The sequence below is a fragment of the Bubalus bubalis genome, chromosome 21 (assembly GCF_019923935.1).
Source record: "Bubalus bubalis isolate 160015118507 breed Murrah chromosome 21, NDDB_SH_1, whole genome shotgun sequence".
NCBI lineage: Eukaryota > Metazoa > Chordata > Mammalia > Artiodactyla > Bovidae > Bubalus > Bubalus bubalis.
In genome coordinates this window covers 53,502,570-53,606,362 of record NC_059177.1, presented here as the reverse complement: position 1 = coordinate 53,606,362, position 103,793 = coordinate 53,502,570, and the positions used below count along the sequence as shown (strand labels likewise).

At 49.7% G+C, this 103,793-nt stretch overlaps 1 protein-coding gene, 1 long non-coding RNA gene and 1 other non-coding gene across 3 annotated transcripts; 1 reads left to right on the top strand and 2 right to left on the bottom strand.

The window, feature by feature from the left end:
* Nucleotides 1–14,967: 14,967 nt before the first annotated feature.
* On the bottom strand, nt 14,968–15,041 carry TRNAR-CCU. The gene has a single exon. It is a non-coding gene; the product is annotated as a tRNA-Arg (tRNA).
* A 12,896-nt stretch (nt 15,042–27,937) lies between these two features.
* On the top strand, nt 27,938–103,396 carry LIMD1 (LIM domain containing 1). Its single transcript, XM_006077501.4, has 8 exons — nt 27,938–30,035; nt 64,808–64,909; nt 88,348–88,415; nt 94,487–94,549; nt 99,933–100,063; nt 100,624–100,675; nt 101,663–101,731; nt 102,743–103,396. Exons 1-8 carry the CDS (start codon nt 28,646–28,648, stop codon nt 102,878–102,880), a joined length of 2,013 nt encoding a protein of 670 aa, XP_006077563.3. The 5' UTR covers nt 27,938–28,645; the 3' UTR covers nt 102,881–103,396.
* Nucleotides 97,463–98,781, bottom strand: LOC112581233. The gene is made up of 2 exons (XR_003105732.3): nt 98,544–98,781; nt 97,463–97,669 (listed from the first exon to the last, which is right to left on the bottom strand). It is a non-coding gene; the product is annotated as an uncharacterized LOC112581233 (long non-coding RNA).
* Nucleotides 103,397–103,793: the final 397 nt, after the last annotated feature.

Sequence of the window (103,793 nt, the reverse complement as noted above, 5' to 3'; positions counted from 1 at the left end):
GGATGACATCAGGGTAAACCAAATGAGAAGAGTCTGCACACCCCCACCCCCTACCCCCCTCCATTTCTTCCTCTGAGACGAGCAAGCAGAAAACATCTGTTTCATGGGCTGATCCCTGTCTGGCTTTTCAGAGGGTGGGTGGCCAAAGACTCTCCTCCAAGCTGATGAGTCTGGAGATCGGAATCCAGGGTGGCCAACCATGAGCAAGAGGGAATCCCCAGAGTGGTTGGGCGAGCGGTGCTGGCAGGGAGGGGGCGGCCAGGAACAGCTGGGGAAAGACCCGTCCTGTGGGCAGAGGCCTTGGATCCAAGGGTGGGGCCAGCGATTGTCCAGAATGGGTGACCTCACTCCAGGTCTTCATCACGTCTGCCCACGTGACGGAGGGGAGGCAGGGGTAACAAGGCCCTGGGGGGAGGTGGCGGCCAGGCCTGCCCGAGTCAGGCGCCTGGAATCCGACACTCATGATTCACCTCCATGTGCCTCCAGCTCTGCACTTGAATTCCAAGTCTTGTCTGGCCTCTGAAAGAGCCAGCCTGTGTGGATCACCCCACTGGGTCTACCTGAGATGCCCTCGTACCAGCAACAGTAAGAACATTTGCCACTTTCTGAGGGCTAGCTGTGTGCTCAGGCTTGTTCTGGGAGCCTTACCACAGAAGAGGCTGGCAGAGCCGCGAGTCCGACCCTGCTCCACTGCACCGCTTCCCACAGGCCTTGATGCAGACCAGCCCTGAACCTCCTGGGTTTGCCAACACAGCCTTGATTTTTGACTCTCCAGTTGTCAAGAACCTGCCAAGCCCACACTCACTGATCCGAGGACAGCTGGGTGAGCACCTCCCTGGTGCCCAGGGACAGATCTGGGCTTTCTCTCTGAGCCCGGGCCTGAGCTCTCCCAGGGACCCATCACCTGTAATAGTTATGGATTTATTTGGCCATGTCAGGTCTTAGCTGTGATACACAGGATCTTCATTGTGACGCTCGGGCTCTGCTGCCCCGCAGCATGTGGGGTCTTAATTCCCCGACCAGGGATCAAACCCGCATCCCTTGCATTGAAAGGCAGATTCTTAACCACTGGACCACCAGGGAAGTCCTGGGCCATCACCTTTGAGCCCCATCAGTGAAACCTAGAAGTCAGGGGGTCAACTTGGCTCCACTCCGAATACCAGGAGGAAAATCCCATGGACAGGAGCAGGGGAGACCTGCCTTTCCTCACAGCATCCCAGAACATCCTTTGCCAGACCATCCTTTCCTCCTACCACAGAAGGCCTCCTCTGAGATCGCTGAGGGCTGGGTGGCCCTGGCCCCACCCAGAGGTGGACTTGCCTGCCACATGCACTGGACCTGCATCATGGGCTCCCCTCAGGACTGGGAGGAGAACCAGGCCTGGGCAGGAATCCTCTTCCTGAGACCCTGTGAGGAGGGGTCAGTGTTGAGTGGATAGAGTGGATGCTCTGGGGTCAACCAGGAAGGAAGGGCCACCCCAAAGGTGACACCGTTCCCTGAGCCTGCAATGTCACTCATCAAGGAAAAGGCGTGTCATTCCCTTCTTGAGAAACAGGGCCAGGCTGCGCCAGTGGGGCTTTGCGAGGTGGGTGCCCCAGGGGCCTCTGTCTGTGGTCGGGACACAGAGCAGCCACCGCGTGGAAGTAGGAAGTAGGTTGGAAAGCCAGACGTCATCAAGCATCTCCATTCTTAGTTATCACTTCACCTGTTAGTTGTCAGATAACACGTTAGCTTGCTAGTAATAAAAATTTAGTTTTGATTAATAATTAACTTTAATGGATTTTCATTATGGTCTGGATGTTTGTGTCCCCCTGAAATGCATATGTTGAGACTGTACTTCCAAAGGTAATGGTATCTAGCAGGTGGGGCTTTGGAGGTGCCTGGGTGAGGTCATAAGGGTGGGGCCCTTGTGGGTGGGATTAGTGTCCTCATGAGAGTCACAGAAGAGCTTGCTTCCTCCCTGCATACTGCCACGTGAAGACATAAGTCATCAGTCTTCAACTGGAAGAGGGTTCTCGACAGAACTCCAGCAAGCTGGCACCCTGATCTCAGGCTTCAGCCTCCAGAACTGTGAGGAATACGTTTCTGCCATTTATCAGCCCTGCAGTCTATGGTACTTTGTTATAGCAGCAAGAACTTAAACAGCTACTAACATCTTTTCCTTTTTTTCGTATGTTGTCAGTGACGTCCAACTCATTGCAACCCCATGGACTGTAGTCCACCAGGCTTCTCTGTCCATGGGATTTCCCAGGCAAGAATCCTGGAACATGTTGCCATTTCCTCTTCAAGGGAATCTTCCCAACCCAGGGGGTCGAAACCCAGTCTCCTGCATTGGTGGGCAGATTCTTTACCACTGACCTACCTATTGCTTTAAATTTTTCCTAAAGCATACATGTCATATTATTTTCAAAACACCTTATCTAGTTTTTAACTAGGTCTGAGAGTCTTTCGAAGTATAGCACTGTGATTTCACCAAGTAGCACTTGAGACTGCCAAGATAAAACACAGGGCTCCTGCCCTTAGAAACCATATGGACCAGGAGAGCAATATGATGTTTTGGAAAGAGCATAACAAGCTCTGGCCAGTATTCAACTCCTTCAAAAATTGCCATCTCAGGAGTCAGTTCCCCTTTTAGTGAGTGCAGTAGAGCTCAGTTACCAGTTACATGGTTCTTACCTGCACTGCAACCCCTTAATTATGCACTAACAACTTGGTGGTCCGCTAGGATCTTTTTAAAAAGTATTTTATTTACTTGGCTGAGCCGGGTCTCAGCTGCAGCATTCAGGAACTAGTTCCCTGACGAGGGATGGAACCCAAGCCCCCTGCATCCGGAACTTAGAGCCCCAGCCGCTAGACCACCGGTGGAGTCCCAGTCTGCTCGTTTCTTGTCTACCAGCCATCTTTAGCAATAATTTTTTTTTTAATTATCAGCTAATTGTTGATGTAACTATAACAGCAGCATTAGTCGCTCAGTTTTGTCCGACTCTTGCGATCCCGTGGACTGTAGCCCACCAGGCTCCTCTGCATGGGATTCTCCAGGCAAGAATACTGGAGTGGGTTGCCATTCCCTTCTCCAGGGGTTCTCCCCAATCCAGGGATCAAACCCGCGTCTCCTGCATTGCAGACAGATTCTTTACCATCTGACCCACCAGGGAAACTATAGCAGATGAACCCCTAAACCATGGTGGGCTCACCCGGCAGACTTTAGTTCTCCCTGTAAGTCTAACCCTCTGGAGAAGGCAGCAGGGGAGGGGCTCTGTTCCTTTCCAGCTTGATGGGTGGCGGGGCGAGCGCACCCCCACCCATCAAGGAGATGGATGGAGGAGACTCCTCTGTCTTCACCTCTTGGCTCTCAGGGCTGAACATTGATACCCAGCCCTCAGATACAGGCAGAGAGAGCTGGAGTTTCATAAGGAGGTTTCTAGGGTCAGAACCTAAAGTGGCATGCATCTCTTCTGCCCACTGGGAAATGTGGGCAGCCATCTCCCCAGCAACAAGTCCGCGTGAGGGAAGGGAACCCAGATCTAAGGTGGGCAGCCACCTGCCTGCACCACCTGGCTGTCTTTTCTGTTTTCAGACTCTTGGTTGTCAGTGTCTGTCTTATCTTCTGAATCTCTCAGCTGTCTGCTGACACAGAGATTTATAGGCACCCCCTCCCCGTCCGGAGCAAGGACCGTGTGCCTTCTGAATCTGTGAAAGCTGCGGGCTGTGGCTCTGAAATAACTCATTCATCACCTCCCAGCCTGACGGTGCCGCCCTTCCCTCTGTCCTGGACTCCAGGCCTCGCTCCAGAAATGTATGAAATCACAGATCTGCTTTGTGCCGCCTTATAAACGGCCAATTTTTACTCCAGAGTTCTGCTCGTTGGTCTCCAGTTCTCCCCAGTCTCCTTCCTCCGTGATGTTCACATGTTGATTAATGGAGACAGTTTGGAGCATTTTGATGTTTTGGAGGAGGTGGGTCATTTTAATTAAAAGGTAGAAGAAAGCAGGTTTCCCCTTGCCCTGCCGGAAACCTGGGAAATTCTTCAGATTCCTGTTTCTGAAAGGTCAGGGCTGTTTCTTCAGGGTAGAAATGTGACACAGCCCTAAACACTTCACCTTGTGCTTTGGTCCTGGACACTTGTACCCGCAGCCCACCTCACACACACCCCACGTATACACACACACCACCTCACACACACACACCCCACACACACAAACACACCACCTCACACACACACACACCACCTCACACACACCCCCCCACACACAAACACACCACCTCACACACACACCACCTCACACACACACACACCACCTCACACACACACACCACCTCACACACACACACACACCACCTCACACACACCCCCACACACAAAACACACCACCTCACACACACACACACCCCACCTCACACACACCCCACGTACACACACACCACCTCACACACACACCCCACACACACAAACACACCACCTCACACACACACACCACCTCACACACACAAACACACCACCTCACACACATACCACCTCACACACCCACACACAAAACATACCACCTCACACACACACATACCACCTCACACAAACACACACCTCACACACACACCACCTCAACATACACACACCCCCCACCTCACACACCCCCCACATACACACACACACCACCTCAACATAAACACACACCCCACCTCACACACACACCCACACACAACCACTTCACACACACACACACCACAACATTCACACACCCCCCACATACACACACACACCACCTCACACACACACACCACCTCACACACACACACACCACCTCACACACACACACACCACCTCACACACACACACCCCCCACACACAAACACACCACCTCACACACACACACACCACCTCACACACACCCCCACACACAAAACACACCACCTCACACACACACACACCCCACCTCACACACACCCCACGTACACACACACCACCTCACACACACACCCCCCACACACAAACACACCACCTCACACACACACACCACCTCACACACACAAACACACCACCTCACACACACACATACCAGCTCACACAAACACACACCACCTCACACACACACCCCATCTCACACACACCCCACCTCACACACACACACACCACCTCACACACACACCACCTCACACACACACCCACACACACCACCTCAACATACACACACACCCCACCTCACACACACCCCACATATACACATACACCACCTCAACATAAACACATACACCACCTCACACACACACACACACACACAAACACACTACCTCACACACACACACACACCACCTCAACATAAACATACACCCCACCTCACACACACACACCCCTCACACACACACCCCCTCACACACACACACCACTTCACACACACACACACCACCTCAACATACACACACACCCCATATACACACACACCACCTCACACATACTCTTCACACACACCACCTCACACATACTCTTCACACACACCACCTCAACATAAATACACACACTCCACCTCACACACACACCCCACACAATACTCCTCACACACACCACATAACACACACCACCTCAACATACACACACCCCACACAATACTCCTCACATACAGCACATACACACACCACCACAACATACATACACACACACACCCCCCACACCATACATACCAGCATGCAACACACACACATACCCAAGCCAAAAGCCTGTTTTGGGGAGTAGTAACTGGTAATTTATTTTTGCCAGAGGACGAGCCTCACAGGTAACTGGGGACATTGTGGGGAGGGCAATTTTGTCTTGAGGATTAATCCAAGTCATTGCTGCCAGGCAGGGAAGGGCTGGAGGCTGGGGCCAGGGTGGACAGTCACACAGGGAGGCCCCCACCCTCACCTGTGCTCAGTGACCCTATCACCAGAGCTGTCCAACTGCAGGGGCCCCTCCTCCGGCAGCACCCACCTGTGGTGAGAATCATCTGTGTTGTTGATGGAAGCACAGTAATAAGTCGGGGCTCTCCTATGTATTGAGCACTGACTTTGTGCAGAGACTGAACCTGGCAAGTGGCAGTGAGATGGAGGACCCTAGAACTCAGCATGGCTGGAGTCCCTGCTCTCTCAGGTCCTGGCCCTGAGAGCTCCGTGGTCACAGGTGGGGCAGGCAAGGTGAGGCACAGCCCTGGACAGGGGCAGGGGTCAGAGGTCTGGACTGGAGCCTGTCCGGGGTGATGACAAACGCAAGCTTCCCAGAGGATGACCTTGGGGGTCAGGGAGAAGCAGAGGCAAGGCACGGGGGTTGAGGGGGTGGCTCTTCACTTCCAGATCCCATCTTGTTTTTATCTGCATGCCGATCTTTCAGCGCAAGAGCCAGGAATGTGAGTCGGAGGCTGCTCCCTGCAGGAAGGAGCTCAGGGACAGATTCCAGGTGAGGATGGAGCACCGGGTCCCCCGCACGGTCCAGCTCCCCGACATCCGCTACTGCAGCCCCGCTGGCTGCCGTCAGCCTCTGATGAGCCGAGCCGTGCCCCGTGGTGCTCAACAAAGCGAACCTGGAGTGAACAGGACAAGATCTCCGCAGGATGGGTCCACGCACTCCCACCCCCACCTCTCCACGTTGCCCCCAGCTCACTCAGCTCCAGAAACCCTGGCTTCTTTGCTGTTCCCCAGCCACACTGGCCACACGCCTGCCTCACAAGCGAGACTTGAGTCCCTCTGCCGAGAAGGCTCTTGCCCAGATTGCTGGTTCTCTTACCCACTTTGGTGCCCAGTCTGTGAGGTCTTCCCAGATCATTCTATACAAAACACCACTCCGCCCCCAGTATGCCCTGCTCCCTAGCTAATAACCACACAGTTTTCATATTTATCTTATCATGTGTCTCTCCCTCCAGAAAGTCAGCTTTGTGAGGGCAGGTACTCTTGCAGCCTTATTTTATTTACTTACAGTTGTTTTCCTCTCTGTTGTATCTCAGGCCTACACCATCAGGTACACAGTAGGTGCTCAGTAAATATTTGCATGAATGATCTGGTCCTAAGTGGGCTCAGTGACCTTGAGCACCTTGTTAACCCAGCAGAGGTTTTAATTTCCTTAATTACAAAACTGACACAGTGATGCCAGCTAGTGGGTGGGGTGGGTGTCCTGGAAGGGAAATCTGAAAATAGTCTGTGGATATTTTGTAAACTGGAAACTGCTGAGCAGCCCTAAACGACAGTCCTGGGATTTCTCTGCCAGGGGAACAAAATGACAGCAGTTGGATGGTTTCCTGCTCCACCTTTCAGTTAAGACTTGCTGCCTGGGCTGCCACAGAATCAATAAACGTAAGTCACGTGGTTTTATTGGAACACATGAGCTTCTTGCAAACAGTGTGTGTGTGTGTGTGTGTGTTTGAAAGTCTTGATCGTCAAGAGCTGGGCTGACCCCAAGGACTGGAGGCCCTCAGGAGAGGGAGCTTCAAGCAAAGGCCACGTGGAGACAGTGAGAAGGCAGTGAGCTGCTGCTGGAGGGAGCACTGTGGTTTTATTTTAAGGTTGACAAGGGTGAGGGAGCAAGATGTGATGCAATAGTCTTTCATTGGATATTTCCCCGAGGCAGGAGTGAGAAGAACCAAGGTTTCTATTTATCGTAAGGCGGGGTGGGGCCCACGGGAGCCAGGCAGGGGAGACGGGTGGCAGCCATAGATCAACAAGAACCTGTTGCTATATGCTGGTGGCCCTGGGCTCTGACTGTCGGTCACAATGATCCTCTCTGGGCCAGAGCCAAAAAAAAGAAAAAAACAAAAACCGCTGGACAGTAGCATAAGGCTGAGAAACAGTGACCCGTGGGCCAAATCTGGCCCTCCACCTGTTTTTATAAATAAAATTTTATCACAACACTGCCATTTGTGATTTTTCTGTGGTTGTTTTTGCAGAGTTCCATAGTTGTGACAGAGACTCTGTGGCCCACAAAGCCTAAAATATTCATAGTCTGGGCCTGCACTGAGAAAGCTTGTTGAACCTCAGAATGATGAGGGGGGACATTGGGTTTGAGGCGTCTGAACACTTGGGTTGAGTTCTGGTGCATCTGTTTTCAATCTAGTGCCGGCAGGCAAAGCCTTCGCCTCTTCAAGGCTCAGTTTCTTTACCTGTGAAATTGTGTGGTAATGCCCATTCTGCCTAGTTGTCATGAATATTTAATAGATAATGTATTTATTATAACTCCTTCTGTTATTTTTCATGGGTATCTTAAATTACAACATGCAAGCTTAACCGATAATCATCTTCCTTGAGTTAACGTTATATCACTTGAAGGTGGACAGACTGAACTCTTACAGAACTATCCTCTCCTGTCCTCCTGTCAAATTATTGTCAAATTATTTTGTTATAAATCCCACATAAACTGGTTACTATTTTTGCTTTAAAAAGAAAAAAATTCTCTTTTTTATTTACCCCAATACCTACCATTTTGTGTATTCTTGATTCTTCCTGCAGATCTGACTTTCGATCTGAGATAATTTCCCATCGCCCTACAGAATTTTCTTTGGTGTTTCTTATAGTGCTTCTGCTGGCAGTAAATTCTGTCAAGTTTTCTCAGCCTTTGTTTGTGCGAAAAAAAAATGTTCTCCCTCTACTTTCACTGGATATAGATATCTTGGTGACAAATTTCTTTCAACATTTTAGATGCAATTCTGTTGATTTCTGGCTCTCATTGTTTCTGATGAACTTTAGCCATCATTCTTTTAGTTATTCCATTGAAGATATGTTGTTTCCTTTGGCTACTTTTAAGGTTTTCTCTTTCACTCTGTATTTCAGTGGTTTGACTAGGGTATGTCCCCTGAGGATACCCACTCCCTGGACATGGTTTTCTTTGTTTTTACCCTGCTTGGGTTCATGAGATTCATGCATCTGTGAGATGGCATTCAATGCTTTTGGAAAACTGTCTATTGTTAAATCTTCAGTTCTTCTGCCCCATTTTTCTCCTCCCCTCCCTCTCTGATATGTCACTTACATTTATGTTAGATCATTGATGTTGTCTCACAGTCTTCTGGTACTCTGTTCTTTTTTCTTTTTTTTTTTTTTAAAAATCAAATCGCATGCATTTGTAAGAAATAATACAAACAGATCTTGTACCATTCCCCCAGTGATAACATCTTGCAGAACTACAGTGAAATATCACAACCAGGATAATAATATTAATAGAATCCTCTGATCTTATTCAGATTTCCTCAGTTTTACTCGTTGAGCTGGTATATGTGTGTGCGTGTGTTTAGTCGAGAGCAATTGGATCACAATGGCAGGTTTATCATGTGTCCCCCACCGTGGTCAAGATACAGAACAGTGAGTATAAGGATTCCTCCGCTGCCTTTTTATAACCACCCTACCCCCTACCACATCATCACCCAATCCCTAGCCCCTGACAATAACTAATCTGTTCTCCGTGTCTATAATTTTGTCATTTCAAGAATGTTACATAAATGGAATCATATGGTATGTAATCTCTAGGACTGGCTTTTTTTTTTCTTTTTGCTCAGCACAATGCCCTTGAAGTTCATCCAAGTTTTTGCATTTATCAGTAGTCTGTTCCTTTTTATTACTGAGATGCATGCCATGGTATGTACATACTATCTTTAAGACATCTGAGTTGTTTCCAGTTTTTCAGTTCAGTTCAGTTCAGTCGCTCAGTCGTGTCCGACTCTTTGCGACCCCATGAATCGCAGCACTTCAGGCCTCCCTGTCCATCACCAACTCCCAGAGTTCACCCAAACTCGTGTCCATCAAGTCAGTGATGCCATCCAGCCATCTCATCCTCTGTCGTCCCCTTCTCCTCCTGCCCCCAATCCCTCCCAGCATCAGAGTCTTTTCCAGTGAGTCAACTCTTCACATGAGGTGGCCAAAGTATTGGAGTTTCAGCTTCAGCATCAGTCCTTCCAATGAACACCCAGGACTCATCTCTTTAAGGATAACTGGTTGGATCTCCTTGCAGTCCAAGGGACTCTCAAGAGTCTTCTCCAACACCACAGTCCAAAAGCATCAATTCTTTGGCGCTCAGCTTTCTTCACAGTCCAACTCTCACATCCATACATGACCACTGGAAAAACAATAGCCTTGACTAGACGGACCTTTGTTGGCAAAGTAATGTCTCTGCTTTTGAATATGCTATCTAGGTTGGTCATAACTTTCCTTCCAAGGAGTAAGCGTCTTTTAATTTCATAGCTGCAGTCACCATCTGTAGTGATTTTGGAGCACCAAAAAATAAAGTCTGACACTGTTTCCACTGTTTTCCCATCTATTTCCCATGAAGTGATGGGACCAGATGCCATGATCTTCGTTTTCTGAATGTTGAGCTTTAAGCCAACTTGTTCACTCTCCTCTTTCACTTTCATCAAGAGGCTTTTGAGTTCCTCTTCACTTTCTGCCTTAAGGGTGGTGTCATCTGCATATCTGAGGTTATTGATATTTTTCCCGGCAATCTTGATTCCAGCTTGTGCTTCTTCCAGCCCAGCGTTTCTCATGATCTACTCTGCATATAAGTTAAATAAGCAAGGTGACAATATACAGCCTTGACGTATTCCTTTTCCTATTTGGAACCTGTCTGTTGTTCCATGTCCAGTTCTAACTGTTGCTTCCTGACATGCATAGAGGTTTCTCAAGAGGCAGGTCAGGTGGTCTGGTATTCCCATCTCTTTCAGAGTTTTCCACAGTTGATTGTGATCCACACAGTCAAAGGCTTTGGCATAGTCAATAAAGCAGAAATAGATGTTTTTCTGGAAGTCTTTTGCTTTTTCGATGATCCAGCAGATGTTGGCAATTTGATCTCTGGTTCCTCTGCCTTTTCTAAAACCAGCTTGAACATCTGGAAGTACATGATTCATGTATTTCTGAAGCCTGGCTTGGAGAATTTTGAGCATTACTTTACTAGCGTGTGAGATGAGTGCAATTGTGCAGCAGTTTGAGCATTCTTTGGCATTGCCTTTCTTTGGGATTGGAATGAAAACTGACCTTTTCCAGTCCTGTGGGCAGTTTTTAGCTATTAACAATAAAGCTATGTATGTATAGGTTTTTGTGTGAACATAAGCATTTATTTCTCTGGGGTAAATGCCCAAGACTATAATTCTGGGTCATATGAATTATATATTTACTTGCATCTCTTTGAGTTCACCGATGTGCCTAGTCTGCTGGTAAACTTATGTAAGGAATTCTTCATTTCTGATACCATATACTTTAATTCAAAATTTTCCATTTGCTTTTTTAAAATAGGTTTTCATTTTTCTATTGCATTAGTCATGTTTTCCTATATTTGTCTATCTTTTTACATAACTTTTTAAACATATTTAAAGTTATTTTAAATGCTTAATCTTTAAAGTGTTCCAACACCTGCGTATCTGTGTATGTTTCTGTTATGTGTTTCTTTTCTCTCGATGGATCACATTTTCGTGCTTCTTCGTGTGTCATAACTTTTTTTTTTCCGTATGCCAGGTATAGTTATAAAGCACACAGAGGATGAGGTGGGTACTAGTCTTCCCAGAAAGGACTTGATAAACTCTTTGGGGACTCAGTCATAGCTTTGGTAGTTGCAGTTCACTTAATTTCAGGTCTTGAGTGGGTATCAGGCCCCTCCCTCCAGCAGAGATGGCCTCTGAACAGGTGGCTAAGGAGATTTGGCAACTCTGAACATCATCCCCAGGTACTCTGCCAGATTTATAAATGACATTGTTCTTTACCAGGCCAACCACCCTTCAGCTCTGAGGCTTCCCTCCAGTAAACCTTCCTGGAACCTCTTAGCTACGTTAGAGTTCTTCCTCCACCACCGCCACACACACCTTCCTCCATGCCTTTGCCCCATTGCTTTGGAATGACCTGGATTTCTACTCTCTCCTGTCCCCACTCCATTCCCTCAACACATAGGCTTCTTAAGATCAAGGGCTGTGTCTCATCCTTCACTATTTCCCCTCAATAGATAGTGGTTGTGAATTGGGTCAGAAACGAACACTTACTAAATTATTTTTGAATGAACAAACAGATGTCTGGATGAGTGTGTAACCAGAGGGGTGTAGGGTCGTCATGGCATTTAGAACAGGGTTTTGCACTGGGTCCTCAGTCAGGCCCAGAGCAGAGAGGCCCTCGATCCGTACACCCAGCGCTTCTGAAAGACGCAGCTCTGTCTGGTGGTTAGGAAGAGGAGACGACAGAGTGACCAAAGGCAGGGACATCAGCACTGACCTTGCTGGGCAGGTTTTGTGGATGGTTGTTCTGGGAGGAGAAGCATATGGGAGCGTTCTGTGCCTATCTAGATGGAACTAGGGAATTCCCTGGAGGAAGGGAAGATGTAGGCATTGACTTCCTGTGGAGGAGGACTGCATGAGGGTGGGGGTGCGCAGCAGGTGACCCAGAGACGGCCTTCCTGACGTCCTCACTGACCAATGGCACATTGGCACCTGCCCAGTTTCACTTTGTAAGCTTGTTTCCAACAACGTTTCTATCAGTATATGTGCCAGAGTCACATGATGAAAATGAGGCCGGGCGGGCCACCCATTCTGGGAGAAAACGGTGGTCCCCAAGTCCGAGTGGTGGGTTCCAGAGGGTGCTGATGGATCCCCTGACACTCAAGACAGAAGCAGTAGCAGCTGGATCATGTCCCAGTGAGATGGCAATGTACTGTGGGTGGCAGGGGGGAGATGATGAGGACCAGTGGGAGAGCTCCAGCTCTGAGAGGGAGTGGGAGCTGGTAAACACTGGAAGGTAGGGTGGTCCCAGCAGAGGGGACAGCCTGTGCAAACACTCGGTGACAAGAAAGTCCTCAGCATCACTGAGGAACTGAAAGGCATGAGTGGCCAGAACAGCGTGAGTGAGGGCAGGGGGCCGTGAAGAGGTGGGCGGGAGCCCGCCTAGCCATGTGAAAGATCCTGGTGTTGTTTGAGGTTGATGCTGTTTGCAGTTCCAGAATATTGACTACAATGGATATTGGTTGAAAAAATGAGTGAGCGGGTGAATGAATGCATACTATCAAGTGAAGAGATGAGAGGCACACAGACATAAAAATGGAGACCTGCACGGGACAGTGAGACTCCCGTTGAAGCCAGAGGTGCTGAGGATGTCTCTCCCCAGGGTCCTGGCCTGCTCCTGCCGAGTCACAGGAGAGGGGAGGGAAGCCCTGCTGAGTGCCCCATCTGTGACCCTCCATGGGAGACCTGCTTCTCGACCTGCCCAGCTTTTCCTCCCAGGTTCCTCCTTTCTGTGTAGGGAAGAGACACCCACATGCAGGAGCAGCAGGGCCTCTGAGATCCAGGGCAGTGCTGAGACAGCTGAGACCCGGACAAGTTTCTTCTCTAAACACTGCCCCTGAATAAGGCAGCCACACTTGCAGAGGCACCGCCCAGCCTCAGAGGACAGTCAGGGTGCTTTACTGTAAAGGGCAGAAGGGCGGTCCCTCCACCCTCCACTTTCCTGCCTTTTCCTCTCAATTTGGAGGCCAGAGGTAGCCTGTTTTTCCATATAGACTCCGTCCAGGGTGTGCACACACTTGAAGAAGGAGCGCAGGGTGCATTTTCCGCTGGGGTGACCCACTGCTGCCGGGAGATGGCGGCAGTTCATCATGGCTCACCCACCCTCTTCTCCCCGTTTCAAAATTCCTCCATGAGCATCGCCGCCTGGGGTGAGGCTTCAACTGGGAGTGTTTTCACCGATCTTTTTCTAAAATTAATTAATTAATTGTGGTTGTGCTGGGTCTTTGTTTCCAGGGCGGGCTGTCTCTAGTTGCAGCGAGCAGGGGCTACTCTCAGACGTGGTGCATTGTGATGCCTTCTCTTGTTGGGGAGCCCGGACACCAGGCACGTGGGCTTCAGTAGTTGCGGCCCCTGGGTTCGGTAGTTGTGGCGCATGGGCTTAGTTGCTGCATGGCATGTGGAATCACCCCAGAGCAGGGATTGAACCCATGTCCCCTGCATTGGTAAGCAGGTTCCTATCCACTGTACCACCGGGGAAGTCCGTGTTCTCACCGATTTTGAATCCAGAACCCCAGGAAGCCCTAGGGGGTTGCCTCCCTCTCCCAGCCGCACCCCACCCAGTTCATGAGCCCAGCCACACCCTCTTTCAGTTCCTGAAGGGTGAGCGCTGCCCTGCCACCCGCTCAGTCCAGATGCCCAGCCACCCAGCCACCCTTCCTCTGGTTCTTCCCCTTGGCCTCCAACACAGTCCTGGTTGAAGCGTCACCTCCTGGCAGAGTCCTCCCTGACTACTCCACTCCTCACCTGTCCCTCATGCCCAATCGCTTTCATAGGAATGTGTTCTTTGCCTTCCCCAGCTCTTTTTACAACTCGTGATTCTCCATCGGTGTGCGACTCTCCCGGGTGCATCTGTCTCCTGTTAGCTGGGGCTCCACCGGGCCAGGGGCACATCCACTTCATTCCCGAGGCTTCCGGGCACTGAGCACAGGCCCAGGCACCAGCTAGGCAGAAGTGAATAATTGTTGCGTGAACGAATGAGCTGTTATTGCAACACTTCCACCAAGGTGCCTCACCGTGGGCTCTGCAGTATCATTTTCCAGGGCTGCCATAACAACGGACCACAAATGGCATGCTTTAAGCTACAAACATCTTTTCTCTCGTGGCTCTGGAGCCCTGAAGCCCAAAGTCAGGGTTGGCAGCCAGGCCCCGCCCCTTCCAAAGGCGCTGCGGGAGAATCTTTGCTCCTGCCCAGTTTCCGGTGGTTGCCCGCAATCTTCTCATTCCTCACTCGCCCTTGGACTGCTCCAGCCTCTGCCTCTGACTCCATAAGGTCTCTCCTCCCAGCTTCTGTGTCGCTCCTCTTCTTGTAGGGACACCAGTCATGTTGGATTTAGAGCCCACCCTACTGCGGTTTGATGTCACCTTTTTAAAAATATTTATTTTTTTGGCTGTGCTGGGCCTCAGTTGCGGCTCGAAGGATCTTTGATCTTTGTTGTGGCATGCGAGATCTTTAGTTGTGGCACTTGAACTCTTAGATGTGGCATGTGGGATCTCATTCCCTGACCAGGGATCGAACCCTGGCCCCCCTGCATTAGGAGTGCAGAGTCTTAGCCACTGGACCACCAGGGAAGTCCCCAGTTTGACATCCTTTTGACTGAAGACATCTGCAACTCCTCTATTTCTAAATAATGTCACCTTGTGAGGTTCCAGGAAGGACGTGAATTCAGCGGGGTGGGGTTGATCAACCCAGTGCGGGTCTCCAGCTGCTCCTTCCTGTCTGGTTTCTCTAACCTCCTGCCCACGTTCCACACGCCTCCACTCCCACACCTCCCCTTAGTGGTACAATAACCGGGTTACCCCACCCTCCTCCTCTCCCATCCCTCTTCTCTAATCCCCTGGCACCTAGAATCCCCGGTTAAAGTCATGTTCCCTGACAAACAAGAGGAGGGGTAGCTGACTGTGTGCCAAAGCCCTTTGTGTTTCTCACTGTGAGGTCACTTGTCCCCTTACACTGGAACCTGGGAATCACCAGCTCACCCAGGTGCCGTCATGGGGACACACGGGGACTTGGGTGGATGGATTAAGACAGGCTGGGGCTCAGCGTCAGCATGCTGCAGCCGGCACCAAGAGGCATGGGAATGCCGCGTGCAACCTTCGTGAGGGAATCGGTGTCTCTTCAGAAGGGGACAGAGGGATGACCCCAGTTAGAGACGGGCTTTGACATAAGACTGTGCATAAGACTGGCCTTGGGGAGAGAGGTTCAAGACGGAGGGCACGTAGATATACCTATGGCTGATCCATGTTGATGTATGGCAGAAGCCAACCCAGTATTGCAAAGAAATTATCCTCCAATTGAAAAAAAAGACTGACCGTGCCCTCTAGGCACAGAACACTGGGGCCGTGTGCAGCATTCCTGGCAATTTATGGAAGCTGCAGGTGTGTTAACTTGGGGCCACATGTGTGTGTATGCTCTGTTGTGTCCAGCTCTTTGAGACTCCTGGACTGTAGCCCTCCAGGCTCTTCTGTGCATGAGATTCTCCTGGCAATAACACTGGAGTGGGGTGCCATTTCCTTCTCCAGGGCATCTTCCCAACCCAGGGATTGAACCTGCGTCTCCTGCATTGGCAGGTGAATTCTTTACCACTGAGCCACCTGGGAAGCCCAGCTTGGGTCCTCTGAGACACAAATACCAAGATGAGATTCCAAGTGCGAGAGAGTCTTGGAGAAACCGCCTGCATAGGACGAGGGGGAGGGAGATGTAGGAGGCTGGGGGAACCCACAGATGGAGATGCTGGTTAACCCCGGGGAAGGAAAGAAGGAAGGGCAAAGGAAGGTCTTCCTCAGGCCAGAGCTGCCTGCGGAGGAGCCCCACATCTCCCAGGAACAGGCCTGTCTTAGCATCTGTCCCTGCGAAGCTCAGCCAGGGGCTGGGCGCAGCCTGTGGGACGTGTGGCCTCACGCCCATGCCCCTGGGCTCAGAGCCTGGCATTGGGGCATCAGGCAGTCCTGCTCCCCCACAGCAGGAGACTGGAGGGCCTGCCGTGGCCAACAGGCCCAGCCATTCTCTCCCAGCCCAACAGTAAGCTTGGGCCCTATCAGGGGAAGAAGCCTGGGGTCTGGGGAATCCCAGCCTGGTCAGCCCTCCAGTGGGTGGGGCTGCAGGATGGCTCCTGCTCGCCTAGGATGAAGGTCACCCAGGAGAGCCAGCCCGCTGCGGTAGGAATTTCCATGAAGCATATTCACATCAATGAGAGCTGGGTGTCCTCGAAGGAAATGAAACTGTGAAATCATTTTCAACACCAAAGGCCCAGTTGTTTTGACAGGAAAAAGAAACAGGGGCTCCAGCCAGCCCTCAGATGTGCTGGGTGCCCGGTGGACGCCTGTTCCATCTTTCGGTCCCCGCACTCGGAGGGCGTGGGGTACATCTTTTCCATCTTCGGGGGTTTGTGTTTGTATAGGTTTAGAGGATCGTGAACCTTTTTACTTCTCCGTATTTCGCGTCTTGAGTTCCCCGGTAGGCTGCTTGTGCCAAACTGACCGAGCATGACACATAGCTTTGGCCTCAGGGCTACATTTTTAGCTCCTAAACCATTGAGGCTTCAAGAAGGGGAGGCGGGGTGGGTGTGAAGATGTCAGCAGACGTGAAATCAGGCAGACAGAAATAAACAGGGCGCTCCTCCTTCCTGTCTGCAGGGCTCAGGTTCTCCACGTGGCTGGGCCCTTCTCCTCCTGGGGGTGGGGCGGGGGGGTGGCGACGGGGAGCGGCTTCACACTCCGGTCCCCAGTTCACAGTTTCTCAGGCTGCCCTCCCGGCTCACACCCCAGCCATGCTGGCTGATGTAAATGTCACAGGCACTGTTTTCCTTTTTCACGTTGCTCTGCAAACACAGCTCAAAGGTGCCCAAACCCTTTGCCCTGGCATCACCCACTTCCTTATTACCCAAATGAAATAGAGCCAGCCCATGTCCCCATGACACCAGGGGAAGCCATGGGCCTTCTCAGCAACTGCCCCGCCAGTGACCTCCAAGGTGCAAACCCACGACAGGGATAGACCCTCCTGTTAACATCACATACTCCTTCCCCTCTTCTGGGAGCTCCCTGGCCACTCTGCCTCGGTCTCCTCCTCTGGCCCTTGCCTCGCTCTGAGCACTTCAAGACCTGGTCCTGGGCCATGTGTCCTCCAGCGACACGCCACCCCCCACCCTCTGTCCAGGTGAGCTCCCTCAGGCCCACGACTTCCAACACCAGTGACTCCAGACCTAACGTCCAGCCAGACCTCCCTTCTGGCTGCTCAGCTGGCTTCTTCGCCTCTTCTCTTGACTTCTCCCTCCAACCCTGTTACCCTCCAGTAAAAGAGCATCACCCACCACCCAACCCTCCAATTGCTCAAATGGGAAACAGGAATTCTCCTCGGTTCTCTCCTTTTCCTTGCCTCCCGCATCTCCATCCACAATCTCCCGAGTTATCTCGAGGCCGTCCACTGTTTTTAGTCCAAATCACTACTTGCTTTAACAATGCACAGGCGTGCTAAGTCATTTCAGTCGTGTCCAACTTTTTGCGATCCTATGGACGGTAGCCCACCAGGCTCTTCTGTCTGTGGGATTCTCCAGGGGGATCTTCCCAACCCAAGGATCGAACCCGCATCTCTTATGTCTCCTGCATTGGCAGGCGGCTTCTTTACCACTTCTGCCACCCGGGAAGCCCCGCTTTAACAACACTCAAGGCCAAATTCAGCTATGAAAGCTCTCCTCTGCCCCAGCCCTGCCAGGCTCAGCACCCCTCTCCCAGTCCTCCCTGGGTTCCAGCGACACTGACTGGCCCTACTGCCCCAGGGCTGGGCGCCACCTTCCCTCTGCAGGAACGTTCGCCTGATGTCTGAGGGCTTGGCTTTTTCTCAGGCTTCAGATCTCCCTTTAAGTATTACCATACCTCCCTAACACACTTCCTGAAAATGTCTGCGCCTCTATTGTGCAGAGGACTATCATGTCCCCCTTTACTCCGCTGTGAGCCGCGTATGTGTGTTAGCAGTGGGGGTGTGGTGGGTAGGCTAATAACCAAAAGGCTAAGTTTCCATCAGCTCCAGGGCCTCACTGTTAGCAACACAAAGAATTGGCTGAGAAGTAAATGATGCCTATTCGCTCACAGCTTTGAGTGAAGGACATGTGCTTCTCTACCCAGAGTCTTTCCATGAGCTGACGAAGGGCCACGGAAAATCCTATTCCCTCCCTTCTAGAGCAGACTGGGAGGGTCGTGGCATTTCCCCTCCCTGTTTGTGGTGTCTACTTAGTTCACAGAGCCCTTGTTAATACAGGACAATGGCCACCCCTCGACAACAGTGAGTGAGCTGGGGAATCACCTGACCTAACCTCGGGCCAATCAGAGTTTCTTCCCAAGAATTAGAGTTTGAGACAGAGACAGTGGAGTCAGTTTTCCTATGGTGGCCTGGACTCCAGCAGGCGGGACCTGGGTTCGGTGGTGATTACCACGTGGCCCAAGGAGTCAATGGAACGTCTGTGATGAGCAGAGAGGAGAGGATTGAGGCGGCCCCCTGACTGAGCACCATCCTTCACACCCCAGGCATCTTTTACACGAGAGACAAATACATATCTTATCCTTATATTCAAATACGCTCTGCAAATGGAAAGTCCTTGATCATGAAATTCATTTGCTTAACAAAAATTGAGCATCTCATTTACCTACAACTGTGGATCTCCAGTCTCACAAAGAAGACAAGATACTTAGCAGCAGCAATGGAAATTTCTGGAGCCCACAGAACAGAGGGCCAGCCCTGGGATGGGCTGGATGCCCCCTCCCGCTCTGTTCCCGCTGGAACCCCGTGCCGTGTCCTAAATCCTTCATCAGCCTGTTCCAGATTCCGATCCTCTCTTCAGGGACGGGGCTGAACAACAAAGAGACACACGCTGTTTTTAAACTTCTTTTTTCCCAGATCCCCAGCGGATGGCGCCTCGTAAGGTCAAGAGAGGTCCTGGCTGCTTTGATTTGTTGAGGCTCCCAGTATATTTGAAAACAAATAACATCAGAATAGAGTTCAAAGTTTGTGGCATATTTTAAATATTTACATGTAATGAAATAGTATGTTAGTATGTTTAACATGCTTAAACTCACACAAAACTCCACACTCATAACATGACCACAGGACTAATTTTTAAAATTTTTATTTCATACTGGAATGTAGTTGCTTTACATGTTGTGTTTTAGGTGTACAGCAGCCTGACTCAGTTAGATATAGACATCAGATCAGATCAGATCAGTCGCTCAGTTGTGTTTGACTCTGTGCGACCCCATGAATCGCAGCACGCCAGGCCTCCCTGTCCATCGCCGATCTATTCTTTTTTGGATTCTTTTCCCATAGAGGTTATTACTGAGTGTTGAGAGTTCCCTGTGCTGTACAGCAGGTCGGGTTGATTATCTGCTTTTATATAGTAGAGCGTATATGTTAATCCCTGATGGCTCAAGTAAAGAATCTGCCTGCCAATGCAGGAGACACAGGAGGCGAGGGTTTGATCCCTGGGTCAGGAAGATCTCCCAGAAGAGGAAATGGCAACTCACTCCGGTATTCTTGCCTGAAGAATCCCACGGACAGAGGAGCCTGGTAGGTTATAGTCCATGGAGTCAGAAAGAGTCAGACATGACTGAACGACTAAGTATACATCTTAATCCCAACCTCCTAATTTATCCCTCCCCCAGGATTTTATTTTTTTTGGCCATGCCACATGGCATATGGAATCTAGTTCTCTGACCAGGGATCGAACCTGTGCCCCCAGCAGGATTTGTTTCTTTTTTAAATGAGTTCCTTGTAGCTGGTATGGGCAACATGGCTGCTAAAGGGACAGAGGCATGCAGCTGTGATACACGCCTTCTAGTCTCATTCTTGTCGGTGCTTCTCTGTTTCCCTTCACCTGAAGACCGTGATTAAAGTGGAGCCCGGGGCCCTGTGTAAAGGGCTGGCAGCTCCTCGGGAGGCCCTGGGGTAGACAGACGTCTTTCTGCTTCTGTTCGCCCCTGGTTTTTTCAGGTAGACCACAGACTCAGTTGCTTCAGTTTTAGCTGTCTTTCTTTTTTCTGTCTTTAAACTTTCTTAGCTTTTCCTCCCCCCAGATACAAACTGTAACCTATTTACTCTACAGCATGAAAAGCCATGGGGGGAGCTTCAATGAGACTTACTCAGTGAAAGAGCCAGTCTGAAAGGATTGAAACTATATGACATTCTAGAAAAGGCAAGACTACGGAGACAGAAAAAGATCAGTGGTTTTCAGGGCTTAGAGGAGAGAGAGAGATGAGCTGGCAGAGGACTTTTAGAGCACTGAGGCTGCTCCGTATGATACTATAATGGTGGATACACATCCTTTTACATTTGTCCAAATGCATAGTCTGTATGACACCAAGAATGAACCCTCAGGTGAACTATGGACTTTGGGTGATAGTGATGTGTTAACATAAATCCATTGATTGTAATAGTCATACCACTCTGGTCAGGATGTTGATGGAGGAGGAGGCTATGTGTGTAGGGTCAGGAAGCATATGGAAATCTCTGTATTTTCCACTCAGTATTTCTGTGAAACTGAAAATTGTACTTGGAGTACACAAAAGTGTTCTTTCTACTCTTAAAACTGCTCTAAAAATTAAGTTTATTTAATTTTTTTTTTTAAAGACCGTGTGGCTCTTATCTTCAGGCTGCATCCAGTGGAGGTCAATTCCTAAGTGGGAAATTCGTGGATTCACAAATTTAGGTGCAGACAGGACCTCAGGCGTCACTCAGAAATCACTCGAGGCAGGGAGCAGACATCCAGGGATCAAATCCCAACTCATCTGTTAATACCAGCTGTGTGTCCTTGGGCAACTTACTCAACCTCTCTGAGCCTCTGTTTTTCCATCTGTAAAATGGAAGTAAAGATGGACTTTATCTCAGAGAGCCGTTGTGAGGATTAAATGAGATAATTTATGGCAAACTCTTAGCTGGTGCTCCGTATATATCAGCTATTGCCGCTAAGTCGCTTCAGTCGTGTCTGACTCTGTGTGACCCCATAGATGGCAGCCCACCAGGCTCCCCCGTCCCTGAGATTCTCCAGGCAAGAACACTGGAGCGGGTTGCCATTTCCTTCTCCAATGCATGAAAGTGAAAAGTGAAAGTGAAGTCGCTCAGTCGTGTCCGACTCTTCACGACCCCATGGACTGCAGCCCACCAGGCTCCTCCGTCCATGGGACTTTCCAGGCAAGAGTACTGGAGTGGGGTGCCATTGCCTTCTCCAAATATCAGCTATTACTAGCATTCAAAAAATAATTTCTGGGGGGGCCACACCATTCAGCCTACGGGATCTTAGTTTCCCAACCAGGGATCAAACCCACACCCCCTGCAGTTGGGAACATGGAATCCTAACCACTGGGCCACCAGGAAGTCCCCTTTGTGTGTGCGTGTGCTCAATTGCTCTCTTGTATCTGACTCTTGCTGATGCTGAAGCTGAAGCTCCAGTATTTTGGTCATCTGATGCAGACAGACAACTCATTGGAAATGTCCCTGACGCTGGGAAAGATTGAGGGGAGAAGGAGAAGAGGGCGTCAGAGGATGCGATGGCTGGATGGCATGAACAGGAACTTGGGCAAACTCTGGGAGATGGTGAGGAACAGGAAGCCTGGCGTGCTGCAGTCCACGGGGTCACAAAGAGACAGACACGACTCAACAACAGCCTCACTCTCTGCGACCTTATGGACTGTAGCCCACCAGGCTCCTCTCCTCTGTCCATGGCATTTTCCAGCAAGAATACTAGAGTGGGTTGCCGTGTCCTCCTCCAGTGCATCTCCTCCACCCAGGGATCGAATCTGCGTCTCCTGAGTCTTCTGCATTGGCAGGAGGATTCCTTACCATTGGGCCACCTGGGGAGCCTGGGGAAGTCCCCTAGCAGTATTATTATCCAGGATAATATTTATTCAGTCATTCAACAGTAACTAGTTGAGCAGCATGTAAGATACCAGGGTGAACAGGGCAGAGCTGGTCCCTGCCCTCACGGAGTGCACAAGCTGGTCCAGCCTCCTTCTGGGTACATGGTGATGTTGAAAATAGAAGATACAGCTCCCATTTGGGCTTTGCAGGCAAGCACCCACTGATACACACACGCTGGAAGCAGCTTTAGTAGCCAAGTGATTACTTAGAAGATTTTGTCATGAGAGGTGACGTGTCACAGAGCTGGGCTGCCTGTGTTCCAATCCCAGATGCCTCCTAGCTGTGGAACTTCAAGCAAGTTCCTTCCTTCCCCTGTGCCTCAATTTCCTTGCTTTTATAAAGGAGGGTGTAATATCAGTGTTCTGTGGCAGCCTGGACAGGAGGGGAGTTTAGGGGAGAATGGACACACATATATGTATGGCTGAGTTGCTTTGCTGTCCACCTGAAGGTGTCACAACATTGTTAACCAGGCCTTGTGGTTATTCAGTTGCTCAGTTGTGTGTCCAGCTCTTTGTGACCCCACGGACTGCAGCAGGCCAGCCTTCCCTGTCCTTCACTGTCTCTTGGAGTTTGCTCAAACTCATGTCCATTGAGTTGGTGATGCCATCCAACCATCTCATCCTCTGCTGCCCTCTTCTCTTTTTGCCTTCTATCTTTAGTCAGTGATACTCCAATATAAAATAGGTTGTTTTTTTTTTAAAAGGAGGGCATGAATAGACCCTATCTCATGACCTGTTATGAGCAATCAACATATACTGTAACATATACTGAGTGTAGAGAATGGTGCTGGGCAAAGCGTAGGTGCTACGATGCTTTTCATAATTGTTGTTCTTGCTATGACTCATCAACGGTTCTAACTCTGACTCCATTGAGACAGTAACCAGCAGAGAGCGAGGCGGGGCTTCTTGGTGACGAAAGAAACCCAGGCAGTATGGTGGAGTTCTCAAGAGTATGCCTGCCTCGTGGGTGTTTATCCCAGGGCCCTGCTTGCACAGGTGTGATACGGTTTATAAGTCAGCCGTAGCCACAGAATATGTAATAGCTAAAACCTGGAAGCGGCCTACATGTCTGTGAACAGGAGACTGGTTAAGAAACCCATGACTCACCCAAAGAAAGAAATGTTAGCCCTCTAAGAGAACGAGCCAGCTGCATGTGAAATGATGTGAAAAGGTTTCCAGGAGTATTGTTAAATGCAAAAAGCAAAGGGTAGTGCCCTTTTACTTTCTATGTTTTTAAAAAAAGAAAGAAGAGAACATGCCTGTGTACTTTGGTCACAGGGTGTGTCTGCAGGGGCACCAGAGACTGCTTTCACCACGTGTGCTCTTTTGCACCTTTTGAACTTGAAGCTGTATGCTTGTATTACTTATGTAACAACCACACACACAAAAGGAGTAAGCAGAAAATTGGTGCTGATTCAAAAATCAGCACTCCAGTTCACTGTGTTCTGCTAAACATATTTCACTGCACTCTGAGCAGATGGCCCGGGAGGGGTTGGGCCAGGGCCAGGGGGCAGCCTCCCTCCCCCATGGGTGTGTGGGGAGCCTTGTGGGGAGCCACGTGGGGCCCTGTGGCCAGGCACATGCCTGCAGCTGGGCCTTCCTGTGCAGCGGAAGGCCCGGGGTGTGGGGCTGAGACTGGTCAAGAGTGGGCGCCGGTAGCACACGCACGGCAAGATCATGGTCCTCATGTCTGGGTCTGGCCTGGGCAGCTTTCCAGGGCGGACAGTCACGAGACACAGGCTCGTTAGTAGTGCCAGGAAAGGGCCTTTATTGAAGCTGCTTCTCTCCATTCATGGGACAGTTCCACAGTGAAACTTGGGACCAGAGAGAAAGCCTAAGGTTCAGGAAACAGCTTTGGAAGGGCCAGGGTTTCCTGGCCTGCTTGAGGCATCCGTGGGATGGAAAGAGCTCAGAGGAACCTGGGTTCTTAGTTCTTCATCCATCCGCCTGGCTGAAATACAAAGATTCTTTTCAGAGCTCTCCCTGAAGTAGCCCTCCAGCTTTGGACACTCACCGCATTGTGTGCTGGGACATTCCCTGTAGCCCAGCAAAAGGGACAGAAAGGCCCTTTCAGTTAACTGCAAAATAAGCAGGGCTCCGTCCAAGGATGGGGGCCCTTTGCCTCCTGGGCCCTCCGGTAATTCATTGGCTGTCTGAGCACCGTTTACTGCCTTTAGCCTGTTGGACGAGGGTTTTTCAAATGCCTCTTGGTCAATGATTCTTTATACACGCTTATATAAAAAACATATATGTAGGCATGCAAACAGATACTCTTCAGTCCAATACGTTCCCGTATACGTTCAGACACACACATGAACAATTCTATGTAGTCATACTCTTGCCTGGCAAGATATACGGTCTCCGAGGCAGATCAAATATCTGGTACAAGGTGATCAAACAAGATCTGCAGAAGGTTTGTAGTGACACACACAGTTACAAGAGGAGGAATACAGTCTCCTCTGTATTCTTCTCCGAACTGCTTCTCTGAATCTGGGTCATTGTGAAGTCCATGGAATTATTTTGTTGTTGTTAATTTAATTACTATGGTCATGTCTTTATAGCTTATTTATTCATTTAGTGGTTTTACTGATTTATTTTTGGCCGTGCTGGATCTCCTTGCTGCACATGGGCTTTTCTCTAGTTGCGGGACATGAGCTTCTCACTGCCGGGGCCTCCCTTGTTGAGGAGCACAGGCTTAGCTGCCCCGCGGCATGTGGGGTTTTCCTGGACCAGGGATCAAACCCGAGTCCCCTGCATTGGCAGGCGGATTCTTAACCCCTGGACCACCAGGGAGTTCCGAAGTCCAGTTAACTCCTTCTCTCTGTGGATGGTAACCCTGTACTTCCTCTTCTGATGTGACTCGGGCTTCATTTATCAAGCATCTGGGGATCCTACCCCACCCCAGGCAGTGTTTTGGTTTCCTGGGCTATTGTGATGAACAAAATGGGCAGAGATCTGGGGCCTCGTGATGTTTGCATTCTGGTGAGGAGCCAGCTGGTCACTGTGGGGGCAGGTGGGGTTGGGGATGGAGAGGGGGCAGGCAGACTTCCCAGGGAAGTGACCGTTGAGTGGAGACCTGAGGGCTGTAAAGGCGGGAGTCAGAGGCATATCTGTGGAGCAGTTCTAGGCAGAAGAGACAGTGACTCTCTTGTGCCTCTAGTTACATTGCGCTCACTTGGCAAAAGGCAGCCCTGGTTAGACCCAACTCCACACCCACATCTGTGCAATGGAACCTCGGCTGCAGAGACACGTGCTCTGTGCTGGCTGGCCTCCTTGCAGTTCAGGGCCAGGATCTCGGGTGGGAGTGGAGGTGGGGGTGGGGAGCACAGGGGGAGGCTTCATGCTTCCATCATGCATTCTTCTTCAGTCCATTCACACTTTCACCGCCCTAAACAGCCAGTTCCCTGCAGCCGCATCCCCAGGTCACTCTCAGCTGACTCTCTGTACCTCCTATTAGTTCAGTTCAGCCCTTCAGTCCTGTCCTACTCTTTGCGACCCCATGGACTGCAGCACACCAGGCTTCCCTGTCTGCCACCATCTCCTGGAGTCTGCTCAAATTCATGTCATTGAGTCAATGATGCCATCCAACCATCTCATCCTCTGTTGCCCCCTTCTCCTCCTGTCTGCAATCTTTCCCAGCATCTTTCCCAAGGAGCTGGCGCTTCGCATCAGGTGGCCAAAATATTAGAGCTTCAGCTTCAGCATCAGTCCTTCCAATGAATATTCAGGGCTGATTTCCTTCAGGATTGACTGGTTTGATCTCCTTGCTGTCCAAGGGACTCTCAAGAGTCTTCTCCAACATCACAATTTGAAAGCATCAATTCTTTGGCGCTTAGCCTTCTTTGTGGTCCAACTCTCACACCTGTCCATGACTACTGGCAAAACCATACCTTCGACTATATGAACCTTTGTCCTCAAAGTGATGTCTCTGCTTTGTAATACACTGTCTAGGTTTGTCATAGCTTTTCTTCCAAGAAGCAGGCATCTTTTAATCTCATGGCTGCAGTCACCATCTGCAGTGATTTTGGAGCCCAAGAAAATAAAATCTCCCACGGTTTCCATTGTTTTCCCATCTATTTGCCATGAAGTAATGGGACCAGATGCCATGATCTTCATTTTTTGAATGTTGAATTTTAAGCTAGCCTTTTCACTCTCCTCTTTTACCTTCATCAAGAGGCTCTTTAGTTCCTCTTCGCTTTCTGCCCTTAGCATGATGTCATCTGCATGTGAGGTTGTCTACCTGCCCATGAACCACATTTTGGATTTACAGAGTACAAAGCACTGTCACGTGTATTGCATTATTTGCTCCTTGTCACAATGCTGGCAAATAGATTCACTAATTCACTTATTCAACCATTAGGTACTGTGACATATAGATACTGGGCATACAGATATGGTCTAATGGGGTGGAAAACCAACCACCCACCAAAAAACCGCATGTAAACAGATAAATATAAATAGTGATCAGAACTGATGAGGAAATAAAGAGGGTGCCGAAAAAGAAGGGTTCTAGAGACTGTTATTTTGGCAGAGATGGTAAGATGAGCCACGGAGAAGTTCAAGGGCCAGCTCTGGGCAGACACCAGGAAGCTCCTGCAGCTAGTGGCAGGGAAGACTCCCCAGTCAGACCTGCAGCGGGGAGGCAGACCCTGCCAGAGCAGGAAGGCCGTTGTGGGGTCGGTTTCAGTCCAAGCCCCTGGTAAGCACTGAGGGTTACCAGGGAACTGACTGGTCTGGTATCGGCCTTAGGATCACGGTATCTGCTCTCTGGGAAATGAAACCTCTCCAGGGTCACCTAGGAGGTAGTGCAGGGAGTGGTGGGCCTTGCTAGGGTGCCCAGGAGGCAGGCCTGGCGCCCCCAGCGTCCTGCAGATCTACTTGGGAGATCAGAAATCCGACCATGAATAATGAGCCAGCAGGGCACGTGATTTTATGACCTAACAGAGGGACTTAGGACGCTCCCTCCGGGCAACAATGTGCCTTTTAACCCCCTTTCAGAGGACCTAGGCACCCATGCACGCTTCGCTAGTCATGATGGCATCTTGGACCCTTCTCCCTCGATGCCTCAGTCTCCCTACTTGTCCAAGGGGACTTGGGCCAGCCCTCAGGTGACTCCGTGGGTCGCCAATCCTGCACCTTGTGTAGGGGCGAGGGCACTGCCGGGGCCAAGCCGGCACAAGGGGTTGACTTTCCACTCGGGACACCGAGGCACAGTGGGACGAGGAGCGTGCGACCTCGGGACTCCCGCAAAATTCAAGCGGCATGTCTCGGGTCCACGCAAGCCGTCCAGGTCGCCTGCCAGCGATCCCCGCGGAGTGGCCTCCGCCCCGCTCTGCCCAAGGACCGGAGCAGGGCCGGACTTCTCCTGGGGCGGTCCCGCGCTCAAGAGCTGAAAGAGGCGCGCGGGCCACACCTCCAGGTTCCCCAGCCCAGTCGGGCTCGGGCCTGCCCCGGGGCGCCCGCCGCCGCGCGCGCCGACCCCGCCCCTCTCCCGCGCCCCCGCCCCTCGGCCGCTGCCTCCGCCTCCGCCTCCTAGCAGGCCCGCGACGTGCCCGGCCGGCGACCGAGCGGCGGGGACTGCGTCCGGCGCACTCACTTCCGCGTCCCGCCGCCCTCCGGCTCGCGCGCGCCCAGCCACCGCCGCCATCGGACAATAGACCAACCGCCCGGCTGCCGTGAACTTCCCGCCGGGGCCCGGCCGGCCCGTGTGCCCCGGATCCCGATCCCCGATCCGTCCCCGCGCCGGCCACGATCGCAGCTCCGCGCCACCGGGGGAAGCCGCGGAGGACCGAGCGCCCGGTACGTGCTCGCGCCTCCCGCCGCCGCGCCTTCGCTCCGGCCGGGCCGGTCCTGGGCCCTCTGCTCTCTGCTCTCTGCGCAACTTTCCCTCCTGTCCAGCGGCTGCTGCCTCTTGTGGGTGTCTTGAGTTTGGTTGCTTAAGGAGGATGTGATTTTTTTTTTTTCTTTTTCCGTATTTCTTTTACGTTTTATGATTTGAAACCGAGAAAAGAACTCACAGCCAGCTCGGACAGCCAAGCGCCGCCAGCCGCCCCCACGCGGACACCTCCGAGGGGAAGGGGAATTGGAAGCAAATTTGGCCCAAGTGACTTTGAGGCCTCAGCATCTGCTGGACTCTAAGGCCCTGGGTCATGACTCTCATGCTGGGCAGGTGGAAGGCTGTACCTGTCCTGGGCTGGACTTGAGTGTCCGCCCTCTGCCAGGACCCCCACCGCCCCAGCTCCACGCACTCAACTAGGCTAGGCCGGGTCAGCAACATGGATAAGTATGACGACTTGGGCCTGGAGGCCAGTAAGTTCATTGAGGACCTGAACATGTACGAGGCCTCCAAAGATGGACTCTTCCGAGTGGACAAGGGTGCAGGCAACAACCCGGAGTTTGAGGAAACACGCAGGGTGTTTGCTACCAAGATGGCCAAAATCCACCTGCAGCAGCAGCAGCAGCTCCTACAGGAGGAGACCCTGCCCAGGGCGAGCCGGGGTCCCGTTAACGGTGGGGGACGCCTGGGCCCACCGGCCCACCGGGAAGCTGGTGGGGGCAGCAAGCTGGCCGCGGACGGTGCTGCCAAGCCCCCTCTCGCTGCCTCAACCGTGGCCCCTGGGACGACCATCACCGTGGCGCCTGGGCAGCCCTCGTACCCACCCCAGGAGCAGAGGGCCAAGCTGTACGTCCGGGGTTCGAGGCAAGGCAGCCAAGACTGTGGGTCCAAGGAGAGCATGGCGAATTCTGAGATGTCTGCTTTCCATCGGCCGGGCCCCTGTGAGGATCCCTCCTGCCTCACCCACGGAGACTATTACGACAACCTGTCCTTGGCAGGCCCCAAGTGGGCCGACGACCCGGGAGTGTCCCCTGGCATCAGGCTGGGTGTAGGAAGTACGTGGTCTGGGACCCCAGGGAGCGACCCACTGCTGTCTAAGCCCTCCAGGGATCCTCACCTGTACCAACAGCTCTCCCCAGGCTCTGGCAGGTCTTTGCAGAGTGGCCAGGATGGTGGGCTTGGAGGAGGCAACAGCGAGAAGCCAGCGGGGGTCTGGACCACCGCCTCCTCCCAGCGAGTGAGCCCTGGCCTCCCTTCCCCTGGCCCAGAGAATGGGGCCCTCCCGAGGTCTGCTCAGCCCAGGACCCCTTTCTCAGCGCCTCTGGCCCTGAACCGGCCCAGTCAAGGCTCTCTTCCCAGAACAAACTCGGGGGTAGGGAGTGAGATTTCAGGCACGATGCCCAAACCCACTGTGGACCCTCAACCCTGGTTCCAAGATGGGCCCAAATCTTACCTTTCTAGCTCTGCCCCTTCATCCTCGCCAGCCAGCATGGACCATATGCAGACGGGTGCCCTCCCTGGGCTGGGTCCCAAGCCTGGCTGTACAGATCCTGGCGTTGGTCCCAAGCTCAGCCCCAACAGCCTTGTCCATCCAGTGATGTCCACCCTGCCTGAGTTATCTTGTAAAGAAGGTGCCTCCAGCTGGGCCTCTGATGGCAGCCTGGGGCCTGTGCTCCCAGAGACGCCAAGTTCCCCCAGAGTGAGGTTACCCTGCCAGACGCTCGTCCCGGGCCCTGAGCTTGGACCCACGGCCGCCGAATTGAAGTTAGAAGCCCTCACCCAGCGTCTGGAGCGGGAGATGGATGCTCACCCAAAGGCCGATTACTTTGGTGAGTAGTGAGAGGCTGGCGTGGTTGCCCACAGCGAGTGACGGGGTCCCTGCATTTGGGCATTAGGGGGAAACGCCCCCTACCCCCACCAGGGATGCTGTCGCTCCCCTTGAGTGCGCCTGTCTTTTTTTTTTTTTTTAACTTCCTCTTTCAGCTGCTTCTTCTGAAACTTGAAAAGAGACTTGAGATCATCACTAGGCAGAAAGCGGATCTTGCTGCTGGTGGTTACCCATGTGCGAAGGGCAGGATTGCTCATGACTGGTCCCCGCAAAAAGGGAAATCTGTGACTTTGGATTTCAGGGGTTTCGGGAGTGACTTAGAACCTGTCACAGTGACTGGCTCAGGCGGGACCTGAATGGGCTTCTTAGAAGGTCCATGTACCCCTGAGGGTTCGTTCCATCAGTTGCTGGCTGTGCCAGGGGAGCCTGGCTATTAGAGGACCAGTGGTTGGGCGTGGGCTCTCTGCGGGTCCCTGTGTGCACGTGTGTCTGCCTGCACGTTCTGTGTTCAGCAGAGGGAGGTGAAACTCTGACATGGAAGGCTTTGTTCTAGAGCCGTCCTTCTCAAAGTGTAGTCTGAACCTGCAGCGTCCTTTTGCCTGGGAACTAGTTAAAAATGCAAATTCTTAGGCCCCACCCCAAACCTACTGCATCAGAAACTCTGGCATGGGGCCCAGCAGTTGGCATTTTTCACAAGCCAGCCCTGCTCCTGACGTTCTGGGAAATTGGAGACCCGTGCATTCGGCACCTTCCAACTCAGCACCCCTACCCTGACTACTAGCCAGCAGCCAGGTTACACCCACAGTCGTGGCTCCTAAGAGAATGGAAGATGCTCTTTGTTGGTTTTTCTTCCTCTTGCAGGTTTTGTTTTATTCTCTTTTTAAAGCCACAAACTCTCGGAGACTGCTGGCTTCAGCTTTTATTTTTTCCTCCATGCAGAGTTTGGAGGCAGCAGAAAAGCAGAGATAGCATCCTGTTGAGTAACGATGTAGCCATCTCACAGAAGTGCTAACTAGAAGAGCCTGAGTTTTATTTATTTTTTTAAATTACTTGCGATTGGAGTATCGTTGCTTTACAGTGTTGTATGTTTCTGCTGTTGTGCAAAGAGAATCAGCTGCATGTATGCCTCTTGCTTGGGTCGCCTTCCCATTTAGATCGCCGCACAGCATAGAGTTGAGTTCTCTGAGGTGTACAGTAGTTTCTCATTTTATTTTATGCATGGTATCAATATTTTATTTTAGTTTTTCATTTTTGAACTGTGCGTAGTTGAGGTCACCGTTTCCCCGTATGAAGGCTTTTGGTGGGGGGCAGGGAAGGCCCTGCACAGGGAGGGTGACTGGCTGGCTGCTGTCTGCCCCATCCTGCATGAATGAATGATTCTGTCCCGAGGTGCTTGGAGGGATGTGTCCGAGGCACGGGCACTGTGTTCTTGCTTCTCATGAGAGCCTCGCAGGAGCAGCGCTCACACCACCCTGGGCAGTCAGAGGTCAGGCTGGCTGTTTACTCGGCGTTTATGTTTTAGAGCATGTAGCGGCCTCTCATTGTGAGCCATCTCTTCTCCTCTGCAAATCCCCCTCCTTGGGGATAATACTTTTCTCTGGAAATACTGTGGGCTTTTTTTTTTTTTTTTTTTAGTTTAAGCTGTTGTATTTTTTTCCAGTTTTATTGAGATGTAATTGACACACAATATTGTATAAGTCTAAGATGCACACAGCATAGTAGTTTTTAAAAAAGATTTCTAAGTTTTTGCTTTTTAAAAGGTTTTTAATTTTTAAGCAAATTTATTTATTTATTTATTTTTGGCAGCGCTGAGTCTTCGTTGCTGCTTTTGGGCTTTCTGTCTAGGTGCGGTGAGCTGGGGCAACTCTTGTTGAGGAGCACAGGCTCTAGAGCGAGGGCTCAGCAGTTGTGACGCGGGCTCAGTTGTCCCCCCCGGGGCACGCGGGGTCTTTCCCGACCAGGGATCGAACCCTTGTTCCCTGCGTTGGAAGGAGGATTCTTTACCACTGAGCCACCAGGAGAGCCTCAGCATGATGATTTGATTTATGTAATGATTTGATTTACAGGCATCATAAAGTGATGATAACAATAAGGTTAGTGAACATCCATCATCTCATCTCATCTCAAAAAATTACTTTTTTGAAAAAAAAAAAAAAATTACTTTTTCGTTGTGATGAGAACTCCGGATTTCCTTTAACTTTCATATGCAACATATAGCAATGTTAGTTATATTATATATCGTGTTGTACATTATATCCTTGGGAACTTTATGCCTTTGACTGCTTTCGTGTCCCATTCCCCCTCTCCCCTTCCACCTACCACTGAAGTGAAGTGTAAGTCACTCAGTCGTGTCCGACTCTTTGCAATCCCATGGACTGTAGCCTGCCAGGCTTCTCTGTCCATGGAATCCTCCAGGCCAGAATACTGAAGAGGGTAGGTGTTCCCTTGTCCAGGGGATCTTCCCAACCCAGGGATCGAACCCAGGGATCAAATCCAGGTCTTCCGCATTGCAGGTGGATTCATGCATTCATTCATTCATTCACTGTCTAAACCACCAGGGAAGCCCAAAGAAGCACACACCTTCCCTGATGTAGCCACAAATCCGATCTCTTTTTCTATGAGTTTGAAGTATAATTGATCTACAACACTGTTAGTTCCTATTATGCAATGTCATGATTCAGTATTTCTGTACATTTCTGACCATCACAAGTCAGTCCAGTTACAATATGTCACTATATGAAGATATTACATTGTTATTGACTGTATTCCCCACACTGTACATTTCATATCCATGACTGGTTTATTTCACAACTGAAACTTAGTACCTGTTACCCTCCTTCAGCTATTTCTTTCCTCCCCACCCTCCCTCCCCTCAGGCAACCACCTGTTTGTTCTCTGTAGCTATACCTCTGTTGATGTTTTTTGTGTCTGTGTGTGTTGGTTTTTTTTTAGATTACACATATATGTGAAATATAGTATTTGTCTTGAATTTTTAATTTCAAGATCATTAAACAACAAACAACGGTTTTATTTTTGGAGGGAGGCAAGTTCACACACCAGATCATAGCAGAACTATTAGCTAACACTATCCATTCATCCATCCCGTATTTACTGAACATCTGCCTTGACGTACGTAATGAACGGGGCAGACAGAAACCCCTACTTCTCCAGAGCAGGTGGTGCAGGAGAGGGAGGCAGGAGATGAACAAAATAAATAATCAGGTTTGAGGGAGAGAAACAGGAAGTGGAGAGGATGGAGCCTCAGGGCAGGGAGTCGAACCAGGGAGGTTTCTGGTTTTCAAGCCAGTGATCAGGGGAAATCCCATCGAGAAGGTGGCTTTAGAGCTAGGCTTGAAGGAGGCCGGGGTGACCCTCGAGTCTGCTCTGGGAAAGGGCATGCTCAGCAGGGCAGACAGCAGGAGCAGAGGCCCTCGGGGCCTATTTACTTTATTCATGTGAGCTTAGGAAGGAAGCCCATTTCACCAGCCTGGAAACTGAGGCTCAGAGAGGTTAGATGACTGATCCCACATCTCACAGGGCCTACTGGGTACAGGTGAGGTCTGAGCCCCACAGTTGGGCCTCCCTGCCCATTCCTCTTTATTATTATTATTATTTTAATGTGCTATTGTCACATGCTTTTTAAAAAAGAAATTTGCTTTATTTCTTCTTTTAAATATATTTTATTTATTTATTTGATGCATCAGGCCTCAGTTACAGCACGAGGAATCTTTGTTGTGTCGTGGGGAGTCTTCCGTTGCCACGTGTGGGCTTTAGTTGTGGCTCTCGGGCCACGGAGCGCACAGCCTTCAGTGGTTGCAGCGCAAGGGCTTAGTTCTGTGGCATGTGGGATCTTAGTTCCCCCACCAGGGATCGAGCCTGCGTGCTCTGTGTTGCAAGCCGAATTCTTAACCACTGGACCACCAGAGAAGCCCCGCTTCCCACTCTTCTAACCAGCATTGCCCAGCTGCCTCCCAAGCACAGACGTGAAAGCCTGCTTTATTTATTTACTTTTATGTTTTTTTTCTTTAATGAAGAATAACTTCCTATAATATAAAATCGATCTGTTTAATTTTAAAAGCAGGCAGTGGCATTTAGCGCTTCCGTCATGTCGCGCAAACAGCACCCCTGTCTAGTTCCAAAGCATTTATTCATCACCCCCAGGGGAAACCCACACCCGTAACTCAGTTGCTTCTCAATCCCTCATCTCTCCCAGCTCCTGGCAGTGGACAATCTGTGTTCTAGCCCTCTGACTTTGCCTGTTCTACCACTGTATGAAACATTGAGGGTATCATATCTAATTTATTTTTTCACTAAGCATTAGAGTCACATGTAGAAAACTCCAAAGACAGAAAAACAGACGGAGTGACGCGTTAGTCTCCTTCCCACCCGTTTGTAGCCTAGCATCCTGGCGTGTGAGTACGTGCGTGTATCTCTCTGTGGGTCGCAGCCAGGCCTGCTGTCCACCTGCTCTCTGCCTTTCCCTCCCAACGGCGCATCTTGGCGGCTGTTCCACATCAGCACGTGTTGCGCTGACTCGGTGTCACCCTCTGTGCATGTGCTCTGGTCACGTAAGCAGCCTCATGTGGACTTCAGGCCAACTGCAAGTTGCAAGCCTAGCCTGGGACAAACTCCCAGGGCGGGTGGACTACATTTGTGCCCTTTAAGTGTTGTCTAGTCACCCTCCGCTGATGGGCGCCCTAGTGCCCATCATATAGGAGAGCTTTGGTAGCTGAGCTCCCAGCTGCTCTAAGGAACCGGCCACGCAGCCGAGGAGGACATGCCTCCTGGCCGTCAGGGCGTGGCCCAGCCCTGCTGTGGGACCTTGAACACACCCTAGCCCCTTCCAGGCCTCTCCCCTTCTCCATAGCACGAGGAGCTTGGCCTGTTGAGGGGCTCACGTCAGCAGATGCCTTTCCCGTCTCTAGATCTGGTGTTATCTGACAGATTTCTGTTTGTCCAACACACTAAATAAAGATGAAATTTTACTTCTAAATAACATGAGTTAGAGCAAACTCTGGGAGAGAGTGAAGGACAGGGCGCCTGGTGTGCTGCAGTCCGTGGGGTTGCAAGGAGTCAGACACAACTTAGCGACTCAACAACGGAAAGATTATCTATTGATACAGGGCTCGTGCCAGAGAGAATCAGGGAAATGCAATGGTCCCCGTTAGAGTCAATGTAATTCTAGCCAGAAGCAAAGCGGAGTTGATGTTTCGGTTGGTTACCTGGACCCCTTCCTGGACATGACCTTGTGGGAAGACTTTGTGAATCCCCAAGACCACCTTCGGGAACCCTTGGGTCTGAAGACACCTCAGCGCCTGGTTATTGATCAGCTCATCACTGAGGACCCTTCTGGCATTTTCCTTGGCCTGGTCTCGTGGGTTTGGGACACTTTGGTCCCGGGAAGGCATTGCTGCCCCTGGTCCTACCGCCGTGTTCCTCTGCGGCCGCTTTGCGTGTTTCTCCCTCGAGGAGAGCTGATGCTGCTGAGAGGACGCCGTCGGGTTCCTTGTCCGGGCCTCGCACTTGGACGGCGCCGCTGTGGGTTGTTTTCACGCCAGTGGGTTCTCTCTCACCTTTTCCTCCTCAGTGGCCATCTGTCCTCCGCACACTGGGCCTCTCCTCCCCTTCTAAGGAAGAAGGACACAGATGAAGCACGCGTCGCCGGCTGGGTGACTGGGGAAGCTGACCCCGAGGCAGAGCCTAGTGTGCAGGGGGCGGCCTAGGGGACACTGCTGGGACCGTGTGTGTGGAGGGCGGGGGACGCAGGAGTGGGCAAGCGGGACGCCCCGGCTGCGCTGCGGGCCTGACCAGCCTGGGCCGACCCCAGGGGGGTCTGGGGCTGGAAAAGCCCTTCAGAGCTGCCCCGAATTGGGGTGAGACGGCCTGGCCTTCACCACTCCCTCCTTGGTCCTCTCCGGGTGGGCATGACCAGCAAGGTGCCTCTGTGTAGCTGGGGCCGTGCCCAAAGGGGCTGACAGCTGAGGGCTGCCCCCCTGCAGCCCCAGCCACTGTGCCACGCTCCTTCACTGAAGGGCGATCTGGGCACCCTGCCACATCCCCTGTCCAGGGCAGATAAGACCCCGCTCTCGGTGACCTTGGCTGTGATTTTAATCATTGTGATGTCTGTTGAGCGCCTGTATTTAACCTTCACAGCCAGACTCCGTTCTCCTCCGTTTGCAGTTGAGGAACCCAGGCCGTGAAGGGTTCAGGGCCACACCGCGGTCGGTGGTGGTGTTACCCCACCAGCTGGGGCTCCGACTCCCTGAATGAACTGGGCGGCGTTTCTGGGCTGAGGTGGATGTTCTCTGAGAGCCCCTCCAGATTCAGTCTCTGCTCGCTGCTGAGGAGGCATCAGTGGGCTCCCTGCCCTTTCCAGGGTCAGGACTCTGGACCTGCAGCCACCCCCCCAGGTCTCCCCTCCCCCACTGCTGTGGGACAGCCACACTCTGTTAGGTGCCAGCGAGCAGGGTGGCGGGGCAAGAGGAAGCTGGTTCCAGGGTCCCGGTCACCCAGCAAGTGGATGGATGGACACTTGCCCACCTGCACGCCTGGCTGCGTCTTCAGTTTTCCTGTCTTGGGTGGACATTCCTGCAGCAGTATGTGAGCTCGGAAAACTGTTAACAGCAGACCCGCCTTAGCCTGGGAGCCTGAGGAGAGGTGTGACTCCTCCCGGGGATGGCCCAGCCCTGCCAGGGGCCAGGGAGCCTGTCACACCTGATTTTGTTTTACTAGCAGCTCAGGAGGTGAAGTAAGCAGTCCAGACAAGGATCCCATATGTGTCCTCTCTGTTCCCTCCCATCTGACCGTCTCTTCAACATTGAGCTACAAGTTGTCTTAATGACCTTTTTAAGTCTCATCTGACGTCCAGGCTTCCCTGGTGGCTCAGTTGGTAAAGAACCTTCCTGCCAATGCAGGAGATGTGGGTTCTATCTCTGGGTTGGGAAGACCCCTGGAGAAGGAAATGGCAACCCACTCCAGTATTCCTGCCTGGAGAATTCCATAGACAGGGGCATCTGGTGGGCTACAGTCCATGGGGTCGCAAAGAGTCAGACATGACTTGAGCTTATTTATCTGACTTCATTAGCAACAGTTGCTTGAAATATGGGGTTTAAGTCCAGCCTTGAACGAACAATTGAGAGTGATTTTTCAGAGCATTTGTCATATAAAAGAAAACAACATGGGCCAATCCTGTAGAAGGGGGGCCCCTCCAGGTTTCAGGACAGTGGCCTCTGTGCACCCCAGAGGCCCCACTCACCGCCACCCCCCCCCCCCCCAGACATCAGGCATTGCAGTAAACCCAAGCCACACGCTGAAGTAAGAGAAGGGGACAGAAGATCATTAACCATCGGGCCTGTCTGAGTAGCTGGCATGACCAAGTGTGGGAACTCCTGCCCACATTCCATTAGGAAATATGGTATGGTAATTTGGACCTACTGGATCCAGGCTTCCGTAGCCATGGAAGTAAATTTCTGATCCTTTGGTAACTTTTGTAAATGACACTCCAGAGTCTAAATCTGCCTGTCTAGCCCAGCAGGTGTACACCCTAAGACGTGGGGACTCCTAGCCGTTTAAAAATTGCATGGCAAACGTGGATGTTTGTTTGTTTGTTTTTGTAGGCCAGGTAATCTTCCCCTCAAAACCAGGAGTGTATGTATTTTACACTTTTTTAAAAAAATGGATGTATAGTATATACATACTGGCTTCCCAGGTGGCTCAGAGGTAAAGAATCCACCTGCCAACGCAGGAGACGCAGGAGGTGTGGTTCAGTCCCTGGGTCAGAAAGATCCCCTGGAGGAGGGCATGGCAACCCACTCCAGTATTCTCACCTGAATAATCCCATGGACAGAGAGGAGCCTGGCGGGCTACAATCCATTGGGTCGCAAAGAGTCAGACACGACTAAGCAACTAAACAACAGCAACAACAGGAACAAAACACACGTATTATAGATGCTCACAAGGTGAACATGCCTAGAACTCAGATCAAAGCACAAAACAGGACCAGCACCCAAGAAGCCCCCTGCCATGTGCCCCCCACAGTGATCACCACTCTCCAGGCAGAATTGTGGCTTCTGACTGCAAATACGAGGTTCTGAGCAATCGTGTGGTTTAAAGTAACTTCTAAAACCTGCACGTGCGTGCTAAGTCGCTTCACTCATGTCCGACTCTTTGCAACCCTATGGGCTGTAGCCCACCAGCCTCCTCTGTCCATGAGATTCTCCAGACAAGAGTACTGGAGTGGGTTTCTGTGTCCTCCTCCAGGGGATCTTCCCAACCCAGGGATCGAACTCAAGTCTCTTACATCTCCTGCATTGGCAGGCAGGTTCTTTACCACTAGTGCCACCTGGGAAGCTCCCTACAACCTTGAGATAATTATACAAAACCTATCACGGCAGGTTTGGGATGGAAGGAGAGCACAGGGCTGAGCAGGGTGCAGCCAAGGCTCAGACAGCAAGGAGTGAGTGCCGTCAGCGGGACTGTCCAGCTCGCTCCGAAACAGCGGCTGCTCCCTCGTGGCCAGGGGTCAGGGCTCCGATACTGTTTGGGTCCTCTGTGTTGCGGTCCAGACGGATGGATGGTTTATCATATGCTTTATCCCTGTTCCTTACCTACCTCTCTCTGTAGGATTTCTCTTCTGAGATTTTGGGGTGGAGGGATTATGAACAACCCCCAGGGTTTATTCAGAGTGAGTCACTTGTTCACTGAGTTCACTTGTCAGCAAGGTACACATGTCCAGTCCCTGCCGTGCTCTTAGCACTGGGCTTGGAAGGACGCTGGAGGGTCAGACTCAAGTCCTTGCACTTGGAGTGACAGCCACTGTTCTGTCACCCCAGCCTCAGGTCCAAACTCGGGGTGTCCCCCGCAGCCCCACCACGATGACCAGCTCCTGTCGCACCAACTTCATGGCTGGTCCTGAACTCGCAGAGTTCCTTCTCACCCCAGGACTTCTGCTCTTGCTGTTCCCCAGCCCATGCGTCCGGCCAGCCTGGCGCGGCCCCCAGCGATCCCCCTCGGGGAAGCGGTGGGGAGCGGGTCTGCAGCTGCGGCCCTGGTCTGTCCTGACAGCGGTTTCCCACAGCGGCTGCCTCATCCCATCAGGCTGTCTTTCTGAGGTCCTTCCCCCGTGAAATGTTTCTGCTCTGTTCCTTTGTAACCAGGAAAGCATGTCTTGTTTTTTCCATCTTATTCTCATGCTCTTTTGATTCATAACCCAGAACATCGAATTGACCCGATGTGGCTATTCCTGCCAGAGGTTTTTTAATGTTCCTTTACATCTCTTGATTTATGGCTCCCACTCGGGAGGAAGAACTGTGGAAGAAAGGCATGCATCTGGGAGTAAGGCAGCCAGCTGTTCTGGGTCCCAGGCTACCAGCAGCCCCAGGTGTGACGTGGGGCCACCTGCTCTTCCTGTACTGAGCCCTGGGGCACCTCTGAGGGCCCTTCCTGACCCGGAGTCCTATAGCCGTGGGTCCAGTTGGATGCCTGGATCTTGGCTGGTCAAGTAACAAGGGTCTGGGCCTCAGTATTATCCACTGTGGCAAGAGCCTGGAAGGGCAGAGGGTTGACCTGCCAAGCTTCTCGTCCCCCTTCCAGGCCTCTACAGAATTAAAAAACAACTTGTTTTGTTTAGTTACAGTTCCATTTTCAGTTGTAAGCAGTACTCATTTTTTACTTCAGGCATGCCAGAAAATACATTCAACTAAAACAAGAACCACAGATCACTGACTTGCCTTTTGTCCTTAGAGTAATCAGTGTTCAGATTTTCTGCAGAAAGTTTCTCATCCCCAGTAGAGGCCAGAGCTCATGTGATGCAGGAGGGATCATGGTTCTTGGCCCTTTGACCAGATGTAGAAGCTTTTACTGAGCTAGAAGCCAGTTTGCTCTGCAGGGTATGTCTGATGAAAGGGAGTTTAGGAAGGACTTGAAGATGCCCTTTAGGAAACAGCCACACTTGGGGAGAGAGTGGCATTACAGGGGTCACCGCCGGAAGCCTTTTGGGGCTCTCAATCTAATTCTGATTTTGTATATTTTTGGCCCTGCTGGGTCTTCACTGCTGCATGGGCTTTTCTCTAGTTGCAGCCAGCGGGGGCCACTCTCTAGGTTCAGGGCATGGGCTCCTCATCTTGCTGGCTTCTCCTGGCGTGGAGCACGGGCTGTAGGGCGCACAGTCTTCAGTTGTTGCAGCGAGTGGGCTCAGTGGTTGAGGCTCCCAGGCTCTAGAGCAGAGGCTCAGAAGTTGTGGTGCACGGGCTTGGTTGCTCCGCAGCATGTGGGATCTTCCAGGATCAGGGATCAAACCCATGTCTCCCGCATTGGCAGGTGGATTCTTTACCACTGAGCCACCAGGGAAGCCCTCTCATTCTAATTAAACTTGGGGTCCCTAGTGTGGGTGACAGCAGGGGACTAGCCATGGGACTCAGTGAACTTGCTTTTGCTGGCATTTCCCAGGACACTTTGAAGGGCTCTTGTGTTTCTGGGTCTCAGCGTTTCTAGGTCTCAGGCTTAGCATGGGGCGGGGAATAGTGACCTCGGGGCCTGGCCCTTCAGGCTCCTCGTGGAGGTGGGTGGATGTCTGTTTCAGGAATGGAGGGGCTTCACTTAGGGTGTGGAGGGGGAAAAGGAAAGGATGTTTACCTGGGTTGTGGCTCTGAGGTAGTTTTGCTAAAATTTATCGAGCAAGTTGCTCTGTGTCAGGCACTTCGCTAATCATCTCACATGCATTAACGTGTTTAATCCTTCCAACAAGCCTGTCTTATGATCCCCGTTTTATGGATGGGGAAGCTGAGGTACACAGAAGTGAATAACCTGCCCAAGATATCTATTAAGGAGCTTTGCTAAGCCCGGGATCCTGACCTGCATGCCGCACTGGCCCTCGGCTCCTGGGAGCACAGGGGCTTTCTGACAGAGGGACCTCAGGGGGCATCGTGGCCACGAGGAGGTCAGGCCTGAGGCCTCCCCCTTTGCAGGTGGAGTGATGAGGAAGGCAGGCCACGGCGGGGGGGATGCCTGAGGTGGCTCGAGGGGCGCATCCCCCTCTCGCAGCCAGGTGTGCCCTCCGGTTCGTCTTCAGGCCAGGAGCCAGGGGCTCATACCAGCCCCTCCCTGCTGGGTGGCGACCATGCAGGCTCAGCGGTGTTAATACATACGTGGGCTGCTCAGGAGTCTTGACTGCCCACAACTCATCGGGCCCCGGACTTCTCCTGTTCCCCTGAAGGGTGTGGGTTAGGGCGGGCAGGCCATGCCGTCGGTAGTGCCCCGTGACACCCCCAAGTGTTGTGCGCAAGGACGGGGGTGTGCCAGCCCACAGTTTCTTTGGGGGTAGCCAGGGTGCCTGGTCTCAGGGTCAGTATCAACCGCAGGCTGTGTGTCTAGATGTTTAAACCCAAATGTCGGACGAAGCTACGCTCAGAGTCCATCTGGCAAACCGGACAGAAACCTTACCCTGAATCAAAACAGGCCTCCAAAATTTCCAAGGCGTGTCAGCTGCAGAGTTGTGCCTGCCAGCAAATACATATATCTGTGTCAGGCTTTGTTTGTCATCTGTCCCCTCCCAGGGAAACCAGCTGGACGTAGAACTTCAGGGTCATGTTGGAAGGCTGGAGGCTCTCTGCCTGAGTGTTTCTGAGGGAATACTTTAGAGCCAGGTTATTTTTACATCTCGAGAGCCACGAGTTTAGACTTGGCCAAGCTCTCCCCTCATCTGTTTTGTTCTGTGATTCGTCTCCGCGTGTCCCGGGGGAGCGCGGTCTGGTTACTCCCGGTCACTGGAAGTTAGTCAGGAGTCCTTCCCCCCAACACATGTCTTTGTAACATATAGAAGGTTCTGGAAGCCTTCTGTGATGCTGTCAATCACGAGGAGGGGACTTGAGTTCTGTAGCTGGTCCTGGGAGGTCTAGTGACTCAGGTCTTTCAGGGCCTTGTAAACACGGCCCCCATCTTATAATGCAGCCCTGAGTCAGGGGGTACCCGTCACGGCAGCCGTGGGCCTGACTGCATGTGACAGTCACCTCAGCCTCAGAAGACAGTAGCAGATTGGCCTTTTGCTGCCTGGGAGCCTGACAGCAGCTTCCCTGTTCGGCCGAACCTCCCCATGAGCCGAGTTTCTGGTTTCCTTTCAGCAGAGTGGAGCCAAGTCGCGGCCGCGTCTGCTCACAGGACAGGCAGGGCTGGCCCCGGGGAGGAGGTCCGGTTTCCCGCCTGCCGGAGCATCTCCTGTTCAGTCCCCCTCTCCCCCTCCTTGGCTCGTGTTGCTTCCCGCTGGTGCAGTCAGGTGGTGAATGTAGAGAGAGGCGGATTTCAGGGCTGGGCCCCAGCGCGTTTGCTGACAGCTACGGTCATGTGGAACATGCTGGCAGCAAGATGCGGGCCTTCTGTGCCAGCCCGGACGCCCTGCTCCACTTCACAGACGGGGACTGGAGGGCCTGTTCAGTTCAGTTCAGTTCAGTTCAGTCGCCCAGTCGTGTCCGACTCTTTGCAACCCCATGAATTGCAGCACGCCAGGCCTCCCTGTCCATCACCAACTCCTGGAGTTCACTCAGACTCGTGTCCATCAAGTCAGTGATGCCATCCAGCCATCTCATCCTCTGTCGTCCCCTTCTCCTCCTGCCCCTAATCCCTCCCAGCATCAGAGTCTTTTCCAGTGAGTCAACTCTTCACATGAGGTGGCCAAAGTACTGGAGTTTCAGCTTTAGCATCATTCCTTTCAAAGAACACCCAGGACTGATCTCCTTTAGAACTGACTGGTTGGATCTCCTTGCAGTCCAAGGGACTCTCAAGAGTCTTCTCCAACACCACAGTTCAAAAGCATCAATTCTTCGGCGATCAGCTTTCTTCACAGTCCAACTTTCACATCCATACATGACCACTGGAAAAACCATAGCCTTGACTAGACGGACCTTTGTTGGCAAAGTAATGTCTCTGCTTTTGAATATGCTATCTAGGTTGGTCATAACTTTCCTTCCAAGGAGTGCCTGGGCTCCTTATAATTCTGATTCCTCTTCTGTGCTTCGGCAAATGTGGTCATTTGCCTCCAAAGCTGATCTTGGGTTCAGGGCTGTTGGCTGGGAGGAAACGCCTGGCTCTAGGGGTGACGGTGTTTTGGAGGCGGGACCCAGACACTGGATGGGGGGCGTATGGGCATCAGTTGGATGGAAGCGGGTCCCTCGCTGGCCTGCCTAGAGCCCAGCCACAGAGCACAGAAGCCGGAGTGGGGAGGGCGTGATAAATAACAGATGCGCCTCGGGCAGCAGGCCAGCGGGTGGTGATGACAGGCACTTCTCCTGGTTGACCCGCCACGTCCCTCCATGAGATCACGTCCCAGCAGAGGTGACAGCGGAATGCCCTTGTCCCCTTAAAAGTGCTTGGTCATCATCAGCCGTGCTCATGAAGTCAGAACTGCTTTCTTTTGGGAAACAAAATTGGAGCTGTATGATAATCCAGCTCTTAAGAAATAAGGAAAGGACTTCCCAGGTGGTCCAGTGGTTAAGAGCCTGTCTCCCCTGGTCTGAAAGCTGAGATCCTACATGCCTCGGGGCAACAGAGCCCTCATTCCATACGGAAAGATCCCAAGTGCTGCAACTAAGACTCAAGGCAGCCAAATAAATAAATATATAATTTAAAAAAAGAAATAAGGACAGTGAGGAAATCAAACCAAACATCGATTTAGTGACAGGATTCAAAATACAAAACCCCGGGCCTGGTCTGTAGAAGTTACGCGTAAAGTATTTGTTGAATGAATGAATCATGGAGTGTATGTATCATGTTGTGCCATCAGAGTGAAAAGTGGAAGTGTTTTGGTTACGATGCCAGCAGGCTGATAGGCAGTGGCTGCTGCAGACGCAGTTTTTCTCCGTCGCTTGGGCCCGGTGGTAGCTGTGACGCCCTGTGTGACGCCCCGTGTGACGTCTTTCAGACCTTGACCACCGATCTGAGCAGAAGGGTGAGCTTACTGAGTGAGGACTTGGGTGACGTGGCTGGTGGCGGGTGGGCTAGTCTGTAAGCCTGGAGAGGTCCTGTCCCCCAGGGCAAACCTGAGACGTGACCACATTTTGCCGAGAAGGGGATTTCAGTGGGACGGCATGGAACTTGTGTGCATCTTTGGATGGTTTCCTGTCTTGCTTGGCCCAGTAGAGCTCTGGAGTCCTGAAGCAGAGTAGTGGGTATGAACCCCAAATAGAACACTGACTTTCCTGTGCCCAGAGGCTCACAGGAACCTAACCTTGTGTTTCTTCTGGGAGCAGTGATTTGCTATTCACAATTTCAGCTTCCCTGGTGGCTCAGTGGCTCAAAGAATCTACCTGCCAATGCAGGTGACATAAGTTCAATCCCTGGCTCGAGAAGATCCCCTGGAGAAGGACTTGGAAACCCCCCCAAAAAAGAATACCCAAGTATTCTTGCCTGGGAAATCCCATGGACAGAGGGGCCTGGCAGGCTACAGTCCATGGGTCGCAGAGAGCTGAACACAACTTAGCGACTGCACAACAACAGAACAGTTTGGTGTTTGTGGTGACTTTATGGAGCATAACTGCCTCGCGAATAGCGAGAATCTACTGTAGTATTCTTTTGTCTGCCTTATTCACCTAGATAATGTCTGAAATTAATTCCTGTGGCTGCCTGAGTCAGTGGTTGGTCCTCTTATCAGTTCAGTTCAGTCGCTCAGTCGTGTCCGACTCTTTGCGACCCCATGAATCACAGCACGCCAGGCCTCCCTGTCCATCACCAACTCCTGGAGTTCACTCAGACTCAGGTCCATGGAGTCAGTGTTGCCATCCAGCCATCTCATCCTCTGTCGTCCCCTTTTCCTCCTGCCCCCAATCCCTCCCAGCATCAGAGTCTTTTCCAGTGAGTCAACTCTTCACATGAGGTGGCCAAAGTGCTGGAGTTTCAGCTTTAGCATCATTCCTTCCAAAGAAGTCCCAGGGCTGATCTCCTTCAAAATGGACTGGTTGGATCTCCTTGCAGTCCAAGGGACTCTCAAGAGTCTTCTCCAACACCACAGTTCAAAAGCATCAATTCTTCGGCGCTCAGCCTTCTTCACAGTCCAACTCTCACATCCATACATGACCACAGGAAAAATCACAGCCTTGACTAGAGGGACCTTTGTTGGCAAAGTAATGTCTCTGCTTTTGAATATGCTATCTAGGTTGGTCATAACTTTCCTTCCAAGGAGTAAGCGTCTTTTAATTTCATGGCTGCAGTCACCATCTGCAGTGATTTTGGAGCCCCGAAAAATAAAGTCTGACACTGTTTCCACTGTTTTCCCATCTATTTCCCATGAAGTGATGGGACAAAGTCTGACACTGTTTCCACTGTTTTCCCATCTATTTCCCATGAAGTGATGGGACCGGATGCCATGATCTTCATTTTCTGAATGTTGAGCTTTAAGCCAACTTTTTCACTCTCCACTTTCACTTTCATCAAGAGGCTTTTGATTATGTAAAGTTTAAAAATAAAATAAAATAAAAAACAGGTTAAAAAAAAAAGAGGCTTTTGAGTTGCTCTTCACTTTCTGCCATAAGGGTGGTGTCATCTGCATATCTGCGGTTATTGATATTTCTCCCAGAAATCTTGATTCCAGCTTGTGCTTCTTCCAGCCCAGCGTTTCTCATGATCTACTCTGCATATAAGTTAAATAAGCAGGGTGACAATATACAGCCTTGACGTACTCCTTTTCCTATTTGGAACCAGTCTGTTGTTCCATGTCCAGTTCTAACTGTTGCTTCCTGACATGCATAGAGGTTTCTCAAGAGGCAGGTCAGGTGGTCTGGTATTCCCATCTCTTGAAGAATTTTCCACAGTTTATTGTGATCCACAGAGTCAAAGGCTTTGGCATAGTCAATAAAGCAGAAATAGACGTTTTTCTGGAACTCTCTTGCTTTTTCGATGATCCAGTGGATGTTGGCAATTTGATCTCTGGTTCCTCTGCCTTTTCTAAACTCAGCTTGGACATCTGGAAGTTCATGGTTCACGTATTGCTGAAGCCTGGCTTGAAGAGTTTTGAGCATTACTTTACTAGCATGTGAGATGAGTGCAATTGTGTGGTAGTTTGAGCATTTTTTGGCATTGCCTTTCTTTGGGATTGAAATGAAAACTGACCTTTTCCAGTCCTGTGGCCACTGCTGAGTTTCCCAAACTTGCTGGCATATTGAGTGCAGCACTTTCACAGCATCATCTTTCAGGATTTGAAATAGCTCAACTGCAATTCCATCACCTCACTAGCTTTGTTCCTAGTGATGCTTTCTAAGGCCCACTTGACTTCACATTCCAGGATGTCTGACTCTAGGTCAGTGATCACATCATTGTGATTATCTTGGTCATGAAGATCTTTTTTGTACAGTTCTTCTGTGTATTCTTGCCACCTCTTCTTAATATCTTCTGCTTCTGTTAGGTCCATACCATTTCTGCCCTTTATCGAGCCCATCTTTGCATGAAATGTTCCCTTGGTATCTCTAATCTTGAAGAGATCTCTAGTCTTTCCCGTTCTGTTGTTGTCCTCTCTGTCTGGGCACGGATCGCTGAAGAAGGCTTTCGTCTCTCTTCTTGCGAGTCTTTGGGACTCTGCATTCAGATGGTTATATCTTTTCTTTTCTCCTTTGCTTTTCGCTTCTCTGCGTCTCACGGCTATGTGGAAGGCCTTCCCAGACAGCCATGTTGCTTTTTTGCATTTCTTTTCCATGGGGATGGTCTTGATCCCTGTCTCCTGTACAGTGTCCTCTTACACTGCCTAGTAATACCCCGTGGTGTGAACCCACGTCTTTGTATTTCCCTTTGAAGGAAGTGTGGGTTCTCTCAGTGTAGGGCAATGATGAGTACATCTGCTGTCGTCAGTTGTGTGGACATATGTGCTCATTTCTCTGGGCGCATATCTAGGAGTGGAAATGCTGGGTCATATGGTAGGCGCGCGTTTAGCTTTCCCAGCAGCTGCCAGCAAGCTCCCAGCGTGGCTGTGCACTGTGGCATTCCTGCCAGCGGTGCGGGAGCCCTCCTGTGCAGCGTGTGTGTGTGTGTGCAGATATCTGTAATTGAAGTATAGTTGATTTACAAGGTTCTGTTGGTTTTAGGAATACAACATGATGATTCAACTTTTGCAGATTATACTCTGTTATAAATTATTACCAGGTGATGGCTATCACTCCCTGTTCTCTGCAATATACCCTTGTGGCTTATCTGGTTTTGTGTGTGTGTGTGTAGTAGTTGATATCTGCTAATCCCATACCCCATATTTGTCCTTCTTCCTTTCCCTCTTCCCTTGGGTAACCACAAGTTTGTTTTCTGTATCTGTGAGACTGTTTCTGTTTGCATATGCATTCATTTGTATTGTATTATTGTATAAATGATATCACACAATATTTGTCTGTGTCTGTTGGATTTATTTCACCAAGTAGCATATTCTCTAGGTCTGTCCATGTTGCTGTAAATGGCAGAATTTTGTTCTTTTTAATGGCAGAGTAGTATTCCATTGTGTGTGTGTGTGTGGGGGGGGAGTACATCTTCTTAAAATCCATTCATCTGTTGATGGATGCTTAATTTGCTTCCATATCTTGGCTATTGTAAATAGTGCTGCTGTGAGCATTGCGATGTGTGTATCCTATTAAATTGTTTGTTGTTCAGTCACTCAGTTGTGTCTGACTCTTTGTGACCCCATGGAATGCAACACGCCAGGCTTCCCTGTTCTTCACTATCTCCCAGACTTTGCTCAGACTCATTGTCCGTTGAGTCCATGACACCATCCAACCATCTCGTCCTCTGTCGCCCCCTTCTCCTCCTGCCCTCGGTCTTTCCCAGCACCAGGGTCTTTTCCAGTGAGTCAGTTCTTCACATCGGGTGGCCAAAGTACTGGAGCAATATTCAGGGCCGATTTCCTTTAGGATGGACTGGTTTGATCTCCTAGCAATCCACGGGACTCTCAAGAGTCTTCTTGAATTAGTGTTTTCATTTTCTTCAGATACATACCCAGAGTTGGAATTGTTGTTGGGTGGTGTGGTAGTCCTGTTTTTAGATTTTGGTGGACCCTCTGTGCTGTTTCCCATAGTGGCCACACTAGTTCTATGGTCGTTGGCTTGACCTGCCTCCGGAATTTCTCTGGGCTCTGTTCTGCTTGTCGCTTTCTAAACCACCTGCTCTGCAAGCTGGTGTCACTTGGCTGATACTCTTCTAATTTCTTCTGTTGCAATATCTTTGCAAGAGATTTCCATCCCTTTTTTGGTAGTTACTATGCTGTCTTTCTGAAGAAGATCAGCCCTGGGATTTCTTTGGAAGGAATGATGCTAAAGCTGAAACTCCAGTACTTTGGCCACCTCATGCGAAGAGTTGACTCATTGGAAAAGACTCTGATGCTGGGAGGGATTGGGGGCAGGAGGAGAAGGGGACAACAGAGGATGAGATGGCTGGATGGCATCACTGACTCGATGGACGTGAGTCTAAGTGAACTCCAGGAGTTGGTGATGGACAGGGAGGCCTGGCGTGCTGCAGTTCATGGGGTCGCAAAGAGTCGGACACGACTGAGCGACTGAACTGAACTGAATTGATGCTGTCTTAAGGGTTTGATTTTTTTTTCCCCTGCAGCTTTCCTCTGTGGTTTTTGTCATTTTAAAACTGTTTAAACAAACACTGTAGAACTGTAGAAAAATCAGAACATAATAGACAAAAATAATAATATTGAAGTTGACCAAAAATTTTGTTCAGGTTTTTCTGTAACATCTTATGGAAAAACCTGAATGGACTTTTTGGCCAAGCCAATTAAAAGTGTCCATCATTTACATAGGGATGTAGAAAAGTCAGAACATAATAGACAAAAATAATAATATTGAAGTTGACCAAAAACTTTGTTTGGGTTTTTCTGTAACATCTTATGGAAAAACCTGAATGGACTTTTTGGCCAAGCCAATTAAAGGCGTCCATCATTTTACACAGGGATAATCATGCTTAAAACAGACTATTTTATTGTTATTATTTTTAACCTGTTATTGTTTTTTAAGTATTTATTTATTCATTTAGCTGCACCAGGATCTTCATTACCACGTGCAGGATCTTTAGTTGCGGCATGTGGGATCCAGTTTCCTGACCAGGGATTGAACCTGGGCCCCCTGCTTTTGGAGCAGAGTTGTAACCACTGGATCACCCAGGGAAGTCCCAAGACAGATGGCTTTTTTTTCCCTAAGACAGACTGTTTTAAACGCATAGATATTTAGACTTTGGCTAGAATCATAGAGGTTGGGGGGTCTCCCGGGATGCCACAGAGCCAGAGTGCAGAGGCACTTTCCATTTCTGTTGCTCGTTGGAAGCGGCACTTCTGTTTGGTTTCTGGAACTTCTGGGGGACTCTGTGTCATTCCAGCTGCTGGCTTGATTTTCTGCAGGCTGAGCAGCCAGTCTAACTTCATGCAAGTTATTAAAGAATCAGACTTGAGAGTCTGGAGCCTCTCCCCGCCGCCCCCCACTGGCTCCATGCAGCAGAAGACCCCTCTTCTCTCCTGTGTGTCACTCAGCAGTCCAGGGAGCTCAGTCTTCAAGTCGACCAGTTCAGATCGTTAGGAAGTCTTCTGTTTGAGCTCCCGTCTTCCTAGATCTGACCCAACTGCCTGTTCAAACGACCAGGTCCTGTCACTACTGGCCTCAGAAAAGACCCCCTCTTCTCCTCTTCCCCATTCCACACTCAGAATTGGAGCCATCGTCCAGCCAACCTTCTCTCCTCTACTTCCTCCCCTCTCCCGGTCCATGCATGATGGACATCCCCATTCCTGGCTCCTCTCTCTGTCTGGCTTAGTTGTTCAGGCCCCTCCCTGAAAGATGTCTTGGTTCTTGGTCTCCCAGGAAACTCATGTCGTTGTGTGCCTCACAGGTAGCTCATCCGTTCTGCAGATTCTAAATGGGGTAGTCTTTAAAAGCAGTTATTTTGTCTTTTCTCAAAAATGGGAATGTGTTACACTCTCAGTCGAGCCCACAAGTGATGTTAAAACCTCCGTTTTGAAACCAACGTTCCCACACACTGCTCAGGACTGTTTAGGAAGGAGTGACGTGCAGGGGTTTCACCCGTGCCACCTCTCAGGCTCCCCGCAGCCCTGCAGCACGCCCAGGACTAGTTCCCCGTTTTGAAGATGGGAAAACTGAGCAACGAATTAACTGGTCCAAGATGGCTCACTGGCTCAGCCCTGAACCCATCAAAGCCTGCTTCCGGACTTCCTCTTTGTTCTAAGGGCAAGTCTTTTGCTGGTGTTTCTCTCCCGCCAGTCCTGAAGCTGGGGACTCAATCCAGCCCAGCTCTCTGCTCCTGACTTCCCAGGGGAGGGAGAGGAAGGATGGGGTGGGGAGGACTCTGGGAACTGCAGAGACAAACGTGTCCCCTCAGCTTCACAGGTCCACCGGTGTCTTTCACTTTGTCTTGTTGTTCTTCTCCGTCATGCCCTTTTCTCATCTTGGGTGAATGTGGATCTTCACCATCTCTAAAATCAGCTTTGTTATTTCTTTTTTTTTTTAAGTTTTTTTTTTTTTTGATGATGACCATTTTTAAAGACTTTATTAAATTTGTTACAATATTGTTTCTGTTTTATGTTTTGTTTTTTTGTCCATGAGGCATGTGGGATTTTAGCTCCCTGCTGCTGCTGCTGCTAAGTCGCTTCGGTCGCGTCCGACTCTGTGCAACCCCATAGATGGCAGCCCACAGGCTTCTCCATCCCTGGGACTCTCCAGGCAAGAACACTGGAGTGGGTTGCCATTTCCTTCTCCAATGCATGAAAGTGAAGTCGCTCAGTCGTGTCTGACTCTTAGCTCCCTGACCAGGGATCAAACCAGCACCCTCTCCGTTGGAAGGCAAAGTCTTAACCACTAGACCATGAGGGAAGTCACCCAGCTTTGTTATTTCTAAGGAAAGTTCAAGACTTGATTTCTTCCTTGGAAAAAAGGATTTTTATTCCCGTTCCTTTCTGGTTGCACGTGGTTAGCTGTACCTTTGGCATCAGACCTTCGTATGAGACTTCTCACAGCTGTGTGTGTGTTAGTTGTTCAGTCTTGTCTGACTCTTTGACATCCCATGGACTATAGCCCACCAGGCTCCTCTGTCCATGGGATTCTGCAGACCAGAATACTGGAGTGGATAGCCATTCCCTTTCCCAGGGGATCTTCCCAACCCAGGGATTGAACCCAGCTCTCCCTCATTGCTGGCAGATTCTTTCCTGTCTAAGCCTACCTGGGGTCACTCATCTCAGAGCCTCTCTGTGTCACGGCGGTCCCCGCAACTGCATGGAGCCCTGTGGGCAGGAGAGGAGCCAGGGGCGGGGAGTATGGCTTGATCCGTTCATTCATTCATTTATTCATGCAACCAGCAAATGTCCATTGAGCACCCGCATGTCCTGGGCAGAAGCAGTTGCCCCCCCAGTGCGGTCAGAACACAGTGGGGGAATGGAGGGAGCTCAGATCTGCACCCCCTCCCCAGAAGGACTCAGGAGTTTTGTGAGGTGTTTGGAGTGTGGGTGACTGTCAGGAGAGTGGCTGATATGTTTTCATTCTCAGTCTCAGGCCTGGTAGGAAACTAGGAAGGAAAAACACCTTCCTGGACAGGGAGGGAAGGAAATGAACTTTTCCTGGGCCCCTCCCATGTGCGGGGAGCAATTTCAGGCACTTACATGGTCTCAGGTGATCCTCAGAGTTACCCCATGAAATGTGTATGGTATTAAAATTCATTTGGCATATGAGGAAATCATACCTGTGTCCAAGGTGAGATTTGAACCCGGGGTTTATGCCCAAACTCATGCTTTCCAGACCCACTATGGGGTAGGGGGGTGGAGAGGGATGCCAGGCCATCCTCAGGCTCAGCAGCAGTGGACCCTGATTCTGGAGCTCTCCACTTCCTGATCTGAGTGGTGTTTACACAGGAGTACTTCTTTTGTGAAAAATCAAGCTGTAAACTTAACGCTCTGTGGGGTTTTCTTCATGCATGTTATACTTAAGTGTGTGGGTGCTAAGTCACTTGAGTCATGTCCGACTCTGCGACCCCATGGACTGTAGCCCACCAGGTTCCTCTCTTCATGGGATTCTCCAGGCAAGAATCCTGAAGTGGGTTACCATGCCCTCTTGCAGGGGATCTTCCTGACCCAGGGATCGAACCCCCGTCTCTTCTGCATTGGCAGGTTCTTTACCACTACTGCCACTTGAGAAGCCCGGCCTGCTTATACTACACAGTTATTCACTTACCTAAAAATCCAATTTGCATGTGATACGCTTACACTAACAAATTACTTGCTGTTTATTTAAAATTCACACTTAACTGGCCACCCAGTAGTTTATCTGATAACCCTCGTTTGAGCTGAGACGTGAAGGAGATGAAAGCATAACTGAGCCTCATGTGAGAAATCAAAGGATTCGGAGGCCAAAGGCAAGAAAATAATCCAGGAGAAGAGCGGATGGGGGCAGGCTGGGGATGCTGAGATGCTGGTGGGACATCGAACCACCTCAGGAGAGGGTTGTGTGGAATAATCTGACAGGGAAGGGAGCAGTGATGTAAATGCTGTACCATTCGGCCTTTGAAGTGGGTTCTGCTGGAGGCTGACGTTTGTTCTAGTAATTTATGTTTGTGCAAAGGTCCTGGGAAACAGGCACAATTTTGAGCCTTCTCACAAGGAAGAATGATGTTAAAAGTGAGCTACCTTGAGAATCTGTCTTCAAAACAAATAATAGAAATGGATCATCACCCAGTTGTTGCTGCTGTTTTGTCGCTGAGTGGTATCCGACTCTTCTGCAACGCCACAGACAGTAGCCCACCAGGCTCCTGTGTCCATGGGATTTCCCAGGCAAGGGTACTGGAATAGGGTGCAATTTCCTACTCAAGGGGATCTTCCCGACCCAGGGACCGAACCCACGTCTCTGCAGTGACAGGCGGATTCTTTACCCACTAGCGCCATCCGGGAAGCCCGTACTTAGGTGTACTGGCTGCGTTTCAAGGGCTCCACGATCGCATGTCCTGTTATCACGGACAATGTAGAACACAACAGTTTCTTATCACACAAGAAGTTCTGTTGGATGGCAGTGCTGTAGAATATGATTTTTTAAAGTTGTGTACTCTTGCCTGGAAAATCCCATGGACGGAGGAGCCTGGTAGGCTGCAGTCCGTGGGGTCGCAAAGAGTCAAACACGACTGAGAGGCTTCACTTTCACTTTTTGCTTTCATGCATTGGAGAAGGAAATGGCAACCCACTCCAGTGTTCTTGCCTGGAGAATCCCAGGGACGAGGGAGCCTGGTGGGCTGTCGTCTATGGGGTCGCACAGAGTCGGACACGACTGAAGCGACTTAGCAGCAGCAGCAGCAGTATTTAACTTTCCCTCTTCATTTAGGTACTTAAATTGTTTTCAATCATCCATATGATTGAATCAACCATCCACTATTTTAATAATAGTTTGATGACTATTTTTGTTTTTTTATGACAGCTTTCAGTTCAGTTCATTCGCTCAGTCATGTCCGACTCTTTGCGACCCCATGAATCACAGCACGCCAGGCCTCCCTGTCCATCACCAACTCCCAGAGTTCACTGAGACTCATGTCCATCAAGTCAGTGATGCCATCCAGTCATCTCATCCTCTGTCGTCCCCTTCTCCTCCTGCCTCCAATCCCTCCCAGCATCAGAGTCTTTTCCAATGAGTCAACTCTTCACATGAGGTGGCCAAAGTACTGGAGTTTCAGCTTTAGCATCATTCCTTCCAAAGAAATCCCAGGGCTGATCTCCTTCAGAATGGACTGGTTGGATCTCCTTGCAGTCCAAGGGACTCTCAAGAGTCTTCTCCAACACCACAGTTCAGAAGCATCAGTTCTTCAGCACTCAGCTTTCTTCACAGTCCAACTCTCACATCCATACATGACCACTGGAAAAACCATAGCCTTGACTAGCTGGACCTTTGTTGGCAAAGTAATGTCTCTGCTTTACAATATGCTACCTAGGTTAGTCATAACTTTCTTTCCAAGGAGTAGGCGTCTTTTAATTTCATGGCTGCAATCACCATCGGCAGTGATTTTGGAGCTCAAAAAAATAAAGTCTGACACTGTTTCCACTGTTTTCCCATCTATTTCCCATGAAGTGATGGGACCAGATGCCATGATCTTCGTTTTCTGAATGTTGAGCTTTAAGCTTACTTTTTCACTCTCCTCTTTCACTTTAATCAAGAGGCTTTTGAGTTCCTCTTCGCTTTCTGCCATAAGGGTGGTGTCATCTGCATATCTGAGGTTATTGATATTTCTTTACTGAGATATAATTCACATGCCATAAATCTGATCCTTTGATTGTGTACAATTCAGCAGCCTTTAGTATATTCACCTGGTTGTACAACCATCACCATATCTAATTTAGAACACCTTCATCCCTCCCCAAAAGAAAACCCGCTCCTTAGCAGATTCTCCCTGACCCCGTGTCCCCAAGTCATCTACTTACTGTCTCTGCATATCCATTTTGGGCAGCATCTTTTTTTTTTTTTTTTAACCTTGTTAAATTCTTGGTCCGGTGGCTTGAGGTTATTCAGGCTTGTACTTAATACGTGGTGCCCCACGGCCCTCCAGAAAGGCCCTCCACGTTTATGCTTCCAGTAACGGTGAGCGAGGATGCCCTTTTCTCTGCACCCTCCCCTTTTCTCTGCACCCTCCGTGACACTCTTATTATTGTTTTTACCATTGATTTTCATCTCTGCCCCCGAGACAGTGAGGAGTGGCATCCACTTTTGCATTTGGCTCCTGACAGGGTGGATGGTATCACCGACTCGATGAACATGAACTTGGCAAACTCCAGGAGATACTGAGGGACAGGGAGGCTTGGTGTGCTGCAGGCCATGGGGTCACAAAGAGTCGGACACGACTTAGCAACTGAACAGCAGCAACAAGGTGGAACACCTTTTCCTACGCTGACTGGCTGTTTCTATTTCAGATTAGAGTTGAGAAAGATACCCAGGCTCTGGAACGGGGAGGATGTCAGTGGGCAAGCCCAGATGCCACGGCTCAGGGTGCCCTGGGGGCTCTGGGGGAGTCGGGTGCAGGGTTCTCTCAGGGATACGCTGAACTTTTTTTCCTCCAGATAGTGGAGGGCAGGGAACAATTCAGGCCAGGGGATGGGTGTGCCCCGGGGCAGAGGCACGCCTGCTGGGACTCTGGCGAAAGGAGCCCGAGCTTAGGGTAGTGGTTGGGAAACTGCGAGACACTCCCTTTCCCGCTGCAGTGAGGTGAAGCCATCATTGGTTCGAGTGGCTTCGAGAGTACAATGACCCCATAACCCCGAATGGCCTTAAATACTTCCTTTGCGGCCTGGTGAGAATTAGGGTGTGTGGGAGAGAGGGCAGGCAGGGGAGGCCCAGAGGCCAGGGAGTGTGGGGTTGGGTGTGTCCTCCGCATCGGGGCTTCTCTGCCTTGGCCACACCTTAGAGTCAGCTGAGGCCTTGTGGTCCTGTCCCCAGACTGGAACCTGAGTCTCTGGAGGTGGAGGGGTGGCCGTCCACTCTGATACCTGCAGCCAGACCTAAGAAGCAGCCGTCTGCCTGGGAGGCAGGAGCCCGGCTCCCATTGCCTTGGGGGATTTTTCCGTGAGCTTATATGGTGACTGGTAGAAGTCTGTTGCTGGGGCCATTGGTCTGGTTCTGCCCCAAATGCTTGGCACCTCTTCCAGAACCCATTGACCTCCAGGTCCATAGGCTGCAACCTTCTGCTGAGAAAAAGCCTTGCTCAACTTGTGTGCAGACTAATTCATTCAAATCTGCTCCCCCAACCACCCCTAACCGTACTGCGTGCCCTGCACCTGGCCTCAACCCCTCTTCAGTGCAATATGTGGTCCGTGGCTTTGTGATGTCATGTGACTCACTGCATCTGGGCAGAGCTAAAAAGGATGCCCCCGCCTCCCAGTCCTCACTGGGAGAGGAGCAGTCACCTGGACAAGGCCAGGTGTGAGCCGGAGGGAATGGGTGCCAGTCCCATCAGCTGGCCCGACGGCGTCTTTTTATTTCAGACCTCGTGCTAACAGCAAAAGGTGCCGACTCGGTCGTCACCCAGGTTGGCTGTGTGTCAGTGGAAGGAAGGCTGCAGGGTCCTCAGCCCAGCTGTCCGGCTGTCTGCAGGAAGGAAGCAGGAATTCTGCTGGAGCGCAAACCTCAGGCTGCTTTGCCGGCCTCCTGGTTTGTAAATCCTGCTTTTGCAAGCCACGGGGGAACGTGCCATGGCCCTAAACCCAATTTGTTTTTGGTTTTGGGTGTGCAGGAGATCATTTAACGTCAATTCAAGATCACTTACTTCGCGTGGAACGCTGCCCAGGCTAGGCTGGGTGGTGTCTGCATTTGGTCAGTTATGCTGTGTGACTGCTTCTCACATAATCTTCCTGGAACTGTCTCAGGGGCCCGAGATGTTCCCGGAGGCTCTGTCCCACCTCAACCATCGTGGTTTCCCTCTTGTCTGTTATGTATACTTGTGGCTCCACTGATACTTTTTTTGAGAAAAGTTTCTCCCCCTCTAAGCCGTTTGAAAGCTGCTATTGTACACCACGAGAGTTAGACCAGCTTGAATCAGTCTATAAACCAAAGATTTTCAAGATACTGGATATCAGGCAAGGATGGACAACAATCCTTGAGGGACGGGAAGCAAATGGGGCAAGCCTGGGAGACTCCTTGAGTTAAAATAAAGCTGCGAGGACTTCCCTGGGGGTATAGCAGATGAGAGTCCGCCTGGCAATGCAGGGGACACAGGTTCGATGCCTGGTCTGGGAAGATCCCATATGCCACAGGGCAACTAAGCCTGTGCGCCATACCTACTGAGCCTGCGTGGTGCAGCCCTAGAGCCTGCACATGGCAAATACTGACGCCCGCTTCCTGCAACTCCAGAAGCCCGTGTGCCTAGAGCCTGGGCTCTGCAACAGGAGGGGCCACTGCAAAGAGAAGTCTCCATCGCTGGGGGGGCTTTTCTCCAGTTCTGGTGTGCGGGGACTCTCTCCAGTTGTGGCGCTGGGGCTTCTCACTGCGGTGGCTTCCCTTGTTGAGGAGCACGGGCTCGCTCTAGGACACAGGCTCAGTAGTTGTTGGGCATGGGCTTAGTCCTATGGGACCTTCCCGGATCAGGGACTGAACCCATGTCTCCTGCCTTGCTGGGAGGATTCTTGACCACTGCACCACCAGTGGATCAGTGACTCAACCCCTCATTGAGCCTTGTTTAGGGGAAAAAACAAAAACTCACTTCTGTTTTGCCTCTATACTCCTAGTGCTCACGCTTCGGACACCAGATATACGGTTTTTCCCGCATCAACCAATTCTGCAGCACCAGCCAGGCGTCCTACAGTTCAGTTCAGTCTGACGCTGGTCGGGGCAGGCACAGCCCTCACTGGGTGAGGACGCAGCCCTAACAAGACATCCCCTCCCACTCTGTCACCTGTGCTTCCCACAGGCCAGCTGCAAATCAGGGCTCCCACCCCCCCACCCCACTCCTTGGGTTTGATAATTTGCTTTAATGACTCACAGAACTCAGGGAAACACATTTGCCAGTTTATTATAAGGGGTATGATAAGAAATATAGTCGAACAGTTGGATGAAGAGATGCATAGGGAAAGGCCCCGAGTCGAGGGGCTTCTGCCCCAGGGAGTCAGGGTATGTTGCTCTCCTGGCAGGTATATGTATTCCCCAACCTCAAAGCACTCTGAACCCTGCCAGTTGAGGAGGCTTCGTCACATAGTCATGATTGATTAACTCATTTTCCAGCTCCTCTCCCCTCCCTGGAAGATGGAGGGGTAGAGTTGAAAATTCCAAACTTGGAAGCCTGGCTTGGTCTTTCTGGTGACCAGCACCCAACCAGGAGCCCACCCAGAACCTCCTCAGTAGAACCAAGGATGCTCATTTTGCCCAGGACGTTCTGAGAGATTCAGGGGCTCCATGTCTGGAACTGGCATCAAACTGGGGAGCTGGGGGCAGAAATCGTGCTGTATGTACTGTTATTTCACACACGCGAGCCTCTGCTCAGCGCTGGCCCCTTAGTGAGCTCACAGCACAAGACTCGGGGTGACGTGGGTTAGCTCACCCATCAGCACGGGCAGATTCTGGTTTCCCGGCTCCCTGGATGACCATCCCCCGAGGGCAGGGCCAGAGTCAGTTTGCTCACATCCTGCTGCCAGCGTCTACGTAGAGCCTGGCTCCGAATGAATGGTGCAGAAGCACTGGTGGGTAAATCCTTCAGTTGCAGTGTCCCTGGTGGAAGGGCAGGAGGAACAGAGGGGCTCTGCACTGGGGCGGGGTGGGGGCAGGGGGCCTTGGGATGGAGGCTCTGGGCAGGAGGATGGCCTTGGGTGTATAGGATGGGCCAGAATGGGAGGTGGCCCGGATGGCCAGTGGGAGATCTGGGGCGGAGCTTCCCTTGAGTCTGAATCCCTGAACAGGTTGTGTGTTGGGCAGTTGGTGGGGGGAGGCGGTGATGAAGGAGCCCCCTTTGGGGAGGGGGACTCCACGTGTGTGGCAGGAATAGCCGCGTGACTGCCAACCAGATGGAGATAACGGGACCTTTGAGTTAGAACTTGGGCTCAGATTCCATCTTTCAAACCTGCCAGCAGCGTGACCTTCATCACAGCACTTTTATGGAACTTGGGTTTGAGAAAGGGGCGCATACCCTACATTCACTGAATGAACAAGCCCAGCCTGGGGTCTGGTAGGAACATTATTTCCTAGAATATGAAATTTACTTCAGTATTTTTTTTCCCCATGCCAAAGGAAGACTGAGTCTATTTCCTGCCCACGAAGTGCTTTGCTATCCATTCACCGCAAGCCACAGGGATGAAACATTTTCCTACCTCCTTGGCTTCTCGGGGGACCTCCTCCGTCCGTGACTGAGTGTTTAGAACACAAGTGGCTTCCTTCCTTGCTTTGTATCTGTGTGCGGTGCTCCGAGTGGTGAGAAAGGATGTCGGCAGCCCCAAGGAACGAGAGAGAGTGAGGGGGAGGCTGAAGTCAGTAGGTCCCAGCCTGCGGACCAAGAGGAAGCCAGAGAGAGTGTCCCCCCACTGGCTGCAGAAGCAGAGGAAGGCCTGATGTGGAGAGATAACACAGCAGGAAGCCCAGGGGGCCTGGGCAGTTGTCAGTGTCCACTGGAAGACGCTGCCATCCGGCCACTCACTTTATGAGCAGGAGCGAGAGGTGGTCTGATTTTATCCCCCAAGCCCGGACCAGCTGAGTTCTCGGCATCCTGAGTCAGCTCCATCCCCCTGACTCAGGAGGTGTATCCCGCCTCTCCTCATGGGTGAGCTGTCTTCAAGGGCCCTGCGCTCACCACGCGGCCGGGTGGAAGTCTGACCAGGCTGTTGAGCCTCAGTGCTCCTCTGCGCTTTGCAGCCGGCATCTCTGTGGGGCTTAAGCACAGGGGCCACGGTGATGAAGAGGGAAGAAGGGATGTGGAGCATGGGGAGGTTCTGTGTCCGTGAGCAGAACCACACTCACGTTGCTCTGACGTTCCTTCTGGGCTGCTTTGAGCCGGCTTTGGTTGCTCCCGGACAAACCAGCCTTTGTTGCTCTTTGTGAAGATTTAGAGTCTACTTCCAGGGCACTTGGGACGGATGATCTGAAAATCTACCCCAGAATCACCAAATGGTATTATTGATACCTCACCATGGTCCAATAATCGCCATTCAAGAGAAAGTTCTCGGCCCATCACTGTGTTTATACAGCGGCCCTGGAAGTGGTCAGCAGAGGTCCATGCCGTCCATTTCTATTTGTATGTATGTTTGTTGAGGGCACAAGTGCACCCTGTGAGGGACTGCAGGTGTTCAGAGATGGTAAGACTCTGAATCTCTGTAAAAGGCGCTTGGGATGTGGGTACCCCAGGTACAACGGGTGAGCGCCAGGGCAGAGGGGAGGCGGCATGGGCTGTGTGTGGAGCTGCACAGAAATGGATTCAACTCAGCGGTTCTTCATTGAACACTTCCGGGGTCGTAGCTAAGACATGGCCCCATCTTTTTTTGTTGTTGGAGGTTTTGTTTTACTTTTTAAACATTTTTTTTTATTTTTTACTGAAGTATCGTTCATTTATAACATTGTGTTAGTTTCAGATGTGCAGCAAAGCAGTTTGGATTTTATATGTATGTATAATATAGTGAAAGTCGCTCAGTCGTGTCTGACTCTTTGTGATGCCAGAGACTATATACAGTCCATGGAATTCTCCAGGCCAGAGTACTGGAGTGGGTAGCCTTTCCCTTCTCCAGGGGATCTTCCCAACCCAGGGATTGAACCCAGGTCTCCCTAATTGCAGGCAGATTCTCTACTAGCTGAGCCACTGTATATATTCTTTTTCAGATTGTTTTCCATTATAGGTTGTTATAAGATACTGAATGCAGTTCCCTGGGCTGTGTGGTAAATCCTTGTTACCTATTTTATATACGGTAGTGTGTGCCTGTTAATCTCATACTCCGAATTCATCCCTCTGCCCTCTTTCCCCTTTGGTAATCATAAGTTTGTTTTCTATCTCTGTGAATCTATTTCTTTTTTGTAAACAAGTTCATTTGTATTACTTTGTAGATTCCACATATAAGTGATATCATATAAAATTTGTCTTTGACTTGCTTCACTTAATTTGGTAATCTCTAGGTCCTTCCATGTTGTTGCCAGTGGCATTATTTCATTCTTTTTATGGCTGAGTAATATTCCTTGGAAGGAAAGTTATGACCAACCTAGATAGCATATTCAAAAGCAGAGACATTACTTTGCCAACAAAGGTCCATCTAGTCAAGGCTATGGTTTTTCCAGTGGTCATATATGGTTGTGAAAGTTGGACTGTGAGGAAAGCTGAGTGCCAAAGAATTGATGCTTTTGAACTGTGGTGTTGGAGAAGACTCTTGAGAGTCCCTTGGACTGCAAGGAGATCCAACCAGTCCATCCTAAAGGAGATCAGTCCTGAGTGTTCTTTGGGAGGACTGATGCTGAAGCTGAAACTCCAATACTTTGGCCACCTCATGTGAAGAGTTAACTCATTGGAAAAGACTCTGATGCTGGGAGGGATTAGAGGCAGGAGGAGAAGGAGATGGCAGAGGATGAGATGGCTGGATGGCATCACCGACTTGATGGACATGAGTTTGGGTGAACTCCGGGAGTTGGTGATGGACAGGGAGGCCTGGTGTGCTGTGATTCATGGGGTCGCAAAGAGTTGGACACGACTGAAGCGACTGAGCATGCATGCATGCATATGTACACACACACACACACACACACACACACACACACGTCCTGGCTATTGTAAATTGAACATTGGAGTGTATGTATCTTTTCAAATTAGCGTTTTTGTCTTTTCTGGATACGTGCCCAGGAGTGGGATTGTTGGATCATATGGTAATTCTATTTTTAGTTTTTTTAAAGAACCACCAGATTGTTTTCCAGTGGCTGCACCAGCTCACAGTCGACGTGGCCCCCATCTTGAAGGTGCCCCCGGTTCACTAGGTTAGACGGGCCAGTGCCCAGGGAGCCAGGAACCTGCCACGGCACAGTAGGTGTGTCCAGTGCCGGGCACAGCCGCCCCATTGTTTCCATGTCCGCACACACTCCTGGCCCAGCTGCTTCAGTGGCCGGTGCCCCGGCCCCCAGCGGCAGCCGCCAGCACTGCTGGTCTCTAGACGGATGAGCCTGCTCTAGCAGCCCCAGAGGAGTGGTGCCGGCAGAGTCCTGCCCTCGTCACTCTCCCCTTGCTCGTTGGAGGCAGCGCTGACTGTGCCAGCAAAGGAATGCAGTTTGCCCAGGATGGATATTTACTTGGCTGTGTGGGGTCTTGACTGCGCATGTGGGCTATCTAGTCGCAGCATGTGGGATCTAGTTCCCTGACCAAGGGTTGAACCCGGGCCCCTTGCACTGGGACTGTGGAGTCTCAGCCCCGGGCCACCAAGGAAGTTCCAGAATAGATGTAGTTCTTGACTTACTTGAGCAGCCTACGTTGTATATGAAGTAATCAGACAAAAATACACGATGATGCCTCTGAGTTCCTTGGAGTTTTCAATTTTATCATGCTGTTGCCGAGGTAAAGAAATACCAGCTGTCCAATAGTTTCATCCTGCATGTGTGTTTACACGCACACTCACACACACACACGCATACACATACACAGGCAATTTCATAGCCAGTAAGAGAAGATGGAAGGGAAGCACCTTTGGGAACTTGCTGGGGTGTTGGAAATGTTCTGTGTCTTACTTGGAGGTTATATTACATAGGTTACTTGTCAAAACTCATCGGGTGATAGACTTACAGTTTGTGCATTTCACTGTTTGAATTTTATCTTGGAAAAGATAACTGTACGCAAATAATGAACTCTTATTAATGATATTCAGACTGAAGTGTTTGGGATGAAGTGGACTGCTTTCTGCATCTTACTGCGAAATGCATCACGAATTGGACAGCAGGGTTGACTGAGGGGAGGGCAGCAAAGTACCAATGATTGTAGAACTGGGGTCATGGGCACATGGGACTCTTTTCCATTTTTCTTTTCACGCTTGAAAGTTTTCGTAATAAAACGTTGAAACAGAAGAACGACAAATAACCACCACTTGTGATCCCTAAAGCTGTGCACAGCGAATTCTCTCGGGAGCCGGTTTTCTCAGCTGACACAGGACCGTTCTTACTGACGGCCGCACCTGCTTCCTAAAGGAGTGTTGGTGAAGCAGTGTGCGGGTCCTGGACTTATGCGTTCTCTGTGGACTTGGTGGGGTTGGAGCGGGTGCGCTTCATTTCATGAAGCCTGTGTCAGCTTGGACTTCCTTTGAAGGTGATGTAGTTTATCAGCTTGGAATGATAAGAACTTTGAAACACAGGACTTTTGGCCCTGTAGTGAAACACAGGACTTTTGGCTGTGAATTTGCAGCCTGAGAACAGCCTAACAGATTGGACAGAGCCAGAAAAGGCTGGCTGAGCCCCTGGTTACGCTGCTGAATGCTGGGGGAGCTTTTTGTTGTTTTTTGGCTATGGTAGGTCTTCGTCGCCAACAGTCTTTCTCTAGTTGCAGTCTGTGGGCTTCTAGTTGCGGTAGCGTCTCTTGGTGAGGGGCACAGGCTCTAGGGCACGCAGGCTTCGTGAGTTGTGGCTCTCGGGCTCTACAGCACAGCCTCAATAGTTGTGACTCACTCGCTTCGGTGCCCCTAGCATGTGGGATCTCCTTGGACCACAGATCGAACCCATGTCTCCTATATTGGCAGGCCAATTCTTTACCACTGAGCCACAAGGGAAGCCTAGAGGACCTTTTTATATATATTTTAAATTTTGGAAAAACTACATATGTTTATTTGTATTTATATATAAATTGTATATAAGTATATAATCAGTTTCTCAAAAATTTTAACACTATACAATACACTTAAACACATCCAGGGGAATTCCCTGGCAGTCCAGTGGTTAGGACTTGGTACTTTTAGTGCTGTGGCCTGGGTTCAATCCCTGGTCAAGGAACTAAGATCCCACAAGCTGTTCAGTGTGGCCAAGAACAAAAACCAGATACAAAATACTTTTTGAGACTAGACTTTTTTCGGCTGTAAAGCAATGTAAGATTTTTTTTTCTAATACAGAAAATGCAAAGCAGTGAAATCAGTCATAATTTTATAGTTTTGGTGTATTTCTTTCCTGAATCTTTTTTAAAAATTCATACATTATTTACATAATTGTAATTTTTTTTCATTTGACTATAATGAGGGAGTTCTTTGGGAGGGAGACCCCAACACCCCCCTTTATGTGGATTGGTCCACATAAGGGACCACATAAAGGGAGCAGAGGGTGGGCGTGGGGTGCAGGCGGGGAAGCCCAGAGCCCAGGCCAGGAGCTGAGACCCAGCGGCCAGGGTGGGGGCAGGAAGGAGCACTGGCCATGCAGTCTGATGGACCTGGGGCTTGGGGGCCTGATCGCCCTTTGTAAAAAGTGAGGTTAGTAAGTCCCCGTTGGTGGTTCCCATTGAGACTTAAAGGAAATAATTTGAAGTTGGCCAGCCTGCATACTGGGCTTCCCTCATAGCTCAGTTGGTAAAGAATCCACCTGCAATGCAGGAGACCCCGGTTCGATTCCTGGGTTGGGAGGATCACTGGACAAGGGATAGGCTACCCACTCCAGTATTCTTGGGCTTCCCTTGTGGCTCAGCTTGTAAAGAATCTGCCTGCAATGCAGGAGACCTGGGTTCGATCCTGGGTTGGGAAGATCCCCTGGAGAAGGGAAAGGCTACCCACTCCCGTATTCTGGCCTGGAGAATTCCATGGACAGAGGAGCCATACCCGGGGTCGCAAAGAGTCCGACACGACTGAGCAACTTTCACTTAGCCTGCACATTTGGCCTGTTTTAATCACGGTGCAGCGTTTGGACATTGTCTTGTAATGTGGGAGCCTTTTTAAATTTAATACTCATTTGTTTGGCTGCACCAGGTCTTAGTTGGTGCAGGTGGGATCTAGTTCCCTGACCAGGGACTGAACCCGGGTTCCCCTGCATTGGGAGTGCGGACTTTTAGCCACCGGGCCACCAGGGAAGTCCCCGGTGAGAGCCTTTGAAAGCTTTGGGCAAGGAAGAAGATGCAAGAAATGGAGGTTTTCTGAGCATTAAAACGCTGGTGTGGAGGGAGCGTGGACATGAGCCCGGGGCTGTTTCCTGCATTGGAAAGGACTGACGGTTGGGAGACTGATGGAGGGAGAGAGCGAGAGAGAGAGACATTCTAGAGGAGTGACCCTCGGGATTCGGGGATGGGCTGGTTGTGGGGAGGGCTGGGTATCTTGCTTTTGTCCATTGATTTTTATTGACTCACATTACACTGTTTCTCTCCCCACTCACTGCTGTGTTCTTTCCCTTGCAGGAGCCTGTGTGAAATGCAGCAAGGGGGTGTTTGGGGCCGGCCAGGCCTGCCAGGCCATGGGGAACCTCTACCACGACGCGTGCTTCACCTGTGCGGCCTGCAGTAAGTGTGTGTGTGTGTGTGTGTGTGTGTGTATGTGTGTGTGTGTGTGTGTGTGTGTGTGTGGAGGGGTGGGGGGCCCAGGGTGAGGAACAGGAGGACCGAGGAAGGGAGGAGACGGAAGAGCATCCTTCCAGGAGACACGTGGCCCGTGTCCCTGCGTGGTCCTGTGGGAAGGCAAGACAGCGTCCTCTAGAAGAGGGGTTTGTACTATTAGCTCAAGGCCCATCAAAATACCAGACACTGCCTGGCGCCCACTCCGGTGTAGCTGAGCGATCCCTAATAACATCAGAGGTCTCAGAAGAGTGGGGAGGAGAGCGCTGGGATTCACCGTTGTCTGCCCTCTTGTCATTTATCTCCCCCACTGTGGGGACCAGCCAACCAAAAGGTGATTCAGCAGTTACCCCAGTGTGAAGCGGGGTCCCTTCTTAGCTCTTTTGCCCTGACCTTTCATCTGGAGGCTGCTGTTTGAGTGAAGAGTGTGAGTGTGTGTGTGAATGCACGCCACACACGAGTGGGTGCCTCTTAGCAATATGTGTGGGTGCCTCTTAGCAACACCTGTGGGTATTTTTGTACTGCTTTGAGGACGTTATGCCTAAAACATCAAATCAGGAGACCAGGCCTGTGCTCAGCTCAGACTGCTCGCTGAATGAATGGCAAACACAGTGGAAGATTCTAACATATTGGAGGCTATTTGTCAAGTCTGACCAAGTCATGAATTATGCTTGTTTCATGCTATCTACCAAAGATTAATTTTGAGGAGCGTTTTTGAAAAATGTCCCATTGACATTCTCCAGTTTTGCACTGAGGCTGACAGCCGTCAGTTAAAAGAAAACATTACAACAAAGCCCAAAGAGTGTCTAGGACAAAGGGGTCTTATCGTCTGGCCTGGTGGTCCTTAGTCCTGAGTTTTCATTAGAATCACCGGGTGGTGTTGGGGAGGTGGAGAGATTTTGAAAGCCAGTGATGCTGTGGCCTCTCCCTGACCAGCACAATCAGAAGCTCTAGGTCTGGGGTTTCTAGAGTGGGGCAGGAGAGATTTATTAGCTCCTCAGGTGACTCCCAGGCATGGCCAGACTGAGCACCCGGGATTCATGCCAGGCTCCTCATTTTAGGAGCCTCCAGAAATGGGAGGGTCTTTGTCACCTGGTTTGTGGCACAGCCCTTGTGAGCCTCAGGGCTCCCAGTCTGACGTTCCCTGGGTTGGCATGGGCCTGCCATGTCTTGACGACACAGGCCTGGTTCCCAACCTCAGGCTTCATCCTCACTTAGGTTTTCCATAAAACACGTGCCTAAGAGTTTCCGCCTTGATCAGTATTCACCTTTGTAGGGCAAATTGTGAAAGACTTTGAGATGAATTGGGCTTCCTGGGCAGCTCAGCTGGTAAAGAATCTGGCTGCAGTGCAGGAGACCTGGGTGTGATCCCTGGGTCAGGACGATCCCCTGGAGAAGGGAAAGGCTATCCTCTCCAGTATTCTGGCCTGGAGAATTCCATGGACTGTATAGTCCATAGGGCTGCAAAGAGTCAGACACGACTAAGCGACTTTCACTTCACTTCACTTGAGATGGATTACACATCTCCTAGCATCCGCAGTGGGAATGTAGGATTTCCCTGGTTATCAGATTCCCTGGGTCTCTGGGCCTTTCCTTGCCTTTGAGCCGTAAGTTGTAAAATCTTGATGGCAAAGCCTGTGGTTCTTGTCCACAGCTCTGCAAACTGTCTGGTGGAGACTGACCAGTTTTGGCGTCTGTTAAGCAATTTACGTCAGCACTTCTGATGGCCGCATCTAGATGGTTCTTCCGTGTCTCCCAGGTATAACACCTTATTGTGTGTGTGCGTGCTCACTGAGTCATGTCTGACTCTTCGAGACCCCAGAGACTGTAGCCCACCAGGCTCCTCTGTCCATGGAATTGTCCAGGCAAGAATGCTAGAGTGGGTTGCCATTTCCTTCTCCAGGGGATCTTCCCAACCCAGGGATTGAACCCACATCTCTTACATCTCCTGCATTGGCAGGCACATTCTTTACCACTGAGCCACCTGGGAAGCCAATCACATCTTATTGGTCTCTCATTAATTGATGAATTAAATAAAATATTTGTCCTGTGTTGTTGTCTTATTTGTAAAGAGTTGTGATCATGCCTTCTTTTAAAAATGATCTCAGACTCTTGGCTCCTGCAACTGTTTCTTGATATTTGCTCTATCTTCCAGGAAAAGAGAAAATAAATATTGAGCAGAGGCTGTTTTTATACCTCAAGCAATTACCATTTGAACTAGAAAGTCCTTGGGGGCCAAAGGCTATTGTTGAGTCCATTGGTTGCACCAGTGGCCTCTTGACTAGCTGGCAGTTCCTCAATCAGTTTATTTTGAAATGAAGGCAGATCCGCACACTTGAGACGACAGCTGCTTTGGGATTGTGCTTGCCCCAGCATTGAAGGCCCTGTGGTCTGTCTGGTCTCTGTTTTATTGCTTCCTACTTTCTTATTACAGTCTGACTGAATTTCTCCCTTCCACATTCACCCCTGGAAAGCCCTCTCCCCACCCACTGCAGGCATTTAAATTCAGTCCCGCCTTTAGCACCCGCCCCAGTGCCTCCTCCCCCAGGAAGCCTTCCTTGTTCCCTGAGCAGGAAGGAGCCTTTTCTCCTGAACTAGGCACACCCTGCCTTCTCACATAAACCATGAACCACTCTCTCTGCAGTTCCAGTGCCAGCAAACCGGGCCTCAGGACAGAGTGTGGTGGCCCTCCTGTTGTGGGTAAACACGCGGCTTCCTCCCCACTGGCAGGGGGCGGTTGGAGACCCAGGCACGTGCCTGAGCAGCTTCTCGTGGACGCCAGCAGTGGTTAACTTTGTTCAGTTAACTTGCTGCTGCTGGTGAATGCTTTCAGCAGAAGGCGGTGCCAGGGTGCCCCGCATCCTGGCTCTGCGGGTCTTCGAGTGTGTTTCCATGAGCCTTGGCATGTGGACGCGGCACAGCAGCGGCCAGGCTCATCCGCTCTGTCCCCGACTTTGTTGGTGGAAGAGAAAAATGGGGTCAGAGAGGGGAAGGGCCTCTCTCTAGGCTGAATCCATGGCTTCTAAATCTAGATTAGGTTAGCCTTGAACATGTGTTTGGTTGGTTAAAGTGTATGTGATAAGTGTGTTTTTTTCCGTATTTGTGTGTGTGTTTCTGTTTCCTCATTTTGTTTATGAAAATAATCTGGCTCGAAACACCATTGCGATGTGTTTCTGTAGGTACCCACACATGCGTGCACACACCTGCACTCACACACTCGCTTCTTGGGTCTTGTTGATACTTTATTGAAACATAACGCTGGCATCTTGTTGAGCTCTCACGCACTTACAAGGCAAGGCCAAGGCCTGATGGATTTGACCATTAGAGATAAAACGAGCTACTTCTAGGTTCAGACAATTTATTCCCTTCGTGAGCAACAGAAAGGGCCTGTCAGAGGTGCCTGTATCCCTCTCGCACACCCTGGAGAGGACGACACTGAGACTAAAGGGCCAGTGGCTGCCGCGTAAGTTCTGGGCTGCTCAGCAGCCAGTCCTGGACAAGCTGCCTGGTCATGTGGGCCGTAGCCGCCTTCCTATCCCAAGGTGTCTACACGCAGACAAACCTGTTGCCTCTGGATGGTGGAAGTTCCCCATCTGCCAACAGGCAACGATGTCTAGTTCATTTTTAGTGTGGGAACAACATGACAGCCACAAAAAGTTTCAAAGACAGAAACCCGTCTTGTTATCATTCTAGAACAGGCGTTTTCACTCGTGTTTTCCCTTCTAGATTTTGTCCACATTTATACGCATTTCTTAGAGTTGTCGTCTTGTACACCGATACTGTGTCCTTTCCGATGTAACGTTGTGGCATACATTCACCCATGTCTCTGTCATCTTTGTAATAACAGTGATAATTTTGTTAGTTACACTGTTACATTCGTTACCTTAGTGGTCATGTTACTAGTTTTAAAATAAGTCATTTTATGTTTAATAATTTTAATAGTTACATGGTTGTCAGCTGAGCCGTTCGACGGTTTGATGGCACAGGGCGCGTCCGGGGTTTCTTGTTGGTTTAATTTGTATTGGAGTAGCGTTGCTTTGCACACCAGTGAGTCAGCCACACACGCGCACATTACACATGGCTCCAGCAAGTGTCTCTGTGCCTGTGTGTTTTTCTCCCTCTAGTGAGTCGTTTCCTTGGAGTTGGTTTCCAGAAGCAAGCATTCAGGGCACGAGGCGTGGGCGTTTATGTGGTTTGTTAAAGTTCTTTCTTAATGGGCTCCTCCAGCGGTGGGTATGTTTGGTTGCCATGGAGATGTGTGCAGTGGGTCTCCCTCTCCCGCAATGGGCTCTGCCCACCCAAGGTGGCCATGCCCCCAGCTGGATGCTCTCAGGAGCTGTGGGCACAGTCGGGTGGAGGGAGGGCACGGCCTTGGCTGGCAGCCACATGCCGCGTGTCTGGACACCTTGTGTCAAGTGGCCAGTCCGAGGAGAAGCTGGCGCCTGTCTGGGGCTCGAGAGAGGCTGAATAAGAAGGAAGAAAAAGTTTGCTGGGCTTGTGGAGTCAAGTGAAGTCTCCTTGGCACCTTCCAGAAGCAACTATGAGGCAGAGAGAAGTCCAGACTCTGTGTCCTCACTCCAGGCCGTTTTAGGTCCAGAAAGTAAGCTTTTGTTCATCTTGTAAAGACTAAATAAATTCCACGCTGGAATCATGGGTGAAACCAGTTTCCTGGTTCACAACCCCTACTATTTTTCAGTAGGGATTTTGTGTGGAGTAGAAAATAATGGACTAGATAAGAGATGTTCCTGTCCAGAAGCCCATGGACCATGAGGGTGCCCTGGTCTTGGGGGCAGGCAGTGCCAAGGCCAATGAGGAATATGCCCAGCGTGGGCCTGAGCTCAGAGGAGGGCAGATGGGGTCCCCTCCCGGGACAGGGCTGAGGTGTGCAGGTCATGGCCAGAGCAGGTAACTCTGAGTGTTGTGTTCCTGGACGGAGGCGTGCATTGTGATCTGCCAACCGTCCCTGAGGGAAGATACACAGCAAAACTAAGAATGTGTGCCACTGCCCATCCCACCTGCCAAAACCCAAACGTCCATGCTTGTTGAAGGTAGTGAAGGGGTTGTTTGATGAGATCTCACACCTTTGTTTAGACCCCACCGGGAAAAGTGGCTTCCCAGGTGGCTCAGTGGTAAAGAATCTGCCTGCCAATGCAGGAGACCAGGGTTCGACCCTGGGTCAGGTAGATCTATTGGAGAAGGGAATGGCAACCCACTCCAGTATGCTTGCCTGGAGAATCCGCATGGACAGAGGAGCCTGGTGGGCTCCAGTCCACAGGGTTGCAAAGATTCAGACATGACTTGTCGACTAAACATCTGGGGAACTCTATCTATAGAGTTAGAGTCTATAGAGTCTATCTATAGGTTAGAGTCTGCACTGAGGACACTAGAAAGTGCCAATCCATTCCTTTGAGTAAATGAAACAACTAGAAATAAGCCCAGATTTGTGGGACAGAGGTTCTTAGTGAATAAATCAGTGACTGATGATTTATCCACCAGGAAGGTCACAGCTAAAGTACCAGAGGGTCCTTGGAGGGTGTTTCGTTTCTGTTAGTCATATCCAACTCTTTGCAACCCCATGGACTGCAGTATGCAGGCTTCCCTGTCCTTCACTATCTCCCGGAGCATGCTCAAACTCATGTCTGTCGAGTCAGTGATGCTATCTAACCATCTCAGCCTCTGTAGACCCCCTTCTCCTCCTGCCCTTAATGTTTCCCAGCATCAGGGTTTTTTCTAATGAGTCAGCTCTTTGAATCAGATGGCCAAAGCACTGGAGTTTCAGCTTCATCAGTCCTTCCAATGAATATTCAGGGTTGATTTCCTTTAGGATTGACTGGTTTGATCTCCTTGCTGTCCAAGGGACTCTCAAGAGTTTTCTCTAGCACCACAGTTCAAAAGTATCAATTCTTCAGTGCTCAGCCTTCTTTATGGTCCAACTCTCACATCTGCACATGACTCTTGGAAAAACCATAGCTTTGACTAGACAGACTTTTGTTGGCAAAGTGATGTTTCGTTGACTTTGTATATGCCGCCTCACCAACCCAGCTTTCGGAGATGTCCAGACTCTGAAATAGTCGAGCCTGAATTAGGGAGGTCTCTCTTTAACTCATGGCAGGCCTGCTTTCTTAAGAGTCATCTCAGTATTTATAAGTAATTCACAGGTAAGCCTTCTAGCTTGCTGTCGGCCTGCCCCTGCCCCGAGCCCTCCACCTGCTCACTGAATCAGCGTATCAACCCGAGTGAGTTCAGCATTGTTATTACTCATTTCACAGATGAGCAGAGGCTTGGAAAGTTGAGTTTCCTTGTGGTTGGTTATATTGATGTTAAATAACCTGGTTGACAATGGAAACCAGGACCGTGTGGACGCACAGCCCTTGATCGCAGCCCCTGTATCTAATGAGCTTTGCTTAGAGAGACACGGGATCTTGCCGTAACATCTCAGGTTCAGTTCCGCCTGGGTGCTGTGTGACAGCAAAGATTGGGTTCGGGGATATTTTCAATGTGTGAATGCAGAGGAGTGGCCTGGTACTTGGAATAGGGGAGTCAGAATTCGGTAGCGGGTGTGATGCACCCATAGGAGAGAAATGGATTAAGGGCTTTCATTAGAGGTCTGTTCCTCCTTAGGCCCTTTGATTCCTGAGTTTTCTGAGCTGCTGAGTCATTCCCGATATTTCTCATCACATTCAGCATTGGCGCATGAGCTGAATGAGTCAGCTGGATCTCGGGGAAAAGCTGAAGATCAAGAATGTGAGAAAGGGAGAGTGGGCAGATAACAAAGGGAGCCAGTGGGCGAGGGCAGAATCAGGAAACCACCAAAATAGAGCTGAGCAAAGGGCTGCACGGGTCAGAGGAGAGGCTTTTACTTGGCGCGTCGTCACAGAGTCACGTGTCCCTCTCCAGCAAATCCCCTTCTGCTGCATGCAGCAGAATTGGGAGCAGGCTTGGTTTCCCAGAGCAGACTCTGTTGCTGCCATCCGAGGCCATGACGTCCTCGACAGCGGGAAGGCGTCAGCTTCTTTGTGCCTGGGACACGAAAGGAGTCTGGGACTTTTAAGCCACGTTGTGAGGGTAACTCCAGTGTGACCTGTGTCATTAATTGCCACATCCGCATTCCAAGCACCTGATACTTGCACACGCATGGTTGGGGTGGAAATCTGCACCCGTTCCCTCAGTAAAACCAGACCAAAGGTGAGCCCTGGTGGTACCCAGGGTCTCCTCAACTCTAAAAGCAGAGTGTAGGATGCTCTGACACGCAGCGGGGCTCACTGCATCCTAATGAACACATGGTGTTGCAGTGAGTGCCAGAATCCCGGGGAGTGAGAGCTTTTACAGAAAACTGAGCTTTATGCTTCCATCACAATCACTGCTTGGGTCTCCTTGGTGATCTCATCCTGCTAAGAGCATCTCCTCTCTCTCAAATATTCCATCTCTCAAATGTTCTTTTACACTTCTGTCCCCCACTCTGGCCCTGTGATGGTTAATTTTATGTGTCAACTTGACTGGGCCACTGGGCGCCCAGATTTTGGCCTAATGATAGTACCGGGATGACAGACCCGTGTGAGTATACGTGTGTGCTAAGTCGCTTCAGTCGTGTCCACTCTTGGCGACCCTATGGACCATAGGCTGCCAGGCTACTCTGTGTGCAGGATTCTCCAGAACTGACATTATTTGTTTTGTTTTGGGGGTTATGGGTGATTTTCTTCTCCCACATGTATTTTTTTTTTTTTTTTTACAGTGTGACTATATTGCCCTTGTGATGTATAAAGTGCTAAAAACAATAAACGTACTGATTGTTTCTTACTGATAAGTGAACTATGATTTAGGGAGTAGAGACTTGCAGTGTCCAGTATGGTAGTCAGCAGCTACATGTGGCTATTTAAATGGAAACTGCGTTAATTAAAATGAAATAAAGGTTTTAATCCCTCAGTCACGCTAGCCGCATTTCAAGTGCTCAGAAGTCATCCCGGCGCTTGCTTTTATGTTCTGTTTCTCCCATTTAGAAGTATGTCTCACGCTCCTTCCTTGTCGCCCTGTGGTCTTCTGAAGCATCTGCTGCATACGATTCTGTTGACTTGATGTTTCAAAGCCAGTGTGACCTTCCTGCCAGTTAAGGTTTAAAGGGGAAGAGAACCCTCACCATGGGGGCCAGGCGTGGATCCTGTGGTTGGCTTTTCAAGGCACCGCTGGGGCCCTGGCCAGCCTGGGAGTCTGGCAGATCCAATGCCTGGGCAGAGAGTTCGGGCAGCAGTGGCCACCACTGGGGGGTTTGGTTGTCTGGGTCCCCCACGGGCGGAAGACCCTCTCTGTTCCCCCAACCGCCTCAGGTCCTGTCGGCTGCCCTGCCCAGCCCCATCCACACAGCTGGCCTCTGAGCACAGCTGTGAGGGGACCATTCCCCAGCTCAGCCACTTCTTCTCATAACATCGTAGTCTGATTCCTTTACTTGACGCTGAGCACATTGCTCCACGTGGTTCCAGCCCCTTTCTCGTCCACTCTCTTGCCACTGTCTCCTCCACCCCATGTCCCTGGGAACCTCCAGCCGCACTGAACGTCACCCACCCCTTTCCTACCCCTGTGCCTCCCGCTTCATCCCCACAGGTGCTCATCGCTCTCTGAGCGGTGTCCTCCACTGCAGTCTCTGTTGTGGCCCCTCTCGGGTACAGGTATCCTATCCATCTCAGGAACACTATACCTGTGTCGGGGTGTGAGGAAATATGATTAGATTGAAACTGTTTGCAGGGTCTGTGCCTCCCCCTCTGAGGTTGGTTTTGGGAGAATGGGGTCAGTGTTGAACTGATCTTGATTTTTCCCTTGATCTGCCACCTTTACTATAAGGCAGAGCATACAGTTAGCACTGAGGAAATATCGGGGGGCATAAAGGTGGCACTTAACCATACCCTGCTCCCCACCCCCCATGCCTCTAGCCCTAAGCAACCTCTCCTCTATAGAGCTGCCTATTCTGGATATTCCATATCAATAGACTCGTAGGTATGTGGTCTTTTGTAACTAGCTTCTTTTGTTAATACTTAGCATCATATTAGCCAGAGTCAGCTACGCTGGAGTGTGTGTCAGAACTTCCTTGCTCTTCATGGCTGAATAATAACCCATTGTACGGATGGACTGCATTTTATCCATGCACAGTCAGTGGATCCTCCTTTCCACTTTTTTGCCATTTGCTGCTGTGAGGATTCCTGTGCGTGTTTTTGCGTGGACATATTTTTTTTCAGTTCTCTGGGATAGATACCTAGGAGTGGAACTGGTGGGTCATATGGTAACTCCATGTTTACCTTTTTGAGGAACCGTTTTGCAAAGTGGCGACACCATCTCACATTCCCAGCAGCAGCGTTTGAATGTTCCAACGTCTCCACATTTCCTGCCAGCACCTGTGATTATCTGAATGATTCTGACCGTCCTGGTGAGCGTGACGTTGAATCTCAGTGTGGTTTTGATTTGCATTTCCCTGATGACCAGTAATGTGGAGCATTTTTTTCATGGGCTTGTTTGTATGTCTTATTTGGAAAAAATCTATTCAGACCCTTTACCCATTTTTAGTTGGGTTATTTGTCTTTCTATTATTACATTTAATAGTTCTTTATATGTTCTTCATATAAATCTATTATATATAATTTGCCAATATTTTCTCTTATTCTGTATACCATTGTTTCTCTTTCTTGACATTATTATTTCCAGCACAAAAGTTTTTAAATTTTGATGTAGTCTAATTTATCTGTTTTTTCTTTTGTTTCTTGTGGTTTTGGTGCTTTATCTAAGTAAACATAGCCTTATCAAAGGTCACAAAGATTCATGCCCATATCTTCTTAAGAGTTTTATAGTTTTAGTTGTTAGGTTGAACTCTTTGATCCATTTTGAGTTCATTTTTGTATGTGGTGTGAGGCAGAAGTTCAAATCCATTCTTTTGCCTGTGGACAGCCAGTTTTCCCAGCACCATCTGTTGAAAAGACCAGTCTTTATCAATTGGATTGTCTTGGGATATTCATCAAAAATTAACTGATGCTAAATGTTAGGGTTTACTTATGTTCTTTCAATTTTATTCCATTGTGCTAATCAATTATCTTTTAAAGAGATTTAACTAATAAGAAAAAAATCAGTTACTGTTTCTGGTCCTCTTTATTCCTTTGTTTAGATCCAGGTTTTCATCTGGTTCCGTTTTCTTTCTCCTTGAAAGACTTAACTTTTTTTTTTTTGGTAGTGCCGATCTGCCTGTAAAGAATTCTTTCAGCTTTTGAATGTCTGAATTCATTCTTACTTCACACTGGTTTTAAAAGATATAATATTATAAAAGATATAATGCCTTTTATAATGGTTATAAAAGATATAAATTGTCCTAAAATATATAAATAGAAATATATATATATTTTCTGGGTGTATAATTCTAGGTCGATAGCTTTTTATTTCATCTTTAAAGATGTTGTTTCGCTGTCTTCTTGCTTGTCTTGTTTTCAATGAGAAATCCAATGCGACCTTTATCTTTTGTCTTTATGTATGTAACGTCTTTTTCCTTAGATTAAGGTTTTCTCTTTGTCATTGATTTTGAGAAATTTGATTATGATGTCCCTGGTGTAGTTTTCATGCTTCCTATGCTTGAGATTTGCTGAACTTTTTGGATCTGTGACTTTATAGTCTTCATCGAATTTAGAATATTTTTGGCCATCATTTCTTCCAATTTTCTGCCATTCTCCCCTCGAGCCTCCACTTCAGGGACACAGTGGTCCCTTGGTTTGGCATATATATATATATATATATGTTCCCCCCCCCGCCCCCCACACTCTAGCATGAAGGATCTTAATTCCACACCAGGGGTTGAATCAACGTCCTCGGCAGTGAAAGCGCCACGTCCTAACTGCTAGACTGCCAAGGAATTCCCATTTTGGCACCTTGAAGTTGTCCCATGGCTCACTTGACGGCCTTTTCATTTCTCAAATTCTTTTCCTCTCTGTTGCATTTCAGACAATTGCTGTGCCTTTAAATGTCAATTGCTGTGCCTTTAATTGCAAGAGATAGATTTTATCTCTTGCAATGTGTAATCTGCATTTAATTCAGTGTTTCTCTCATCTCTGACATACTTTTCATCTCTACCAGTTCAGTCTAGGCCTCTTAATATCTTCTGGGTCGCTGGTTAACTTTGGGGGCAAAGTTACTTAGTGTTACATGGAATAGAACAACAGTAACTTGTCCTTCTTTACTAATTCTAATGTCTGTGTCAGACCTGGGTTGATTTCCACAGATGGATTATTTTCTTCATTATGGGATGTGTTTTCTTGCTTCTTTGCCTACTGAATCATCTTTGACTGGAAGCCACGCATTGTGAACCATACCTTATTGAGTCCTGGGTATTTTTACATTCTATTAAATCTTCTTGAGCAGTTAAATATTCTGGGGTGCAGATAAGTTACTTGGAAACAGTGATCCTTTCCAGGGTGGTTTTTATGATTTGCTAAGTGAGTTTATAGCAGACCTCAGTTCAGTTCAGTCACTCAGTCGTGTCTGACTCTTTGCGACCCCATGGGTTGCAGCACTCCAGACCTCCCTGTCCATCACCAACTCCCAGAGTTTACTCAAACTCATGTCCATTGAGTCAGTGATGCCATCTGACCATCTCATCCTCTGTCATCCCCTTTTCCTCTCACCTTCAATCTTTCCCAGCATCAGGGTCTTTTCAAATGAGTCAGTTCTTCACATCAGGTGGCCAAAGTATTGGAGCTTCAGCATCAGTCCTTCCAATGAATATTCAGGACTGATTTCCTTTAGGATGGGCTGGTTGGGTCTCCTTGTAGTCCAAGGGACTGTCGAGTCTTCTCCAACACCACAGTTCAAAAGCATCAATTCTTCAGCGCTCAGCTTTCTTTATACAGCAGACCTCAGTCTAGGGTTAACTAGTCCCTCCAACACAGGGCACAACCTTACTCGGCGTCGCCTGGATTATTATGCATCCTCCCAGTCTGTCTGCTGGGAATCGACTGTTTCCGGCCCTTGTGAACATCAGGCACTGTTCTCTCTCATCCTTCTGGATGTCTTTCGGCCCCAGCTGTGGTTATTTTTTTCACATGCCTGTGCTGATCTGTGCTCTGCTAAATCCTCCAAGGAGGCCCTTCTGCAAAGCTCTGGGATTTTTTTTTTTCTTTCTGTGCAGCGTTCTCTTCCCTGACCCAGATGATGATGGTCTGGAAGAATGGACATGGAAAACAAGAAGAGAATGATTTGTAAAACTGTAAGGAAAAAAAAAAAAAAAAAGGACTCCGGAGCGGCGATTTAGAAGAAGATTGCAGTGTGGAGTGGGCTGCTCGAGAGTGTGGTCCTCGACCAGTGCTGGCCAGTAGGACAGAAGCACAGACATGGAGGCTTTTCCTAACCAACAGACGTTGAACACTTTCATAACAACTTGACAAAGCAAATTGGGGCTTGGATTTCATATGTTTTCATTTCCCCACATTATTGTATTTTATGAGAAAATAAGTCTGGCAGATGGAAATTAAAAACAAAACCCCCAAGACTTGGCCCTTGACTGCAGAAAAACTGAGAAAGCAGCAGTGATCTGGAGGTTTTGGACAAAGAAGGAGATGGAGGTGGAGGTGATTTTTTTGCTTCAGAAACTGAAGGTTTTCGATGGGATCCTGGCAACAGTGACTTACGGCACATGCTTAGTATGCGCTGGTGCTGTGCTGGGCCCGCTGTCATCCCTAATCGGTCCTCTCCACGGTACCGAAGGGACCCAGGGGTGTAGGTGACCGGCCAGCCTCTCACTGCTGGGAAGTAGAAGCCAAGGACCCCAGCCTGAGTGCTTTTCCACTTTGCTTTTGCTGCTTTGTTCCTCGTCCCACTGGGCCGGCGTGAGCCTATGGAATCCAGGCAGACTGTTCATCGGAACCCAACCAATTTGCTTGGTTTCTTTCTGTTGCTTTGTTACTAGCAATGCCTTCTACAGTTAACCTGTTCTGGAAAAGCTGTTTGAAGAAGTAGATCAGATAGACCTCTGTGAATGACGCAGGTGCTCTATAGCTGCCCCGGTCACAAGTGGCCTCCGGGGACTTGAAATGTACTTGTTCAAATACTTGAACTGATTTTTTTTTTTTTTTAACAAAAGTTTATTCTTAAATGTACAGTAGGTTCCAAGACGACATTTAGTTATAGCTACAGGTGGCAACAGCTGTTACGGCAGCGAATCCGGATGTTTACACAGGAATGGAACTAAGGCTCATCATTGCCTCGGCACAGGGAATAGCTTCCTTTTTGCCGGATTTCTTAATTCCACAGGTGGCCGGGAGGCCTTTCCCCGAGGCCTTTGCCCTTTGCTTTTAGCTCCTCGAGTTTCTTCTGCTTCTCCTCCTGTTTGTGCTTGAACGCCTTATGTTCCTCGTCCACCCTTGAAGCCTGACGTGACGCCTGCCACTCCTTCCCCAGACCCTGCTTGAGGAAGCTTGACCTCTCTTTTACTTTTTGAGCAGACATTTTTATTTTATTATGCATTGAAACGTCGTTCTTGTTTGGTCGCCGAGTCGTGTCCGACTCTTTGGTGACCCCATGGACTATAGCCCGCCAAGCTCCCCCGTTGATGGGATTTCCCAGGCAAAAATATTGGAGTGGGTTGCCATTTCCTCCTCCTGAACTGAATTTTAAAAAAGAATTTCACTGTGCTGGGTCTTCACTGATGCACGGGCTTTTCTCTAGTTGCGTTGAGCAGGGTGCACGGGTTTTCGTTGCAGTGGCTTCTCTTGCTGTGGAGCACGGGCTCCAGGGTGCACAGGCCTCAGTAGTGGTCGCACACAGGCTTAGCTGCTCTGCGGCACGTGGGGTCTTCCCGCATCAGGGATCGAACCCACGTCCCCAGCATCGGCAGGAGGATTCTTTACTGCTAAGTCACCAGGGAAGCCCTTGAACTGAATTTTTAATGTTATTTTGAATAATACAGAATTACGTATCAATGGCCACATATGGGCTGGTAGCCACTGCGGATGGCACGGGTAGAAGTTACCAGCTGGAACAGTACAATAAAAACATATCTGAAGGATTGCTGGTTTTTACTTCTCTCAGCAAGTATCTTCATTGTCGGGAAAACTTTGCATTGTTACTTTTCAGGGAGATATTTTGGAAACAAATTTGCGGTAAGACCTTACCGCTAAGGGCCAATTACTTTTCCAGAATAGATGAGCTGTTTCTATTTCTAGAAATCAGGAAGAATGGTGAGTATTGCCAGTTTAGTTTTATTTGTCACACTAAGTGGCTGACCTCTCTAGTGTCGTCCTCAGCTGCTCTTTCCCTCACTAAGCTACACTGACTTTATCCACATTTTTCTCTTTTCATCTGGAGGTGCCCCCGTAGACCTGTATAAAATATTCATTCACTGCATCTATGGGAAGTGGCTTTTTGGAGTGGATTCTTGATGAGTCTGTGCATTTATTAGTCAATATTTTATGAGCTATTGTTGTAATCAGAAAATAAAGAGTGACTTTGACTACTATATTCCATAGCTCTGGAAAAACTCTTGATTTGGAATATTTTTCGTGTGCATATCACCAGCTGTTTCCCGTTTCAGGGACTTCCTCTGCTTGAAGCAGGATGATTCTGAAACTAGAGTTGCGAAGATGTAACCCGACACACTTTCTTCCTTCTCAACAGCTTTGTATTTGATGCTAATTGTTATAGGAATGGTCTGGGTCTTTAGTTTTTGCTGCACTGGGTCTCACCTGCAGCGCACAGGCTCTTCGTTGCTGCTCGGACCTCCCCTAGTTGTGATACTCGGTGGCTACTCTCTAGCTGTAGTGTGTGGGCTTCTTGTTCCGGTGCCTTCTCTTGTTGCGGGGCACAGGCTTTAGGGCAAGCGGGCTCAGTAGTTGTGGCACATGGATTTAGTTGCACTGTGATGTGTGAGATCTTAGTTTCCGGATCAGAGATGGAACTCACATGCCCTGCATTGGCAGGTGGATTCTCAACCCCTGGACCACCAGGGAAGTCCCGGTCCAGGGCTTAGCACTTTTGTTGGACCAAGATGAATCTCTTCTAGTGGAGATGCTGGTTCAGAGACAGGCCCGAGGCGCAGCCCAACTCAGTGGTTCTCCAAGTGTGGTCCCTGGACCAGCACGGTCAGCAGCACCTGAGAAGTCGTCCAACAGGAGGATCCTCAGGCCCTTCCCGGACCTACTGAGTCAGAATCTCTGAGGAGGGGCCGTAGAAGCCTTGTGTGTTAGCACACCTGCCGGCTGGTTCTGAAGCACGCTAAAGTCTGAGAACCGCAGGCCTGTTTTCTCGTGTTCACGCCTTGGCCGTTCTGCTTTATCTTCTGGTCTGTGTGTGCTCTGGCACGGCTCCGCTGGCTCCAAATACGTGCGACCATCGGAAGTGTGAGGACTGTGGCTTGTCACCACCACTCAGGGGAGTCACATGGGGAAGAAGTGTCATTGGGAAGGTCAAGAAACCCACCTTCTCCCATTCCAGGGCAAAGGGATAGTATAGTGCTATGGAAAGAGTTGACCTAGCACCAGTGAGTCGTTTAGTTGCTCAGTCGTGTCCGACTCTTTGCGACCCCACGGACTGTAGCCCACCAGGCTCCTCTGGCCATGGAATTTCCCAGGCAAGAATCCTGGAGTGGGTTTCTTGTGAGGCCTGGGTTCAAACCCCAGCTCTTGTGCTTGGCCTTGGCCAGACAGCCAAATGTGCTTGACCCCTTTAGCTTTTGTTTCCTCATCTGCAACATGAAGACTCAGTGAAACTGCATACAATGCCATAAGTGGAGTTAAACTGCTCTGGGGTCACATTATTGCCGGGTTTAATGAGACCCCAGCCAACCTCCAACGCCCACCAGCCTGGAGTTCCCAGCCCCACTGTGTGGTTCCTGCCTGTCCCGTCCTGGATGTCGTCTGGCGCCACCTGGTGGTGCTTGGCTGCTCTAGCTTATTTGTCAGTGAGGATGGCTCGGGGTCCTGCCCTTGCCTGGAACTTTCAGGACAGCGCTGTGATTCCAGGAATTTCCCAGTTCATCGGTGTCTGTTTCATTGGCTAGATCTAGAGTGATTCAGCCTGGAGAATACCTTCTTTCTGCCTCCCTGCTTTTCAAGATGAGTTTGCTTGCTGTTTTCTGCATGGCCTTACCTTCCTTCAGTGTGTCTAGGGGAGAATATGGGGCTCATCATCAGTAGAGTTATCTCCCACATGGATGCCATCACAAGGGGTTTTTACAGCATTGTCAAGACAGTTAAAGGGATACAGGGTAGGTAAAGTGCCCAGTACATAGAAGGCACTTTAAAAAATGAAAACGCCCTCTCCATTCCCCAGTAGGGAGAGAGAGACTGGATTCCACATGGCGGTGTGCACTCAGCAGACGTTAAACTGTGCAGGTGGGCTTATGGTACAATGGGACAAGCACACATGTCAGCGTCAGACAGCCTGGCTTCCAACCTGCCCATTCATTACCTGGGCGAACCTCGCTGAGCCTTCCTAATGTATGAGGTGGAGATGATATTGTTTGACCTAAGAATCCACCTGCAGTGCAGGAGACCTGGGTTCAGTCCCTGGGTCGGAAAGATCCCCCTGGAGAAGGAAATGGCTACCCACTCCAGTATTCTTGCCTGGAGAATTACATAGACAGAGGAGCCTGGCAGCCTACAGTCCGTGGGTCTCAAAGAGTTGGACGTAACTGAGCAACTAACATTCACTTTCCATGGCATATTTAGGGCTTCCCTGGTGGCTCAGTGGCAAAGAATCCGCCTGCCAATGCAGGAGATGTGGGTTTGATCCCTGGCTTGGGAAGATCCCCTGGAGAAGGAAGTGGCAACCCACTCCAGTATTCTTTCCTGGGAAATCCCCTGGACAGAGGAGCCTGGTGGGCTGCAGTCTATGGGGTCTCAAAGAGTCAGACACAACAGAGTGAGTAGGCACCACATGGCGTCTTTATGAAAGAGAAGAGGAAGCCCAGACTGCTGACCACAGATCACTGGCCGTCATGTCCAGTGATCCCCAGTTCCTGCATCCCCACACTGCTCCATGATGTTGACATGTGATGGGTCCTATTTCTGCCTAATTCTTTGGTGAATTCTTTCCCCGCTAAATGCATCCTAGAGTAGGAGATGGGGAGTGGTTTGTGAAATGTCTCTGTGAAAGGAACATGGAAAGTGGGAACAGAAGGGGGACTAATGATGTAGTAACAAGTGTGGCAGTGTATTCAGACACTTTAAAAACTATTTTTAGTGTATGAAACTTATAAATACGGTACTTGAAACAACAGGAGGCCATCAACAGATGTTAGTTTCCTTCTCTCACTTTGAGAAAATGCAAACTAACTATGGGTGTGGAAGTCAGTTTCTAAACTTGGGGTGGGGGTGGGGTGGATCGTTTAAAACTTTCGTGAAAACTAGAGTTTGAGTCCTTCAGAGCAGAGGAAGGCCCCACCTTCTTGGGTCTGTGGGGGAAGTCCTTGTTTATTTATATTTTTTTGGTAATAAAGGAAATAGAGATGCAACCTTTGTCTGCTGCCCCCGCCTCTGGGGTCTGGACACGGGACTCCTCAGCTCTGGGACCTGGCAGGGAGAGGATTTGTCTGGCCAGTTGGGCACTTTTTAGAATGATCATCAAACTGACACCTGCTCATTATTAAGTCTGGGGAGGTTTAGGAGAGTATAAAGAAGCAAACAACTAGTGAATTCCTGCCTCACCCCCCACAGTCATTCAAATCCCATGTGCGTCTACCCAGAGACTCTCATTCTTGCACAGATTTCCTTTCCAGTCTTTTTTCTTTAAATTTCTTCATTACATAACTGAATCTTACTTTTTTTTTTCCTTTTCACATTATTACATGAGTTTTATTTGAAAGTTAAGAAGAAAGTATTGTTTCTCAGATTATGAATACATGATTCTAGAAAAATTTTAAATGTGTGAAGCAGAAGGTGAAATTTCTCTTATACCATCTTCTACTGTATTTAATTTTGGGGGCTCCAAAATCACTGCAGATGGTGATTGCAGCCATGAAATTAAAAGACGCACTTACTCCTTGGAAGGAAAGTTATGACCAACCTAGATGGCATATTCAAAAGCAGAGACATTACTTTGCCAACAAAGGTCCGTCTAGTCAAGGCTATGGTTTTTCCAGTGGTCATGTATGGATGTGAGAGTTGGACTGTGAAGAAAGCTGAGCACCGAAGAATTGATGCCTTTGAACTGTGGTGTTGGAGCAGACTCTTCAGTCCCTTGGACTGTAAGGAGGTCCAACCAGTCCATTCTAAAGGAGATCAGTTCTGGGTGTTCATTGGAAGGACTGATGCTGCAGCTGGAACTCCAATACTTTGGGCACCTCATGCGAAGAGTTGACTCATTGGAAAAGACCCTGATGCTGGGAGGGATTGGGGGCAGGAGGAGAAGGGGACGACAGAGGATGAGATGGCTGGATGGTATCACCGACTCGATGGACATGAGTTTGGGTGAACTCCGGCAGTTGGTGATGGACAGGGAGGCCTGGCGTGCTGTGATTCATGGGGTTGCAAAGAGTCGGACACGACTGAGCGACTGAACTGAACTGTATTTAATAATAGAAAAATGTTGTAAATATTGAAAAGTATAAAGTGGTAAGTGAAATTTCCCTGAATAAGCCTGTCAGTGCTATATAACATTAGATAAGTTTTTGAAAGAAAAATATAAACTGGAAAGTGAAATTTTCCTGTAGTACTATTGACCAGTGCTAAAACGATTAGTTTTAGTGTGCAGCCTTCCATTTTTAACATCAGTGGTGTGTGTGTGGTATAGGTTACCAAAATGGAATTGTGCTGTAAACGCAGGTGCAGGTATCTGGCTTGTGTTTGTCCCTTACTAACATAATTTGAGTACCCTCCTATAGTAAAGCATTTTCTCATACCACTGAAACACTTATTTGAAGGGTGTTTTAAGTGGCTACATGTAACATTTACATGTACTCTGCTTTATGTGATCATTTCCTCTAAGGCTGCCAGTTTGGATCCAAGTAAACATTTATTCATATTTCTGATTCATTCCCTAAGCTAAGTCCCAGACAGCCCCACTGAGTCAGAGATAAATAATTTTAAGAGTTTCCTCTCCAGGGTGAGCTTATCATTTTACACTCTTCTCTGTAGCTTACAGAAATATGCACTGATGGCCATCACAAACAAATGTGATTATTTAAAAAATTCTTTGTTATCATATGTGAAAAAGCTCTCATTTATCTTTCTTAGACTGCTACAGGGTTTGAGTTTGGCGTGTGTGATCCTTTTCCTCTGTGATTTTTGGAAGAGAGGTGATCTACCATCTGTTAAATCAAAAAGCTAATTCCTGCCGAGATTCCTTAGAATGTCCCTGATCCCATTCCAAGAGAAGAGCTGTGTGTTCTCCACACCTTGGCTCAGAAGCTTTCTCTCTGGGAAGTCCTGTGCGTTTCCAGGCAGCCTCCGGGCTCCCTCTAGTGACCTCCTTAGCAGCTGCAGCCTTGCTTCCTTGGCTCTCATCTGCACTGGTTCATCCTGGTTGGGACACCCCAGAGCAGAGCAAGGGCGCCACAGACTTGCAGCCAGACGGTGTGTGTGGCGGGGGGACTGTTTTCCTGCATGTCTGGGCAGCTCCTTTTAACGGTGGGCTCTTTGTGTCCTTGTCGGCTTGGCTGTAGGGAAGCAGCCCATTAGCTGTCACCCTGAGCCTGGTCGGGGCACAAGGTGGAAAAGACACTCTTATTAGTTCTCACTTTCCTTTCTGAAACTCTGGGTCCTCTGGAATCTTTTTATGGAGGGGGAGAATTGTAAGTCAGTAACATTGTTAAATTAAACTTCTGTGGATGTCAGAGGATTCTGTTATAGGGACCCTGAAATCATTGAGCTGTAGGTACTCATTCTTTTTAGTCTAGTTTAGTTGGGAAATGCTTGTGAAGGTTCTATAATGAGAACCTCCTAGAACAACTCTGAGGGGAGGACAGAAGGAAAGTTTGGAGAGCTAAAGACTTCTAACATACGCTCCATTGCCCTTCACACTCTCTCACTCCATTAAGGTTTGTTGTTCAGGCAATAAAAGTAATATACGTAGTGATTGCAGGGGGGAAAAAAAACTAATAAAAATCACCATTTCCTTTACTCAGAGGTGACTATTGACATTCGGTTTACATGTATGTATGAGCATACACTTATTTTTGCAGTCATATAAAGTGTGCATGTTTATCTGATCTAGGTATACAAACACACACACAATTGTCTTTTTCTCAGGATTATTGATGTTCTTTATGCGTTTTAGATACTAATGCTATGTTGTAGCCATCTTCTCATCCTTGACTTGCTTTCCTTCTATTCAATTTATTGCTCTCGGTTAGATGATTACCACAGAACTGGAAAAGGTCAGTTTTCATTCCAATCCCAAAGAAAGGTAATACCAAAGAATGCTCAAACTACCGCACAGTTGCACTCATCTCACATGCTAGTAAAGTAATGCTCAAAGTTCTCCAAGCCAGGCTTCAGCGATACGTGAACCATAAACTTCCAGATGTTCAAGCTGGTTTTAGAAAAGGCAGAAGAACCAGAGATCAAATTGCCAACATCCGCTGGATCAGCGAAAAAGCAAGAGAGTTCCAGAAAAAACATCTATTTCTGCTTTATTGACTATGCCAAAGACTTTGACTGTGTGGATCACAATAAACTGTGGAAAATTCTGAAAGAGATGGGAATACCGGACCACCTGATCTGCCTCTTGAGAAATCTGTATGCAGGTCAGGAAGCAACAGTTAGAACTGAACGTGGAACAACAGACTGGTTCCAAATAGGAAAAGGAGTACATCAAGGCTGTAAATTGTCACCCTGCTTATTAAACTTCTACGCAGAGTACATCATGAGAAACGCTGGGCTGGAGGAAGCACAAGCTGGAATGAAGATTGCTAGGAGAAATATCAATAACCTCAGATATGCTGATGACACCACCCTTATGGCAGAAAGTGAAGAACTAAAGAGCCTCTTGATGAAAGTGAAAGAGGAGAATGAAAAAGTTGGCTTAAAGCTCAACATTCAGAAAACGAAGATCATGGCATCCAGTCCCATCACTTCATGGCAAATAGATGGGGAAACAGTGGACACAGTGGCTGACTTTATTTTTCTGGGCTCCAAAATCACTGTAAATGGTGACTGCAGCCATGAAATTAAAAGACGCTTGCTCCTTAGAAGGAAAGTTATGACCAACCTAGACAGCATATTCAAAGCAGAGACATTACTTTGCCAACAAAGGTCCGTCTAGTCAAGGCTATGGTTTTTCCAGTGGTCAGGTATGGATGTGGGAGTTGGACTATAAAGAAAGCTGAGCGCCGAAGAATTGATGCTTTTGAACTGTGGTGTTGAAGACTCTTGAGAGTCCCTTGGACTGCAAGGAGGTCCAACCAGTCCATCCTAAAGGAGATCAGTCCTGGGTATTCATTGGAGGGACTGATGTTGAAGCTGAAACTCCAATACTTTGGCCACCTGATGCGAAGAGCTGACTCATTTGAAAAGACCCGGATGCTGGGAAAGATTGAGGGCAAGAGGAGAAGGGGATGACAGAGGATGAGATGGTTGGATGGCATCATCAAGTCAATGGACATGGGTTTGGGTGGACTCTGGGAGTTGGTGATGGACGGGGAGGCCTGGCGTGCTGCAGTTCATGGGGTCGCACAGAGTCGGACATGACTAAGCGACTGAACTGAACTGAACTGAGATGATTACCAAGCCCGCTTATCCCAAGTCTGAATTAAAATTACAGTTACATCCTCAGGGAATGTAGCACATGCTCAGAGCATTAACCTGTTCTAGAGGAACCAATCAGAGGGTTGGGGCGACAGTGAGATAACAGTGAATCTGGCAGCAGCTAACACCACACAAAGGGTCTGATGAGGCCAGGATAGGGTCAGGGCCTTCCCTAGGAGCTTACTATGAAAGTGAAAGTCACTCAGTCGTGTCTGACTCTCTGTGACCCGTCCATGGGATTCTCCAGGCCAGAATACTGGAGTGGAATAGCTGTTCCCTTCTCCAGGGGATCTTCCCAACCCAGGGATCAAACCCAGGTCTCTCACATCGCAGGTGGATTCTTTACCAGCTGAGCCACCAGAGAAGTCCAAGAATACTGGAGTGGGTAGCCTATCCCTTCTTCAGGGGATCTTCCCACGCCAGGAATCGAACCGAGGTCTCCTGCATTGCAGGCGGATTCTTTACCAACTGAGCTACTTAGGGAAGCCCATTTCTAGTGGAAGGTCACTGGATGGAAATCCTTACCTCGCCAAAGTCAAAGACAGTCGCCTGTATTTTCTAACACAGTGGCTTTTGTGTTTCACAGAAAGCCTGAGGTCTTTAGTCTGTCTGGAGGTTTGCCTTTATAGTTTATTTTCCCTTTTGTGGTGCTTCCCCTGTGTTGATGCTTTCAGAGTCCTCTCTGAGCTCTGAGAGTCCTCATCAGCACCCTCTCCCCAGTTAGCTTGCGCTGTTTGCCTGCTCCGGGGTGTCACAGGTGAGGACACCCACTGTATGGGGGGATTTCTGTGTGTCTCAACCACTGTTAGTGTTTTTGACATTGGTGATTTTGGTTTCAGGTGAACTAGGCCTAAGGGTCTTGATTCCACTAGTGTTTAGAAATTATTCAGTTTCTGAAGCTTCCATGGAGTCTACTGGGTGTGTTTTGTGTGTGGCCCTGGAAATATTCTTAGATCTGGGGTTGCTGCTTCAGGGTCCCCCACCAAGATGTTCCCATTTACCTTGAACAGGTGTTTTTTTTTTTTTTTTTCCAAAAGGGATCTCAGGAGTTGATAAACAGTACACTTCTTGTCAGCATCCTAGCTCTCTGGAACTAAAGTTACATCTGAGCAGTCCGGGTGTCTTGAATTTTTCCCACTCCCGCCCACCCCATTGAGATCCAGAGAAAACAGGAAACTTCGTCATCTTTTCAGCAGCGTGCGTTTTCTGTCGTTCAGATGAGAAAAGACGTGGAAGTAAGGAAAATAAGAGCTGACCAGTTTATGGGACTTTCCTGACAGGCTGTCTCCAGCACGCCCTGGAGACCACCTCAGAGACGAGGGTCCCCAGCCCTGTGGGAAACGGCAGCTTCACAGGAGACGGTAGCCTGGTCCCCGCATGCGGGCTCCACTGCCACCTTGTCACCCAGTGTCTCAGTGGCCTCTTTCTCAGCAGAGAGGAGGTGGCAGAAGTAGGTATAGGAGGATTCCTCAGTCGGCCTGCCGGGCGGCACCCATATCAGAGACCCTGTCTTCTGGCCCGAGTCTGCCTGTTACCAAGGGCCACGTCACCTTCCAGAAACCAGAACCTGTGACTAATGGTTGGCATTGTTTTCTGCATGATTATTTCTGCTTTACAAGCCCTTCTTGTCTCCTTTTCCAGTGCCTATGAACATTTTCTTCTTACCCTGCCTTTGTGCTTTCTCCTTAGGCCGGAAGCTGAGAGGAAAAGCCTTTTATTTCGTCAACGGCAAAGTGTTCTGCGAGGAAGACTTCCTGGTGAGTCTGTCACCCAAGCAGGCCTGGCAGAAGGTGGTTTAACTCCGTGGCGCCCCCCAGCGCCCCCTGGAGGCCACGCCGCTGGAGAAAGGGGTCCAGTCGTTTCTTTTGCGGCAGCAGGAGTGGCCCACGTTCCCAGGAAAATGACAAGCCGCACAGCTCTGTGCTTTTCAGGGACTTCACGGTCACTCAGCCTGACTTCTTGTGCCTTGCCCATCTCACCCAGCTCTTAATTGTATTTATTTATGGCTGCACTGGGTCCTCCCTGCTTCTCATTGCGCTGGCCTCTCTTGTTGAGGAGCGCAGGCTCTAGGAATGTGGGCTTCAGTAGTTGTGGCTCCCAGGCTTAGCTGCCCTGCAGCATGTGGGGTCTTCCTGGATCAGGGATGGAATCCGCACCTCCTACATGGGCAAGGAGGCTCCTCAACACCAAGCCACCAGGGAAGCCCCTCCACCCTGCTCTTAACTCTCTCTCTGGGATCCCGGTCCCCTTTATGTCTCATTCTGCCTCTCCCACTCGCTGAAAAGTCCATCCATGTGTCAGAGAGTCCCAGAGCTGAACTCCAGCCCTGTGGGCACCTCTGAGGCCAGCTGCTCACGGTCTCCCTGCCCACTGGGCAGGCCCAGGGTTGGCCCCCAGCCCTCCCACTCCCTTGAGAGTCACCTAAAGCCAAAAAACAGCCTTGCCTGGGACCTCGACTCTCAGAACAGGGCCCTAGGTTCCTCCTGCCCCCCGCCTCCTTCCTCTTCCTCCTAGAGCGCGGCCAGGCACTGGTGCCACCGTGTCGCCCCCCAGGCGCCTGTGGCTCCGCGGCCTGCACCCTGCTGCACGGCCACGTCGCCCAGGCCTGGCGCCAGGGTTCGGCGCATGCGCGGAAGCTCCCTGCGGTCCGGGCGGCCTCCCTCGCAGCCTTGCGTCTCACTCACTGTGGGGCTTGCGGTTCTCTGCACGCCCACGTCCCGCCCTGTGTGCTGGAGTCTGCACTGGGTCCGCTGCCAGGAATGCCTTCCCTGCTTGTTTGCCCAGATCCTCCGACAGCCTGCATGTTCCCTGGCCTCAAAGTGGGTCCCCCTCCTCTGTGCTGCTGCCCTTGGCCTTTTCTGGCCAGCGGTTAGCGCACTGCCTGTCCATTTACAAGTCTCCCCTGACTTGACTGAAAGTTCCTAGGGAGGGGGGAACACGATGTTTCACCTTCTCATCTTTAGACCCTAACACAGCGCCAGGCAAGGAGCCATGCCCGGTCAGTAGGATGACCAGTGTGTGACCCAGAGATGGCTCTGGACCAGCTTCTTCATGGATGTGTGGGTTGATTCATGATGACTCATGTTTGCCAGTAACAGGCAAGCAAACCCAAGGAAACTGATTCCTGCATGCCTTCGGGAGGTCATTTCCTCCCATGTGTTCACTTTAGTCACTGGTGCTGTGTATGTGATAGTCAGATGGTGGCGCCATACCTGAGTTGACTGTCTCCCAGCTTCAAATCTGCTGGGCTGAGTGCCTGTCCTGCTCCTAGAGTCTCATGGGCTCTGGATGGGTCATCTGCCCATGCCTGGGCAAAGTGATGGGTGCTGGAGTCATGCAAGGCTCTGAGGAGCCAAAGCAAAAACAATACCCAGCTGTGGATGTGACTGGTAATAGAAGCAAGGTCCGATGCTGTAAAGAGCAATATTGCATAGGAACCTTGAATGTCAGGTCCATGAATCAAGGCAAATTGGAAATGGTCAAACAGATGGCAAGAGTGAATGGTGACATTCTAGGAATCAGCGAACTGAAATGGACTGGAATGGGCGAATTTAACTCAGATGACCATTATATCTACTACTGTGGGCAGGAATCCCTCAGAAGAAATGGAGTGGCCATCATGGTCAACAAAAGAGTCCGAAATGCAGTACTTGGATGCAATCTCAAAAATGACAGAATAATCTCTGTTCGTTTCCAAGGCAAACCATTCAATATCACAGTAATCCAAGTCTATGCCCCAACCAGTAACGCTGAAGAAGCTGAAGTTGAATGGTTCTATGAAGACCTACAAGACCTTTTAGAACTAATACCCAAAAAAGATGTCCTTTTCATTATAGGGGACTAGAATGCAAAAGTAGGAAGTCAAGAAACACCTGGAGTAACAGGCAAATTTGGCCTTGAAATACGCAATGAAGCAGGGCAAAGACTAATAGAGTTTTGCCAAGAAAATGCATTGGTCATAACAAACACCCTCTTCCAACAACACAAGAGAAGACTCTATACATGGACATCACCAGATGGTCAACACCAAAATCAGATTGATTATATTCTTTGCAGCCAAAGATGGAGAAGCTCTATACAATCAGCAAAAACAAGACCAGGAGCTGACTGTGGCTCAGACCATGAACTGCTTATTTCCAAATTCAGACTTAAATTGAAGAAAGTAGGGAAAACCACTAGACCATTCAGGTATGGCCTAAATCAAATCCCTTATGATTATACAGTGGAAGTGAGAAATAGATTTAAGGGCCTAGATCTGATAGAGTGCCTGATGAACTATGGACTGAGGTCCGTGACATTGTACAGGAGACAGGGATCAAGACCATTCCCATAGAAAAGAAATGCAAAAAAGCAAAATGGCTGTCTGAGGAGGCCTTACAAATAGCTGTGAAAAGAAGAGAAGCGAAAAGCAAAGGAGAAAAGGAAAGATATAAACATCTGAATGCAGAGTTCCAAAGAACAGCAAGAAGAGATAAGAAAGCCTTCTTCAGCCATCAATGCAAAGAAATAGAGGAAAACAACAGAATGGGAAAGACTAGGGATCTCTTCAAGAAAATCAGAGATACCAAAGGAACATTTCATGCAAAGATGAGCTCGATATAGGACAGAAATGGTATGGACCTAATAGAAGCAGAAGATATTAAGAAGAGGTGGCAAGAATACACAGAAGAACTGTACAAAAAAGATCTTCACGACCCAGATAATCACAATGGTGTGATCACTGACCTAGAGCCAGACATCCTGGAATGTGAAGTCAAGTGGACCTTAGAAAGCATCACTACGAACAAAGCTAGTGGAGGTGATGGAATTCCAGTTGAACTATTCCAAATCCTGAAAGATGATGCTGTGAAAGTGCTGCACTCAATATGCCAGCAAATTTGGAAAACTCAGCAGTGGCCACAGGACTGGAAAAGGGCAGTTTTCACTCCAATCCCAAAGAAAGGCAATGCCAAAGAATGCTCAAACTACTGCACAATTGCACTCATCTCACACACTAGTAAAGTAATGCTCAAAATTCTCCAAGCCAGGCTTCAGCAATATGTGAACCGTGAACTTCCTGATGTTCAAGCTGGTTTTAGAAAAGGCAGAGGAACCAGAGATCAAATTGCCAACATCCGCTGGATCATCGAAAAAGCAAGAGAGTTCTAGAAAAACATCTATTTCTGCTTTGTTGACTATGCCAAAGCCTTTGAGTGTGTGGATCACAATAAACTGTGGAAAATTCTTCAAGAGATGGGAATACCAGACCACCTGATCTGCCTCTTGAGAAATTTGTATGCAGGTCAGGAAGCAACAGTTAGAACTGAACGTGGAACAACAGACTGGTTCCAAATAGGAAAAGGAGTTCGTCAAGGCTGTATATTGTCACCCTGTTTATTTAACTTCTATGCAGAGTACATCATGAGAAACGCTGGGCTGGAAGAAATACAAGCTGGAATGAAGATTGCCAGGAGAAATATCAATAACCTCAGATATGCTGATGACACCACCCTTATGGCAGAAAGTGAAGAGGAACTCAAAAGCCTCTTGATGAAAGTGAAAGTGGAGAGTGAAAAAGTTGGCTTAAAGCTCAACATTCAGAAAATGAAGATCATGGCATCCGGTCCCACCACTTCATGGGAAATAGATGGGGAAACAGTGGAAACAGTGTCAGACTTTATTTTTCTGGGCTCCAAAATCACTGCAGATGGTGACTGCAGCCATGAAATTAAAAGACGCTTGCTCCTTGGAAGGAAAGTTATGACCAACCTAGACAGCATATTCAAAAGCAGAGACAATACTTTGCCAACAAAGGTCCGTATAGTCAAAGCTATGGTTTTTCCTGTGGTTATGTATGGATGTGAGAGTTGGACTGTGAAGAAGGCTGAATGCCGAAGAATTGATGCTTTTGAACTGTGGTGTTGGAGAAGACTCTTGAGAGTCCCTTGGACTGCAAGGAGATCCAACCAGTCCATTCTGAAGGAGATCAGCCCTGGGATTTCTTTGGAAGGAATGATGCTAAAGCTGAAACTCCAGTACTTTGGCCACGTCATGCGAAGAGTTGACTCATTGGAAAAGACTCTGATGCTGGGAAGGATTGGGGGCAGGAGGAGAAGGGGATGACAGAGGATGAGATGGCTGGATGGCATCACTGACTCGATGGATGTGAGTTGGTGATGGACAGGGAGGCCTGGCGTGCTGCGATTCATGGGGTCACAAAGAGGTGGACACGACTGAGCGACTAATCTGATCTAATCTGATCTTGCCTCAGGACCTAGCATGGGGGGCCAGCCCCACAGAAATCACAGGACCACAGGGTGACCGAGCAAGGCTGGACCTCAAGCAAAAATAAAGAACTTCTCTGATCCGGGAGGATCCCACATAGCACAGGGCAAATAAGCCCGTGCACCACAACCAAGCCAGTGCTCTAGGGCCCGGGAGCTACAGCTGCTATGCCCGTGCGCCTCAACTGCTGACGCCCACATGCCTAGAGCCCATGCCTCACAGTAAGAGAAGTAACTGCAGTGAGACGCCCGTGCACTGCAGCTAGAGAGTAGCCCCTGCTTGCTGCAACTAGAGAAAGCCCACATGCAGAAAGGAAGACCCAACACAGCCAAAAATAAAAATTAAATTAAAAAATAAAGAACTGTTAGCCCTAAAATCAGGAGGAAGTGCTGGGCAGCAAACCCCTGTGCTGTGTGGTGTAGGGCTCCAGAAAAGTTCCCTTTTCTTTTCCACCTTCCTTTCTATTATGTTTCCCTTGTTAAGCTGTATTTGCAATATCTAAGCTTCTAGTATCTTCCAGTGTGTAGTATTTAGTCTGTTTTCTGAGGTGAGTTCCTCATTTCTTTCCAGATTCCAGCTCTGTGTGTGTGTGTATGTGTGTTTTGGTAAGATAAGGTAAATCATATTTATCTAGTTTCTTTGAAGCTGATTGTAAAAGGCATTGGCTTTTTAAAAAAATTATTTATTTTTAATTGATGGATAATTGCTTTACAATATTGGTTTGATTTCTGCCATATGTCGACATGGATTAGTTATAGGTGTACATATGTCCCGTCTCTCTTGAACCTCCCTCCCACCTCCCACCCTTTCCCACCCCTCTAAGTTATTACAGAACCCCAGTTTGAGTTCCCTGAGCCATACAGCAAATTTCCATTGGCTATCTATTTTACCTATGGTAGTATGTATGCTTCCATCAAGGCATTCATTGGCTTTTTAACCAGACCCAGACTTGAATTTGAATCCCATCCTCACCCGTGATAGGCTATGTGACCGTGAGAAAGTAACTTTACCTCTCTGAGCTTTGCTTTGTCTCCATTTGAGAAACAGTGTAATATATACCTTGCAGAATTGTTTTGAAAATTTAGAGCAATGGTCTCAAACTTGAGCATGCATCAGAATTCCCTGAAGGGCTTGCAAAAACCCAGATTGCCTCTACCCCTCATCCCCTGCCCCTAGTTTCCAATTGTCCAATTCAGTAGGTCAGGGATGGAGCCTAAGAATTTGCACTCTGACAAGTTCTCAGGTGATGCCAGGGAACGTGTCTTGAGAACTACTGGATTAGAGGCTGATGCCTCTCTGCACAGCCTCTTTTGCAGAGCCTGGCCTGTCATGGATGCCTGGGTGCAGCTGTTGAGAGATGAGCGGTATCAGCGTTTGTAAATGGCTCTTGTGGCGGAGGGTATTCTGTAATTCACCACATTGTTGTCCACAGAGACTTGAGAGATTCCTGAATAGAGTGACACGTCTCTCGAAGACATTCTTTGTGATCCTCGAGGCTGGCGGGGAAGTAGCTAGATCCCTCTGCCCCGCCTGGGCTGAACTTTCTTTTCTCTTCTCTCTGCAGTACTCTGGTTTCCAGCAGTCCGCTGACAGGTGTTTTCTCTGTGGACATCTGATCATGGACATGGTGAGTAGGGTCAGGCGAACAAGGTAATATTGATAACGTGGTGGGCAGGGGAGGCATTGGCAGAAAAAAATAATAATTGAAAACAATGTTTCCTACCTCGATTTGTGATCATGGCTGGTTTTATTTTTATTTATTTATGGCTCTGCTGGGTCTTCGTCTCTGTGCAGGCTTCTCTCTAGTTGCAGCAAGTGGGGCCTTCTGTCTAGTTGCGGTGAACGGGCTTCTCAGTGCAGTGGCTTCTCTTGTTTCGGAGCAGGGGTTCTAGGTACGTGGGCTTCAGTAGTTGCAGCTCCTGGGCTTAGGTGCCCTGCAACATGTGGAGTCTTCCCCAGACCAGGGATCGGACCCGTGTCCCCTGCACTGGGAGGTGATTCTTAACCACTAGACCACCAGGGAAGTGTCCCTATGGCTGGTTTTATTTGAAGAAGACCCCATGCAGCTTGCTTGCTGTGGGAGCCCCACATTTGGCTTTTGCTGGAATTAGCATCCTTCACCATGCATTCCCTACAGGGTCATTTCTGAGGGTGCTCTCCTCTGGGCTGTTCACGTCAGGCTGGCCTCTCTGATTTTCTCTGATCTTTGTGGCATCCCAGGTGAGATGTCAAACGGATCGTGTTTTCACAGAGAAATCTTAGCTGCTTTGGCATCGGCTACAGAAAGTCAGATAAACACAGTTGCTTTTCCCCCATGTTCTTCCCAGCTTAATCATTTCCTAAGATGAGGGTTGGGGCCGCATCGTTAGTTCTGAGATAGAAGAACAGGGAGCGGGTTTTTATCCACTCCATTCCTCCCTCAGCCATGGCTCTCTGAGCTTGTCCTGAGTGGGGACAGGTCTTCCTTCCTGGCCTCCTCAGGTTGTGAAGTTTTTGAATACAGGGTTCTTATGCTGCGTCAGGGATCAAATTTGCCACCACTGGACATCGACCCTGTCAGATTTCTCTCATATATTGGTCAGAGAGAATCATTATATCCCATTCTTTTCATTGCAATAGTTAAATCCCTCTCTAAGCTGAGCCATTAATTCTGTTCTGGCGAAGGGAATTGCTAGTTGTATTTTTTTTCTTTTGCCATTTTTTTATTGAGAAGCAACCCAGAGGGCGCACGTCGTATGTACACAGCTGACTGAATGTTCATGTGTCTGTGTGCCTACTCACTCATTTGTGTCTTTGGAACCCCATGGACTGTAGCCCACCAGGCTCCTCTGTCCACGGGCTTTCCCAGGCAGGAATACTGGAATCGGGTGCCCTTTCTGTCTCCAGGGGATCTTCCCCACTCAGGGATCTAATAACCCCCGTCTCCTGCATCTTCCGCATTGTCAGGCGAGTTCTTTACCACTATACCTATGTGTCAACACCACACAGATCAAGATCTAGAACATTCCCCATATCCAGAAAGACCCTCTCCCATGAAGACACCCACCGTTCTGACCTCTGTGGCCCCAGACTCCTTTCACTGGTCCTGGAACGCCATACTGTGGAATCTTACAGTATAGACTCCCTTGATCTGCCTTTTCTCACTTAGAAAATATTTTGGAGATTCATCCATGTTGTTTCGTGTGTTGTAAGTTCACTTCTTCTCATCGCTAAGTAGAACTTCACTGTGTGGATATAGCGCTGTTTATTTATCCATTCTCCTGCAGATGGAGATTTGGGTGTTTCCAGTTTGGGGCCATTTATGACTGAGCTGCCATGAACGCTCGTAGGCATGTCTTTGATGGATATAAGCTGGTTTTATGCTGACATGTAGAAAACAGAACCAGAGCAGAGGAGACCCCACTGCACTCCGGGCTCTGACAGAGCACAGTACAGCGTGGCCCCGTGAGCAGCGTCCTCATAAGTGGCTGAGGCCTCCCTTGGAATACCACCCTCCAGCCACCCCCTGGAGGAGGCAGGTGGAGCCTGCCCCACTCCCTCCTTCCCCAGGTCCCTGCCCGACTCCACAGGGCTCCTTTTCTCTAGCAGAATTTGCCCTTGATTTTAGAGCCCTTCCGACAAACCTACCATATATGAGGCCAACAGTGTCCAAATTTATGAATGGGACTGTACCCTATTCTTATTTGTCAATATACTAAGCCTTCTCTGGGTCCCAGGGTGTTTCACGTACCTATTGTTGTGTGTGTGTGCTCAGTCTCTCAGTTGTATCTGACTCTTTGCCACCCCGTGGACTGTAGGCCGCCGGGTTCCTCTGTCCATGGAATTGTCCAGGCTAGAATGCTGGAGTGGGTTGCCATTTCCAACTGCAGGGGATCTTCCCACCCAGGGGATTGAACCCACGTCCCCTGCATTAGCAGGTGGATTCTTTACCACTGAGCCACCTGGGAAGCCCTTAGCTATTGCTACGTGATCATTATTGATCGTGAGTCCATGGGTGAGGAATTAGGTCAAGGTTCGACAGGGCAGTTCTTCTGCTCCATGTGGCAATGGCTGGGGTCACTTACTCAGCTGTGTTCAGCTGGTACACAAGGTTGACCTCTCACCCTCCAGGCTTCTCTCCCTGTGGCCACTAATCTTACCCAATAGTCTAGCCTGGACTTCCTTTCAACAAGAGAGAGGAAGTGGAAGCTACCAGTCTTTTTTCATCATTGACTTAAAAAAATCTCAGAACATCATTTCTTTCTCATTCTTCTTTTTTTTTTGGCTATGCTGAGGGACACATGGGATCTTAGTTCCTTGACCAGGGATCAAACTTGTGCCCCCGGAATTGATAGCTTGGAGCCTTAACCACTGAACTGTCAGGGAAGTCCCCCTTCCTCATTCTGTTGATCAAAGAAAGTTACAAAGCCACTCCCAGCCTATGCATACAGGAAGGAAATGAACTGAGTTTGGAGACCTTCTCTACCCTGTGGGATAAAGCCAAGTCACCCCTGGATTCTTATAGGTCTGCTCTCAGACTTGAAAACTTTCAGCCAATGTCTGTCTGATAGTGACACTCAGTTTTAATAATAGAACTCAGAACTGCCACTAAGAATCACAACAATATAGAGAAAGATTCCTTCAGTTACCATTCCTTCAGTTACACGTCAGTTGTCCAGCTTGTGATGTAAATTGTCTGTCTCTGCTCCATCTTTGTTCATTGAGGGAAATACTCTGGGCTTGGAGGTTGGAACTGGGCATTTCCCACCTGAAAAAAAATTATTATAGCTAGTCAGAATGCAGCAAAATGGCATCATTACCCTATCGTACTTCTGGCACAGTGTGGGTTAAATTAATTTAAGGGTCTGTTTCTGCCACGACAGCATTAGTCTGGGGACAAAATGCGTTCCAAGGTCCAGATTGCCAAGGAGTCTCTGAAGCCCGGCCGCTTTGGCAGCTTGAGGAGCCTGGGAGGTTAATGAAATCCCAGAGGGAATGAGGACGCTTGAAAGCTGAGCTTTTCGAGGAGAGCTGGACTAGCACTATGTCCTCCTGGTGCCCCCCGGACTGCAAGCTGTGAGGCGTGGCGTTGGCCTCTGCAGGCAGCGTCGGGCGCCGGAAGGGGCCAGGACACAGCACAGCTTTCCCACGGAACTCACGACCCTCTGCCGAGGTTCTGTTCAGTTCCAAGTCCCCTTCTTCTGCCTGGTGGGAGGCTTTCTGTGTGGTGCTACTTGGGGGTGCTCATGACTGCTTTGTACGTTCCTCGCCAGCGGGCATTTTGCTGCCGGCTCACTGGCGTGGATTCCACGCTTGTGTTGTTTGTGCTGAGTGTCATCGTGCAGGTAATCCCAGAAACGAATCTGCTGCTGAATTATTGGAGGTACTTTGAGCTGCAAATCACAGAAACTCAGCTCAAGTTTGAGAAACTGTCGCCTGTGTCAGAATCACTATATTAAAACACCCATTGCTGGGGCAGGGCCCAAGAAAGTGCATTTTAATTAAGTTCCCAAAGGATGTTGATGTTGCAGGTCCAGAGGCAAAACTTTGAGAACCACTGAACTTAACAGGAAAAATGTCTTATCTCACCTAAGAGACTGGGGGGGTAGGCAGTTTGGTGGAGAGTTAATTTGGTGACTCACCTCCATCACTGAGGATGTTCATTTCTCTCCCACCTTCCGCATCTAGGCTCTGTCCTGGTTTCAGGATGGCCTCTAACAGTCCCAGGTATCAGCCACATCCAGATCAAATGAAGCGTAGAGGAAGAAGGTGCCGGGGCTTTCTCCTGGCTGTGTTTAAAAGCAGCAGTAACAGAGAGGCTTTCCTTACACTTGGTCTTCCCTGGTGGCTCAGATGGTAAAGCGTCTGCCTGCAATGTGGGAGACCTGGGTTTGATCCCTGGGTTGGGAAGATCCCCTGGAGAAGGAAATGGCAACCCACTCCACTACTCTTGCCTGGAGAATCCCATGGACGGAGGAGCCTGGTGGGCTACAGTCCATGGGGTCACAAAGAGTCGGACACGGCTTCACTTTCACTTTACTTACACTTGGATTTGCGATAAGTCACGGCTTCTGGATTATAACGGCTGCAGAGACAAAGCTGCTTAGAAGGAGCACCCAGGAGGGAGAAGTTAAGAGGTTTTTTTCCTGAGCTCTGCTGTTTCCTGATGGAGTTAACTTTTGTCTTTCCGTGTATTTGCTGCTTTCCAAATCTGGGGTGGGTCTTTTCATGGCCTTGCTTTGCATCACTTTGTACAGAGAATCATGGTTTTGATAGAGAACCCTCCCTCCTGGAGGTTTACAGGTGCTGGAGCAGGACCCTGTTTGGTTTCTTCCTGCTTACACCTGTAACTCGGTTAGCCTTTCCTGCCTCATCATCTTTTTTTTTTTTTAAGAATTGTTTTGATGTGGACCATTTTTAAGTCTTTATGAAATTTGTTACAATATGGCTTCCGTTTTATGTTTTGTGTTTGGTTTTCTGGCCTGAAGGCATGTGGGATCCTAGCTCCCCAGCCAGGGATTGAACCCACATCCCTTGCATTGGAGAGCGACGTCTTAACCCCTGGACCGCCAGGGAAGTCTGTCATTATCTTTTGACCTGGTCCAAGTGAAACTGGGATGAGACTGTTGTTCAGCTGCTGAGTCGTATCCTACTCTTTTCAACCCCATGGGCTGCAGCACACCAGCCTCCTCTGTCCTCCACTATCTCCCAGTGTTTGCTTAAATTTATGTCCATTGAATCGGGGGTGCTGTCTAACCATCTCATCCTTTGCCACCACCTTCTCCTTTTGCCTTCAATCTTTCCCAGCATCAGGGTCTTTTCCAATGAGTCAGTTCTTCCCTTCAGGTGGCCAAAGTATTGGAGCTTCAGCTTCAGCATCAGAAGGCTAATGAGTATTCAGGGTTGATTTCCTTTAGGATGGACTGGTTTGAGGGTGACAGTTTCCCATATGGTCCCTTGGTCTGATGTGTCTCTCCCTTCCTTCCCTATAATCCCTGCTGAGTCCTGGCCTCTTCCTTTTGCACACCCAGATCCTGCAGGCCCTGGGGAAGTCCTACCACCCCGGCTGCTTCCGCTGCGTCATCTGTAATGAGTGTTTGGACGGGGTGCCCTTCACTGTGGACTCGGAGAACAAGATCTACTGTGTCCGGGATTACCACAAGTAAGGAGGGACGGGGTGGGGAGAGCCGCTCGTGCCGGCCACGCTGGCTGCAGCCCTACAGACTGGAGGGTGGGGCCCGAGGAGGTGAGTCTGCAGGCTGTTTGAGCCGCTCTCCACGGTGCAGCCAACGTGCAGTGGTTTGGAGGGGTGCAGACCGCGTCTCAGGATCTGTGGATGCCGATGGGACAGGAACTGGCTAAAGAGTTATGTTTACTGGGAAAACAGGACCAAAAAAACCTATAGTCGGATTCCTGGCTAGGCCGCTGGAGGAGTCTGCCAAGCTCTGTGGCTCCAGCCTTACCAGACTTCAACAGGCACCGATTCAGGGCTGGCCTCCACACCCCCAGTTTGCCTGAGGCTTCACCAGGCACCATGAGGGGGCTAAACAGACAGTCTCCATCCCGAGTGGAGTGAGGGGGCCACGTGCGCTTGTTACCGCTGGGGAAAGCCCAAAGCAATAGTCCCAAGAATGTGCCAGGCCCGTCTTCATAAAGGGGTTCATGTGACGGGTGACGGGCGGGAGGCGGGGAGAGCCGACTGCGCTCTGCTTCTCCCCACAGGGTGTTGGCCCCCAAGTGTGCAGCCTGCGGCCTTCCCATCCTTCCTCCTGAGGTAAGATGCTTTCTCAGCTCTGCTCCTGGGGTTTTCCCAGACATAGCTCCCTGGGTCATTTACAAGATCTGTGTCCTGTTTTTGTGCTATGCTGTGCTAAGTCTCTTCAGTCATGTCTGACTCTTTGCGACCCCGTGGACTGTAGCCCACCAGGCTCCTCTGCTCATGGGGATTCTCCAGGCCAAAATACTGGATTGGGTTGCCATGCCCTTCCCCAGGGGATCTTTCCAACCCAGGGATCAAACCCAGATCTCCTGCATTGCAGGCAGATTCTTTACTGTTTGAGCCATCAGGAAAGCTGGTGTGGGTCCACCAAGAATACTGGAGTGGGTAGCCTATCCCTTCTCCGTGGGAACTTCCCGACCCAGGAATTGAGCCAGGGTCTCCTGCATTGCAGGTGGTTTCTTTATCAGCTGAGCTACCCGGGAAGCCCTGTTCTTATACCTGTTTAAAAATTCTAAAATCTCAGCTCTGAGACAGTGGTGTCCACACCAAGAAGCCTGTTTCTCATTAGCTGCCTTCCCGAGCCTGGTGCCCTTCTTATGCCCTATCTGTCCCTGTAATTGGGTCAATTTCTTTAAAAAAATTTTATCCTTTTTTTTTGCCGTACCACACAGCATGTGAGATCTTAATTCCCCAACTAGGGATCGAGCCCATGCCCCCTGCAGTGGACGTGTGGGGAAGTCCCTGCAAAATATTCTTTGACTCGATACTAGCTCCCAGATTAGACGACGAGAGATGAACAAGACCACATAGGTGGTCTTTTCACTGTTGACTCCAGCATTCCAGATGGTAGACCTACATCCCTCTCGCTTCCCCTCATCCCCTAATTGTGTCCTTTTTCCTGCCGCTGTTAGTATCCACGGCTGATTCCTGCTCTTCTCCTAAGGCCACTGTCTTGCTGCCCCGGGGCCCTCCCCCAGCCCCTGGCAGCAGAGCCCAGTGGCCTCCCAGCTAGCCTTGGGTTCTTGCTCTCTTTCGGTCTAGGGTTCAGATGAGACCATCCGCGTCGTGTCCATGGACAGAGACTATCACGTGGAATGTTACCACTGTGAGGTAGGCGGGCCCCTTCCTGCCCTAGAAGGCCCTCAGGACACATCGTAAAAGTCTGAGAAGGAAGCATCATGGGTTGATGGGGGCAAGATGCGGGCCAGGAGCTGTGTCCCAGGGCTGATGGAAGAAGTGGGGTGATTTGGTGGTGGGGTGGGGCAGAGGTTGCAAAAGATGCAGATGTTTGGGTATAACAGTCTTTTTACTATTTTCTCCACCTTTGTAACCACCGAGTCCTGAACTCGTCACGGCTCCTCTCCCTGAAGCTGCAGAGTTGAGGGAGGGGGTGGCGGGAAGTGTGGGTTTCAGATCCTTTTGGGGGCCCAGATTGTCAGGCTGGTGTGTCATTTGGGGGAATAGACTCCCTCCCCTTCAGCTTGTAGGTTTCTTCATCATGAAGAAACCCTCCCCACCTCGCTGCCATGCCACACTTGGAAACAGGCATGTCCCTGGTTGGTGTGAGGGCAGGCCCTCCCTGGGCAGGCTGGAGCTGCGTCTCTGCACCGTCGTTTTCTGCCCAGACAGAGTGAGGCAGCACCCTCTGCTGGTGTCTGGGTCTGTGTGTTGCCTTCATGTCACTCCTGCAATCTGTTTATTTTAATTATGAAAGTATGGTAAGACATTTACAGGAGACGTGGAAAATATAGATCAAAGTTACATATAGTTCCACTATATATTACAACTTTTAAGTAGATAAATCAAGACTTTTTAGTTGGAATTTCAGTATCAAACTCTCAAAAATTAAGAGAATGAATAGACAGGAAAGTAGAAAAATAGAGTAGACCTGAAAAGCACTATGAACCAATTCAACATAAGGTTTATACAATTTTCACGCAACAGCAGGATACAAGTTCAAGTTCCTACAGATTATAAACCAGGAGACACTGGAACACATCCAGGGACGTAAGACGAGGTGCCCAGCCTTCACGGTCTGCAGGGTTGAAGTCAGAAGCCGTGCAGGGCCTCTTTCAGTCTGCTTTTGTTTCCCCACCACTGCGTGTTTTTGCCTCACTCCAGGACTGCGGCCTGGAGCTCAATGATGAAGATGGCCACCGATGCTACCCCCTGGAGGACCACCTGTTCTGCCACTCCTGCCATGTCAAGAGGCTGGAGAAGGGCCCCTCACCTGCAGCCCTTCGCCAGCACCACTTCTAGCCAGAGCCTCCTGCAGACCTCACGGCCAGATGAGGAGCCAGGGATGCACCCTGAGAAGTCTGCCAGTTCATTCCAGACACCCCCGGGGTGGGATCGGGGCCGGGGGAGGCAGGGCAGGCAGGGGATTTCCTGAGTGTGTGCAGGGGGCGCCTTTGCTTTAACCAGGGAGGGGATCCCTGCCGGGCTGGGGCTGTGTATTTTCCAAGTGCCTTTCTCTGCTGCCACACCCTCATCAGATGACTCAGGAAGACGCCTCAGCAAGCACATGGCACGTGACAGATCTCATTGATGCGACTGAATGAACCCTCCTGTCCTTCCGGGAGGAGCTCATGCTTCAGAGGGAAAGACTTGCACTCAGCGTATGCTCTGAAGAGAGAGTTCAGCTGCCAGTGTGTTCAGTTCTTTCTCTCCACTTTGGGAAATACCTGCACCCAAACACCCCCTCCCAACCACACACACACAGACACACACCGCCTCCCAAACACACACACACCCTCCCAAACATGCACACAGACATACACCCCCCTCTCAAACACACACACACCCTCCCAACCACACACACACAGACACACACCCCCTCCCAAACACACACACCCCCTCCCAAACACACACACCCTCCCAAACACACACACCCTCCCAAACACACAAACACCCTCCCAAACACACACACAGAAATACACCCCCTCCCAACCACACACACACACTCACCCCCTCCCAAACACACACCCCCTCCCAAACACACACCCCCTCCCAAACACACACACACACTCACCCCCTCCCAAACACACACACACACCCCTTACCCCCCCCACAAACACCCCTTCCCAACCACACACACACACACACACACACACACCGTAATTTAAGACTTCCTTCCACTCCAGAGCTTCACTTCTGTAGAATGGCTACAAAT

What these genes read in the sequence shown, in the direction of transcription:
- LIMD1 (XM_006077501.4), top strand. Translation starts at nt 28,646, where the DNA reads ATGGATAAGTATGACGACTTGGGCCTGGAGGCCAGTAAGTTCATTGAG. An exon ending in CTTCACCTGTGCGGCCTGCA is followed by an intron (nt 64,910 to 88,347) that starts GTAAGTGTGTGT and finishes CTTTCTCCTTAG; the next exon opens with GCCGGAAGCTGAGAGGAAAA. An exon ending in GACATCTGATCATGGACATG is followed by an intron (nt 94,550 to 99,932) that starts GTGAGTAGGGTC and finishes TTGCACACCCAG; the next exon opens with ATCCTGCAGGCCCTGGGGAA.